At 34.9% G+C, this 144,179-nt stretch overlaps 1 protein-coding gene across 1 annotated transcript; it reads right to left on the bottom strand.

Annotated features, from left to right (window-relative positions):
* Positions 1-25,672: 25,672 nt before the first annotated feature.
* On the bottom strand, positions 25,673-112,645 carry SEMA3C (semaphorin 3C). The gene is made up of 16 exons (XM_047752569.1): positions 112,484-112,645; positions 111,129-111,191; positions 100,896-101,015; positions 94,605-94,695; positions 89,846-89,965; positions 88,281-88,423; positions 86,731-86,845; positions 84,579-84,648; positions 82,212-82,356; positions 73,070-73,292; positions 49,328-49,416; positions 46,030-46,071; positions 42,278-42,435; positions 33,074-33,141; positions 30,368-30,498; positions 25,673-28,434 (listed from the first exon to the last, which is right to left on the bottom strand). The coding sequence occupies exons 1-16, from the start codon at positions 112,571-112,573 to the stop codon at positions 28,021-28,023; spliced, it is 2,082 nt and encodes a 693-aa protein (XP_047608525.1). The 5' UTR covers positions 112,574-112,645; the 3' UTR covers positions 25,673-28,020.
* Positions 112,646-144,179: the final 31,534 nt, after the last annotated feature.

The raw sequence follows: 144,179 nt of genomic DNA, 5'->3' as shown, positions 1-144,179 counted from the left end.
CACTTGGCTTTACTGGACCATGACCACTAGCCATGCCTCTGCCCTTTCCTTGTTATTAACTCAGAACACTTTTCTATCGTGGAATATTCCAGAAATAAAGTAACTCTGGGGACTCTTAAAGTAGCTTGGGGGAACATCTTTAAAACTGATAGGAAAAATCAACAAACACTTTTAATTTACTTATCATTCCAGATTAAGTTGCCAAATACCATGAGAACTTTCCATCAATTTTGATAGCTGCTGGATTTTACCCTTACCTAAATACTTCTTGATACACCCTTTTTCAGTAAGATGGTCATTGCATGCTACAAAAGAAATAATGTGATTTTTGCCAGAATCTCACAGTTGTCACTTCCATGCCCTTAAGAACTCTTAATCTATCCAGATCAATTTTAGCATTTCAAGGCAATGGGAAATTATTTTAAGATATATTAAAATTGTTGGCAAAAGACCTTAAACATGTGCAAGCCTATAAAAGGATTTATTATGATGATTTTTTTTTATTATTCAAATCATGCAAAGATCCTCTTAAACATCATCATTTGTGTCAGAAATAATTTTTGGAGTAACTAATCACCAATCAACAAATATTAACTACCTGTGTAAAACATGGTGCTAATACTTCTCAACACAAACTTAGTTTCTCTTTAAGTGTATAGATTGTTTTCATCACTTATTCATAGGTTAAGAAGACACATTTAGCTAAAAACAATAATAAAAGCCCTAAATGGTAAAACATGTAGTCACATTAGCCATTAATAGAATATTAATATCGATTATATTTTTACATAAAAATATTTCACTAAAATTAACAATTGAGATAAAATAGAACATTATGGATATTTTTAAATTTTTGAAGTTTTAAGTATTTAATATTTTCATTTGGAAGTAAAATCTAATTCCACTGTCTTGTAAGACTGTCCAAGAATATGATCATTTTGAATATTCTGAGTAAAAATCTTTTCTAAGAAACAGATCAAAGTGTCAACATATTTACAGCATTTGTCTCTTTCCCCCTTTGTTTTCCACCAACAACAGTGATAAAGTTGAAATATTTGCTTCTAGCCGATGCAATAAATAAAGAAGCCAATCAGGAGGCCCAAGGAAAACCATATAACATTATCCATGATTCTCGAAGTGGCTATGTGTATAGGTTGATAAATATACAATTTAATCAAAGCATTTTAGAACAGGAAGAGGAATTAAAAATAATCTATTTCCACAGCCTCACCTACCCATGATGAAACTGAAGCCTGGAGCTAATACCAGGACTCTTTGTAGGTATCCCTCTATTATATTTGTTTGTAGTATAGATCACACATCTGGTGATACGCTTTTGTGTGGTCTAGTGTAAACTAGGGAAAACTTGCTAGGCAGCTCTCAAATTTTCATGTGCTGGCATGCTAAACATGCCCTATGCCCTATGATGAAGTTCAAAACATCTCAATGGAGCCAGGTATCTGCACTTTTAGAATGATTGTGATGAGATTACTGTAATTGTGATGAGGTCACCCCTGGTTAGTGCTGAGAAACACTAAATAAACTGCAGAGTGCAAAAGATCTATAAAAGGGATGTTATGATGAGTGAACACACTTTTCCAAATAAGTCACAGTCTTTTCATTACAATGTAATTGCTTTCCCTTTCCTTTGCAACTGTAAGGAAAAGGGAATGCTGTTTCAACAAGAAACTAGGGATACCAAAGAGCAATACTTGATCAACTTCCTACACCTGACAAACAATCAGAATTACCTGGGATACTTGTAAGACTACAGATTCATGGGGGCTTTTCCTGGAGAGTCTTATTTATGGGGCCACGGAATCTGTAGTTTGTAGACTCACACTTGGTGATTCTGAAAACCAATCCAGTTTGAAAACTATACCACGAACTGTTATGTTAAAATAGGCATCAGAAATTCTAAACTCTGATTTATAGAATCAACCAGGGGACTCAGTACTTACTGTGTTTCTGAATTCATAGGTCTGCAGTAGGTCCAAGAATTTGCACTGTTTCAAGCTCTCAGGCTACACTGCTGATGTGTTGCAAACCTCTGGGTATATTATGCTATGCAAACTAAGGCAGATGATTTACAGAAAAATGCCCAGAGGCTGCTCCAGCTAATCTGCTGAAACCCATACATCTACCTACTGCTGCCAGAAGAACAATGAAACTTCTGCTGCTTTTTCAAGCCTCAAGCAGATGCTTCTGATTAGTGGAATCTAAACTGGAACCTCCCAGTAGAGATTCTGGCCTACCTAGTTCCCAGGCCTCTAGCTTTACACAGGGTGGGTGCAGCATGGGGGGCATGGAAGGGGAGGGGGTGCTGGGGGTGGGGAGGAGAAGAGGGGAAATCGTGCTAACTTCAACATGAAAAGTAGCACCAGTGTGCAGGTAAGTTTTAGTAGTGGTTTCTTCCAAACTGTGGATGTCAGCTAATTCAGAACATAACACAAAAATGTCCTCATCTTTCATAGAAGGAGTGCAGTGAATGCTGCAACATGCTACCCAGACCCAGATGCCCATTCAGAACAGGGACACGTACCTCCTCACTGCTGGTGGGGTTGCTGGGAGCGCTGCCTGGCCAACAGTCCTAGCCCTCGGCTCTCTTCAGGAACTACATCACTTGATGTGGATCACCTGACCTAAAGCCCTGCCCCTTTCAGGAATAACCAGCGTCCAGTGACTGGATAGCTGGGGTCTCCTGCCAAAACTCTGAAGGGCCTTGTAAGCTTTTGAGTTCCATATGGGTTGCTAAGGACCTTACTGTGCTTGCATAACAACCCACCTTCTCTATCTGCCCAATCTTGTTTCTTGTTTCTTGCTCTTCCCTTGCCCTTCAAGAGCACAACCTCCAAATCTTCTTATACTCATATCTCCATCTCAGAGGATCATACAGCATATTCTAGCTAATAAGAAAAACAAAAGAAAAATTAGATATAAATTATTAAAAGAAAAAAATGGCTATCTGGGAAAAAACCTAAAAGCAAATGAATAAATGCAAAAATTCATAAAAATTCCATAAGAGAATCTATAAAATAGCAATATGCAAAAATATATTAAAATCCAAAAGAGCAATACAATAAAAATATAAGCCCTTCCCATGTCAGCAAACAAAAAATTGAAAAGAAATGGAAAATTCTGAATAACAACAAAAAGATAAAACATCCTGAAAATAAACCTAAAAAGCATAGTAAAACACAGGATATATATGAAATAAATTTTGAAATTTCAAAAAGACTGCAATGAGGAGGAAGATTTTGTCCTATTTATCAAAATGTCATATAAAACTATAGTAATTTTGTCAATTTAACATCTGATGAAAAATAGGTATGAAATAAAAAGGTCTAAAAATAGGCTCATGAATACATGAGGATTAATTTTGTGATAAAAATAGCACATATGTGGGTAAAGTATGAACTAGTCTAGAATCATGTTGGAATAAGTGGCTAATCATTTGCAAAATAATGTCAGATTTTTATTCATACCATACACTAAACTATGATTAACTCTTAATTTACCACTTAAGCTTTTCACCTCCGTAAATTCATTCTGTTCATTTGCCTCATCTTTTACTGTATGTTCCTCCTCTCCTTCTCTGTTCCATCAACAGTGAAGCATACTAAGTCTTTCCCATCTTAAACAAAGAGCTAGTAACATCAAAAGAAAAACCCTCAATCCCAAGTGATTCTTGGAGCTTCCAACGTTTTCCTTTCCTCTTGATTGAAAGCTACTGCATATGGGTCTGTGATCTGTGCTTCTTCCCCTCCTGCTGCTCCTCCTACAGCAGCCTGCCTTCTGACCCCAGGTCTCACATTGGGTCTCTGGAAGCCGATTCTGTGACCGGATAATTCTGGATGAAAGGGGTTTGAGGACATTCTCTCAGGAAATGCACTGGTAAGGGTGTGAGAAATGCAGGATTAAGCAGATGGAGAAAGTGACCTACTGTGTTGAACCTCTTGAGGCCCCAGATGATCCTGCGGGGAGCACTAAATTCTTCCTATTGAAACAAGGGGGCTGGGCCTTTAAATATACTTGAGCAGGTCACTGGCCTGGGCTTCCTCATGTACTGCTGTGCCCTGAGGACAACTGCCTGTGGGGATGGAGACTCTAGGGTGAGTGGAGCAGCCAGCCCTTCGAGATCTGGGTGGAGCTGCAGGATCTGCCACATCTCTGCTTTGAGAGGTCTCAACAATTTAGCTAAGCTCTCCCGATTAGGATAAAGCTTTGCCAGGACTCTGGTTGGCCTGGTTTCCTGGGGGAAATGATGAAAGAAGTGTTGATAGGATGAACCTCAGCCCCTGTTGCTGCACCAAATCCTGAAGCTACAATTGACACGCATCATCTCCCTCCTCTACCACCCATTCTCCATTCCCATTCCCTCAGCCAAGCCTCTCCTGGTCCAGGCAGTTAACCTGGTTGGATGACCTACACTGTCATTCCTGAAGGTGTTGAAGCCTCTGGTTACAGTGCCATTTCCAGGCTGCAGCTTCTTTCCTATTTCCCCATTAAAACTGGGCATAGCAGTGCCACAGACACCCCAATGGATCACCCGAGGGCCAAACATGCTTATTCCTCCCCACACTGGGTAGCAGCCATCCTATCTCCTCTTAAAGATGGGATCAATCACTGCTGTCACAATGTCAGCTCCTTTCTGCCCATGCTAGCCTCTTGGTGTGAGGATCCTGGAGGACTAGGTGGCCTCTGGAGTCCAGAGAGCCTCCTTGGCATTTTTCTGAAAATCCTAACCCCTTGCAGCCAGAGAGCTGAGAGAGGAGAGAACCAGGCTCAGGATTTATTTGTAAGAACAGGGGGACTTCAAAGAGATTGAAATCTGCGCTCCCAAAGTTTTAAACCATAGCAGGGCCGGCATAGTGTGAGGCAAGAGGGGCACCTAGGGTGCAGCACTCAGATGGAACCAATTCAGGGGAGCGGCACTTACCCAGGGCTGCATGTTTTTCCATACACTGTGGCTGACCAGGGCCACCCATGGGAGCTCTGCTCATCAGGATGTTTCTTCACAGATGCCTGTCAAGGCCATCCCTGAAAAATCCTCAGAATATAAAAGGGTTTACAGTGAAAAGTGCTCATATCTCCTCAGTCTCCATTTCACTTCTTATGTAGAGATAAACGATTACAGATAACTTACATGTGTCTCTAGATAATCTACACATATACAAGCCCATGTACACACACTATACACACGTCTATTTTCTCTACAGATTTAAAATGCTTTGTTCTTAATCTTATTTTTAAAAATTTACCAGATTACCTTGGAACTGGTTTCATAGTTTTTATAGAGCACTTGTTGCATGGATCACTATAATTACTGATGAACATTTAGGTTGTTTTTTCAATCTTATATTAATAAAAATAATGTTTTAATACACCAGATACAATTTAAATTTAGGCAAATAAATTAAAGTGTATATATTGTATTTTAATTTTGAGTGAGGGTGTGCAGTGTTTCATATTTAAAAGACATTTATATTTCCTTTTTTGTGATTCATTAATATCATTTGTTTATTGTACTTATGTCACTGATTTTTTTCCCTGTTAATTTTAGAGGCTCTTTTAATTATTTTTATAATCACCTGTGTTATAATTTTTGTTCTATGATTTTATCTTTTATGTTTTTATGATGTTTGTGTCCTGTAGTTATATTTTATTTTTGTGTAGTTAAGTTGATCAAATTCTCTTCTGGGCTCACATAAATTACTTCATATTTTCTTCTGGTTTTTTTTTTTTTTTCTTTTGCCTTTTCTAGGGCCACTCCTGCAGCTTACAGAGGTTCCCAGGCTGGGGTCTAATTGGAACTGTAGCTGCCGGCTTACACGACAGCCACTGCAACGTGGAATCTGAGCCCCATCTGTGGCCTACACCACAGCTCACGGCAATGTCGGATCCTTAACCCACTGAGCAAGGCCTGGGATCGAACCTGCCACCTCATGGTTCCTAGTTGGATTCATTAACCACTGAGCCACGATGGGCACTCCTAGTACTTTTATCATTTCATATACTACATTTACATCTCTTTAGCATTTTAAATAATGTCAGGAGGGAGAGATACTTTCTAGTTGTCTTAACATCATTTATTGAAAAATATATCTTTTCCTCAATTAAATAAAATGCCTTCGTAAAAGAGTAAATTGACATAATTTTAAATTTATTTATTTGATCTCTCTTCTATTCATTAATATCTGTGAATAGACCTTGCCTGTAATTACCTAACTCATTTTAACAATGTAGAAATGTTTAATGTTGCTCACTCTCAACCACTATCACTCCCACTCACTATAACTATAAATGATCACAGTGGCTGACCATTCCATATTACATCTATTTTTCAAAATTCTTATGGGATATACACAATGACTTAATATGCAAAAGTTAATGGAGCAGTTTACTGTCTCCATTGATGCAACAAGTTAAAAGGGTATATATAAGTGATATTTTCTTGTCCCTCTTTCACCAGTTTTTTACTTTTCCCATCATTAGCCAAAACTTCATTCTAGATAACTTATTTCTTAAGAGTTTGGAGCTCTCATTTGCTTCAATTTTGCCAGCGTGTTTACTGTAATTGCCCATTAAATGCCTTAGATGGCATGAAACACCAAAAGATGCTCCTGGGAACCACAGTGTTCTATTCATATGCCCATCTTCCCACATTGTGTGGCAGCAACCCCTCCTTATAGTATTCATGATCACATCCAGTGATAATGATAACTCCTTTTTTTCCCTACTTTCCATGAAAAAAAAAAAAGACAAAGAAAAAAGGAAAAAAAATCATAAAAAAAAAAGATAGGATCTGTGGTTACCAGAGGCAGGTGTTGATAGTGGGGAAATTGGTTGAGAGAGGTCCAAGGCACAAATTTCTAGTTATAAGATAAGTAAGTACTTGAGATTTAATGTAAAAATTATACATAACACTACTGTATTATATCTAAAAGTTGGAATAAATCTTAATAGTTCTCATCACAAGAAAAAAAAACATGTTTTTACTTTTTCTTCTTTTTGGTATCTATATGAGATGATGGATGCTAAATAAACTCATTTTGGTAATCATATTATAATATATGTAGGTCAAACCATTATGCTTCATGCCTTAAATTTATACAGTAAAATACAGCAATTAAATCTCAATGAAACTCAAAAACAGTAAATTAAAAATATAAACCTTAAATATACTTTGAAATGCGATTATTTAGGAAAAAGTTAATTTACATAATATGAAGAGCATGTAATGAATCATAAAGAGCCAACTTTTCCATGGCAATTTTGATTTTCAACTGAGCTACACAAATCTCCTCAGGGGTGAGGAGTATTAGAGCCTAGTTGGATGAGAGCAAGCAGCAGGAGAGCAAAATAAAGTATATCCATAATATACCCTGCCATATTTGAGCTCACACACTCACACACACACACACACACACACACACGCACATACACACTCTCTCTCTCTCATTCAGTTCAGTCCTGAGACCTGTGTAGTTATACAGTACAAACTGTGTCATTCAGTTTGTCACTCATTGACCTTTTACGTCCCTGTGACGCACATTAGTCAGCAATGATGTCTGGTTAACACTGGTTCCCTAGAGCTCTGGCTTTGTCTTTCAGTCATTCCATCAGCATGAGTCATGTACCCCGTGCCCAAGCACTCTGTGCCCCCCTCCCTTGGGCTCTGCTTTATTCGGTCATCCCGTCATCCCCCGTCTTTTCCAGCCACTGTACCCTCTGTTAGTCAAACTTGTACTCCACGTCCTCATTTCCCTGTCTGTGTCTTACCGTAAAAAATGTTTCTTCTTTCTTCCTTCTTTCACAAGTTCTTTTCTTTGTCCTGGATTACTCTCATTTCCTTAATTTATAGACTCTGTTATGGTTAATGATCTATATTACAACATAGTCCTGTAATTCCAGCATAGTATCTGTAACATCTATTTTGTTGTTGCTATCACACAAATTCTGAACACATAAGACTAGATTTTGGTTTAATAAACTTTTATGATTAAGATGAACTTATTTCTTTTGTACATTTGCCCGCCAGCTATATTGGTACATGTCTGTATGTAGTGGAAACAAAGTTTACTGAAAATTTTGAAACCACTTCACATTTGAGTAGGGAAGTCAAATCCCTAAAACCTTGTAATTCCTAAATTAAATACCAGGATCATCTCACAATACTATGAAATGGGGCATTCAAATTCCAGTCCCATTCAAGGTACATAGTTAAATCTGTATTTTAGAAGTGTTTCCTCCCCTTCCTAACTGGTTGTAAGCATTGTTTTTGCTTCTGTATGTACACATTAAAAAGCAAAATTAAATATGTAACAAGCAAGCCCCAAATGTCAGTACCTTTTCAGACAAACACTATATACAAAAAACACTCTCAGTTTAAACTTGAGAGAAATCAGAAATAAAGTGAGCAATCATTTAGTAGGCCTTCTTTGTTTTGTTTTGTTTCAAAAGGCTATTCTTTTTTTTTCTTTTTTTTTTTGTCTTTTATTTTGAGCCACACTCATGGCATATGGAAGTTCCCAGGCTAGAGGTTGAATTGGAGTTGTAGCTGTCAGCCTATGCCACAGCTACAGCAATGCAAGATCCGAGCCGCGTCAGTGAACTACACCACAGCTGATGGCAACACCAGATCCTTAACCCACTGAGCAAGACCAGGGATTGAACCCTAGTCCTTATGGATGCTAGTCAGGTTCGTTACTGCTGAGCTATGAGGGGAACTCCAAGAAGGCTGTTCTTATTGGTACTATAATTAAAACCTAGGGCTTGAATGAGGAGAAGCTTTTAAGAAAAGAGAGGGCAAAAAAGTAAAAAAAATATATAAAAAATAAGGAGTTGACAAGCAGGAGTAAATGTAGGGGAAAGCAAAAACAAAGAAACAGAAGTAAAAGGGAGAGAAGTGAATGTAAGAGAAAGAGAGAATGTCACCAATAAATGCATTCTGCTGAGGTGCACTCTTGCCACAGAAGCCAGGATGCCCTATGGAAGCCTTTGGAAATATACAGAACGTGGAGAGTTGGATGGACAACAAGTTCACATGAGCAAATAACTTACCTTAGTCCCATTTTTCCTGTCTGTAAAGAAACAGTTTGACCCCAGTGATCACCCAGATTCCTTTTTGCTTTAAAATACAAAAACTCTATGAAAGGTCACACTCTAAGCCAGGTGGCAGCTGGGAAACTCAAGCATGTGTTTACATTCCAAACATATTCCAAAAGCACCCTGTAGAGTTTGAAAAGGCCCCTGAATTTATCCATTAAAAATTCTTAAATATGAGCTGCTCTTTGGACTTTGTCAAAGTGTTCCTTTCTTCTTTTGTAAGAGATCTCTGTCTGAAAAAAAGCCATCTGGGAAATATTCATCTCAAGTTTTCTTGCAGGGAGGAAATACTGTTGCTTGTTGACTGCCTAGAATGAGTACAAATCTACCCAGTGGTCACTCATGGCCATCAAAACCCTAAATCACTTTCAGCTTGGAGGAGACATGTGTGTTGGGATGGGTCCCAATCAATTAGTCTGTTTCAGTTAAACTCCAGAGTGAATCAAGGCTTAAGCCAGTTCTTAATAAACACACCAGATTTTAGCATCTGGAAGGAAGCTTATCCAAAACAAATTATATGATCCATATAGTATGTAGTTCTGGTGTGATCATCTGATTCCTGAGCAGTGACCATACTCTGGATGAATAGCATGAACTTTTAACCTAACAAATGACAATTTAGCAAACAACAGCTGCCCTGCCATTTCACTAGTAGGCCTATAAAAACTCACATAAACTAAATTGCATTTACAGTAGTATTAGCACTTCAAAACTGGCTTCTTTTTTTTTTTTTTGTCTGCAGAAAATAAGAAAGCTTGCAGCAATCACAGGATTCAGCTCTTCTTCAGAAGATAAACTATGCCTTAGAAAAGCAGATAAGATTAATGTCTTTCCTTCTGCTCAACTGGCTATTTGATCTTACCTTGAGCACTGGACTCTTTTTCTAAAGCAAGGCAGAATCGTCTTGGGTAGTTTTGTTAAAAACATGGCTTGTTCTATGTTTTATGACTAACTACAGTGGGATTGAAAACTACTCAATGGTGTTTCAAATGAATGCACCCCCACTGGACTCCCTGGGGCTTGTCTTAGCAGGTTTTGCCCTAATCCTGTAGCCTTAGGCCCTTTCCCGTGGTTATTGATTGAATCCACAGATTTAGTTACAGCAAATGACACTTTGTGGTCTGTCTCTTAATTACTTAATGCAGTCTCTGTGGGTCATGACAATATGCACATTAAAACAGGTGGTGTAAATTTAGCTGGAATGAGTCTAGTTGAGGCAATTTTTATAAAAGCTATTCTACCCAAATGGGAGGTGTCTCAAATTCAGTCAGGCAATGTGTTTCAGTGAAAATGATACATTATTCCTAAAAGCCATTTGGATGATGTTATCTGCTATGTACAAAACAACTGAATGAAAAAATTTAATTGATAACTGAGCCATAAATGTCTGTATATTGGGATCTGGATGGGCAGGTTAGTATTTTGGCTCACAGTGAACTTCTTTCTAAATTATATAAAGAGGGGGAAATGATGATGTCTAATTATTAAGCAGAATTCAATGGGTTCTTAACAAGGACTCTTATCCTAAACATCTCTGAGGCACATCTATATGTGAGATATGAAAACTGAGTAATCCACAAGGAAGGAAATCAATTTAACTACATGATCTGTCAGTTTCCCTGTAGTTTTAATACTTTATGATTCTATGAAATAAATTCACTTGTTATTTTTTATACATTTTTGGTTGCAGCTGATTTGCTGTTTGGTCTAAAAATATTCCAAAGAAGAAGCCAGTGATGAAGGTTTGGTAAAAACTCCTAAGCTCATGCAGTCAATGGGTAGAAAATATCTTAAGGAGATTTTCTTCAAGATTTTTAAACATTCCATGATAAATTAAAAGGTGTACTTTCTTATCGATTTATCATATCTTGCTACTTGGATCTACATGTGTTTCCATTAGGTCCTTAGCATGTCAATTTTGAGTCTTGTGTTTTTTGAATGCAGAGATTCAGAGGCTAGAATCAAAATGCTGTGCTATAAATCACTCAGTATCCTATCCATTCCTATGTTTTATATTTTAAAAAGTGCTACTGAAACTATAAGAACAGATCCAGACTGTTTTATCAAAAGTTAATTATTTCTAGAATATGTTATCATTGCTTTTTATAGCCTTATTAGTCTAGCACTTAGAAAGTATAATACAATCTATTATCAAAGTTATATTTTGTATTGATTCTGTGGTATGTGAGGGAGGTAAAAAGAAGTGATGTATCTACCTGAAAGTAAGGTTATTACTCTAACCAAGTTTGTTATTAAGAATGGAGAAAAATGTCACAGGATCTAGCTTTGGATTAGGAAGTTATCCACAATAAAGACGTAGCAGCATGACTTTTCAGGCCTTGCCTATTAAGTCAAAGACACATTTCGAAATGTCTAGTCCATTGCTAAACTCCAACAGTTAGGCTTTCTTTTCCATTAATTCATCAGTCTCATGTATTCTGAGATCATGAGACTATAGCATTTCTTTAAAAATAAAGGAACTTGAACAATTCTCTTGTGTTATATGCAAACCACAGCTCCTGTGTCAGTTGAACTACACTGTTGAGTGGTTTCATCTTCAATAGCAGTGATGGACAAGTTCCTCTTCGCTGACCCCACTGCCATCTGTCACCCTGGATTCCACCTACAGTGCATTATATAAGCTACACTGAACAGCTTTCACCCTGGTCAAGGTCTCTGCCCAGCCAATCAGAACTGACGGGGTCACTGCAAATATCCAAATTACTTCCAAATGGAGGTGCTGACAGAGACTGTTAATGAAGACTGTTTTGTCCAACTTGATGACCTTCAACAACATCAGTCTTCCAGACAGCCATGAGTAGTCTAGTTTTTCTCCCTCTGACATTTAGGTGGTATCTGATACTTAAATGCACGTTTGAGGTTAATCTGATTACAGTGTCCAAAGATAAATTTGAAGAAGTGATAAAATTGAGAGCATCATTATCCATTCATTAGCTAAGACAATATTTCAGTCATTTATCTAAAAAAAGATCCAAATCTGTACCTCTGGATAAATGTTATTGGAGAAGCAGATGTTTAAACCACAAATCTATATATTTGTAAGTATAGCACAGTGGTGATAGCAGAGCAAATAATCCTACTTCTAAAGAACATTGCGTACCTACTTTTCCACTTGTATCCTGTGCTGGCCAGGGAAGCGCAGAATATGAGATAGAACTGATCATTCAAACAATATTTCATCATTCTAAAATAATAACATCTGCATATGTTTGGATGTTCTGACAAAACAACCAGGCATATTATCATATAGGCTCTTTAATCATAGCCTTGACCTCAGCATTAGACAACATTTCCAGTTATCTTCTGTGATAAATCAGCCAAGTCTCAACAATCTCAAGAAGCCACTTAAAATAATGAGAAGCATTAGAGTATGTGTGTGTGTGTGTGTGTGTGTGTGTGTGTGTGTGTGTGTGTGTGTGTGTGTGCCCACGCAGGTAGGAAACCTATATATTGGTAGATCATTGAGAAATCTGCAGTTCAAAAAAACATCCAGCTTAGAAAAGTTTAACATATAAATTTTTTCTTCAATTTTAAAATCATTCTATTGTATATATGTACCACATCTTCTTTATACAGCATATATATGGGTCTTGTTTTTGTATCCATTCAACCAGTCTATATATTTTGGTTGGAGCATTAAGTCCATTTATACTTAAGGTAATTATTGATATAAATGTTTTTATTGCCAATTTCTTAGTTGTTTCAAATTTGTTTTTGTTGGTCTTTTTTCTTCCCTTCTTTTGTTTCCTTCTCTTTTGGTTTGATGACTATCTTTAGTGTTGTGTTTGAATTGCTTTTTCTTATTTGTGTGTAAATATTGTAAATTTTTGGTTTGCAGTTACCAAAAGGTTTTGATATAGGTGTCTCTATATGTACAAGATTGTTCTAATTCAGTGGAATTTTGCCATAGAAAAGAATGAAATAATGCCATTTGTAGCAACATGGATGGACCTAGAGATTGTCATATGAAGTTAGTCAGACGTGAAAAACAAACATTATATGATATCACTTATATGTGGAATCTAAAAAATAAAGGTACAAATGAACTCATTGCACAACAGAAACAGCCTCCCAGGAGTTCCCATCATGGCACGGCAGAAACAAATCTGATTAGGAAACATGAGGTTGCTGGTTCGATCCCTGGTCTGGCTCAGTGGGTTAAGGATCTGGTGTTGATCTATATGGGAAAACAAAACTGAAAAAAAATGGATGTGCGTATGCGTGTAACTGAATCACTTTGTCGTAAAGCAGAAATTATCACAACATTGTAAATCAACTGTACTTCAATAAAACTTTTAAGAATGGAAAAAAATTATTCCACCCATCGGTGTTCTATTTATACTCCACATTTTCAGGTATGAGTGTCTGAGTTATACTTAAATACACTTTGTTTAATACTACTTTGCAGTCACTTGATTGTTTTGCTTGTCCATGAACTTAAATTTTATGAAGAGAAATCCTTGTATGATTCTGTTCCTTAGCTCCCAATGCAAGCGCCATTGTCTCTCTGCTCTCAGCTTCCTCAACTTGATTGAATCTCTGTTCATAAGCATTCAGTATCTTCTGCCCCTCTCAGGAGTCTATCATTCACATTTCTTCCAACTTAAGTCTAGAAGGTTGCTTCACAACTGTGTTACAACTTGAGATGAAGTTACTTTAGCCTCAGAAATATAGAAATTTCCTTAGAAGAGCAATAACTTAGAAAATAACATCTGTTTTCCTAAAAGTCATTTATGATTACAATAGATATTTATTCTATCAATCCTTTCATTTTTCATTACAAAGTTATACTTGTATATTTAGTCTTTGTTTCTTCAAAAACAGTTTAATGGAGTCAATTTTTATTCTCCCCTCCTTTTGCCATTCAACATCTATTTTTAAAAACAATTTACTGTAGATATAAAGGACCAAAGACATTTAGAACTCTGACTTATGATCCACATTTTCAGGTATGAGTGTCTGAGTTAATTTTGAAACAAATCCAAAATTAAATGTGAGACAAAGATAAATGCAATAGAAGACTTAACATAGACACAAAATTCTATAGATGATGATGATCAACATTCTTTCTCTGTGATTTTCCTTGAGTTATGCCATCTTCCCTGGTACCTTCAACTAACTATCTCTTTGTGTAGAGCCTCTCAGTGTTCCTACACCAACTCTGAAGGCCACTGTGGGACTCTCTTTCTAGTTTTTTATCTGGGTGATTTCATCTTGGTAACCACAGTGGTAGTATTTATACAATGGAAATGGTCAGATGCTATACATCAGGGGGTTTTGGTTTTTTGTTTTTTCTTCTGGAGAACTAGTTAAAACTTTGACCAGTGCATCAGTGATTCAATCCTATCCTAATTCAAGTTAAGACTTGGTAAGAATAATTGTACTCTTGTCCCCCGTTGTTTTAAAAATAAGTATACAGAAGTTTCTGCCATGGCTCAGTGGTTAATGAACCCGACTAGCATCCATGAGGATGCGGGTTCAATCCCTGGCCTGGCTCAGTGGGTTAAGGTTCTGGCATTGCCGTGAGCTCTGGTGTATGTCAGCAGCTACAGCTCTGATTGGACCCCTAGCCTGGGACCCTCTATGTGCATGAGTGCGGCCCTAAAAAGACAAACAAATCAAATCAAATCAAATAAATATACAGAAAATCACATTAATTTAATGAATTATTGCTATGAAATTTAAACAAAGTTATGTTTCTTGGAGAAATGTTCTCCATGTGTTACTACAAAAGAGACAGGTAACTGTGTACAAAGATAAATAATATTCTTTGGGTCTGCTTCTGCTGTCTTAATTGAAGATTGCTTCTGTTTGCAAAGAGAAATAACTGTTTCCCAGTGAAAGGTGGGAGAAATGGAGAAAGAAATCAATTATCTCTTGTTTTCCTCCAAAATCTACCTCATCCTCTCAACCCATGAATTATAAAGTAAAATAGAGGCTTACCACTCAAAGTGTGGAATGCAAACCAGCAGCATGAGTGCCTTGGAGGAGCTCCTTAGAAGTACAGACCCTCCAAATCAATCCTATTGAATGAAAACTCCCCCTTTTAACAAGGTTCAGGTGATTTGTATACACATCACAGTTCAACAAGCACTGGAATCCAACAGATAGAAGCATGGGAGTGGTAGGGGAAGGGAGGGGCTTGGGAGGAGGGTAAGATGATGTGTTGTTAGGTCAGGCACATCCATTCATTTGTCAGGCCATAATACGCTGACTTCTCTAAAAAGGACAGGCAAGCGGAGGAGAAACATGGGCTTTTTTTTAATGACTTTTTTCAGATGATTTTCCTAGCCCCTACACCTGTGTTTAGTTGTCCCCTCCCAGCATCTGTAAAAAAAGACAGTGATGCTGACAAGATAATTCTCAACTACTGCTGAGAAAATTGGAGAAAGTTGTCATTGTGACCCTGAGGGTAAAGCTCTTCATTTTTTCTCCGAGAAGAAAATGGGGATTAAGGAAAAACGTATTCTTTCATTTTGGCCCTGTTTTACACTGAGGCCATGTGTAGCTGAGCAAAGCCAAATGAGACTGACCAAAAATATCTGGTCTAGTTAGTACAATTGAACAGCAGCCAGGCAATAAATTGGAATCCCAGAAACTCAAGATCTTACTTTTGGATGCTGACAGACAAAAAGAATAATTTTTTGGTCTTGTTTGCACTTTGTTGCACTATATAACCATATCTCTGGGTCAGTTATGTATACGGAAAAAACACTGCATTGAGAAATAAAAGACGTGGCTTAGTAACAAAATGTGTAACCTCTTTGTGGGTCTCAGTTTTATCATCTCTGAAATGGTTGTGTGTGACAACTCTTGGGACCACCCTGATATTCCCACCTGTCCTTACAATGTTCACCACAGAGTATTCTCATCTGGAGAAGCCATTTACTAAGAACATTTGTTCTCTGTCTCTAGCTGTTTCAGTATGTTCTTACAATATAAAGTTCCCCTTGCCCTAGATTTTTTGGATTCTTAAGCCCTTCATTTGTTAAATTTGTCAGGAAGATTTTCCCAATTGAATTGTGCACAAATATTTTGAATAATTCTACACATGAGTATAGTTTTAAACTAATTTTAATAATTGATTTTCCTTGTGATAAAATGATGTCCCGAGGCACAGCAATTGTTGTTGGAACACTTGGTAGTTACTAGAAATTCTGCTATGCTAAACCATACAATCTTCAGAGAGGAACTCCAGTGGCTCAATCAGTTAGCATGCAGTTATACCACCTTCAGAGACAAGTGTCTATAAATAGGAAGACAAAGCTGGAAGTCCTCATTTATAGGTATCATATTTCCCATAAAAATTTATCAACAACATTAAAGATTACTTAAGTCTCATAGAGCACCTATGAATAACTCATTTTAATGTAACAGAATATTATAGTTTAGAATATTATACTTTCTTATTAATGTTAAATTTCTTAATATTTTAATGCCTTGGTTTCATCTTCTATAAGAAGATAAATAATAGTAGTATGCAGTTCCTGAGTTTGAAGATGAGAATTAAACAAGATAATGCACATAAGCAACATATTAATAAGCACCCCATTGATGTTAGATATATTGTCATTATTATTATTATTATCAGCGGTAGAAGTAATATTTCTCTAAAAACCTAAATAAAGCACAAGGTAGGCAATATTATGCTCCATTCAACAATTATTCAATTAACTCACATCTAAATACCAAGGGCTTTCTTGATTTTGACACATATATGCAATAAAAACCTAGCCTCAGTGTGTCCACTGGGTTATTGAAAAAAGATGTGTTCATTACTCCTCTCCCGTGTTAAACTTATCGACCCTCAGTGGTATCTTCTCCCTTCGAATTCCTCTGAGAAGCAGCTAGGGCAGCTAGAGTAAATGTTTGCCTCTCATGTCTGCCTTCTTAAATATATCCTTCTCAAAAACAAAGAGCAAACCACGTTTATTTCATTATTTATTCTATTCACTTGCACACACACATCTAATTTTATCTATGTTCATCCATAACTTCAACTCTCAGAATTAATCAGTGAATTCCTTTTTGCATATCCATTATGTTTCCCAACTCTGAAGCTCCAGAAATGTCTTTCTTCCTCCACTTAAACTTATGTGAATTCTATTCTCCACAGCCCATTCCATGATCTTTCTGCATCATGGAACCTTCCCTCTGACTCTCCTTCTCTCAACACTTACTTCGTAGGTGATATGGGACAAAAATCAATGTGGTTTTCATTCCCAGTCCAACAACTTGCTAGCTGCGGCGTCTCTGGGCTTCTACGAAATTCTTATAACAATGCCTACCAAAACAGTATTGAAGTAGGAATTAGATGAACTACTGAAAAAGAGGGAATTAGATGAACTACTCAAAAAAACAGGACATTAGATGATCTACCGAATTATTAGCTATACTGACATAAAGCTAGTAGAACATTAATAGAACAAAGTAGATTTTTTTTTTGTCTTTTGTCTTTTTTGTTGTTGTTGTTGTTGCTATTTCTTGGGCTGCTCCCGCGGCATATGGAGGTTCCCAGGCTAGGGGTTGAATCGGAGCTGTAGCCACTGGCCTACGCCAGAGCCACAGCAACGCGGGATCCGAGCCGCGTCTGCAACCTACACCACAGCTCAAGGCAACGCCGGATCGTTAACCCACTGAGAAGGGCAGGGACCGAACCCGCAACTTCATGGTTCCTAGTCGGATTCGTTAACCACTGAGCCACGACGGGAACTCCCCAAAGTAGATATTTTAATTGTGCTATCTTGTTGCCCTTGAAATATTAAAAAATAATTTGGAGCTCCCACTGTGGCTCAGTAGAAAGGAATCTGACTAGCATCCATGAGGACGCAGATACAATCCCTGGCCTCAATCAGTGGGTTAAGGATCCGGCGTTGCTGTGAGCTGTGGTATAAGTCTTAGACATGACACAGATCTGGCATTGCTGTGGCTGTGGCATAGGCTTGCAGCTGCAGCTCCAATTTGACCCCTAGCCTGGGAACATCCATATACCACGGGTGAAGCCCTAAAAAGACACACACCCACACAAAATTGATTGTTGTCACATTTTATTCACAAATATTTTAAATTTTTCCTAGCCTTCTCTTGTAAAACCGAGACGGGTTTATTAATTTCTCACATAGAGGTACATGGTATGTTTTTAATTGTTGATACGTTTTAGTGAGTGTTCTAGTTACCATAATGGATTTTCAAACCAATGACTATTCATATCCTGAAATCTGTATTGCAGTATATTGTATAAATTCCTTATTCATTAGATATTAGGATATGAAAGGATTTACTATAAGTTATCAAAAAAGGAAGGCCCGATTTTTACTATAATTATCAAAAGGGGAAGCCTTAATGTTTTAAGTACCTATTGTGTAGTCTGAAATGTCCTAGATACTAGGAATAAAAAAAAAATTATTAAAATGAAAAGCTCATACTGTAGTTAGCAAGAGAGAAAAACAGGAGCTTAAATATTAATAAACGGATGAGGCTGTAACATGTATGAACAAGCCATGTGGAACAGCAAGAGGGGGTAAACCAAACTGGGAAAGTAAATGAAAGCCTCACAGAACTGCAATTTTTTCCCCTAAATTCGTGTTGTAAGAAGTCTGCAAAAAGGCTTCTATTATATCTCCTGATGAACTAAAAAAAAGAAAAAAAATTCTGGCCATCTCAGAAAATGTTAAGCACTTCCCCTGTTGTTCCCCTGGCTATAAATAATTTTTTATTGACCCAAGTTGGTGGTTTTTGTGGTGGTAGAGAAAGGGATGGTGCAAGGTAATGCTCTTTGAGAAGAGGTACAGAAATGAATCTGTCTGTTATTCCTCCTTTCACTTCCTCAAATTCATCTTTCATGCATATTTTCATCCATAAATATCCATAGTTTTGTTCCTGAGAGGACATCTGGATTTCCCTCCATTTTCAAAGCCTCAATGCCAGTTTCTGATGAAGCCGTCTTAAGGAAGTCAGTTCAGAGATCATCTTTCTAGCAACTTTTGATTTCTCCTTTTTATGTCGCAGAAGAAAACAGTCATCTGGGGCAGGGAAGGGTCCATTGTGAGGAATTGTAACAATTTCAGAATAATTGGTTCAAGGCTGACGCCAGTGCATTAAAGATTTGAGTTCCTATATAAAATGCATTGAAATTTCAACCTTCTGAAAAAGGATATTTTACCACACACTCCATTCTCTAGGCTGTCCTCATTCACTTAGACAACTTGTTTCTAAAACACAGGATAAATCTGCACCACTTGCCCAGTAAATAAAATCAGGATTAAGTAATGGGGTTACTAAGGCAGCTGGTCTTTACAAATTGCTGGTCTCTTAATCATGATGCATTGAATCTTCAGTAAGGTTATTTATTGTGGACTCTCATCCATAAAGGCTGTTTGCATCCTCAGTTATTTATAGCCTCTGGCCATGTGACTCCAGCCTGTCTTAAAGTATCTACACAACATTGTCATTAATGGCTCTTGGATTTTTATCCATGACTGTTTTCATTCTCAGTAGTGAAACCTAACCTATCCATTCTCCTCTGGATATTACTGGGTAATAAACCCTTCCTTTGCAGAGTTTCTGTATATTCTAGCTCCAGGACCACGTCTAAGGCTTCCTACGAGCAATCTCTTGACCTCTTTTGGTGTCCCCAATTTTTCCCTTCTGGGGCACATCACCCCAAGAATTCTTTTTCAACCTCAGAGGATTAGTACTCTCATATCATCTCTTCCTTCTATTTCAAAAGTTCCCTCTAGGAGAGACCATTACCAATTGTTTATAACTCTGTGTGAGTGAAAGTCAACATTTAAATCTACCAGTTGTGTGCTCTTTTAAAAATATGTCTTTGGCTCCTAGTTGGTCTTTCTGTGTTCTTTTTTTGCATGCCTCACCTTCAAAAGCCCTCTGAAATACAGCCGGAAATGTTTCATATTGAATATAAATCACTCAAGTGACATCATTGCCTATACGACTTTTGTATCCCTTAGAATCATATCTAAACACTCCCTATAGTTATCAGCACCCAAGTGGCTTGGTTTCTCCACATTTTAGATACAATCTCATACCTGTCTTCTCCTCTTTCGCTTAGATCCAACAGCTCAGGTCATCTTTTCTTTCCCTCAAATCTTCCAGAATTGTTTTTGTCCTAGAGCTTTTACTGACTTGTGGCTTTGCTTGAAATGTTCTTTTCTTCTGATCTTTGCATGATTTTTTTCACCTTTTTGAATTTTCCTTCATAGTGCTCAATAAATATTTTGTGAAATATTAATAAATATTTTCACTAGGTAAAGACATAGTCATAAGATAGCCAATGCTATCTGATACTCTTTTTATATCATGTAATTTCTGAGAACTGTACATGAGTTATCTTGATTTTGACAGTCTCATGAGATTGATATTTACCTAGTGATCTCAGACCTGTAAAGTTAGGTAGTATTAAGTTAGAAAGTTGAACCTAGGCATTCTGACTCCATGGCCTGAGCTATATATGATCCCAGAGTCCTATAAGTTATGACGGCTACTGTGCGTGAGTATTTTTTTTTACTGGAAAGTCTCCTTGGTGAGACTCTAGGATAACGAAACATGGAAAATGCTTAATGTTTGGAGATAAACTCTTTGTATTTCATGCTTTGGAGCCATTAGAAAGTTATTTAACTCAGGGGAAGCCTCTAAATGCATCAGACTTTCGGTTTTGCCATTTATAAAACAGATTAATACCTTCAGAAGGTCCTATAAAGGAAGCAGATAATTCTTTAAAATGTGGACTTTTATATAGGAGTGCTCACAGAAAATGCTCAATAAATAGTATTTTTATGAGGATGGTAATTTTGGTAGTTTTTATGGTGTTATAGCTGTGGATGCTGTGGGTTGTTCCAGCATATAGTTTGCCTTCTTAACAAATATGGATTCAGACAGGATTTACCATGTGAGGAAGGTTGGCAGGAGATAAGTGACAGGAGGCTATAGAATTGGAATATTGAGGACCCTTATGATAAAAGTCAAGTTCATAACATTGTAGATGGCAGCTAATAATCAGGATGAATAAATCTAAGTTCTAGGAGAGCCAGCTTTTTCCAGTAACTGAAGGTTACAAAATAAATGAAGAAATTCAACTTGAGGAAAGAATGACTTAATTCTTGATCAAGAGCCTGATCTTGATTTGTGAAAATAAAAATTCAGGGTTGAAAATGAATACCCGTAAGATGTATAACATGATAATGATTATCAGAGTGTCTGCTGGACAGTGGCAGAGGGATAAGAAAATAGGAACTATAGTAAAGACAACAAATTCACACAGGAGCTTCTGAATGAAGTGGAAGGGTCTTTAAAAAGCATGTAACAAGAACATTAATTCAATTAATAATATCCTAATAATGTGGTAGGAATGTTATCAACAATTTATGTATGAATATGATTCTAACCCTCACAACCACTCTATGAAGTGACTATTATTATTACCTTCATTTTTCAGACGAGGCACCCAAGGTACAAAGAGGTTAAGTAACTTTTCCCAAGGCCTCTCAGTAATCAAGTGGCTCCTGGACTTCTCTATTACAGAGGATTATCCTGGAAAAGCCATGGATGTAGTAGCTCCAATGAGCCACACAAGCCATCAACTCATGATTGGAACTATTGGTACTAGTGTTGAGAAGGATTGTTTCCAAACATTTAAAAAAATAAAATTGCAAGAGAATCTAACTGAATTGTCAGCTTTTCATTTAAAAAAATTTGACAGTAATTGTATGACATGTTCCTCAAAAGACATTTAAATATTTGAATAACAGCACCACAATGAAATTTCTTCCCTTTCCAATTATGTAAGTACATTTCCTCACACTTTCATATTTAAAAACAAAAGTAGAAATACCATTTTGGGGAGTTCCCACTGTGGTGCAGTTGCTTAAGAATCCAAGTGCAGTGGCTTGGGTCACAGTTGAGACACAGGTTTAATACCTGGCCAGGAACAGTGGGTTAAAGGATCTGGCTTTGCTACAACTGCAGTGTAGCTTGCAGCTGTGGCTCAGATTCAATCCCTGGCCTGGATGTGGCCATTAAGAGAAAAAAAAAAAAAGGCATTTTGGTTGAACCTTATTTCACCCATAGGTAGTTTAACTAAGAAAAGGAAAACATGCTACATGCATCTCACATCTTAGAGAGTAATATAATTTTTATTTATAATGTCCAAATTCATATCATACTGGAAATTTATTCTTTCAACTACTTAAAAACTTAAATGTTAATGTATAAATGTGCTCAGGACTGCGTAGCTTTTCAAAATTCTCTTGAGGGTACTTAGTGCCAAAAGCTGAAATCTACCAGTCAAGCTCCTGGGAGATATTCAGTTAGTAATCCTTGCTGTCTGTGGCCACAATGATGAAGGGTGAATTAAGGGGAAAAGATAGTGCAAACATAGAGCTGTGATGCTTATATTTCTACTTCACTTCTAGGTTTGTGTCCTGAGAAGGTACAAGATCCTGGAATGACAAATAACAGATACACACTAAGCCACACTTCCTAGCATTTTCAGGTGTGCATGGCCTGAAATGGTGCAAGAATAGCGAAAAAAATGTTCTATTTCTGTAAGTGTGTTTGGACATAACAACAAAAAGCTCACCTGCTTTGCATGAGTAGGAAGGGACAACTCAAAAAATACCTATGAACTGTTGGCTAAAGTTAAATAGAAAAATGCTGCCACTATAGACGCCAATCTAGATAAATAACATTAGATATCTGTTGAACAATTTAGATACAGTCTGAGGTAAAAGAATGACAAATGGGCAAATACTTGAAGTAGTTTTGCTTTCCTGATGGAAAAATAATAGCATATACTTATTGAGTTTTTACTATATGTCAGGCACTGTAAGAATTCCATGTATTAACTCACTTAATTTTCATAACTACTATCTGTGAAAGATAGTATTGTAATTCCAACTTTAGAGAAAGCAATGATTCCTCAAGAGGGACATAACATTCCCAGGCTATTATCATTTTTAAATTGATAAATTGGAATGGGTACTTAAAGCAGAAATTGGGATTTATTTTGAAACAATAAAAAAATGAATATAGCTAATTTGTGGTTCTTGGAGTGCATAATCTGTGGATACAACACATATACATCTGTGTATGCAAAAATATCACTGGGGATTCACTGAATGTCCCAAGCAGATGTGCCTTGGGTGGTACCTCCTCAATATTTTTTCCCCCTGGGTGATTTTCTTATTCATGAGCCAAGCTGACTCTCAACATCAAACCACAGCTTATAATTGAGTTCACATCAACTCAAAGATATTCTGAAGGTCCAAGTTCTCTGTTTGATGAGCCATGATGCAGCAGAGAAGTGAAGACGTTTATTAACCACCCCCTCTGCAGACCCACCCCCAAATAGTAAAATGAGAAAGATAAGAGGTTATAACTTTACTTTCCTATGTAGAATTGTAGAAATAACATGTCAAAAAGACCAATGAGAGTAGGAAACTCCTTTCATCTCATTGTATCCCGTTATGAACCTAGGATCGTATGTATATTGAAAAATATCCAGAGAAACAATAGGAATGGCTCTGATTTTTATAATAGTTCCATCACATATCCATTTAGTCATGCAGAAATAATTATGTTTTTGATCTCATGAAATGTTTGGATGATATTTTTATATAAATATTCAGAGAAAAAATACTTAAGGCATCTAATTCACCCAGCTTTTGTACTTGGGGGTTGAAAGGTAACCTTACATAGAATAAACAGTTTTAACGTGTTTGTTATAATCGCATTCTTTAATAGCACTTTATTTTAGTAACACTCAAGCACGGCAACATAATAGCCCTGAGAATTACACAATTCAAACTGTGTGGAAAGTAATATTTTATGAGGTGAACAGACAAATACATTCGTCACTAAAGAGGACATGGCATTTTCTTATCTTAGAGCTAGTTCTTCCAATTCTCAGTACCTGTGCACCATGAAAGTAACATTATTATGAAACCATAAAAATTGAAATACACATCAGAGGGCCATTAGGAAAAACAAGTCATTGACAATGAAGTTCACTGAATGGCACTTACACATTATTTGTTGCAACTGGTTTTGATTTTGCAGAGGGGCTTATATCCTTGTGCAAAAGGTGACTAGATAAAAGGATGGTGGGATAAACTCAAGAAAAAAATAAAAATTATTTTTCACAGTAGTCTTCCACAGCTTTGTCATCATGAAAAGCTGATGCATAAAATTCAAAGAAAATTCAAAGAAATTCTGAATGTCACTGGTTAAGTGACCATTTTTCTTTTGCTGCTTATCTCGTCTAGACTGAAGTTTTCAATGGCTTGACTATGCTGCAGAACAAAGCTGTGATGTCTCTTGACTTTAGCTTAAAAGAATATATCTAGGAAACTCATCTTTTTCTTAAAAATTTTTCACTTAAGTAGAAGGCATAAAGCATCTGAAATACATAAAAATATAAGAAATAAATTTAAATTATTTTAAACTAAGGTTGAGTTTAAGTATAAACGAGGGAGATACTGAGAAATAATGAAGCAGATAGGGAGTAGTGCAGAATCATCAGGCTGGATTTGTTGAGACTACTTTTATTTTTTGTTGTTTCTTTTCCTGTGGCTTCTTTCCCCTCACTTGTTTTTTCAAAAAATTTTTATTAGAATATAGTTGATTTACATGTCGTGTCAATTTCTGCAGTACAGCATAGTGACCAGTAATACAAAAATATACATTCTTTTTCTCAAACTATCTTCCATCATGTTCTACCTGAAGAGATGGATCTAGTTCCCTGTGCTATACAGTAGGATCTCATTGCTTACCCATTCTAAATGTGATAGTTTGCATCTTCTAACCCTGAACTCACCATCCATCCCACTCCCCTCTCCCTTGGCAACCTACAAGTCTATTATCTATGTCTGTGCCTGTTCCCTTCACTTTTAATTTTTTTTATTTCCTTCTTAAAACATTTAAACTTGACTCTTTTTTTTTTTCTTTTTGGCCACCCCTTGTCACTTTCTAACTAAAGAAAATATTAAGATATTTACTGAATTCTTATTATATGATATATTCTGTCCTGACATTTTACTGGGATGAACCTGAGAACTAAGGCAAAGAGAGTTTGATAATTTTCCCATGATAAGACACTAAGCTTGGATTCAAATCCTGGCAGGCTGGCTCCAAAGCCCAAGCCACTTACAAACTATACTTTTTATTTTCCACTGTGGACATAAGTCTGAGTATGTGCCTACAGATATGAGTGGATAAACAGTACCTGCTAAAGAGAAAACAAATTTGATGCTTGCTGTGCATAAAATGTGGAAATACACATAGAACTTGACAACACTGAATGCTTGTGGGTAGGATTTGCATAAAGGAGTCAGTAATACAAGAAGAATTTTCCATGTATATCTTTCTAGGACTTTTGAATTTTGAAATGTCTAGATATATTTCTGTCACAAAAAAAGGATAAATAAATAAAACTTAGAAAAAGAAAACAATTTCAAGAGTCAGTAGATTTTATCCTGTCAACAAGCAATTATAAACGCTACAATAAAAAGGAAAGTTAAAGACATCCTTGGGGAATTCAACATTTTATTTTGCCAGGCACATGATTTCTCCAATATCTAATTAAATATTACTGTGCTAACTACATTTTCTTACACAGAATGAACATTCACTGTAATGACAGTTTCATCATGCTAAAACCTATTCACAAAACTACACTTTGAAAAAAAAAAGTGCATTTCTACGAAGTTTTATGTACAATCCAAATGGAAAACATATCAAGTCACTGAACTGTTAAACTACACAAAATAAAAGCAACCAATCAACCACCAACATTCAGTATATGTTAACAATATTTTTCAGAAAAAAATGTTCTTTCCATTTGGCAGTGTTGTTCAAGAAGAATTTCTATAATTTTAAAAGGAAAGTAGTAAAAGTATATACAATTTAATAATGTTCAAAGTAGAAGGTATTAAATAGCACAAATAATGTTATAGAACTAAACATCCTTATTGTCAATCAGTTGGCATTTACATGAAGGAAGGGGACTTGCATAGTTTACCCTATCCTCTGAGTCTAAAACAATTTTACTTTCAACTCTATAAATAGAATAGATAGGCCATAAACACAAAAGGTGGTTTTGGCTTTATACACATTTCTATTTGTGCATGAGAAGAGAAATAACTATTTGTATAATAAACTGCTTTAGAAACTACTTTAGAATCATACACAATAGTTTTTATTCAATAGTTTTTTGGAATAAACAACATTAATGTTTTGTATGTTAACTGCTATTTTTGCCCCATTGAGGCCTCCTCTTATAAGATTATAATTTACCAACACTTAAATAATAAATCATATTCTTAGATTCTGTCAGTGATACATTCATTTTGACAATAATCTTAGTTCTTGACACTTTAGACTTCTTCATGGATTGTTAACTACATATAAAACTTTTGTACTAGATTTTGATTAGCTATATAATTTCTGTTTGCACCTGGAAACATGAAAATGTCTTTAAAAGTATATAAAGTAAAAAAGCCAAAGTTGTGTTTTTAAAAGAAATATGAGGATTCAAAGAAAATTTTCATATTTCTCCCATTTAATTGTTATTTGGAGTAAAAAAGTCAATATTAAATTATTCTAATAAAAGGATTCAAACATACAATCAGAAGATAGTTATTTTCACAAACTTACCACGTTTGTATTAATATACCAGTGAACATAAAGTACCAACATTCATTTAAAATAAAATAACTTTGTTCAAATTAGAATTTTTTTCACTTCTCCACAAAATGAGAATCTCTTCAGCATATATGACACAATTCACAAAAAAATGAATTGGTGACTTAAAATTCAGTATGATATCTAAGGTTGGTAAAGAAACAAAAGTGAGTTAATCATTGAAATTATTGAAATTTAAAAATTAGTCACATCTTTAATAAATTTCTGTCAATAAAATTGAATTTTCTACCTTTTTTTGTTTTTTTTTTTCCTTTCATTTTGATGGTTTCAGGTCTCATATACAAGTTTGATATTTCAAAAAGTTTTTCTTCTGAATTAACTTGCCATAAGACTAGAAAATTAGAATAAACACATTAATCAATTACACTGTGTAATATATTCTTTGAGTCTAGAATAACTTAAATAACTTTCAAAAAAGAAAGTTCTTTTCTGGAAGATGATAACATAAGAATATAAAATTAAATGTTTCACTGATATAATACCAATTTAAAGATATTAATAGTAAGGGTTCCTTTTTATCTTCCTGAAATAAGAGAACAGAGATCAATAACAGATATCAGCAACTGACAATTTTTTACCGTCTTAAAAGTAACCAAAAATATACTTCACTAGAAGCACATAAACTCCACATTATCATTTTATGAATCACTCATGTTTTATACAACTTTTCGATTCTCTCTTCCTTCTTTTTTTTTTCCTGTTCTATATTTCTTTTGACAACTACTGTGTCACATGCATCGATATAACTTTTCTATGTAAGAACTGTGAACTTGGCTTTTGTCTTTTCCTACAAATGATTGACAATTAGAAAGTTAAACCCTTAAAGCAAGGCAGGAAGATCAGGTTATAGCCCTCATTCAATTAAGGGATGTTAGAATCTAGTTTTACAGCCACCATAATAATTTTGAACAAAAGGTAAATAAAGATATAAATAAAATCTAGGTTAAGTTAAATATTTATATGCACCATAAGGACCATGCCATGTCTAGTGCTAGTCAATATTATACAAGAAAATGCATGCTCATTTCAGTTCATGTAACATTCACCGTAGGAGTGAGTAACCACCTTTCTCAGGAATTTCCCCTGGGTAAAGCATAAGATTCTTTGTTCAAAATTTAATCATCGAAGACAGGCCATTTACTAATGGAAGCATAAGCCCCATTTAAGAAAACATTATGATTCTGGCAGCTGATTCCTTCTATTTCTACTTTTTCGACTATTAATGAGAGCCTTTAATTTGCCATAGTCTCCTCTCATCTTTTGGGATTCTCCTCCTTGTTGATGTTGCTGCCGAGTGTCTTTGCAGTACTGATTAATCATCTGCATTTCTGAGTGGCTGAATGCCCCCATGATGTCCTTTGGATGGAAGGGTAAAGCCCTCACAGAGCTGGCCCAGGTCCATGGAGACCATTTGTCTGTCACAACAGCCACCATTTCAGAATCTAAAACTTTAAAGTTGATCTTGGCTATGGTCTGCTTGAAGCTGTTTTCAGTTGCAATGCAGTGATACAGTCCTTGGTCAGAATCCTGAACAGAGCGGATCAGGAGTCCTTGTGCAGTGGCTATGATTCGTTCATTCAGCTTGACCTAAAAGAGAGACAAAATTCTGAAAACCCAACTCTAAATTGTCTAGAAAGATATGACCAGCAATAGAGAATACTGTTGTCTTTCACAAATTTTGCAAAAGCATTGAGTCCTAATCAGCTTTCCTTCTTAGTGGACACAAATTTCTGGTAAGTCATATTGCCTTTTTTTCCACAGGATATCTAGACCAAGTCTATTTTCATAGAAGCATGGTTCATGTCTATATGTCATGTTCTAGCCTAAGAATTGTCTCTGTATAATAATAATAATCATACATTATGACAACTACCCCACATTACTTTGTAAGGAAATTATTTTTATATGCCACATCAATTTAAAATTAGGAGTTCCTGCTGTAGCTGAGTGGAAGCAAATCTGAATAGCATCCATGAAGATGCAGGTTCGATCTCTGGCTTTGCTCAGTGGGTTAAGGATCTGGCACTTGCTGTGAGCTGTGGTGTAGGTTGCAGATGCAGCTCGGATGTGGCATTGCTATGGCTGTGGTGTAGGCTGGCAGCTGGAGCTCCAATTTGACTCCTAGCCTGGGAATCTCCATATGCTGCAGGTGTACCCTAAAAAAGACAAAAAAAAATAGACTGGAGACATTTTAAGACTTATCTGATGACAGGTTTAATAGCAAAGAAAATAGATTGCAAACAATATTTTTATTAAATAAAAAATTAATTTTTTTAGTATTACAGATTTCTGGGGCAAGAAGAGGCCTAGAAGTCCATCTAGCTCATCTTTCTTACAGATAGTTAAGTCTCGTCTTATGCAAGTTGTCATCAGCCAATCATTTAATATTCCAGTGACAGAGGACACAAAATTTCTTGAATAGCTGATAACATCTTTGGATATATAGGTCTAAGAGTTGAAAAGTATTTTCTCATAAAGAGCCAACACCTTTTTAAGTAACTCTGACGCAATGTCTATGTTCTATAGCTTGGGGTTGTATTCACTTTACATACCCTTTATTAACCTATTATGTGGTATGTGAACACCACACAACAGAATACACACAAATGCAGAAGCCTCAATTTTTCCCTTCACTCCATCAGACTGTATTATGTACTGCTAATATACTGCATTTTATGCTATACTAAAGCTATATATACATATATATATATACACACACACACACACACACACACATATATACACACATATATATGTATGTGTATATACATGTGTATGTGTGTGTGTATATATATATATATACATACTTCTTCATATCTTCTCATTTGTCAGGACAATTTGACATCAATATTTTGGAATTCATTATTTATAGCATTTCACCCTATTCTATTTTACTTTGTTTCCCTTTTAAAGGAGTCTTTACCACTGATGAAATGTTAATGTAAGTGTCCTTTTATTTGAAAATCTAGGATTTTTTTTTTTACAAATCACTATATAAAGGCAATGGTCCCATAGTGATTTCACATTCTACCTAAGAAAACCCCAAGAGTGATGAACAGTAAAGCAATGGAAACAGCTTTACCACATAGCAGAAAAATGCTCTTTACCATAAAGGCTAGAGTCTAGTGTAATATCTTTCTGAGGAAAACTGAACGTTTTTTAAAAGCCCATTTTATCCTGTGAATCATACAAAGGTGCTGTTGTGTGAGAATTTGGCTTCTGGATTTGCACACATTTGTTTCTTGTACAAGTGCTTCCTCACATTAATACCCCCATCTGAATGCCCAAGCTCTTGTTTTAATCATTGTATTATAGAGGTGGGCAGGCAGAGAGGAATTCTAATTAATCCATCAACTCTATGGACAAAGGATTTTAAAGAAAGTGGCACTTGTCATCCCAAATACATTAAAGGATCTTCATATGTCTTTCCTTTTTCATTTAATCTGAACCTCACTGAGGGATGGTGATTTAATGCTCTTTCAAAAGCCCTGATTGACTGCTGTTCTGCTGTGTTACTCACCTCTTTCCTCCTGTCTTTGTCTTTCTGTAACAACCACTTGATAGATGCCTGTGGAGACTTAGGGGCACACTCAAGGAAAGTGGTATTATTTTTTACTCCATACTGAACAAGTTCAGCTGCATTTCTATATGCTGAAGAGCAAAAATAAAAGGAGCGAGAATGAAAGAGAAGTAATGGAATTTGAAGCATATTCTCCTATATGAATGTTTATTTCTCTATAAAACTGTGAGCAGCTATGGCAGCCCCCAAAGCTAGTCTTCATCATTTAACAAGCTGACTATTACACATTGTTTACCTGGTTTGTTTAAAGGGAAGGAGACAAAGATATAAAGGAATCAATGTCTATACAAGAATGCATTTAAAGTATAGCAGAAATCAGCACAGCAGTGTAAATCAACTATGTGTAAAACAAATTAATTTTTAATTAAAAATGTATTTAACATCACCTTGAATATTTAATTATTACAACAACCTTATGAATTTTGTCACCTTTTCATGGTTGAACAAATGGAAGCTGTGAGATAATGAGGAAACATATCCTAGTTAGTAAATGCCAAGCAATAATGAAGTCAGATTCATTCTACTCCTAAATTCCATACTCAACTTGATATAGATGAAGTTTATAAACACTGGAAAAAGGAAAAAAGCAAGGAGTGGGTGCAGTGAGATGCAGTGGCTGAGAAAAAGTTTGAAATCAGAGATGCCTGAGATAAAATCCTGACTTCACCAGCACTGGCTGTGTAACCTCACAGAAATTATTTAATCTCTGTGTCTCGGTTTTACTTGGTTCTAAAACATACTTTCAGACAGATTCTTTTTTTAATTTTTATTTATTTCTTTTTTTATCCCACCTAATACTCGGGGCAGAGCCTCCGTGCCTGCCCTGCCTGCTTGCATCTCTCACAAGTATCCTATCTTAGTAAATTTTTTTTTCCACTTTTTAGGGCCAAACACATGGCATATGGAAGTTCCCAGAATAGGGGTCAAATCAGAGCTGCAGCTGCTGGCCACAGCCACAGCAACGTGGGATCTGAACTGAGTCTGTGACCTGCACCACAGATCATGGCAATACTGGATCGCTGACCCACTGAGTGAGGCCAGGGATCGAATCTGCATCCTCATGGATGCTAGTCGGATCTGTTTTCACTGCACCACAATGGAAACTCCCCAGATTCTTTACTGAAATTCTTAAACTAGGAAGAGTATTTAGTAAAACCATATGGTAGCTTAAATACGGACAGAATTCTCATTCATAAAGCAGTGGGAATAGTAATAGATCCTAGTACAAGTTCTTGAGTATTAAGTGAGATGGTCCACTGGAAAAGCACTTAGCTCAGATTGAGACACAAAATCAACATTAGTGTTTGTTTATCATTACTTTCACTGTCAATATTCTTATCACTATAACTGCTACAACTATTATGAAGAACTGATGTACAGATTTACAAAATACTTAGTAAACAGAGAAACAGTAATCTGGATTTACTCCCTCAATTAGATGTATGGAACAATTAAGCAAAATGTGGCTTAATTTTCTTCTTGTTAGTGTAGTCAGAAACAAGAAAGTCATTCTTGAAAAAAAACCAACCAAACAAAAAACATCCAGACTTAAAAAGATTAGCAACAGGAGTCTCTGTGTTAATTGTTAGCAACAGTACCTCTGTAGTATCTTGGTGAACCAGGAAGAAGGTCTGCCTGGAGGCACGTCTGTTGGTAGGGTGGAGGTGGGGGAGGGAATTAGTAGGCTAAGTGTAATAACAAGATCTCTCCAGGTCAGGATGGGGAGAAAGAAATTAAATTAATTGTAAGATACAATGCTGGACTGCCAAAAGTATATGGAGTAGCTGTAAACGGTAAAAACAAGGCACTATAGTATAACCATGTTCAGAGCAGGATTATCTGCAATAGGCAAAAGTTGGAAGCAGTGCAAGTGTTCATCAATGGATGAATAGATAAACAAAATGTGATATATACACACATTGGATTATGTTTCTGCCTTAAACAAGAAAAAATTTTCTTACACATGTAACAACATTAATGAACCCTGAAGAAGACATTAGCTAAGTGAAATAAGCCAGTTACAAAAGGACAAATATTGTGTGATTCCACTTATTTAAGTATCTAGAGTAGTCAGATTCATAGAGACAGAAAGTAGAACAGGATTGCCAGAAGCTGAGGAAGCAAGAAGAGGGAGTTAGTGTTTAATGGGTATAGAGTTTACCTTTGGGAGAATGAAAAAGCTTTGGTCATGGATTGTGATGCTGGTTTCACAACACTGTGAATATACTTAATGCCATAGAACTGCACATTTTAAAATGGTTAAAATAGTCAATTTTGTTATATAATTTACCACAGTAAAAAAAACCAAAGTATTATTTTTGTCTTCAGCGGTAAATTAAAATAAGTATTTTTTTTCCTTCAGAAAGAAAATAATAGCTAAGAAAATCAATAATTACTATCTGTGTGAAAGACCTACATGCTAATAACATCCCCAAGTTTTGTTCCCAGACTTTTGATTTTCAAAATGCTTGGTATACATACAAATAAAATTTAATTTTTAATTATAATATATGAATTCCACTCATTTTTATAGTGAATCTCTCTGCAAAATGACATACTTTAATCTATTACAAGGTTACCCTCACAGAAATATGATATGGAACACTGCTACTCTTTACCAAGTTTGACCACTCTCACTTTTAATACCTTTTAGATTAAATCCTCTGCATTGAGTCAACGGATTTCCGTGTCTTACATCTTGTCTTCTGCTCCTCCTATAAAGTGTAGAAATATGTAAAATGACTTAGAATTAACATTGAAAATTATATCACATTTAAGAGACTATATTTTAAAATTTGCAATTGTTTGATTGCCTAAGTTTTCATAAGGAAAAGGGGCCTGATTATCTGACACTTATTGTTCAATATTTCAAAGACAGTGTGGGAACTTAACCTTGTTTTCAATCCAAATTAATTCAGCCTCTCTCCATCTACCACTTGTGATAAATGAACCTACTATTATGTGCATGTCCTGGGTAAAGGCTAGATTCCAAATTAATGGTGTAAATTTTTAGTTTAGAGATATTCCTACAAAATTTTCTAAGATGACAATCTCCAAACTATAAACTCACTAGCAGCTACCTCATTATTTTTTATTATATAAATATACTATTCTTATAGAAGTCAATACTTTCTAACCCATTCCAGATACAGTAAAAGTTTCCAGAACAAGTGGCACAAAGAACATGGATATTTAACATAAAGTTAAGCAAAATTTTCATTTACTAGAATAAGCATTTTCCTTCAAGTTTTTATTTTGAAAAATTTTAAGACTACAGAAAAGTGGATATATGAGTACAGTGAATGATGGTATACCTAGATTTAGAAGTTGCTGTATTTTGACATACTTATTTTTTCTCTCATATGTAAGTATATGTCATGTATATACTGTGTATGCACAAATATGAAAATCTTTAGAAATTAAGTTGCAGATATAATGTTTTACCCTTTAATGTATACATAAGCATAAATAATTTCCCTACATAATATTATCATAATAAAGATATCAGTATTTATTTAATAATATTATATAATATACATTTATATTAAAATTTCACTACTTGTCCCCAAAATATTTCTTATAAATTTTTTAAAAGTTTATTCAGGATACAATTAAGGTTCATTCAGTGCAATTAGCTGTTATCTATCACCAACTGAAGCATTTCAAAAATTTAGTTACATTCTTTAAGTTGGTCATTATTAAATAAAAGTTTTAAATTATTTTTAAACTAATTTCTCGAGTCATATTCATTATTTATATTAGTTTCGGCTGCATTACATGGTGGCACAAATCAAAAAATATCTCTTTATAATGAATCATGGTTATGGACATTGCTGTAAGAGAGAAGGGAGGGAATTCTCTTTAAATATTGGGAGTTCAGGGAGCTCCTGTCATGGCTCAGAGGTTAACGAATCTGACTAGGAACCATGAGGTTGTGGGTTCGATCCCTGGCCTTGCTCAGTGGGTTAAGGATCCAGCGTTGCTATGAGCTGTGGTGTAGGTCGCAGCTGCGGCTCAGATCCTGAGTTGCTGTGGCTCTGGAATAGGCCGGTGGCTACAGCTCCAATTAGACCCCTAGCCTGGAAACCTCCATATGCCACAGGTGCGGCCCTAGAAAAGGCAAAAAGACCAAAAAAAAAAAAAATTGGGAGTTCAGGGTAAATTGATTATGATAAATATATATGGATGAGCATGTCACTAAGTTAGTTAAGTCTCTCTTAATATTTTTACCCTAAGGATAAATTAAAATATTCAGTAAGAAGAAGGAAAATATTGAAATCACACTGGAATTATAAAATTTACAAATCAAAACTAATCTCAAAGTCATTGATAACAAAAAAAAATCATTTTAAGCTTATGGCAAATTGTCAATAGTTTATATACTTGATGGATTATACACATTATGAAAATATGAGATATATATAGTTTGTGTCATTTATGTATTCTTTTCCCAAAAGTCACATGATCCTTATTAAACTGTATTTCTTTACAACCACACACACAAACTAATGGAAGTTATTCTTATCTCTGGAATTACAAACTGTGTTTTAGAATAGTTCCTATATCAAGGTTTTACTGCTTTATATTCACTATATTTTGAAGTCACAAGGTTACTACCAGCTAACTTGTGAGTGTATACTATATGAGACTTAAGTTACAGCTCTTACGGCTGAACCGGTCATTTTCAGCCATCTACACAAACATTTTTTTCAATGGTTAAATTTAAACTGTTATGGCTTGGCTTAAATCATGACAACAACAAGGAGTCATCTGAGCTTTCTATACATTTAGATTCCCTTAAAGGCATATAGCATCATGAAAGCATGCTAGTAGACAGAGTCATATTCTATTTCATGTAGGATTGGGAATTTAGCTCAAGATGTCAATGTTTCCTCTATTAGAGTCTATTCTTTTGGATAAACAAGGAAATCATTTTTTTCTTGTGTAAAAAGCAGATATTTAGTTGAAGACTGAACTGGTTATCTTGTCTTAAAATAAAATTTCTAACTACATTTCTGAATCCAGAATGAGATTAAACTGCAAAATTTGATACAAACATACAAATACTTAAGATACTTGAGAGGAAAGCAAAAAATGCTTATGTTGTTTATTCTGAACACATTTTTTTTTAAAGAAACTATGGAGCAAATAATACTTAACTTTACTATGTCACAGTATAGTCTCCATTGATTTTCAAGTATAACTGTTCTTCTCTGTTTCCATGCAAAGGACACGTTTTTGTTTTTCATTCCTACACATTCCTCTAAGTGACTTTTTTGTTCCAGTTAAATAGTGCAATTGAAATAAAACCAGGTAAGTTAACACTTTTAAGGAGATTAATGAAAAATACTTCCAATGATCACTTGCATTATTACTATTTAATCTCTAAAGAAAGTAAATTCTACATATGGGAATTTAGGAGACAATCATGCAGCAAACATGTTTTGCATTCACTGTAACTATATGCTTAAATAATTTGGGGAATAATTTGGAGATTTTAAAGCAGCATATGTATTTTTAATGTAATTCCCAGAATGCAAGCATAAGCCACAGAATATCTTGTGGGACTTCTTGTCATGGCTCAGCATTAACGAACCTGACTAGCATCCATGAAGATTCAGGTTTGATCTCCAGCCTCGCTCAGTGGGTTAAGGATCTGGCATTACCGTGAGCTGTGGTGTAGGTTACAGGCACAGCTCAGATCCTGTATTGCTGTAGCTTTGATTTGACTCCTAGCCTGGGAACTTCCATATGCCACAGGTGCAGCCCTAAAAAGATTTAAAAAAATGTTAAAAATTTTCAAAAAAATAATGTCTTATACATATACAAATCAAAACCACCATGAGTAGTTTCTGTGCGGCTCAGTGCATTAAGAATCTGGCATTGCCACTGCAAAAAAAACCCACAATGAAATAAAACCTTACACCAATATATATATATATAAAGTATTTTTTGGCTCTCTGTGATAGAATTAGGACATTGCCAGATATCGAGATAGCTCTTTAAATTATTATTACTTTTTTTTCAGATCATGATACTTTTTTTTAACTGTCTGTACTTTAAAAAAAGTGGTGTAATTAACATATAACATTATATTAGACTCAGATGTACAATTTGATATTTGTATATATTGCAAAATGACTACCACAATATCATCTAGTTAACATTTGTCACCTCATATAGTTAAAAAAAGTTTTTTTAACTATATGCAAAAGTTTTTTTTTTTTCCTTGTGATGAAGATTTTTAGGATTTACTCTCCTAGCAATTTTCAACTATGTCACCACTCTATACCTTACATATTCATGACAATTATTTTATAACTGGAAGTTTGTACCTTTGCCTCTCTTTTGCCCATTTTTCCTACCACCTTCCACCAACTCAGGCAACCACAAATCCGTTCTCTGTATCCATTAGCTTGATTTTGTTGTTGATGTTTTAAAAATTCCACATATAAGTGAGATCGCACTCTGTCTGATTTATTTTACTGAGCATAATGCCCTGAAGGTTCAACAACATTGTCAGAAATGGCAAGATTCCATTATTTTTTTTTATGGCTGAACAGAATTCCATTGTATATATGCAGACATATACACCACATCTTCTCTATCCATTCATCCATCAATGGACTTTTGGACTTTGGGTTGTTTCCCTATCTTTGCTATTGAAATAATGCGGCAGGGAGTTCATGTCATGGCTCAGAGGAAATGATTCCAACTAGCATCCGTGAGGACGCGGGTTTGATCCCTGGCCTCACTCAGTGGGTTAAGGATTCAGTATTGCTGTGAGCTGTGGTGGAGGTCACAGACACAGCTCAGATCTGGCGTTATTGTGACTGTGGCGTAGGCCAGTGGCTACAGCTCTGATTTGACCCCTAGCTTGGGAACCTCCATATGTCGCTGGTATGGCCCTAACAAGACCAAAAAGCAACAACAACAAAAAGAAAATATGCTGCAGTAAGTATGGGGGAACATCTATCTTTTTTGAATAAGTGTTTATTTTTTTTGATAAGTACTCAGAAGTAGAATTTATGGATTGCATGATAGTTCTACTTTTAATTTTTTGAGAAACCTACAAACTGTTTTCCATAGTGGTCATACCAATTTATGTTCACATCAGCAGTGCACAAGTGTCTTCTTTTCTCCACATCCTTGACTTTTTTCTAACGGTCATTCTAATATGTGAGAGGTGTTACCTCACTATGGTTTTGATTTACATTCCATTCTAGTGATGTTGAACATCGTTTCATGTGCCTCTTGGCCATCTGTATATCTCTTTGGAAAATGTCTATTCAGATCTTCTGACCATTTTAAATCAAATTATTTGTATTTCTGCTATTAAGTTATATGAGTTCTTTAAACATTTTGGGTAATAACTCCTTTTTGGATATGTATTTTGTAAATATTTTCTCCCATTCAGAAGGTTATCTTTTCATTATGTTGATGGATTCCTTTGTTGTGCAGAAGCTTTTTAGTTTGATGTAATCTGACTTATTTATTTTTGCTTTTGTTGTCTTTGCTCTTGGAGTCAGATTCAAAACCTCATCACCAAGATTGATGTCAGTGAGCTTACTGTCTATGTTTTCTTTCAGTAGTTTTATGGTTTCAGGTCTTATGTACCAGTCTTAATCCATTTTGAGTACATTTTTGTGTGTGGTGTAAGACAGAAGTCTAATTTCATTCTTTGCATGTAGCTATCTAGATTTTTCCCAGAATTTATTGACGAGACTGTTCTTTTCACATTGAATATTCTTATCTCCTTTGCTGTAAATTAACTGACCATATATGCCTGGGTCTATTTCTGGGCTCTCTATTCTGCTCCATTTTTCTATGTGACTATTTCTATCTTAGTACATACTGCTTTGATTACAATAATGTTGTAGTATAGTCTGAAGTCAGGGAGTGTGAGTCTTCCTGCTTTTTTCTTCTTTCTCAAGATTGCTTTGGCTATTCAGGGTCTTTTGTGGTTCTATATACCTTTTAGGATTGTTTGTTCTACTTTTGTGAAAAACATCATTGGAATTTTGGTAGGGATTACTTTGAATCTGTAATATTGTTTTGGGTAGTATGGACATTTTAACAATATCAATTATTTTAATCCCTGAGCACGGAATATCTTTGCTTTTTTTTTTTCTTTTTTGTCTTTTTTTGCCATTTCTTGGGTCACTTCCATGGCATATGGAGGTTCCCAGGCTAGGGGTCTAATGGGAGCTGTAGCCACTGGCCTACACGAGAGCCACAGCAACGCGTGATCCAAGCTGCATCTGCGACCTACACCACAGCTCACAGCAACACGGGATCCTTAACCCACTCAGCAGGCCAGGGATCGAACCCACAACCTCATCGTTCCTAGTCAGATTCATTAACCACTGAGCCACGACAGGAAACTCCATCTTTGCATTTCTTTATGTTGTCTTCCATTTCTTTCATCAGTGTCTTACAGATTTCAAGGTAGAGTTCTTTCACCTCCTTGATTAAATTTATTCCTACAAATTTAACTATTTTTGATGCTACTGTAAATGCAATTGTTTTCTTAATTTCTCTTTCTGCTAGTTTGTTATTAGTGTATAGAAACATAACAAATCTTTTATATTGATTTTGTATCCTGTAACTTTATTGAGTTTATTTATTAGTTTTAGCAGAGAACCCCATGATATAAGGTTTAATAACAGGCATGGTACTGCAATATTAAACAATTTCAAGAAAGTTTCAGTTCTTTATTACAAGTGTATGATTAAAATCATGATTTGTGCCATTAGGATAACAATGTGGAATCTGTGTTTAAGCATACATTTTATAAAGGTTAACTGGATGGTAATAGGTGAGAGAATATGAGAACACATGAATCAGGTCATTTCAGCAGAATTTCAATACTATAAAAAATATCTCAAATATGCAATGACAGTCTACATATAACGTATAATTTACTTGAGAAATATTTCTTGGAGTTCCCATCGTGGAGCAGTGGAAATGAATCTGAGTAGGAACCACAAGGTTGTAGGTTCGATTCCTTGCCTCTCTCGGTGGGTTAAGGATCTGGTGTTGCCATGAGCTGTGGATGTGGCTCAGATTGGGCATTGCTGTGGCTCTGGCGTAGGCCAGCAGCAACAGCTCTGATTAGACCCCTAGCCTGGGAACCCCCATATGTCGTGGGTGTGGCATTAAAAAAAAAAAGACAAAAGACAAAAAAAAATTTTTAAAATGAGAAATGACTATAAACAAAATTTAAAAAATTCCTATCTTTGTTAAAGATGTACACATACAGGAGTTCCCTTATGACACAGTGCGTTAAGGATCTGTTATTGTCACTGCAGCGGCTCCAGTCACAGCTATGGCAAGGGTTCAGTCCGTGGCCCAAGAACTTCTGCATGCCCCAGGCGTGGTCAAAAAAAAAAAAAGAAAGAAATATTTCTTGTTTGTTAAACAAAAATGCTTGTTGGTCAAAGCCAAAGTCTGAAAGTTATGCAGGGAATGAATGCTAATCTCCAATTTCTTCATGTCACAGAATAGGCTGATATGCCTAAAGGACCACGGTAAGATTCACTCTGGTTCTCGTATCACTTCCTTTCTTAGAAAGTGTAGTGCTTCACTCTTCCTCAGCATTAAATCTGTTTGAAGATTGTATTCCAGGTGTTAGATATACCAATTTGTAGATCTGCTTACCAAGAAAGTATTATAGCCTTACCAACAGTTATGGCAATAATTTTTAAATGTCACTGCAATCATAATTGTGAGTGCAAAACAAATATGGTCAAAAATACCAGAAGTGATAATAAAAAAATTATTTTTTATTTGAGATTATTTGGAATTTGCTTCTCTCACATTTTGTGCCCAGGTTCTGAACACTAGCCCAGTGCAGGTAGAAGATCTCAGGTTAATGAAGTCCAGAAATTCTATGCAGAAATGCAAAGAAGCCATAGGCTTCCTGACTAAATTAAAAAAAAAAAACAAAAACACAAAACAACAACAACAACAACAACAAAAAACCATGGAGGAACACGGGTCTTTGAACATAGACTAAAGGCTCCTGGTTTAAAGAGAATTATTTTCACACCAATGCCTTTAATAGAGAACACTTTAAAATTATCTAGCTCTTCTCCCTACTCCAGATTCATATTTCTGCCTACTCAGCATCTCCACTTGAATATCTTCAGGCATCATCAACTTAACATTTTCTTTCTCCCCACAAACCTGCTCCTTCCACAGACTTCACTGTTTCAGGAAATGACATGTACATATTTCTAATGCTCAGTTTTGAAAACTTGGCTCATTTTGGAGTCTTCTATTTCTCTAACATTCCTACATGTAACATGTCAACAGATTCTGTGATCCCCAGCCAGATCCAGACCACTTTTTGTGGCCTCTGCCTCTGTCATACCTTTGTAAGCCACCATTACAGTCACCTGGAACATTAGTAAGTAGCCTAAATGTCTTCTATCTCCTCTCCTCCCACCTTTTCCTACCCCAGGGCTGCGATCCTAGCCAAACCCAACCAGATGATCCTCTTAAACCTTAAGTCAAATAATATCACTCATGTGCTCAAAAACTGTCAGCAGTTTCCATTTCACTCTGAATAAAAGCCCTTCCGTGACTGCCACCAAACTGTTCTTCACCACATTCAAGCCCTATTCAAATATCACATCTTCAGTAAGGCCTCCCCTTGCCACCCAGTTAACAGTGCAATCTCCTACTTCCCCATCCCCTATTTCCCTTCTCTGCACTTTTAAAAGTGATAGGCCTTATCATTATTTAATATATTAGAGGGTTTCTTTATTTGTTTATTGTCCGTATCCCCCCTCTAGAATTTATTATCCCTGAAAGCAGAGATTTTTTTCTTTCTGTTGTTATCTTTCAAGTTATATGCTGAGCTCTTCAACATTACCTGGCAAATAATTGTCTCATGACACAAATTGTTTAAGAAATAAAGAAAAGAATCTCAGAAGAATCAGAATCATCTTAATATGCAGAAGTGCTAGGGCTGTTTTAATCTGTCAAGTCCATTGAGGCCTATATCTATAATAGAAGATAAAGGAGCTATAAAGCACCCTCACCCCAGTAATTTTACTTGAAAGATCATTGGTGCTCAGGGTTGGTCTTATTTATTCTCTCCTGATGAACCCATGTTTTATAGATTTTGGCCCTATCACCCATCATGACCCATATCAAACTTTGACCAAAAATAGCTTTGATCTTGGCTGACCCTAAATTCTGTGTATTCTTTGCTCTATAATTTCACTGTTGGTGATTCCTTCCAACTTGGTACAAGTTAGTTCAGAGTTTCCTACCTGTCTTTGCTTGTATAAAAGGCATGGTGCCTTAGACTGCCTTACTCTCTTATCCAACCGGCAGTCACACAGTCACCATTCTAAGGAGTAAGGCATAGTCATCAAGATTTTGGAAGCATTCAGAATACCCTTTCTGGAGCAATGTTCCTGTTGCCTAAACTAGGACAAGCATTTGACTGTAGGGGAAATAGAGCAGCACAGGGAAATGCAAGCAAAGTAAGATTTAAGGATATCCTGAAGCAGATAAAACAAGATAAAAATTAGGTAATATGAAAAAAGTTAAATATTGCTTAAAATATTTGAGGCATTACAGGTAGGGGATTGTGTTGCAGAAGAGCTTTAAAAGGAGAAAGGAGTTTTTTCCAAAGTACTACATTCCAATATATCTGTGAGAATATCATGTCCATTTTCTTTATTCAAAGACTATATATGCTGCTAAACTTAACTACTACTTTTAGTGCCATTTTTAAAGAATACTGCAAGAGAAATAATTCTAATGATGTGGAGTACTGCTCAATTGTCTGATGTTATCAAAATTTTGATTTTTAGCTGAATATTCAGTACTTACCGCTTCCCAGTTGGGTAGAACCTAGAGCAAGAATGGCCATCCCAGGCGCAATAAGGGTCTCTTGCCAGGCAGCAGTCAGCACAGGCTGTACCATAGATGTGGCAGCGATGCAGAGACACTTGGGAAAGTCCTTCATTGGAGCTCACATACAACTGTTGCTATTAGAAGAATGATGATGATTTATTTCACATGTGGAAGTTAAAAGAAGACTTTCAACAGAAAACACACTACAATATATGCCCACAAATTCTTGGATTCATTTTGAAATAGACCAAAAATGAGAAGCAAAGTACAGAAGGTATAAAGCCAAAATAAATAAAGTTTTTCTACCTTAATATGCCTATAACATTACCACTTTCCTGTTTAAAAAAGAAAAGCTCAGAGCACCATGTAGAATGGTTATGTGTTTTTAGACATTGGGATTCATTGTTCTCTCAGATTTGAGCTAATGTATTACAGATTTAAATTATGATGTTTGCTTTTTTCTTTGACTGCTGTCTCCTGGCAAAGCACAATGGAGCTTTCTTATTCTTCAAGTCTGGCAACCCATCACCTTGTAAATTTGAAAAAGTCAAGGCTAAAATAAAGGGCATTTTTAAGTTTAGAAAAAATAGTGTTAAAGTTTCATTTTTTTCATGTCTTTGAAAATGACATATTATTCATTAGAGCAATTTTTCAATTATTTAGAAGACTGTATTTATATTTAAAAATGTTTTAAACTTTCTGTATGATTTCAGAGATCTTCAGCAGCCTAAGTCAAAAATAAAGATTTCACCCCCTTCATGTGTATGGTGTCAAGAGCTTACTATAATACTTCTCCAATTCTTTTAGCTGTGCATAAAATGGTTCTCAGGGGTTGAAGGAATAAGTTTCTAATTCACACTCCTCATTTTACAAAGGACTGATATTATTTAATTCAATTTAAAACAGATTTTTTTTTTTTTTTTTGGTCTTTTTGCTATTTCTTGGGCCTCTCCTGCGGCATATGGAGGTTCCCAGGCTAGGGGTCGAACCAGAGCTGTAGCCGCTGGCCTACACCAGAGCCACAACAACACGGGATTCGAGCTGCGTCTGCAACCTACACCACAGCTCACAGCAACGCCGGTTCGTTAACCCACTGAGCAAGCGCAGGGACCGAACCCGCAACCTCATGGTTCCTAGTCGGATTCGTTCACCACTGCGCCACGATGGGAACTCCAAAACAGATTTTTTAAGCTGGAACTGGAATACATGTACATGTCCACACATCATACACACACAATCACACAAACACACGCTTTAACTTATAAAAAGATTTAAAATTAAATCAGTGGGGCACCATTGGTTTACCAGGTTCTAGAGGCAGACCCTTGATATTCAGATCCCAGCTACCACAAATTTGCTGGGTAGTTTTTCTGAATCTCAGCTTCCTATTTAGTAAGATTTGGATATTACAGCACTTCATCCACAGATTTTTTTCTGTAAGAACTAAATATTAGGGCTAACTCCTCATAAAATGCTTCAAATAGTTTCTGGTACCTAAGTACTCAACAAATATTAAGTAACAGTATCTACTATAAACTATCAAACCATCAATTTATACATTTCAATTCCAATTAATCACTTGAATCACATCTCACTCTATTATGTCTAATTATTTTATTTGGGTCGATGAATTTTTCAGGAATAGGCTGAAAATTATTGATCCCTAATTGAGACATTCAAATGGTAAGAAAACAATTGCATGTTTTGACAATAATTTTTCTAGAAATATTTGAAATAAATGTTGAGTATATTAAAAACAATATAGTGAAACCATCATTAAAATATTTCAAAGAAATCCGGGGGGGGGGTGTTTTTTGTTTTGACTGTGTGCACAGCTTACAGAAGTTCTCAGGCCAAGGATCAAACCCAAGCCAAAGCAGTGACAATACCAAATCCTTAACCTCTAGGCCACCAAGGAACTCCTCAAGGAGACTTGTTTATTTGAGGAAAGGATACAGGTAATTTCACTCTAGAAATTATCTATTTTATTAATCTATTTTCTGGTATGTGGACTGCAAGGAAATTAGAGAATAAAGGAGAATAAAATGGACAATAAAATTTTTAGTTTGAGCAGTATGGAATGTACTAACTTCACAATATTTAAATATATATAAAATTCCACTGGCAATTTATAATTCTTTCACACTGAAAAAATAACACAATATGCAGTTGTGCAAATGAATTCACCCCAAATCAAATAATTATCCTGCCCTGAATCCAACTCATCTCATGAAATATTTAAAATCATTTATAATATAAGATGTTGAAATAAATTTAATACTTTTTCCTGCATATGTGTGTGCTAAACATTGCAATTTAATGGAATGGCTTGTGAATTACAAGTTCCCAAGTTGAGTGAGGCGCTGAAACCTATAATTGTATATTGGACTACTCTGTTACACAAGTGGCTTTGTCTCCATTTTGAATATTGCTCTGATTCTTTCTCTTTCCATTAAACTACTATAAACAAAGAGATTACCCGCTGTCTTCAAAGGCAATTCTCACTTGGGTTTAGCTCCCCAGGACATTAGGAAAAATGACGAATGGCTTCTTGCTACTTGGGAAAATGTTTGTTATGCACCATGCAAACATTTTTACAGATGAGATCTTTAGCTTCCTTTACCCTATTTATTTTTCCTCATAAAAATTTAGTCAAGTGAAAACAGTGGAAGGCCAACTGTGGAACACTTCTTCATGTATAAGAGAATAAGTATGGTGAAGAACACTAAAATTATATCATCAGTTGTGCTAACACATAAAACCTTTATTCCATATTCCAAGAAAAATAAGGATTAGGCTCTTATAAACAGCGGTTACCAAAGACCCACATTATTTTAGGCAATTTATGTAAGTTAACTCATCTGTAAGGAAAGCATTACCTTGCAGAGGCAGAAACTTTAGATCGGTGAAGTTAATTTGTTTATAATATGGTCTGGTTGGGTTTAAATCCATGTCAGTCTCATTCTGAAGCCTACTACATTTTTGACTGTACTGTTCTGACCCTTAGAACTTTCGTTTTAGAGATAACACATTTGGGGTCTGGAGTGGTGCATGATTTGCACATGTAGATTGGAATTGGGCTTTTCCTCTTCATAATCATTGTGTATTTGTATGTTCAGGTACAGATTAGATGATCATACATTTCTGATAATCATAGTAAACTATTTTTTCCCAAATCCTGAACCCTGATATGGCTTAGATTTGAAATGTACAGATTTTTAAAATGACTTATAAACACTAAAAAACAGCACCTACCTAGAAATAAGCACAGAATAGAAAGAATGCATTGCACATTTCAAGCTTGTGACAACAGCAGGAACTCAAAAAGGGATTGATTACTCATTCCAAGTCCCTGAGAATGTGTGTGATGTTATAGTAGCCCAAATGCTAATGCTACATTCTTCCTTCACAAAGATTATTTTTATTTTAGTTGGCATCATACACTGTAGCATTTGAGATTACAGGATATACAAAATTTTTTATTATCTTATTGTGTGTATATTTAAGTATATATGTATATATTCTACTCTGATGAACTCATATACAAAAATAAACTTTTTTGTCTTCCGCTAAAGCTAGTAAATTCCATATTAAAATTAGTGTGTGGTATACCAAGAATAGTGCTATTTTTCTAATATTAAAATTAATTTTTCAGAAATTATAAAATATATTTTTTCACAATAGTAAAATTTTTACATGCAAAGAAAGTAAAAATGAGTTGTTTTTACCTTTTTAGATGAAATTTTCATTGTTGTTATAGGAGCATGATTCTAAAAAATGTAGAAAAACATTGTTAGTTGTTCAAATAATCCTTAAAAAGGATTTTATATTCAAAGACTCTTTCTGTTAAAATTCAAGAACTCATCATTTTTTTTCTCTATGCACATATACTTTCAAAGTCTGGCAACAGCCTTCTATAAATTTACTCTGTTTGAAATAAGGACAGATTTGTTACACAAATATATGCTTAAACTAAAAAAAGTGGCAATTATAACACATCTATCAACAAAGTCATTAGAAAAAACAAAAATTTGAGAAATTTTAGCAAAAACTATACTTTGGAATATTGAATATAATGAATAACTCAGGACTGGATCTGGGTACTTGGGTCCTGGGCTGTGGAATGGTACCCCATCTAATTCCTCCATAACACAGGACTCTGCGAAAGACACTATTGTTCACCTGCCAAGTGTTACTATGTTAAGAAATATTAGCCTGAACCATACCCTTTAATTCTTTTTGCTGCAAACAAAGCAATATTGTTAGGTCAGGTCCTCTTTTGATAAGTGTGAATTAGTGAAAGAACCTAGAAATTTTCTGAAATAGTCATTCTTTTTGAAAGTCATTCTGTTCTTAACTTTACTTCTTAAATATTATTAGTTACTTTTAAAGATTAAAATTTAGACTCTGATAACTTGATGAAGACCTGTGAAGTTTTAGTTGAATAACTCAAGTGGGAACACATTCTCAAAATCAATGAAACCCACAATTATTCTGCTTTCTGGAGTTGTGTGTTCCTAACAAATATTTAAAAGAGAAAATGGTGATATCTCTAAACACTAAATTACAACAAATCATGACATCTGTGTAGAAATACACACACATACAAAACAACTACAGCAGCTAATATGTACCTAGGCAACTACTAGTAGTTCTACCTCCAATTCAATTAAATTTAGGAAGTTGGACATATTTTCAGAAAATACTCTAAGAACTAAAAGAGTGGATGTGATATGCACTCTATAAAAGCAAAGTGCCTAGTTTTTAAAAGTTACATTGAGTTTTCTGCAGTATATCAGTGTGACACTTAGCTAAGGAATTTCTTTTTCAATTTAAATGTATTATTTTCTCAAGTGCCCATCACAGTATATCATACACACCCAATTATTTTTACCTCACTTCAAAAAATGTGACACAAACACCATGCTGAAGATAGTAACTGTATTTGGTAACTGTGTCTCTCAATTTAGCCATATCAGTCACTAGCACACCCATCCGGAAGAAAGCTCAAAAATTTTTAGTCTCTTGGATTGATGTCTCCTCACATGCATTTTGACTGACTCTGTTTTTCCACTGGGAGCTTATTCTTTAGGATGATAACACCAGCATAACTCATATAACAGACTGTATGTAGTTCGCACATGATCAAAATAACGTACATTTTTAAAATCTTTTCATAGAAATGTATTTGGGTTTGTGTCAAACACAATTAACATTTCCTGATTATCAAAAAATATTTCAGAATTAAAAAATGCACGGCTATCATACAGCCTTTTTCTTCAAGAAAACTACTGAAAAATGTACTTTATATTATTTGGCTATCCAAGTTGTCCCACAGAACTGAAGGAGAAAAAAATTATATATTTTATATTATATATTTATATCATATATTTATATATATGATATATTCATATTATATATAACATGATTTTGATTAGTCCAGTGAAATAATCAATTTCTTTACAAAGCAAGGAATAGAAAAGGCATTTGAATGCACATAGCTAATATTTTATGAGCATAATTTTAATGTACTAATCACAAGGAAACTTATACCAAAGATACTCTAGCATTAAAAACCATAAACCTAATAAAATGTTGGGAAATCTGCCAGAATTCCTGAGATTCTGTATTTGATTTTTTAAATATTTCTTCATAGTTAACATGTATTAATATAATCTAACAGCACTGAATTTTGATCATTTATATTTTATAAATCTGATACTTCTGATGACTGTGGGAATGCATATTAAGTTAACACATTCTAAGTCCACTCAACTAAGCAAAGCAATTTAGTGGACAAGCAATAGTCTGCTCCCAGGGGCTGTGAAGGGCTCCAGTATACCTGACTCTGTCTCCTCCAGAGTCAGACTCTTTTACTCCAGTATAGGATGACTCTGGTCTTGTGGTGTCCACAGCCATTGTTTTTTAATCGGTTTAGTTAGAAATAGAAGTTTGTAGTAGGACTGATTCCATGCCAAAGTTTCTTGGCAATCCTTAGCTGAGTTTTACCCATCTTTTCAAATGCAGGTAAGAGGGGCCACTTGAACTACAATGACTTAGACTTAAAGGAGAGAAGGGTTTGCAGGACACCATGTACCTGCTCTCCAAGCTCACAGACACATAAAAAATGGTCACTCTTCCCAGAGTGGTAGGATCTTGACTGAATTTTCCTCTATGTGCCTTTTTGTTGTTGTGTTTTTGTTTTCTTTTTATCCAAATTCAAAGACAAAGAGAATAATGCAATGCAATCTCAAGTTCAGACAATGAAGTTTTAAGTTTTAAGAGACAATATTTGTTTTATTTTACTAGAGTGACATTTGAATTGAAGCAATAAAACAAGAGAAAGCAAAGCAGTTTTTCTTGAAGTTCCTGGCTAAATAAATATGAGAAAGTTTATCTAACAATCAATAATGTGGAGGTATTTGGTCTCTGTGGCTTGTGAAACAAATGATAAAAGCCCTTTCATGGTAAATCTTTTAGACCTTGACCACGAGAATTCATTTTTTAAAAATAACGATGACCAAAATTCTTTAAGTTGTGATGACAGCAAAAAATTATGTTAAAATAACTTGAGTTCTCGTCGTGGCACAGTGGAAACGAATCCGACTAGGAACCATGAGGTTGTGGGTTCGATCCCTGGCCCCACCTGGTGGGTTGGGGATCCAGCATTGCCATGAGCTGTGGTGTGGGTCGCAAACTCGGCTCAGATCTGATGTCACTGTGGCTGTGGTGTAGGCTGGCGGCTACAGCTCCGATTAGACTCCTAACCTGGGAACCTCCACATGCTGCGGGTGTGGCCCTTAAAAAGACAAAAAAAAAAAAGATAACTTGAAATATGAAAAAATACTTCAGAAAAATATTTGTTCTATATTTCTCATTTTATCTGGTGTTTCTTACCCTCAAAAATTTATAATATTAATTTATTTGATCTTTTATCCAATATTTTTTCCACGTGAGTGTATGTAAGTTCAAAGAATTCCATTCATCATTCATATGTCAAGACTAATTAATAGAATTAGTTCAAACCTTAAAGACTTCCAGCTCCTCAAGAATGAGCTCCCCACTGGAAGAGCTGTTAGTAGGAAGAACCACCACCTTCTGCACAGTACCTCGATCTAAATCAAAGAAAGAAACAATGAGTTGCAAGCAACAAAGACTTTTAGACATAATACCACTGGCTTAGAATTTAGAATACCATTTATGTTATTACTTAGTCATCAAGAAAAAGATTGTATATACTGAGCTATTGCCATTTGCAGTATTTTGATTTCATTCCAAATGTCAAATGTTAAATTGATATTATGTAAAAGTCAAAAGGAACTAACAGGAACATCTTATATTTTGCACAGATTTGGTACAGTCATAACTATGAGAGGAGAAAAGAATGTCCAAATGAAATCTGGCAATGCTGGATCCTTAATCCGCTGATTGAGGCCAGGGATCAAACTTACATCCTCACAGAGACAACGCTGGGTCCTTAGCCTACTAAGCCACAAGGAGAACTCCTCAAGTGTGCATTCTTAAAAGATTAATACATAACTTTAAGTTTGGCCCTGTAGAATATTACTTACTCCTCTAATCTAACATTATAAAGTGACACTTCCATGTTTTTAACCTTGACACATAATGATTTGATTATCTGAGGAAAAAAAGTGACTATAAATGATTGTTTATAATAATTATAAATTCTAGTACTGGAAACTGATATTTGATCTGTAGCTTTGAGAGAGTTTAGACATGGTAATAGGTTTTGCTCACATTTCAAAATAATTTTCAAAGCAGAAACGTAGTTGTGACTTTGTTTCGGATGTAAACACCTATTCGTAGAATAATTCTATGGTTTTCACAGTTATCTTTATCAGCTGGGAAATGTTTCTTTGGATATTTTTTAAATATAGGTAAATTTTGAAATTAGATGCATCAAATAAGCTTGAGCAAGTAAAAAAAATGCACCTGTATTTCTCAATTTGAGATTGCCAAAAATAGAGATTCGAGATTTTTAATTAAGATAGTTTCATATGTCATATAAGCATTTTCTAATCATGTCACTGTACCAATTACTTAAGTTTTATATTTAAAATAAACTAGTTGAGATTTAGCAATGTAGGGCTAAAGCAAATTTGTGAGTTATTTGAGAAAGTAAAAATATATTTACTCACCAAAATACATTTCTATTAAAATAATTAATGAGTTGCTTCATGAATATCATCACCACTCTTTTAAAGTGGGAGCATGTAACTGGGAATTTATAATATGGACAGGTGCATTATCATCAACAGATGCTGAAACATCTTTTAATTATGTTGAGAAATGTCACTAAGAGATAACTTGAACTGAGATGTACAAGACTTCACAACTGAGAATTATTTAATGATGAATACCAATACAGTAAGTCTCAGATTTTAATGGTCTCTATTCCAAAGGTAAGCATTACTCTGACATAAAAGATCCCATTTCTTGTTTACAGTTTCTATTTTATGAACCTAACTGGAAGACTCAAAAATAGTTCTTAATAAAAAAATAAACCCTACATTAAAATTTTACCAACTGAAAAATTAAAACCTACTAAATAATAATAAAAGTGTTTATACAAACTAGACCTAGAGATTTCGCCGAAACAGTCCTTGAATCTTGTGAGGATACAAAATTTAAGCACCTGGTCTTTTGAAGTTTCAAACTACACCCTGTAATATAAAATTCACTTCTTAAGCCATACTCAAAAATAAATAAAAATCCTAAAGATCTGCAGGCTCTAGGCTTAATTAAGAAGCTTGGGAGTTCCCGTCGTGGCACAGTGGCTAACGAATCCGACTAGAAACCATGAGGTTGCGGGTTCGATCCCTGGCCTTGCTCAGTGGGTTAAGGATCCGGCATTGCCGTGAGCTGTGGTGTAGGTGGCAGACGCGGCTCGGATCCCTCGTTGCTGTGTCTCTGGCATAGGCCAGCGGCTACAGCTCCACTTCGATCCCTAGCCTGGGAACGTCCATATGCCACGGGAGCAGCCCAAGAAATAGCAAAAAGACAAAAAAAAAAGAAGCTTGGAAATTTCTGTTTCTCTGATTAGCTTCCTCAGAATTAGCTCTGTACCAACATGTACTAATTTCTGGGAAGGTAATTAATGCAGGTATAAAATGGAAGTGAAAAAACATTTCGGGATATAATGCAGAGACATGTCATAACTGAATATGGATGAATGTGATTGTAGGTGTTCCCCAGTTTCTATGAACAATTCATCAAACTAAGCACCGTAAACTTTTATGGGAATAAAATACACCAAAACCCCTAAACTTAAAGCCTTGAAATTAGAACATCTAAGGCAGGATTCTTGTGATTATATGTGTATGTGGGGGGGGGGGCGGTGGGGGATGTGTCCTGGGGGGTGGGATATGTCTGTGGGTGTGTGGAAGATGTGTAAAACTATCTTTGTTTTAGGGCCTGTTATAAAGATCATACTTAAAAAAAATCACGACAGAGTTTTATGGTTCCCTTCCGAAACTTGCAAGGATCACTGCCATTCTACATACCAGCAATGACCTCTTTATTGAGTAGAGACTGAGTAGAAACTAGAGGTAACCATAGTCCCCACAAAAACTGCATGCAAGGAAATCCTGATTACAGGAGTTTCCAAAGATAAGACTATCAGCTTTGAAAATAATTATGTATTCTCAAAGGAGAGTACTGGTTGCTTTTTACTTACGAGAACAATAATTTACATAAATCACCAATTTTTCTGAAAGAATCCACAACAAGCATAATTTATTTATAAAATATCACACAATCAGCAGCTGTAAAAATGGGCAATAAAAAGATAATGCAAAACTTGCTTTTGACTCATTTGCAACAAAAGATAGAATATCATTTATTTATTGCTTGTTTTCCTATTTTAGTTATTTTTTTGTTCTGGTAGATTTCCCTCTAAAGACCATTAAAAGGTAAAAATATATATTTCCATCAAGTAAAACATCAACTTATCTGAAATTCTTACAAAGATATAAGCAAATTTAAATATTGGTAACATTTCCTCACAATGAAGTTTAAATAAAACCACAGAAATGAAAGCTCCTCATAGTAAACAAATATTTATTGGATGCTCAATATGTGCTTGGATCTATGATAAAAATATATTATTTCAAGGAAATGAATATACATTTTAATCCTTTTATTTTCCACATTTAGACTTGAATTTGTACTTTATGAAGTAGCATTTCTCCAGAATTCTTCATTACTCTGGTTCAGTTTTCATGTGTGTCACAAAAGAACATATTTGTTCTCATTCCACATATTAAAGCTTTTATATCTGTAAATTAGTCATTAAAGTTTGTGAATTCAAATATAAATGGAATATCTTTAAATTTTTCTGAGACTCACTATTCACAATTGTTAATTCAGGTTTTATGAGACATTGAACTTATATAATTTAAAGGGGACTTCTTTAAAAATAATAATACAAAAACAGAAAACAGTTGTTTGTATCTTTTCTAAACTTATAAATGAGGAATTCTAAAGTTTATGGTTAAGTCCTCCTCTGATAATTAATCTAGTGTCTAAAAAAAAAGAAAGTTTCTATAAAATGGGCGATAATATATTCCTTAAATTGAAGAATTTCTAATTATCCAATATAATCTCACCTATATCTTACCACCACAATTTTATCATCCAAAATCAGTCTTTGAACAAGTCAAGGAAAGGCTAGAAAATTTCTTCTTTAGTTGAATGTAAATAGCGCTACCACCTTGTTTATTTTATTCAATAGCCTTTCTTCTACAGCTGTCAAGAATAATACTATACTCAATTTATTTTTCACATCTCTCCTAGTATATATCTGTATACCTTCCATACTTTGTTTCTCTTGTCTAAGGATGGGCACTCCCTGTTCAAGTATATCCTATCCAAATTCAAAATCATCTTTTTATCCTACCTTTTTCTGGACACCCTGCAGTTTGGCATTATCCTGTTTAAAATGTGGTGCTCAGAATTATACATGACTATGCAGTTGCTTTATCAGGATGCAGATCTTGCTGCTATTTAAAAGACACAGCAGTCTTTTAGTTGGTTGACTAAGAGTCTTATAGTTGACTAACAACTTAAGTGATTGGTCAATATTTCTAGTACTTGGAGACTCAGAAATAAATATCCCAACTTTAGTGTATACCATTTACAAAGCTCCACTCTAGATGTCTCTGTATTTCTGCTCCTGTTATAAACTCCCCGACTTCCATAATTTCCAGTTCAGATTCTTAAGAGACAGATTTAATTTGGTCTAATTTAGTCCTGATGAAGGCACACTGTAAACCAATGCTTGGTAGATAAATCAACTGTCAAGTGCTTATGTGTCATTTCAATCAACTGTGGTACTGGGAAGGCCAATATATATGAGATCCCCATGGCTACTTCCTAAGCAGGCCCATATTAATGTGATAATTTCTCTCAAAAATGCAGTTGTGGTAGATAACTTTGGTTTATTTTCAACACATTCACAAAACATCTGTTCCACATATAAAAAATACTTGTGAGGTATACTTGGGCTGCATCATTCATAGTAAGTAAATAAATGGACTTGGGTTGTCTTTCATCCATTTTCACTCATTGGTTCAACAAGAAATTATTCAGTACCTTCAGTATGTCATGTACTAAAACCAGTACAAATGCAAAGATAAATGGCATGGCACTCAAGAGTTCACAACCTAGAATTTATGGTTTCTTGAATAGTGTGTTCCCACTAAAATGTTAGTCATTGAAAAAGAGGCATTCTAGAATGTCCATAAAATTCCCAATCATTTATGTCTATACAAATCCATCTCTGAATCTTTTAGTTTGAAGATGATGCTTTAGTTGTCAAAAGTCTTCCTTCTGGTGGTGGTGAGAATGCATCCCTTGAGTGTATACAACATAAATTCCTTTTGTTTTTCCTCAGAATTGGGGAACAGATTTTATTGCCTTGGGAAAAGCACCATGCCTACAATATAGTTACAGTGAAGCAGAGTATCTTCATTTTCTCTTTATGCCTATGTCTGCTTGTTTGTAAATATAAATAATCATTTTAACTTCTGTAATGGATATAAGTTACTAAGGTCTACCCAGAATCACTTCCCCCTATTTTGGTAATAACACCCTGAGACATCTTTTGGAAACAATACCTCTCTCATTCTCAGTCCACATGTTTAAGGAATGGCGTATCTCTCTTTCAGCTCTAGGGAGATGCCTGTGCAATCAGAACAGCCCTTTACCCCTATGATTCATGCAAGAGTGAGCAGAGAAACAAGTCAAGGCCTAGCCTTCCCTGGGAGCTAGATAGGTGGGAGACTTTCTGAGTACAGGACTGTTAAAAACTTATAAATCTGGAGGTGCTGAGGTCATCTCTGCTACTATATGTAGAGACTCCATTTGAGAATAAACAATAAAAAGGAAAGCAGAGATGAAAGATGGTGAGATAAATTCCTGACAACACCACTTTAGCACAAATTCAGCTATATCTAAAACTGCCTCCTGCATTTCCCAGTTGAACACACACACAAAATAATAATAATAATGATGACGATTGTTATTATTTTCTTTTTAGGGCCACACCTGCAGGATGTGGAAGTTTCTGAGTTAGGGATGGAATCAGAGCAGCCACTGCCAGCCTACCCCATAGCCACAGCAATGCAAGATCCAAGCCATATCTGTGACTTATGCCTCAGCTTGAGGCAATGTTAGATCTTAACTAGTAAAAGAGGCCAGGGATTGAACCTGCATCCTCAAGGAGACTATATCAGGTTCTTAACCTGCTGAGCCACAGTGGAAACTCCACAAAATTATTATTTTTTAACCAATTTGATTGAAATATATGGTCACTCAATTAAAAGAACTCTCCCTAATAAATCTAAATGAATAATATTTGGAAATTGCTTAGTATGATGTCTGGTACACAGTACACCTTCTTTAAGTGCAAATTATTTTTTATTTGTAGCTTGGCCACTTACTATGTTTTTGACATTATTGGAGTCATCATTTTTTATGAACCACAACTTTCTTATCTATTATATATATATATATATATTAAAGTATTGTGACATAAATTAAGACAAATCTCACAAATGACTTACATGCTGTAAACCTATATACAAAGATACAATACACTCACTGACCCATATTAGTGATTTAAATTTTCTTTTATATCATTGAATCTTTAAGGAAAGTTCCCCAAACTTCTTTCCTGCATTACTTACACCATCTAAGACTGTCTTCTTTCTGATGTAAGAGATCATAACAATATTATCCTTAAATCTTTACACTGTCTCCAGATAAGAGAATAGCTTGCATTTACAGCACAGTATAAAAAGTAATCAAATATAACTCATTAGACTAGCACTATGAATATCCACCTGTTGAGTCTCACCTAACTAATCCTTAGTCTCCCTAGAAATTGCTCTGCCAAACTGCTTGCTACTGGGCTCTGCCAAACTGTCTTCATGCCTGGAGATTTGGAAGAACACTGTCTCCTTAATCAGATTTGTTGAGTCCCTTACCCCTGGTTATTATTCTGTAAAAACATTCTAGTCAGGATTGCCGTCATGAATGTCAGACTTTTCAGTCACACACATTTCTGCAGTCAGAAGGGTTCATGTTTAGTTTAATGTTCTGCTGTCACCTTAGTGAAATTATTAATAATTTTAAATAAGAGACCATGAATTTTCATTTTGTACCAGACCCTGCAAATTTTGTAGCCAATCTCATTCACCCTAGTGTCTGTAAATGTCTTCTAAGAAGACCTAAGCATGACTTCAGAGGTAGAATATTGTGGGAAAATCAATTCTAGTATTTGTTAATTAACATTAGTATTATCAAAGATAAAATCACTGTATTTGTAAAAAATAATACTTCCTTTATTATATTTTTCTGCACCAATTTGTTTATTAAAATTAAGAAACATAGCTATTCCCTTGTGGTGCAATGGGTTAAGGATCCAGCATTGCCACGACTGTGGCTCAGGTCACAACTGTGGCATGGCTTTGATCCCTGGCCTGGGAACTTCCATATGTCATGGGGATGGCCAGTAAAAAGAAATTAAACACACTTTAAAGCCAAAAACAGAAATGCGAAAGCTTTCTTTGGCAAATAAAATCATTATAGACAAAATAGGGAAGAATGACCAGACATCTTACATTGTTAGTTTCTATAATTAGATCTTTACCAATTGGCTGCCTTAGTTCATGTTGGTTAAAACATATATTCATAATGGATTTCTTTTTCCTGTTAGGCTATCAAACTGCTGCTAGATTCTTTTAATAGTATTTTTAAAAATTTATGTATAACATTGAATTATAAGTTTATAAAAATCTTTATTAGTAGTTTACTAAATATAAATACACTTTTAAGAAGGGGCAATTCTATTCATGTATGCCCTTCCACCCCAGTAATATGTCCTATTATACAAATAGTTTCTCCAGGTGTGGTATTCAGTTCACCTCATTCAAAAACTATGGAGTTGCCTAAAAATTTAGATGTTGGTTCCTATGTTAGACCACAGATTTATAATTTTTGGAAGTGCTAATTTTAAATAAGCTTTACAAAGTAAACATATATGTATGCTCAAATATCTGAAAATTACAGGTTAACAATACAATTATTTCTAAAATAATTTATTAGTAGCTGTATTTGTCACTGAAGAAGCTACTGCATTCATTTTGAAAATATTGGCTGATTTTTAATTTTCTTTCTGCTTAATTTTCGCTAAGATAACATATTTACTACTAATACATAATATCAATAATTTATTTGTAATGTGCTAAAACGCTCTGTGGTAGTCCCCAAGCAAAATTATAAGAAAAAGTTTAAAATATTTTGAAAATCAAGGTGTATATATACAAATTTATATATAAAAGTGTATACATATTTTGAAAGTATGTATATAAAGTGTATATACATGAAATTACAAAAATACCACTTTATCTTTACACATTAAAATAATGTTAAGCCCAGAGTGGCCATAGATATGAAGAAATAGGTGTTTTCACACACTTTTGGTAAAGATGCATCTTGAAAAATCTTTCTGGAGGGCAATATAGCAGTTGGTCATGAGGCAGTAACTAATACTAAAATATCCTTGCAGGAAAAAAAAAACTATAAAACTAGATGAATTATATGGCATTTCTTTGTAGGTAATGGATAACAGACAGTACAATATTAAAAGGAGAAAAAATTCACAAGATAGTCTTCATGAATACCTCATTTTCTGCCTGGGAACAACTTCTCAACAGTTGCAGAGAGCAGGTATCCATATAGTGCAGAGAAAGCAGGTATGAGAATTTGGTACAGCAGAATAAAATTAATTCTGTGGCACACAGTATTAGAAACAGAGAGCTGTCCAGAAAAGGCCTTCCAGAAGTCTATATGGAACTCTTTTGTGGGTCTGTGGCTGATTCCCATCAGATGAGAATACCCAAGGCTTAGCAGATTATAGCTCCTAGTGGGAGTATGAACAGCTAAATTACAGGTGGAGCAGTTCTGGAGAAGAGCAATGCTAGATTAAATTGGAGCTCTGGCCCTATCAGAGTAGACAGATCACACTGACACTTTCTTAAAACTTGTTAAACTCCTGGCATCCAGCTGACTTAAAAAGGCTGAGCCTATAAGAGTGAATGTCACTTTCTAGAGTTAAGACTTACTTTAGGCCGGCCCTAACACAATTTGTAACCAAAATCTGACAGGTCATATTGGGAGTTTGAGTCTTACTAAATTAGAGACATACCTTGAGCACAAGAATTTTAACAGAGAGTAAAGCAAGTCTAAACAAATACAAGATGATTGGCTAATAAGTGACCACTTGAACCTAAAGCCAAGATATTATCTATAATGTCCATTATCAACAACAACCAAAATGATTATACATCGAGAGAGAGAGAATGAATGAATGAATAAAACAGTAATCATTAGTCTTCAAGAAGAAAATGAAGTTAAAATTATCCGGATGTTAGCAAAAACTTTAAAGCAGTTGTTATATTTTTATAATTATACATCATAATTACATTCAAAAAATTAAAAGATAATTCAGAAATGAAAGGAAGGTATGGTCCTAATAAATGAACAGATAAGAAAAGCTCAGCAGAGAAATAAAAGCTATAAAAAGTCAAATGGATAATTTAGAACTGAACCACCATAACTAAAACAAATTCTATAGATTTAATATCAGATTTGGGTTGAAAGAAGAAAATAAATGAACTTGAAGATTAGAAATTGCCCAGTTTTAAGAACATAGAGAAAAAATAATTGAAGGAAATTAAGAGAGTTTTGGGGCATGTATGACATTATCAAATGATATATGTTTAATTATAATTCTGAAAGGATAATAAAGAGAAACTGGGGAAGAAAAAATATATGAAGAAATGATGGCTGAAAAATTTCCAAATTTAATTCAAAAATATATTGTAGATCTAGGAATTCAGTAAAACCCTAGCTAGAATAAAAGAGCCATACACAGGCCCATTATATTTAAAGTGCTAAAAAAAATTATAGAAATAAAACTTTGAAAGCAGCCAGAGAAAAAAGATAAGTATGAGAACAAGGAATATAATTACTTCTGACTTTTTATTAGAAACAATGGAGCCAGAGATAATGGAATGACCTTTTTTAAATACTGAAAGTAAAAAAAAGGTAACTTTTATGTCCAGTGAAAATGCTCTTTAAAAACTAAGATAAAATTAGGAGTTCAGTGGTTAACGAATCTGACTAGGAACCATGAGGTTGAGGGTTTGATCCCTGGCCTTGGTCAGTGGGTTGGGGATCCAGCAATGCCACGAGCTGTGGTGTAAGTCCCAGATGGGGCTCGGATACTGCGTTGCTGTGACTCTGGTATAGGCCAGCAGCTACAGCTCCTACTGGAACCCTAGCCTGGGAATCTCCACATGTCGTGGGTGTGGCCCTAGAAAAGGCAAAAAAAAAAGAAGATAAAAACTAAGATAAAATCAATCCTTTTTAGATAAATAAAACCTGGGAAATTATTTTTTGGCCACACCCAAGACATGTGGAAGTTCCTGGGCCATGGTTGGAACTGGAGCCACAGCACTGACAACACCAAATTCTTAACTGCTAGGCCACTAGTAAACTGTAGAGCTGGGAAATTTTGTTGCCTCTAGACTCCCTACATTTGAAGAAATGCTACAGGATGTCCTGCAGCATGAATAGAAATACTATAGAAGGAAACACAGGTTTACAGGAAGAATAAAGAAAACGATTTATGACCTCTTTCCATTAGGGCTGATTGGTTTGTATAGGCTTGGAGCATGTGGGTGTTTCTGCAGCCATTTGCAAAAATAAGAAAAAGTTGACATATGAACAAAGCTGATCCCCGGTCCCTGCTAATGAAGACAAAGCTGAAAATTCCAAAGAAAAAAGATGGTGCCCTTGTCAAGCCACATCTAAAAACCGCTCTGCAACTGCAGTTTTCAGTTTTGTGAACTATTAAGTTTGTAATAAAACATAAAAGGTAATATTTCTGAGACTCCTAAGTGACATTAAAATGATCCTTGTTTCCCTCTCCCCCCCAAAAGTCTAACAGAGCTATTTGTGACACCTTACAGAATGAAAAAATAATTAGTATTTATGGTATAATCCCTCTATATGTGTAGAGAATTGCATTTTATTTTTAACATGGGCTCATTACCTTTTTTTCTGCAGAACCAAATTTAAAAAGTGTTTTTGTTTGTTTGTTTTGATTGCTTTGGTGGTTTTTTGAACTACTTTGGTCACAAAATCTGACCTTCACTTACTGAAGCCTATTTATGGTCTTTATTTATTATAATTGGTTTGAAGATTTCTATGTTTCACTGTGGAAAGAGTACTATATTTCACAGGATGTGATTCAAAGTTCTACAAACCATTTTACCTAATATATATGCACGCATTACTTTTCCTTTTCATATGCTTCTGAAAGCTGAAATACATTTGGCTTCAAATTAGAGAATATAACTGGATTGCTTTTTTTTTGTTTACTACTTTCTTCATCAAAAAAATAAACATTTAGGAAGTTCCCTGTGGCACAGTGGGTCAAGGATCCAGTGTTGTCACAGCTATGGCACAAGTTGCAAGTATGGCTTAGGTTCAATCCCCGGTCCTGTATCTTCCACATGCCGTGGGTGCAGGCAAAAAAAAAAAAAAAAAAAAAAAAAAAAACTCAAGCAATTAAAAAAATGATAATTGAAGACATGTAGCAGATGTAGTTAAGGAAAGCTACAGGCTGAAATCAAGTTCTGGTTATTACTAAAGTGATAAAGTAGAATCTAAGTATTTAAAAGTAAACCTACTAAGGCTTTTGTACTAATTCAGGACACTGCTATTGTGTCTGCCTAACTTCAGTTACATTAGAAGGAATACAACCAATTAGTACTGTTTCATCATATGCTGAATGTTGAGTACAAGTGTAACTGCACTCTACCATGGTTCTTTTTTTTGCAATTAGACCTCAGGAGTAGATAAGAATTGCTCATTAACAGCCCAGTTAATAGCAGTTCTTATACCACTACTGAAAAAAATAAATACACCTGCCTCCCCAAACCTGCCAAAGTGTCCTCTATTTCCATTGTATCCAATCTGGTTTTATACTTGAAAATGGTATAAACTTGAGAAAAACCTGACTCCTGTGATCCTTTTTATTTCTCTATAAAGTGTAGATACAGTATTTGCTTTACATACCTGACAAGGCTGTTCAAGATCAAAGGCAAAAGTCTATGTGTGAACTTTCCTTGTAAACTCTACAGAGTATAATTTTACCCTTAGTGGTGTGAAACTGTCCTTTATTCTCACTCTCTTCCTGTTACATAAATTGCTTACTGTTCTTATACACCAGTGCTTTACTTTTATCTATGTTTCTAAACAAACTCTCTCATATATTACAGGCAGATTCATCTGTGATCTAACATTAAAGGATTTTTTTTTTCCTCTCGGCTTTTCCTAGTACAATGTACTCAAACTGAAGTAATACTATAAAATAATTATCTACCTATTATTCATTGCTTGTCTTGTCTCACAAGAATATGAACTTTATGAAAGGAAAGACATTTGTATATTTTGTTTACTGCTTAATTTTAGTGAATAGGAATCTAGTATTAAATCTAGTATCAGGATTTGCAACAGAAATTCAAAAATATTTGTGTATAAACACACATAAATATATTTATATTCACAGAGAGGCATGATTGATTTCACTAAATATATATCTACTACATAGATACATGCATATATGTCCCTACTGGATGCTTACTAATTTCTAGGCAGTACACTTAAAGTTTTATATACATCATCTCATTTAATCTTTAAAATACATCCATAAAGTAGGTACAATAAAGAAAATCAGGCCTAGAGATGCTACACAATAATTTTCTCTAGATCATAAAACTGTTAGAGAGCAAGATTTAAACACAGGTCCTTTGAAGTGAAAGCATGTTCTCTAACTCTTAACCTAGAATTTTTCCACAGATAAATTATAGCCATTCTAACAAGTTATTCTGTATTTAACAAGGTTTTGGAGAAATCCAGATTAAAATTATAATTAGCCATTATGAGGAAAATCTCTGGAAATTTTAATTTACCATTTCACACTGCCATATGTAGACCTTAGATTTTACAGGTAAACACACACATGGTTGTATCCATTACTGCTTTGGAAATTTTGGAGTTACACATACAGATAAGTTAATTGAGAAGTAGGGCAAAATTTTAAGGGCAATGATTGTGTTACTAAATTGGCAATTATATAAGGAGTGACTAAATTATATGCTTTGGCTTAGTTGAGGCTTACCAAAAAAACCCCAGAAAATAGCAAAATGTGCCATTTAAAATTTTTGACTTAGTAATTCAACTAAAGTTTCTGTTCTCATGAAAAATATCTAATATATGATGTATCAAAATGTTCTTAAAAAGTGTTAAGACTTCCAGGCCCTTTCAAGTAGATAGAACTCAAAGCCCTGGCCAAGACAAGAATTACCAGACCCTTATCATCACCTGAACTGTCTCATTGTAAAGTTCCCTTCCCCCACCTTGAGCAACCTGGCCTACTTCTTCCTGCTCCCTACTAGAAAAGGTATGTATCCCACTCCTCACCTGTCCCTATAGAGACATTATATGTCCCCAACCAACCAACAAGTGTATTGTAAGACCCCTCTTTACCCAACCAATCAGCAGGTCAGCAGGTATATGGAAAGACCTCTCTTTTACCAGGGCTATAAAAACAGACAAGACCACGAGCCCAGGCTTGGCTCAGCCTGATTATCAGGAAGTTGTCCCACTGCACTTACAGCATCTCTTATCTCAAAAAACTCTTCTTTCTCTTCACCTCACCATGCTGGTAAATTCTTCTTTCTGACAAATGTTCACAGACCATGACAATAAGTTTACCACATAATATGTTTGTTCTAGTTCTAGAAACTAATTTTCCCCATAATGATTTAGAAAAATTCTAATTTAGAATTATACCAAGTGATAATCCATCAACACATGGATTTCCTGGTGATGCAGCTAAAGAATACTCAAATAGAGTCTCAAGAATTGCTAAAATTAATGTTTTAGGATTTTGTACATTACTAGAATGTGCATATCTCTTTTTAGTATCCTTTACTGCACTACATCATCATTTTATTTTCATTTGAATTTAAAACAAATGGGCTTACTTTACATAATGCAGGTGTATGTTCTATAAAGGTTTGACTGATTGTACACATGATCCAACAACTAAATTTCCAAAGATGCAAAATTAGAGCTAACTCTATTTAATCCTTTATTATTTGGGGAAAAGAACTTCTCATCTGAGATCAGTGAATTTATGGTCATTAATTAACTTATTTTCCTGATCCATTTCTACCATAAGATAAGCTGTTCTGCATTAGTTTTCAAAGATTAAAGCACATACAGAAGCTAGCCTGGAAGAGCTACCTGTTTTTCTGGGTAGAGAGGTGCTTTCCCTTCTTCATTCAGTCCTCTCTCAATCCACAGTGGACCTGCCCAGACTAACCCCTTATTATTTCATGTTCATATCTCATTCTTTCCATTAGAACTGTCTCCCCTCAAACTTTAAGAAGACAGCTAATGAGGAAAGAAACATATTACAACAAAGGCACTCTGACATAACTTTGCCACATCTAATGATCTTGACCACTGCTTCTTTCCCTGTATATTTTCTTTTCTTGAGGTCACCATGATATTATTTCTTTTTACTCGTTTTGACTTTCATGGTCATTTCTTCTCCATTTCCATGGTAAATATTCTTTATTTTTCACCCTTAAAGAGCTCCTTAGAGTTAAATCATTATCTGCATAGTTCCTGGACTGACCTCAAGAATTGTCATGGATTCACCTCACACCTACATTGCTAACAGCTCTTCTATCTCTATCTCTAGCACAACTCTCTGTGCTGAAGTATATCTACAATAACACCCTCTTTGACTTATCCATCTAGATGGTCCATAAAATCTTTAACTCAGTGTAAAACAGACTTAGGTTGGAATTTAATTACTGTTCCTAAAAGCTTCACAACCATAAGCAAGCCATTTAATATCTTGGAACCTCAGTTTATAAAGTTTTAAAATGGGGATAATGATTCTATCTCATAGGGTTGCCATGAGGTTTTAAAGAGATAATGTACTTTAGGTGATAAATTCAGCCTCTAATCATAACAGTCATAATAATGGATAAGTATGCCATTCAAAAGGAGTTCATTACTCTCCATATCTGCTTGCTGAGGCTATACTCCCTTGATCAGTGAATGGCAGTTCTTTTCACCCCTTTGCCAAACCATAAATCTACAAAACACTTTAGACACTTTTTTTCATCTGCCCACCTGCCCCAAATCAATTTGTTATCACCAGGTCCTTTCCTTTTCCTAAATATCTCTTGATAATCTCTCTCAATCTCTGACTTCTAACAATATTTTAATTTAGGCTCTTATCACTTCTTGGCTAGAAAAACCAAATGTCTCTGGTCTGCTTTATGGCCTTTTGGAATGCACTGTACATCTTCCTTGGGCATTGAGGAGAATACATTTGAAAGTCAAAATGGAGTAACTGGTTCAGACATCCAAGGTAAAATCAGGTGGCCATCGTGGATGTGACTTCAGACACATTCCTGTCTTGTTGAGAATCTGAATTTTCTGAGCTGTGTCAAATTCAGGATGCCACAGCTACTCTCAAATTGCTGTCTGGTGGCAGCTGGCAGCTACAACCTTACGTTTTCAAGGTCTCCTCCTATAACTTTTAAATTGGCCAATAATGAAGTTGCTTTAAATCAGATGTTAAAAGAGGAGATGTAGTTGCCAAAAGCTCCTGTTACGTATATGTTACATATATGTTAACGCTGCGTCAGAAGTTAAAAACCTATTTAGATAAAATTAGACAACTGATTACCTGGCTACAAGTCTCCCCTGAAGTGCCAGGTCCTGACTGGGTTTCAGGCTTATTATCCTGAACTTTAACTATCTATTAAAGTTCCAATTGTTATTCCTTCAACTACTTGCAACTGAGTCTGTGACACCAAAATGGCAGATCAAGGGACTGAGCTCTTAATCATTCAAGACTCAGATCCAAGACTTTGGAACTCAGGAATATTTCCAAATCCATGTCCATTCCACCAAACTGAGGCAGATCTATGCCCTATTCCAGTAGGAGGCAGCCAGAGTGGTTGTTGCCTCAGCCCCTGAAAGATTTGGGGAAGGTTGAAAGAAAAGGGGGAAATGAAACAGCCCCTAAAACTGAGTTATTTCACTGAGTTTATGATTAACCTCTCTGTACAAACATTTTTTCCTTTCCTGTCCAACATCTGTTCTCCTCAAGATTTAGGAATATCAAAAAAAAAAAAAAAAAAAAGCGGGGGTGAGGTGGTTTGAAATTGAGCAGGACCCTGTGGGACCCTCTCGGGAACAAAAGTTTTCCTGTGTCCCTGTTTCTTGTTTGTAGGAAACAAGCTTTATGAGTCAGCTTTCATGACCTTTCCTGGGTTCCAAAGGACAGGTTCAAAGAGTTGCTAATCAGGGAAAGAAGAGTCTGCAAGAGACAGGGGAGAATAGTCAAGAAACAACACTGCAGCTTTGGGGCAGGGTTCTGGTTCCTCCCCAAGGAATATACATAACAATACCTTCAAGTTCTTCAACAAGAATTAAGGCCCCTACTCAGATGGAGGATGATAACTTTGGGCTGAGATCAAGATTCCTGAGTACAGATCTGCTACTTCACTACCAACCAATCAGAAGAGTCACACAACCTGCAGCCTTGCCCCAGATTTTGCCTATAAAAACTTCCCCAAAAAACTATGGGAGGAGTTTGAAGTCTTTGAGCATAAGCCACCCATTCTTTTCGCTTGGCTTTCCAACAAACTTTTCTTTGGTTAAAAGCAAAAAAAAAAACCACCAAAAAACCCAACTAAAAACCAAACAAACCAAAACAAACAAAAAAACAAACAAACAAAAAACAAACCCAAAAGGCTCCTAACTGGCCTTTTCTCTATCTGTAATATATCTTTTGCATTAATGCCAACGTGATCTCCTTAAGTGTGTATGAGCAGAGACTGACCCACACTAAGGTGAACCTTAGTAAGTCACATCCTTGTATATCTTCTCCCCTAGAGTGCAAGTGGCATGTGTGATCTGCTTTTAGCGCACAGAATAATGCTAAATTGACAGTATGTCAATCCCATGATTATGCCACATTGTATGAAACACCATATTAGCAGACTGAAGGAGCAAACAACCATGTTTTGAGTGGCCAATATCAGGGACCTGAAGTGGCCTCATTCCTGCATAAGAACTTAATTTTCCAAAAAATCATGTGAGTTTGGAAGAGATTTTGAACTCCAGAAAGGAATGCAGTTTGGCTTACACTTTAACTGCAGCTTTGTGGGACCCTGAGCAGAGAGACCTGGTTCTAGGGATTAGGAAATAATCTTTGGGGGACTATTATTATATTTACCACATTAGTGGAACAGAAAAATAAGCATCCACCTAAGTAAAATACTTATGACTCTAATACCACATACTCACTTCAGAAAATCCAGTTTCAAATCTTTTCGGTCCTATTCACATTAAACTTCATATTTTAAAGTGAAACATTTCTTTCCATCTTTGCCAATTTGAACTCCTCTCGAGAAGTTCCACAAAACTTTTTTTAAAAAAAACTCTTTCCACAATGACAATTCCCAGAACTGCCACCTAGCTATAAACCTCCTCTGTGTAGTCATATAGAAAAGATCTGGCCTGGCTGTGAGATTTTCTGCAGGGATGTAGGCTACTTCAGGCAGGTCTACTTCAGGCAATCTTGTGTACCACGAACAAGAATATAGTATGATTATTTCTCCTTAAGAAACAGACAAAAGACTTCATAAATTAATGTATTTAGGCTAGAAAACTTTCTTACATTCATATAAGAGCAAGGGGGTTAAATGACAGCAACATACAGGGATGAGGTTTGACTATAATTGTTTATATCAATGATTAAATAGTAAAAGAGCCAGTGATACGGAGTATATCATTGCCATCTCTCCTATTGAGAGGTACTACCTTCAGTAATGATGTCCTGAAATCCTCCATATAGATCTACTGAATATGCAAAATCTATTTTAATAGAGGCCTTCAAATTAGACTTATATGTGCTTTGGTGAGTGCATAAGATATTTTGAACAGATATAAGCCCCATTGTAAAATAAGTTTTAAACTGTGCAAAGATTTAATGATACATCAAAAGATGAAGTACTATTCCATTTTTTCATTCTCTCCTCTCCCCCAAAAATATTGCTTCCTTCATCCCTAAATATATGGTGACTGACATAAAAAGACTCAGAGGTTAATTCACATACACATCCAGTCTGTTGCAAGTCTTCTCTGTCACCTTTTAAGATGTAGCTTGTTCACATATAAGACTTGGTGACAATGTGTAGAGTGGACAAAAGTGAGTGATGTCATTTGAACAAAGCAATGCTGATGCTAATGCTGACTGTCAGCACATCAGCAGTATCTTCTTGACATGCGTGGATGAAACACTTAAGTTTACAGTAAAATGAGACACTATAAATGAAATCACCTTAGCTGCATAAAAGGAAAATAATAAAAGTGGTGGTAGATCAGGTAATAACATGAAGAGGATAAATGCTCAGGATGTGAAATCTAACAGTAAGAAGTTATATCTTACTGTATCACATACCCAATGTCTATATGATCTTCACTTGTCTGAGCTTTTGTCCAAACACACTGGAGGATAAATATAGTTTATTCACTCATTCATTCAAATAATACCTACTGAGTGACAAATTTGAGTAGTGTACTATTCTAAGTATTGAGGATATACCAATGAACAAATCAGAAAAATATCATCGCTCCCTATGGAGTCTACATTCTCACAATTCCTCATAGGGTTCTTATAAGGATTGGATGAGATCCAATAACATATCTGGCAAAAGATAAGCACTGTAAACATCTTTAATTAGCATCATTATAAGAGTAATAAAGTATTTCAGAAACCTGAAGGAGCATACTTATTTGCATAATAAGTAGCATGCCAAATAAATAAATGGGTAATTCAGGCAAACTTAGTGACACTAAAATTTATAAAATAATTACATGAGATTTTTATGTTATCTTTTTATATTTTTAATCTACCTCTGAAGACTAGCTTAAAGTAAAATAATTTTTTGAAAAATTTTCAGCAATTATCCAGATATTTATTTTTAATAAATTATCTTTTTACAGTAAAATTTAAATGAGGGCCTTTGTCTCTGGAGTGGCAATCATGGCATGGACGCTCTTGCATTTTTTCTCTTCACATACCCCTTTTGCTACTCTTCTACATGATCAGGGAGTCATCACACAATGATTTAGCATCTTTCTCCTGTCAATTCGGTCATGATTCCACTCTGTTCTATTAGTATTTCCTACTGTGAAAATCCCTGTAGAATCCTGGGTAAACTCTAAGAAGTTTCCAGATTCTGCTTTGGAAAGTAGTGAACCACAATGTTATTAAAAAGCAGTGACTTACAAAGGGATTTGCTCTTACTCTTAAGCAAAGAAGACGTCTAAACATTGTCCTTAGGGTAACACTTATGCACAGCCTATAACTGATGGTAGTCTTTTCTGAAGTCAAATGGACTGCTCCAGCTATCAAATTTTATATTGAGTATTTTTGAGAGTACTTTAAAAATCAAAATGCCTGGGTCTGCAGTTCATTAAATATGCCATTCCAAGAGATATGACTGCCAGAATTGGTTAGTTACTATGAAGGCAGTTATCCTGTAATGCTGCAAGGCAAACATATTAAGGCTTTAGTCACATATGTGGCACACACTTCAAAATTCCACACTTTCAAAGGACTTACTGGAGCCAACATTCCAACTTCGTACTCATCCAGTTAAACAGAAGCTAATAAGAAGCATGAAAGAACACATATTATATAAGAATTCTGGCACAGCCCCACATGTATCAACCTTACATTTAAAAAAAATCATAATGGCATTAAATCATCCTAAACCTCTAACACCCATTCACAAGACTACTCTCACTCCATCATCGGAAACTACGTCATTCTGATTCATATTGAATCAGAATACTAAAAAATGTAAATTTGACAAAATATATCTGAACTTGACCCAAACACTTAAATATTTTCATAACACCAAAGGCAAAAGGAAAACAGGCAAAAATCTCACTGTGCATTACAGTCAGCTTTCAACAAATAGTTTGAATGTTAGCAGTAGGTGGCAAAGTTAAAATAGAAATGTTAATTCCTATGAGAACCCCTTGCCTGCTGCTTTATAGCTTTTCCTAAAGATGAAAAAAAGAAACAGAGTAAGGAACATAAATAACCCACCACCCTCGGACTAAAACTTAAAATTAAAAAAAAAAAAACCAAAAAAACCCCAAATATTACAAAATATCAACAAATATTACCAAATTTTAAAAAGAACTGATTTTGAAATAAATTTTTTTTCAACTTGTGCTCCTTTTGAGGAGGAGAGGTAACAGGAATACAGGAAAAATAATTAAGTAAACTTGATTTCCAGTCTAGAGTAGCAAGACATTTTTTGTTTGTTCTTTTTTCCTTTCTCTTTCTTGTCTGCCCTGTGTCATATGGAGTTCCCAGGTCAGGTATCAGATCTGAGCCACAGTTGCAACCTGCCATATCCTTAACCCACTATGAAGGGTCAGGGATCAGAACTTGCGTTCCAATACTCCGTAGATGCTACCAATCCATTGCAACACAGTGGGAACTCCAGTAAGACATTTTTCACTTGAGATTAAAGATGATGTATTTATATAAAGCAACATTATAAATTCCTGTACTATAGTTACATATTATAAAATAGCTTCTTTAGGAAGTCTCAATTTTTCTAAAATTATATGATTATTCAGTAAACTTTTTCTGTAAAAGACCGAACAATAAATATTTCAGGCTCTGTGGGCTAAGGAATCTCCGTGGCATCTGTTCATCTCTGTTGTTGTTGCACAAATGCAGTCACAGACAAAATGTAAATGAATGAATATGGCTGTGTTATGATAAAACTTTATTTGTGGACACTGAAATCTAAAAATCTTACAATTTTCACTGCCCATGTAATATTCTTCTTTTTTTTTAATCATTAAAAATATAAAAGCATTCTTAGTTGGTATACCATACTTGCAGTAAGTGGGCTAGATTTAGTCCATGTTGTAGTTTGCTGATCCCTAGATGAGAAATTGAAAATGAAAACTAAGAAATAAAAGATCAGAGAACAAAGCTTCTTCTTACTTTCTTTCTTTCTCCCTCCCCTCCTTCCTTCCTTCCTTGTGTATCTACATATGTATGTAAGTATTTGTTTGTTTACTTGACAGCTGGCAGCCTCCAAAAACTAATAAGGGAGTCACAGAAGGGTAGAAGGCCAGATTACCAGCCTCTCAAACTCAGCCAGAGTAGTGCACTGTAATGGACTAATGGAAATAGTTACCAGGCACTGAGCTCACACACTATAATGGAGATTCTATAAACCAGGAGTCATTCTTAATATGCAAAGTGGATACAGTATGCTATACTATTTACATTCCAATGAACTGTCGCATAAGATTTTCCTATGGCAACTTTTTTGACAACTAATATCTTCATAGAATTCCCTTGAATTTTCCATGAGGTTCCAGAGAAAAGGGAAAGCACAAGAGAAGCTCACCTCACAGTGGCACTACTTAAAGCAGCCCTATATATTTACAACAAATAAGACATTTAGATACACAAAGCTAAGAAATTCTAGGCACAGTGACCTGTGATTCTCCCAAGTTCTATTATTGAAAAGGCTATTTCACTCAATTTTAGCAGCAAACAAGCACAGAGAACTCTCTTTTGATGAAATTTCCCAGACATTCAAGAATAACTGAGCAGAAAACATTTTGTAACAATATACTATTTGTTAGATTTTCAGGTAAATTGAAATCATTTTAAAAAATTACACTGTGGTCTGATATAACCATGTGGGTAAGTTTCAATGGTTAAATGAATTACCATGTATTCAGAAAGATGTTGTTGGCAGAGGCACTGTCATAGCAATGCACTTTCCTATTAGAATACAGTCTTCAAGAGACTTACGTGGCTTTGTAAGCAAGCGTTAGTGAAGCTTCCCACTACAATTAAAAACATATGCCTAAATGCTGTTTTTGAAAATGACACTAGTGTTTAAAACCAACATAAAAGGTCTATGTAAAGGTGCTAGATACTTACATGGTGATAAAATCCAAAGGATTTGTTCAAAAGCAGGTTTCTTACTGTCTTCCATCTAAATAAACACTGCTGAACAGTTTATAAAGACTTGAAAATTCCATCCATGGCATCTACATATTTTATGTACACTTCCATGAAGAAATGACCTATGACACTAGATTCCTTTTCAAGAAACAAAAACACTAACTGGAATAGCTATCTGTCCCTCCATGTTCATTGAAGCACTATTCACAATAGCCAACATGTGGAAACAACCTAAGTGTCCACTGAAAGATGAATGGGAAAAGAAATTGTGGTTTAAAAATACAATGGAATACTACTCTGTCATAAAAAAGAATGAAATCTTGCCTTTTATGACAACATGGATGGACCTTGATGGCATTATGCTAAGTGAAATAAGGTATACAAAGAAAAACAAATATCACATGATTTCACTTATATGTGGAATATATTAAAAAAAAATGAAAAACCACATTCATTACCGGAGACGGGAAGTAGGGAGAGGGAGAATCAAAGGAAGGCAATCAAAAGTTATGAACGTCCAGTTATAAAATAATTAAGTATTGGAGATGTATACCTTACAGGATGTACTACAGTTACACTGCTTTATGATATATAAGAAAGTTGTCAAGGGAATAGGTTCTAAGATTTCTCATCAGAAGGAAAAATAAATTGTTTTTCCTCTCTGTTTATTATATCTATATAAGATGATGGCTGTTAACTAAACTTATGTCAGTAATCATTGCACAATATATATAAGTTAAACGATGATATTGTATACTTTAAAATTAATGCATGTCAATTTTATCTTCATAAAACTGGAAATAAGAGTCCACACCTTTAAGGCAGGCTTCAAAAGGAAAATAAGAAAGCAGTGTCAGGACAAAATAATTTTTTTTTCAAATGTAAACTCCACAGTAGATGATCTGAATTAAGGCTAAAAGCAGCTCTTTGTATTTTATTTATATGGAAGTAACATATTTGGAAGATCAGCTTCTTCAATCAGTTAGGAATTCATTTCATTGTATGAGTAGCAATGGATCTAGTTACGATTTTCAGTTTATCTTGACAAATATTTATTGAGTTTGCCAGGTATAGGGATATGTCTAGAGGGAAATTACATATAGAGGAGAAACAGAACCTTGGGAGGAATGTGTGGTAATGAATAAGTATAGGAGACTGGTTTAAGCATTGGTTAAAGAATCTTTGAAGTGAATAAATTGAGTTTGAAGCATGATGTATGAAATGTCAATGGGTCATACAATTTGTGTTATCTAACAATAAGTTGTAAATGCAAATTATTAAGCTCAGAAAATGGCAAGGACTAGAGATACACATTTGGAATTTGTTTGCAGAGACTAATTAGAACCAATGAATGAATGAGATGGGCAAAGAATATGTAAAAATAAGTGCCATAGACAGAACCTCAGGGAATACCCATACTCATTAGAGGCCAGGCTAATGAAGGAAACTGAGAAGGAACTGCTAGAGACACAGGAAAATTATAGGGCTTGTGGGTGGAACAACAGGTAAGAGTGATTCTACACACTTCAGTGATTCACTGAAGATCATGGCAAAATCAACAGTACAGCAGAGGCAGCAGTAGGTCAGGGTAAAGGTCTAGTTTCATATGCTAACATAAGGTTTCTAAGCCAAAGATTCAATGAAGAATGGAATGTATTATAACAACATAATTGATAAAGAAAAGTCCTGGAGATGGCAGGCAAGTATAGATAACTCCATGTATTTTTGAAGAGGTAACAGAATTTGTTAAAGTTGTGAAAACACATATGCTTAAAGTTTCCCATTCATTTATCTTTTTATTATTTTATTTTACTATCATATGTGCCAGAAACTGTTCTAGGTGCTTTACAAATATTAACTTATTTGTTCCTCACAATAACCCTATAAAGTAATTTATTTTAACTTCATTTTACAGATGTAGAAACTGAGGTGTAGAGACATTAAAGACCTTGGCATCAGAAGTAAATATTAGAGTTTTTCTGATTCCAGTATCATGCCCATACCTACAGTGTGCTCTCCTATTACACGTTAAGCATAGTTTGAGCTCAAATACTTACTGGTTCCAAGAAACAGGACATGGTATCTACCATCAGCAGCATTCACTCGATCCACAGCTATTTTTGTGTACTTATAATCAGTGCCTATCCGAACAATCAAAGGCCTTCTGTGGATTGGGTAGATGGAATTGTACATGAGAGGATGGTTCCGAATAAAAGTGACAACGTCATCCGGGAACTCCTTGGTGGTTCGCATGTTGGGTGTAAATGCTCCTCCTGGGCACTAAAAATATTTTTTAAAGAGAGATAACAAAATAGTCACTTTATCATTATAATCATCATCAAAAGGCCTCTATTTAAAAAAATACTTAGAAGTTTAAGTTGTTATAAGTGTATCTGGCTACCCATTGAGAAAACAGTATGAATATAAATAGTACTATCTGTAGAAAATAAATATACAAGGTATATAATTTGATCATTTAAATAAGCTAAGTTCACTTATTCTGCCTTACTTGTTTTCAGAGAGGAACTGATGCCATTTTGTATATGATATAACTTTTCACTCTTCTCATTCATCATTTTTCTATTTCTTATTCTATGCCAGGTCCAGTGTTGTTAGAAAAAAAAAAAAAGTCTTGTAGATATAATCTAATTCTGCTACTAGCTAAAATAATTAGATTGTCATTAGATTATCATTATCAAATTCAATCAGAACTCGAATGAGTGAGAGTTTTATTCCATTTGATTCTCCCCTCCCAAAGGTTCTCTGAAGTTAGAACTTGGATTGGATGTGGAAAGCGAGACCTGGTAATTTCCCTCTGGAAAGCACTCCAGTGACTTTCATTACTCTTAGAATAAAATCTCAACAGCTTAGCCTGACTATAAGCCCCTGAATGTCTGGCCTGCACTGTATCTAACACTCCCATAGGTATGGCTTTTCTTGAGCCTCAAGCCTGCTCTCCCTCCAAGAACTTGGCACCTGCTGTTCCTTGTCTGGATTACTCTTCTCTAGACAACACCATGGCTTCTCTGTTACCTCACTCAGTTCTGTTTAAAAATTACTTCCTTTAAGGTGATGACACATATAAAAATAACTCCCCTAGGCTATCTTCAATCTCTATCTCCTTAGTCTGCTTTATTTTTCTTCACAGCCCTATTTACCTGTGTACAATATATTTGTAGCTTGCATCTTTATTGTCTGTCTCTCCCTCTAGAATGTAAGATGTGCATAAATATTAACTGGGTATCTTTTGTGCACTGCTTCACACTCAAACCTACAGTAAAGCTGACAGAGAGTAAATATTTGACCACCAGTAGTTGAAGGAGTAAATTACTCTCTTAAATCTGGCATCCAATTTTGGTTCAGGGGCTGTATGAGACAGGGGCCTCAATTCTAGTGATGAGAGAAGGTTCAGAGCATCAAGTTAAAAGGGGCAGAGAGAAAGCCTGAGATCTAAATAATAATGATAATGAGATCTAAAATAATAATGAGATCTAAAAATAACTGTTTTCAGTGTTTCAGTGCTTCTAGAAAGGGGGCAGGACAAGGGCTTCTGAAAAGATTCTATTTACAGGGCAACTGAGGCCAAATGCAAGGGTAGGCTGGGAGATGCCAAAGCTTGGAACTTAAACTCACTCACTAATAGGATCTGAGTGTTAATGAGCAACATATCATTTTTTAACACATACAAACATTTTTCTAATCTTATTAATAAATACTCAACATCTCTGCTTTTAGAAACACACATATTTGGATTTATATATATAAATATATATAAAACATATATAAACATGTATATAAACAATAGCACTACTGTTCAAGTTTTCATTTATCCTTTTTAGAGAGGTACAAAGTGAAAGGAAAGCAACAAATAAGCTTTCTGATCAATTGAAATGGGTATGGCATCTGTGGTAAACAGTAAGATGTGATGGGGACAGAAAAAATAGAAAATTATACCTTATTAAAAGTGGCAATGTATACTTATTTCTAGTTGATTGCTCCTATGCAGGAATATAAGCCTAGTGTGATGATATTTCAACTGAAGATAGAAATGTTGAATTTTACATTAAATCTGCAAAAATTTTTAACGTTAACTCAATGGAAAAAATAAAAACTTTAGAGACAGACAAAACACAGCAACCTTTGGGTAAATCCATGCAACAGCTATCATACAATGTTAGTGCCTTTGGGCCAGTACTGCCAGGCAGTCCCACATTTGCAAATAAACCTCAGTAAATTACTAATGTGCTCTCACTCATTTAAACTGTATCATCTTGAATGCAACTTTTATACTAACTTTGACCAGTTAACATTACTAGAACTTTTTACAGTACTAGTAAACATAGTTCTCTTTTTGCAGAAAGAAATTAAGGAGCAATTAAATGACTTCATTAAAGAGAGATAATGAGACAAGTAATGAAACTAAGCTTCTAGTTTGTTATCTCATTAACTAGACTTTCATCTGGGGATCATATACTTTTCTTTTAGGAAAAAGTATTGTATTTAAATATATGTGTTTATGAATTGCCTAGAATAAGAGACCAAATAAGGATGAAGAATTCCATTTGAGGGTATTCTAAACTGATGGATGCATTCCATACTTCTGAAAAGTGTAGCATTATGGGTGTTTTCTACTTTCATTCCTCACACAAAGTGGAAAAAGGGAAATACATTGCTCACTGAATGAAAACATGGAAAGAACAAATACAGCCCTTCATAAAACACCACTAATTATGGTTGACTAAGCTGAGATGTCTCCTTAAATATTTGCAAGCACTTTCATTTTTAAGTTCCAGAAAGATCCAAAGTTAGCATATATTACTAGGCAATTCCTATCATTTCCAGTTAGCAATTATATTTATGTGTGATAAGCTTATTAAATTACAAGTGTCTAGTTACTGGATTTTACTTACTAGTAATTGAAATTTATATAAAATACATTTATTCCTCGAAACTGCAGTTTTTTTTAATTTTTAAAAAAATTTTATGGCTGCACCAGTGGCAGATGGAAGTTCTTGGGCTAGGGATTGAATCCAAGCTGCAGCCACAACCTACACTGCAGTTATTGCATGCCTGATCCCTTAACCCACTGTGCAGGGCCAGGGATCAAACCTGCACCTCTGCAACTACCCAAGCTGCTGCAGTCAGATTCTTAACCCACTGTGCCACAGTAGGAACTCTCAAAACTGCAGTTATTAAATAGGTAACCCAAACAAGTCAACTCTAATTAGTTATTTTATAGTCTCTCAAATGTTCTCCATTTGGGACTTCCGTTTAATATTGACAAAGTACTTCTTGCTTAGAAACAAGTGTCTCCCAGTGTAATTTATTGTCACAACTGCAGAATTCTTTTTGACAGTAATTAATTTTTCCATTATTTCATTGCATAAAACTTGCAGATAAGATACAGAATGAGTGACAGTGATGGTGACAAGAACAAAAATTGACTACCCTTTGCAGACTATATGGACCTGTGAGTTTGCTCAGTGCAACACTGCCAGGTATAAATAAGAGGCGATTAAGATACCCCTTAACTTGTGATACATGAAAGCATGTGTGTTGAAACCTCAAGATAATATAACACCCACATGCTGCCATAAAATGAAGCCTTTTTCTATTAGCTAGGCTGTTGTCTCATTCTTCAGAAGGATAATTCGCTTCTACAAATAGTCATTAAGTAATTTTGGTTAAACTTTTCCTTTAAGTGTTTATTTTTCTCCAGGTCTAGCTTTCTGTTTATCAACTATCAATAAGCACTTCTTTTTTTGAGTAAAGACATTTTAAGTGTTTTGATTACTAGCGTGCTTAGCAAAATGCTAGGAACAAAAGAATGTCATGTTAAGGAAGTAGCAGCAATTGTTGCCTTTCCAGTTTCTGTCCTATTCTCAGGTCTTCTTGAGCATCTGCTCCTAATATACTCATCCATTTATACTAGTTTTCAGTATTCATATATTCACATATTAATTCATATGTGCATTCTTTGGACAACTTTAATTCAAAGTGCATTTTGATGTTCCCAGTAGTGGACATAAGAGTAAGAAGTTACCAGTTCTTAGACATAAGTGTTCTACCAAGTAAGATGGAAATAGTCAAAGCAACCTAAGAATTAAGAACATAATTCTAAAATTTAAAAGAAATATAAAATAAGTAACAGAGTTTGGTTCACGATCTATTGCTATACATGTTTAAGAGCCAATCTTTTAAAAATGAATTTAGAATAGTACAGAACTTAAAGCTGTCAGAGTTCATGAAGAGGTTTAGTGACAAAAAAAAAAAGTTTGTAGTACTTAGTGAAGTATAATTCTTGGGGCTATCCTGAATCACAGAGTACAAAGTGAAGGAAAGAGAGAGGAGTTGAGGCTAAAGACACATAGCAAAAATAAACACATGAGTTCCCATAGCGGCTCACTGGAAAGGAACCTGACTAGTATCCATGAGGATGCAGGTTTGATCCCTGGCCTAGCTCAGTGGGTTAAAGATCCAGCGTTGCTGTGAGCTGTGGTGTAGGTTGCAGATGTGGCTTGGATCCCATGTTGCTGTGGCTGTGGCATAGGCCAGCAGCTGTAGCTCCTATTCAACCCCTAGCCTGGGAACTTCTCTATGCCACAGGTGTAGCCCTAAAAAAATAAATACAAATAAATAAACACAGAAGTAGTGACCGAGGAGTGACTGGCATGTTCAAAAGGAGCTTGACCTAATCCTTGAAAGACAAGTGGTATAAGGATAAATGAGAGGGTATAAATAAATGATATTCCAGAATCTGGCCTAATTTCTAGTATTGGTCTTTGAAACTTGGGCTCTGAGAGAAACTGATCTTATGTTTAAACCCTTGGTACTCTAGCCCCTTTATTTAAATACCCCAAAGAATTACATAGTTGAAGACTTGTGCTTATGCACCAGTGGCCCTCATCTTCCTTGTGTTTATCCTCCACTGCCTGAAAGAACCCTTTGTTCTAGTCCTTCAAGCCCACACAGAGCTAGGACTCACTTATTCATTTCTATCTTTGCCTTGTAATGTACACAGTAACCTTTGCCTGAAATGTCCCTCCTTATTTATCCAAATTATCCACATCAATTACCCTTCCAGGCCAGCTCAATCTCATATGTTATATATGACTTTCCAAACAACGCTGTTCCACAAAAATCTTTCTTGTCTAGACTCCAATAATATTTATTGTCTGCTTTATTCACATGTCTTGAATTATGTGAAACAATGTGTAATTAACTTTCATGTCTAAAACGCCTCATGTGTTCAATTTTATTATAAACTGTGATAACAGAATGATTTTATTTTTTATTTTTTTTTCTTTTTTGGCCACCTCATGGCATGTGGAGTTCCTGGGCCAGGGATCAGATCTGAGCCAGATCCTTTAACACACTGTGTTGACTGGGGGATTGAAACTGTCCAGGTGCTGCAAAGACAATGCACCACGGTGGGAACTCTGCTACCTGAACACTTTTAAATGGGAGGAATAGAAATGCTTCTAATGTAAGAATAATTTAAAAAAATACATACAATCAACAAAAGTGCCAGCAAAAGTTTCTCTTTTTCTTGCCAGTACTAACTATATGGATCATGAATTTCTGTGTTCTTTTGCTGCACCTGATCCCAGACCTGTTCAAAGCATGACGGCTGAAGCAGATGGTTCTGGTCCACTTATAAACAAACAGACGTTAAAACTGAACTCTTCTGTGAGGTTCTGCTTTAGCAGGATAGTATAAGAAAACAATCTTCTACAGAAGCTTTATAAGTGTTGCAACAGAATAATGTAATATGTTAGCTCAGCCACAGAGAAAATCTGCAGTCTTTGGCTGCCCTTTGCAACATACCAAAGACGTCTTGTTTCTTCCAAAAAATTGTATTACTATGGAAAAACACTGTGACACGATTGGCAGGTTTCTTCCTACTGACTTGGGCTTGCTAGCTGGGGCAGTTTGCTAAAATAGCTATCAACCATGCTTTAATAAGAAGCACCTACAGGGAACATTAGAATGAGAGTACAGGGTTTCTGCCAGTGTCATTTCTTTAAGAATCTAGTCATATGTTTATGAAATTGGCGCAGCAACTGGACTACTGTGTAGGGAAATAAAGTAGGGTGATCACAGTTGATCCTAAATTGGGAGGACTTCAGAGGCAACATTTTTAACCCTAGAGAAAAAGGAATGCTTTAAGTCACTTGCCTTTAGATCTTCCAGCTACATGAATGGGATATTAAACCCTTGAAGCCCAGGAAAGAGACAGATACTGGCCATTCTGAGTCAGAGAGCTGACTTCATGGTATTTTGCTCAGCGAAGGGTGGAGAGACCAAATCTTGAAGGAGGTTATGTTTTTCCAGGATGAGTTCCAGAGGTTATTCCTCCACCCAGCCTTTTTTATTCCCTAAGAATCACTCATCTGACTTTTTTTTTTTTTTTAATTTAAAGAAGTTGCTCTGGTCTCAGCACCAGATGTAAGAAACCACATTATAGAAATATGGCTCATTACTGACTACTCCCTTTTTTCACAGAGTCTGCTCCAGATGTGTGTCACTAAGCCCTGGCTTATTCCACATTGCTTTGGAACAGGAAAAATATGCTTATTCTTAGGAGTTTGGAAATAGAGAAAAGTGGGACTGTTAGCAGATTTTTCTAATTTAGCATTGGTTTATTCTGTTTTACTAAAAAGGATTTATCTAGTCCCACATTTATGAAGGATAATTACTATGTGATATGATTGTTTTTCTCACTGTGATTCTCAGAGTCCTTCTGAGCTGCTATTTGGGCGAAGAGACTTAAGAGGCATGCATGGTGGGCCCAGGGTTGGCCCTTTTCTTTAGGACATCCCCCACCCCCCACCTGCAACATCTTCCAGTTTCCATGGCATGAGTACTCCCACCATTGATGATATTAAGTTGCTATTGTGATGTCTTTAATTGATATGAGGTAAAAACACAATCTATTCTTGCCAGCCAGGTACAAGCTGACTCTAGCACATTCACTGAGGCTCTGAGGACTTGAACCCTAATTCAATAAGCATAGTTCTCTTCTTTTTCTGTATCTGTGGAGTTTCTGTAAAGGTTTTATTTGGGGAATAAGAGAATTTTATTCAGTTTACAAATCAATTGCTCCTGCACTAATCCTATATGTATTTTGTTCAAAAGAATAACTGATGAAAGCATAAGCAATCACCACCACCTCTCAATTTTCTGATTTAAGATGAAGCAACTACTCAGTCAAATTCAAATACAAGTAATTCTACTAAAAAATATGACATCTTTGGATATGTTATCAGTGCATCATCTGAAAATAAGTTAACTGCACACAATGAAATAATGAGAGCCTCGAATTATGATGGAATTTGCAAGTTGCTCAGCTTTCCCTTTGCTTTCCCTTCTCTTATCTAAATCCCTACTTCTTACTAAACACACCCCAGACTGAGGTGCCCTAAGGTGGATATATCTGTTTTCCTTTTGTGATAGCAAATAATTAAATGTTTATTCCATTTTCTGTTGAGCTATAAGCATCAAAGAGAGATCATTTAGAAGGAGATTGTGAATTCTATGGTAAGACTTTGTTGCCAGTCATGATTACCTACAGCATTTTAAAACTTCCTTCATGGACAAGCAGCAATTCTGATAATCTTTTCAAAGTTAATTAAAAGTTAAGTGTCCTAATAAAACACATATCAATGATCAATCTTTGTGCTTCCTAGCCAGGGAACCACATCTGAGCCCTTTCAATTTTGAACAAACATGTTTTTTAAAGGCTTTAATACTGTTTTTCCTGTTTAAAAAAATTTAACGGCAGTACTTTTTAAGACAATGAGAAAACAAGGAGTAAATAATACAATGCAAAGAAACTCTAACAATAACCAAAAATCAGGTGAATCAAGAGTCAGTAAAAATTATGTGGGATGAATGTCAAAGCAGGTTGACAAAGAGAACTGCATATTCAAATAAAAAGGAAAAACAAACATTTTGCTTAGGAAATATTATTTTAATAACTATCCTTTGATTTAGTTTCTATAAAATCATTCCTTTTACTTACATCATCCCATTTTATAAATATAACCTTATTTTATTAACTCAAGGATATAAGAAAATTATATTCTCTTCATGGTCAATTGTGCAACTTGCTCTCAGTGTGCTATATGACATTTTACGGAGACAGAAGCTAGTCAATATTACAGAATGCAATGCAGCATTATTACGGGCCAAATGAAAAACAAATTGTAGGACCATGATCATTGTAGTACTAGATAAACTCAACCTGTCAGTGCACTATCGGTTAACTTTGTCTAGAAAAGGTAATTTTCAGTGTGTGCCTGAATAGTATAATATTATAAGACATGGTTATATCTGCATGCCTCAAAAAACTTAATAAATATTTTATGTGAATTATAACATCACTTTCACTGTCATTAATTGCTCACATATACCATGTTCTTTTTCTGAAAAATATGAAACATATAATTTTAAACTACATATACCCCTAAAATTGAAATATCTCCATATGATTTATTTCTAATTAATTGTCACATGGTTAGTTCTCCATTGAAATAGGTAAGGTTCCTTAATATAAGGAAGGACTGTGAAAAGGAACTAGTATTCAAATTCTTAGACTGCCTCTAAAATGTTAAGTTTTCCAAGCTATATTTTTATGCTAGTAACGTTAGGAAAATATCACTTCCCTGTCTAACATATCTAGTTGTCTTGAAATATAAATGAGATTTATTATCAACAGTTACTTTAAAAAAATGTACAGAATGCTATAACATATATATTTTTTTGTTCTTTTTTTTCTCTTTTGTCCTTTTTAGGGCTACACCCGCGGCATGTGGAGGTTCCCAGGCTAGGGGTCTAATTGGAGCTGTAGCCACTGGCCAACGCCACAGCCACAGCAACGCCAGATCTGAGCCATGTCTGCAACCTACACCGCAGCTCACAGCAACACGGGATCCTTAACCCACTGAGCAAGGCCAGGGATCGAACCCGCAACCTCATGCTTCCTAGTCAGATTTGTTTCTGCTGCGCCATGACGGGAACTCCAATATAAAACATATTTATAAATCCCAAATCTAGGAACTCATAAACTGAAAAGTTATGAATATACCAGTAGGTCTATGGCTGTGTTTAATAAACATCAACATGATCTACATTTTTTATTGAATTATATATTTTTTAAAAGAGTAAAATAAATAAGAAAGTTTGCTGGATACTTACAGTTCCAGGGCGAGGATATGGAATTCTACCCTGGTAGGAAATCAGCTGATGATTTGGCCCTTCTTTGTGGGCAAAAGGCCCATTAAACACAGTCTGTATATCAGATAAATGATACACACACACTGCTGATCCTTTAAAAACTGAGCTAAAAAAAGAAAACACAGATACTAATTTTCTTATTTTTTAAATTTAAATACAATTTTAAAAATAGATTGCGAAATTTGTGATAAAAATTTATTGTAATTCATCATGGAGAATTTGAATATTACAGTGTATATTGTAAAGCTAGAAACCTACTGTTTTTAAATAAGCCATTGATATGAAATGCACTGAAACATTTAGTTCATCCATGGAGGTATTAGACCATAAGTTATAGAAAAGTTTTCAATGTTTCCAAAAGGTAGGACATGTCAAAGAATTTTCTAACTAGTTTATCATAGTAACAAAAAATGAATTGGTGGTTTATTAAAAAATGTGAATTTGAATTTTAAATCAGTATCATACCACCTATCATAATTTAACCCAGAAATAATATCATTAATAAAAGAACATTGGAGTTCCTGTTGTGGCTCAGCAGGTTATGAACCCGATAGTATCCATGAGGAATCAGGTTCGATCCTAGCCTCAGTGGGTTAAGGATTCGGTGTTGCTGTGAGCCATGGTATAGGTCACGGATGTGGCTCGGATATGGTGTTACTGTGGCTGTGATGTAGGCCAGCAGCTGTAGCTCCAATTTGACTCCTGGCCTAGGAACTTCCATATGCCACAGGTGCAGCCCTTTAAAAAAACAAAACAAAACTAACAAACAAAAATACTGTATCTCTTGTCTTAAGATACAGTATGTTAAAATGTTGTTCTAAATAGTAATGGGATAAATTGTTATAAACCTTCCCTGTTAGTCACAGAAGAAAACAGGGTCCAAAAAAGATTCACTAAGTTATCTTTAGTCAGTAAAATCTCATAAAATTTGTTTGGATCCTTAATGAAAACTATTTCCGCCATCACTAGGTAGACTGACTGAAAGCAACATTTTTCTGACTTACATATTTTCTCAAATTAGATGTTTAATTGAAAACTTAGATGTCCACTGAAAAGAACAAGATATATTATTAATTATTAGCATTAATAGTCAGGAATGACAATTTTAATTTTTTCCATGTTAAAACTATTGGTGTGGGCAAAACAGAATCTAGGGAAAATTTTTTTTTTTTTGGTGTTGTGTACTTCACTTTTTATTTATTTATTTTTAATTTTTAAGTATAGTTGCTTTACAACATTGTGTTAGTTTCAGGTGTACAGCAAAGTGATTCAATTACACATATACATATATCCATTCTTGTTCAGATTCTTTTCCCACATAGGTTATTACAGAATATCGAGTAGAGTTCCCTGTGCTATACAGTAGGTCTGTGTTTATTATCTATTTTGCATAAAGTAGTGTGTATATGTTAATGCCAAAATCCTTATTTATTAACAAAATATTTTTGAAGCATACTTTTTCTTAATAATTTGTTTTTTTTTATTTGTTCAATTTTTTATGAGCGAAATCAACACTATTTTCTTTGTTGGAACAGGAGTTAAATTCACCCTGGAGGTCATCTTTTTAGACATCTCATGTGGCAAAGTAAATATGATTTATAATTAATATCCCTGTGATATTCTTTTACTTTAAATAGCCCATAACATTTCCCCCATGAGAAAATAATGCTAAAACCTTTAGATTTTCATTTTGTAGTTGATTATATAATGAAAGGGACTCATTACATTCTGAACTGATCATGTCACAGCTCAAGAACTGTGTTGAATTCGAAGTAACATACCTAGTGTAAAATGAGTACACAGGAAAGGATGAGAATATGCTGAACTGTCTTGAAATATATGATAATTGGGATTGAGCATTCCTGATAAATTAGAAAACACTAAAGCTATTTTCAAACGTATGAAATACTGTCATATGGAACTTGAAAACTGATTCAGTGTGTTGATAGTTTCTAGTCATCACTTTAGATTGCTCCTGAAATAAAAATTATTTTAATAGAAATGCCAACAGTTTTCTTTGGGTCATGAGTTTTAAAATTATTTCTTTAAAACAACATAGCTTGGATACATTATTCCTGCACTAAGGTTTATATTTTCCTTTATTTGAGTAAAACAGCATATGCTCATTATAAATACTCTGTATAAAACTATTTTGAATGTGTTAGTTTAAATATATTTTGGTAATCAAGCAAAACTTATAAAATGAGAGGATTATATTCTAAGCGCTATGTAAAATTAAGGAGTTGAAAGAATGTTTTTAAAATAATTACTTATTACTCAATAAAGTTTATTGTTTAACCTCATACAATGTAATTGTTTAATAATTACCTTGATGTTGTAAAAATGCCATACACTAGTGTTGTCCTTGGATTATCAGTTTCCAGCAGGAACACATCCTCTATAAAAAGTAAATACCATTCTTTTAAAGTTCTCAAATATTTTAAAAAATTTACCCTAAGAAAACAGTTTCAGCTATAAAAATTATTATGCAGAAAGATATTCCTGCAGTATCATTACAATTTGACAATAACTGACAGGTACACAGTAAAGTAAATTAAATAACATGTTCTACAAATATTAAAAGGATTTATGAAGACTATAACCCTAGGGAAACCATTCTAATGAAATAATATTAAGTAGAAAAGGCACATGGTATTTAATATGGACTATAACTATGAAAACCTTAAAAGAGAATACAGTAAGATTACCAGTTGAGTGTGCCAGTAACAGAGCTAGTGAAATTGTCTTGTTTCTTATTTTCTCCTAAGTTTTCTAAATATTCCTTAATAGTACTACATTCCTTTTTAAATTTAAAAAGTACTACAAAGCTCAATTTCTTTTTCACCTAGGGTTAGAATTTGGAACATGGAAGAAAATTTTTTCACAATGACTTTTTTTATTTATATAAAATAAGACTTTTTGTCTTGTCAAAATTGCTAGCGGTATTTTTTTAGATCAATAATTCCCTGAATAACATGAATTTTACAGTAATATTGAGGCAAAAGCAAAAGTATAGATTATAAGACAAAGTAATATAAAATACAATAAGGCACAGGATTCTGATAGGAAATCTCAATTAATAAGTAATTGTTATGAATACAAGAAAGATCTCTATTTAGTGACATTTTTTCAAAGATTCTTATTGACCAAGACAAAGAAAGATGTATTTCTTTTTTCACAATACATTTAGGACGTCTTAAGCAATAAATTAATAACCAATAGCCTTTCAATATGTGAACAAAGGCTGGCAATGTCTAGCTCGCCCTAAAAAACAGAAAAGACCAAAACATTCTAAGCCACTGAAGTATAAACATACCTGCAAAGAATTTTTTCCTAGAAAAGCTGAAACAGGGAGTTCCCATTGTGGCTCAGTAGGCTACAAACCTGACTAGTATCCCTGAGGATTTGGGTTTGATCCCTGGACTCACTCATTGAGTTAAGGATCTGGGATTGCCATGAGCTAGGTGTAGATAGCAGACGAGGCTCATATCTGGCCTTGCTGTGGCTGTGTGTAGGCTGGCTGCTGCAGCTCTGATTTGACTCCTAGCCTGGGAACTTCCATATGCCTCAGGCAAGGCCCCAAAAAGCCAAAAAGCCAAAAAAAAAAAAGCTGAAACAAACTTGTGTCTCTCTGACTCTCTGATCAATATAATGGCTTTTGAGGAGATCAACTCTTTTGGATTTTATAACTGCTAGAAACAGTATTTTTTTCCATATTATAATATATTTTTATTGCTTACCTCATCACCTACCTCAATATGTGAGAATAATCAGCATTTTATATTTTAGTTGATTAAAGCAAAATAAAAGCCATTTCTAAATTGCACTTACTAATTATGATACTATGAAGTGTACCAAGTTATTATGATTAAAAAGAGAACTGTTCCTTGTAGAAAGGAATCAGACTGTCAGTCTTTGTTTAACCTGAAAAGTATAATCCTCCTCGGGTCACACATGCTGAGACTATTTAGTCTCAGAGTTACCAAGAAAAACTAAAACTGAAGCACTAGTCTAATTTCTACTCTGTTACTTTTCTATCTAACCTCTAGTCTGTCCATTAACTTTAGTAAAAATATATAGCTGTATTTTCATACAAACTGATTTCAAACCAGAATACCAGAATTCAAATATATATGAAATACACACTAATTTTAGAAAAACACAAACATATCATTACCTATTAACAAATTATACAATACATCTCTCTATCAGATACACTCACACACACACACAAAACAACAACACTGAATCATATATTGTAGTGAATTCAATAAACTAAATGGTTCAGCAGTTCACTCAGTGGGCAAAAGAGATTTTAAAAATACTTCTGGAAATTTATGAACAGTATCCAGATCATTAATTCAATTTAGCATTTATTCATGCTGAAAACAGACAATACATCGTTTTTGAGAGTTAATTAAAATACATAAACTTTACAAAGTCTCTTTCAAAAACATTTTACAATCTCACATTTATGTACCTAATTCATCAAAGTGTGTTTCCGGGCCATCTTCATCAGTTACTGAGCACACTAGCCTGGCTTTTAAGAAGGTAGTCCACTTGTTGACAAGGCTACGCAGTCCACCAGTGTCATTCTGAAATAATTTTGTAAACACATTTCAGATTGCTTAAATATTGCAGTGTATTTAAAGTTTAACTTGGATTTTTATTACTCAGAGATTTGCTATAATCTGAAGGATGGAAATGTTAACAAAATCTGCATATCAATAGTTAGAGAGGAATACTGGGAGTCCCCATGTGGCATAGCAGGTTAAGGATTTGGCCTTATCACTGCTGTGGCTCTAGTTACAGCTGTGGCACAGGTTTAATCCTGGGCTCAGGAACTTCCACATGCTGCAGGCATGGCAAAAAAAAAAAAAAAGTTAAAGAGTAATATCAAAGATCTATAGTATTTTTAAAAATAGCCTTAGTTATATTGCTATTCTCCTATGGCATGGCCTCTACTGAAAATATATCAAAATGAAATTAATAAATACATGTGCTACAGTTTTATAGATTTATAATGAAAATATGAATATTTTATGGAGAACTGTTATGGAGAATACACAATTTAATTTGCCTTTTCTTGATTACTCATTGTATTCAATATGACCATAACGTGTTATATACAGTGAAGCTTGCAGATTCTACTGTGGTCAGGAGAGTCCCCAATATTTCTATTCAGATGTTTTATATACACATTTCTTTGATCAGGGCAGGGAAAACAGTATTTGTATCATTCACAAATAGCATATAACTGATGACTTGTTTTTTCCGTATGCTCTAAAGCCCTTCACCTCATTGTGGCTTTACTGCCTTGTTCCAAATGACCGAGAAGAAGATGAGCTCCACCATCCGTGGAATATTTTAATATTTTATTTTATTTTATTTTATTTATTTTATTTTATTTGTCTTTTTGCTATTTCTTGGGCCGCTCCTGCAGCATATGGAGGTTCCCGGGCTAGGGGTCGAAGCAGAGCTATAGCCGCCAGCCTACACCACAGCCACAGCCACAAGGGATCCGAGCCGCGTCTGTAACCTACACCACAGCTCATGGCAACGCCGGATCGTTAACCCACTGAGCAAGGGCAGGGACCGAACCCGCAACCTTATGGTTCCTAGTCGGATTCGTTAACCACTGCGCCAGGACGGGAACTCCTAATATTTTAAAAACAGGCTATTTTAAACACTACATTCTTTAAGAAATACTTTTGCATAGAAGATGCTAATCATTAATAAGTCAGGACAAGCCTGTAAACCTCTTATGATGTGAGAAGACATCATGTGTGTTTTTGAGTGGCTATGTACACTTACTGTTTATACCCAAGAACATTCTGGTTACTGTTCACAATTAGAACCATATTTTACTACAGCATCCCTTAGCATTAAATTTAAATGTATACCTTCAATATTTTATTAATTTGTAAGAGTAGATAAAAATAGGAAGTTAAACTATTAGGAAAAGAAAATATATTTATATAATTTGAATTTCTTAGTCATTCGTCAAATTAGAACAACTTTAATACTTACAGGGCATATTCTAGCAATCATGGAATGAATCTGTTTTGTGCTTCTGCTATTGTCAGTCAGTTTCTCTTTAAAGAAGAAGTACACCTTAGCATCATTTGGATCAGTGCCATCTGGGATGACATGTGCATCCACAAACATAGGTTCTAGGAAAAAAATACAAAGTTAATATATATATATACTCATGATGAAAATCTAACTACATTCCATGCAAGCAAACTACAAGCACAGGTGCCTGCCTTCTTGATCTTTGCTATATAGGAACAATTCAATATTCAGAGGCAAAAAGTCTAAAAGTAGTAATTGTATTCAAACATACCACATTTGGAATGTCAAGTACCACAAACTATAGCTATAATAACATAGCTTAAATTATTTTTCTGTTTGCTATTCATTCTCGAAGTAAATGCAAAAATTCTGTGCCTGATGAGTTTTGCAAAATTGAAAGGCTTTTCTATCATTTATTTCCCATAGGATCTGGTGGTCATTTTAAAGAAAAAAAAAGTATGTTTTTCAGAGCGTGGTTTTCAATCTAGTGCAAATAAACTCAAACTCAATGAAGCAGAATGAGGAGTAGAGAGTCCAAGATCTGAAAAACACATTTTTCTTAAAATACAGCATATGAAATGAAGGGAAACTTTTCAAGGAAAAAATGCAGTCATCTGAAGACATAGAGGGATTCCTTATTTCAAGAACAAAACAACTTTTGGAATACTCTATTTCCAGATGTACTGGAGAAAAAATTTGAAGAAATAAATGGACAATCAGTGCTTTCTTGCGCTGTTCTATCAGCAAAATAAGACACTTAAATGTAGTGATTCATGTTTAACTGTGCAATGTTAAGTGAATTGCCAAATTTAAGGTCAGCTAAAATTTTTCCCCAGGGTAAAATGACAGAGATCTTAGTGGTTTCCTCCTCCTCTAAACAACAGCAACAGATTGGAATTATACATTTAAGTCAAATGAATGAGTACTTTTCATGATGTGAATTCCATGTGACTCCCCAAGCTGGAAACATCTAAATACTGATAATCGTAAAAACTATCATACCTATGATTTTCATTAAATATTAATTAAATTATTAAAAGATATATATACACCAGTTTTATAATTTTAAAAACCTAAGTATAAAACAAGTACAAGGAGTTCTTCAATATACCCCATTCATTATATCTGTCATAAATTTAGGAAAATTTTTAGATTTTGGCATTATTAAAATATATAAGTACACCAAATGAATAAATGACTTTTAATTGTAATACGTTAGAATTAAGCAAGTGGAGGAGATCCTTGTGTCTAGGCACATATGGTGAATATCACTGTCATTTTTATTTATTCATAAATCCCATGATAATAGTTTAATTGTTAATAAAGAGAACATGAACTATGGATAATTTTATTTATTTATTTATCCTAAACATTTTAAATCATGGAGTAGAGGATTTTCGCTACTTATATCATGGCATGATATTTCAACTTTTTGACCATTTTAATGTAACTTTCACTATGGAATTAAACAAAGCTGAGTTGAGTATGAGTCTCAGAAAATGCACAAATGGTTATCTTACCACTTAGCCATTTGGAATTGTGTTGATCAGTTCTGACTGCATTCCTCTTGGTTAAACTTCGAAAAATAGCTGCATCTGTCCCCATGAAATCGATATACATTCCAGAGAAAAGCTCCTCATCTATGAAAAAGAAAATATCAACAAAATAAAAAGCAAATTTTAAATGATTTTTAAAGCTATTTTAAAAATCAAGGAGAATTTCCTTGTAGATAACAGATATTTCAGAGTGTTAACAGTTACTAATTGGTTTCCATTGTCCACCAAATAAAAAAATTGGATAAGTTTAATCTGTTTTCATTATTGCCTGTAGAATGACTAAAATAGCCTTTTCTACATAGAAGTAAAAATCCCTCTGCCTGTACTTATTATACTAAATACCCATATTTATATAGTATGTACTAGAAACTAGAAATAATACAGATATAAAAATAGTGAAATGCCTTTATTTTTTTTTAATAAAAAATACTGTAAGAGTCAGAAAAGGTGATTTCTAATTTTGGCAGTAATTAACAAACTGCGAATTAGTGATAAGTTATTTAGCACCTTGGATCTCAGACTTCATTGGGAATTGGATTATGATCAAAAGTTCACAACACAAATTAAAAATTCTCTGATTTTACTAAATTTACTTACTAAATAAATAAATAATATTATTTTTTCATGAGATGGAGGCTATGTAAAATTGTAAAAATACTATCATTGAGAAAATGATTTCATCATTAAAAGAGTATGTTTTGATTCTTAGTGGTAGAAGGTTTCTATAAAGGAAACAAAGTGTTACTTTTTCAGTTGCAACATGTAATACATTAAAATTATGCTAATAATATAATATTACGTTGAAGTCCCTTGTGGCACAGTAGACAAGGAATCTGGTGTTGTTACTATAGTGGCTTGGCTGCTGCTGTGGCCCGTGACCCATGAACTTCCACATGCCACAGGTATGGCCAAAAATCACCAAAACAAACAAACAAAAAAAACCGGTAAGAAAAATTGAAAAATAACTGGAGTTCCCTTGTGACTCAGTGGGTAAAGGATCTGGTGTTTCACCTCTGTGGCTTGGGTTACAGCTGTGGCATGGGTTTGATCCCTGGCCTGGGAACTTCTGAATGCCATGCATGCATCCAAAAAAGAAAAAAAATAATATAACATGATGTTAATAAGCCGTATATAGCTTAAATATTAACCCATATAAAATAAAATTTAAAGAAAGAAAAGACATTTACATTTAAATTAAATTATCATTAATGACAAAATATGATATTTCAATCTATCTATACATAACGTTGGACATTGTGCTTATTTGTTAGGATCCACATTAATTTTTATTCTAGTAAGGAGTAAATAATGAATTGGTATGTATGACCCTCGATTATAAAACAGTAGTTAAGTATCTATTTAAAAAATAATAAAATTTTATCAGGTATGGTTCACTGAACCACCACTGTGTTCTTTGATTGATGTTCTAGAATTACTCCCCTGGTGTTCCGACTATGGTCATTTTGGCAGGACTGAAACAATTCAAAGCATTCTATGCTCACTGTTCAGTAATAAGCAGTACCAGTTAGCTTAGGATAAAATGGAGAATGGAATGTTTTTAATATGTGCTCACCAGGTCACAAATTGGACCCCTACCAGTTAGCAAGTAGGTATGTCAGGCATTGCGTTGCCCAGTTCTGCTTCTTAGTTTGGATCTGAAGCCCATGAGAACAGATCAAAGGGAGATAACAGAAACATGCATGAAAGTATTTTGTACAATTCAGCTTTATAATTCTATGAACATTTGTGAAGCATCTACCACACAAGTATTTTGTAGATACAATGACTGTTAAATTGAAATAACTGTATTTCACAGTTTTGTTATATGCCCAAAAGAGTTGGTTATAAATTCCTTCTATTTATCAGATTGATCGGCACAGCTCTCAAATATCTTATCTGTTTTTACTAAGGAAATAAAAGGACACTCAAAGGATGGTTTATGATGGAGAGGGCTGATTCTAATCTTATTGCATACCACCTTATTAGCTATGTCTTAAATATTACAAAAGGTTTAGATGGCTAATTGGCTTTATTTCCTGTCTTAAATTCTCAGTAATTTTAAGAGGAAGTTAAGAATAAAATTTCTGCTTTATTTTGCATAAGAAATATGTAATTGTAACTTCAGAGACAATTTTGTTTTAAAAGTACATGTTTTTCAGAATTTCATTATAGGGATTATGCAGAGATAAACTTGTACCTTATAAACTTAAATCAAACTTATCTTGCTTTCCAGTTGTACTTTCACTGACCAAAAATATCTTATGAGGCTTTTGGATCACTTCTTTAAGAGATATCCATCTGACTTTGTTGTGCCACAACAATGATTAAAAAATAGCAAAAGAACACTAAACTTGCATTTTGGGCTAGATGTCACAACTGTATTATGAAATTTGAAATTCTTCTAATGCTCAATATTTCTTGGCACCTTATTTATTTCTTTTTCTTTTTTTCTTTCTTTTCTTTGGCCACCCTCATGGCATGCGGAAGTTCCTGGGCCAGAGATGGAACCTGAGCCATAGCTGCTATGGTGCCAACACTAAATCCTTAACCTGCTATGCCACAAGGGCACTCCTCTTGACACTTAGAAATATTTTTACTGATCTGTGTTATTAAGTGCATGGCAACTGAATAGAAATGATAAAGCACCAAATGGCAAAGTGAGTTGACTACAAAAATGTACTTGCACAACATAGGAGGCAATATTGGAGATAATTTTATAGGGATAATCAGTAGAACAAATAAAAATGATAACTGCAAGCTTATAAAATTCCTCACTCTTTTTAGTTTCAGGTTCTAAGTTAAACAAAATATTTAATGATTTTCTTTGACAGTATAAACTGTAAAATTAATCAAACTATTAAAAATAGTCTTGGAGTTCCCTGGTGGCTCAGCAGGTTAAGGATCCAGCACTGTCTCTGGTATGGCTCTTGTAACTGTGGTGTGGGTTCAATCCCTGGCCAGGAAAGTTCCTCATGCTTCAAGCTCAGCCAAAAAAAAAAAAAAAAAGCAATTGTATAGGAACATGACCTAGGAATTGAAGTCTGAAGTCCTTGAAAAATGAAGATCAATAACAACTTTAATTTTACAAATGAACCCAATTTTCTTTTTTTCTTTTTCTTTTTGGGTCTTTTTTTGCTATTTCTTGGGCCGCTCCTGCGGCATTTGGAGGTTCCCAGGCTAGGGGTCGAATCAGAGCTGTAGCCACCAGCCTACGCCAGAGCCACAGCAACGCGGGATCCGAGCCGCGTCTGCGACCTACACCACAGCTCACACCACAGCTCACAGCAACGCCGGACTGTTAACCCACTGAGCAAGGGCAGGGACCGAACCCGCAACCTCACGGTTCCTAGTCGGATTCGTTAACCACTGAGCCACGACGGGAACTCCATGAACCCAATTTTCTAAATGCAAACCTATTACATGACTCAACATCATTTAACAGGAAAATTTATAATGCCTTGTCCTAACACTTTTTTGTTCTAAACAATAATGAGATAATACTCCACTATTTGTGTTAACACTAATTTTGAATTCTGGATGTTATTTCCGTAGAATTTAACTTGAAATCCAAGTGAAAGCTTTATATATTTACCTACTACTATATAAATCATACAGTTTCTTAAGGTGAATAAAATTTCCTTTCTAATGAAGAAAAAAATACTTTCTGCAACACTGTTTCTGGTAAATAATATTTAGAAACTTATTTGAAAATACTCTGCATCAGACTTAATTGGATTTGTTGTAGTTTCAAAGCTTTCTAATTTTTTGTTCTAATGATATACTTTCACCCTGACCACTTAGAATGACTATAAGGAAGACATTTACTGGATTATTTCCAAGCTTACATTTTAGTCAATGCTTTTGATGTATTTGTCTTAATTTAGTTTCTGGATATGAGAAAGATGAATTGAAACAAAGCATTCTGAACATGGTAATTATTTTTCCACCTGTTCTACTGTCAAATAATACAATTTTACTACTGGCAATACACAGAGAAATAAAAAGTGAAAGGCATCTACTATATAATTGACCTACTGAAATCCAAGATCTGTCCTAAAGTCAACTAATGTTAGTCAGACATATGCTAGAAGTGTATTAATTAGCCAGAAGAGAGTATCTCTTAATTAGGCATCAGGTGATTAAGATTCAAGGACATTGATCTGTCAAAGCATATAGCAGCAAGCAACTGAGGCTGCTTCTTACCTGGTATTACATTTTATAAAAAATGAGAAAATTAAAAAGTGATTTTACCAGCACCTCTTTTTTAGTATAACAACTTATAGACAATCCACAGAAAAAGTACTTGGCTAACATATGCACTTTGATATTCTTTTATATGAAAGAAATGCCAGTTGGAATCATTTTAAAAGATTACTAAAGCATGAGAAAAGTGGATATACTTAATACTGGAAAAATCACTACAGAAAGCATTGTAATTACCTCATAATATATTAATATAATTATGTTATACACAATACATATTATTCATACATATACTTTTTAAATGGTTGACTTGCTCTACAAATGATAGAAGTCATATTAGATGAAAAAATAAATGCTCATCATTAAGTCTTCAATATTCTGGAAAATACTTCTCAGCTCACAACTTTCTTCCTATTATTTTACTCATGCAACTATCCAAAATGGTCATACAGTGTCATGAATTTATGTTAAGCTCCCTTTTATTTTAAATTTCCCCTTCCCTCTTTTATTTTCCACTTACTGATCATAACAGACACTGTGTTCACACTGGGGTTGAAAGAGCAGCGTCCTTTTCCAGATTCACACTTGGAGTCAATCATGAAAACCTGGTCCTTTATTATAGATAAAATTGAAAATGTTAAAACAATAAATTATTTCCTCTTAGTTATTAGTCAGTTGTTCTTTAGTAAAACAAACTATCATCATAAACAATATGCTTTCTATTTGGTTGCTTACTCCTTCCCAATTTAGTATATTAAGACTTTCTTGGCCTATATGAAGAATCCATCTGTAAATTACAAGCTAACCTCAGCAGGTCAAGTTCTCATCCTATTACACTCTCCATAAAGCTAATAATACAGCAAGTTCTCTTCAAATGAACATCAACAAAAAACACTTGGAAATAAAAGATCACTGTAAATTTGAACTAGAAATGTTGGACATTGATCAAATGAAGAAAATTGTCTACAGACAAAAAAATGTATATAAAGATTATGATACCTTCAAAATAATCAAGATTTTTTTAAATTAAAAAATTTTTACCACTTATTCTGCTATATAAAGCATTATACTAGAGTCAATAAAATAACTGATAATTTATATAAACATATTTCATTAACTCATTCTATTATTTAACAAAAGTATATGGAGTATTTATTACATGCCAAATACCAACAAAACATTGAGGATACAGTAAACAAATAAAAATCCTTGCCTTTAAGTAATTTATAATTTAATGATGGAAAATATAAATACATAAATATAAAATATAAAGAGAATAAATAATATAAAAAGAAAAAATACTTAAAATATAGAACATGTTAGGTTGTACTCAGTTTTTAGCAGGAAAATTAAATAGATAATGGGACTAGGAATTGGGGGAAGTTCAGGAATGTGGGGCAGTAGGTTCAGTTTGAAATATAATGGTCAATGCAGCTTCACTGAGAGGATGAATTTTGTTGGTATATTTATCTTTTTCTTATATAAAGTTAGTAAAAGCTACAAAATTAGAATTCAGTCTCTTTGACTCCTAACTCTGTCTGCTTTCCAAAAGGTCATCATTTATATAATGACTAACTAACTAAATAATCAAAAACTTGCAGGAAAACAGTAACATTTAGTAAGCCTAGTTGGGTAGTCAGAGATATACAAAGATCTTATTAAAAAAGTAACAGGTAGTACTTCATGAATTGAGATTGCTTAGGCACCACTTGCTCTCCACTGACCTACTTTTCCATTGCACAGCATCCTTGTACTCACACAGTTATAGTCTAGATCTTGTCCTCACCAGGGAGGGATGTGGTCCATCTAAACAATCACTAATTCAAGCACCCTGCAACAATTCTTCTAATTCATCTCCTAATAACCCTCTATCTTTATAATTCATTGGTCATCTCTCTTCTTTCCTTATTAACCAGTTTAGATTTGCAAAAAATACTAATTTCCTTAAATCTGATTTTTTTCATTGTACTCACAGCCTGTAAAGACATGTTTATTTACATCTATATTCTCCACAATTCCCTCCAAACCTATAGGCATTTTGCCAGTTGGTCCAACAATGTATATTCAACATAGTATGGATTTGTGATCACCAACTTCAAATGAACCTTCTATACTGCTCAGCAACATTTCAAAGACATTCATTCTGTCAACTAGTTCTTCCACTATTAATTTCAAACCATTGCCACTATTGTTAAATTTCCTAATTTATTCTCAGCTCATATGATTGATGATCATGTTGCTAAGAAAGTGAAGCCCTTAATTGGGACATGTTCCATTTCTCACTACCAAATACATATATATAAATATACACACACACTACTAAAATATCCACTAATACATGAGCAGAACTAATTCTCTTACTTTGAGGCCAATCCTTCCACAAATTTTTTAGATCTTAATCTTATCCAGTCTTCTTAGGTAACTTATAATTTCCATAACTTATGGCTTCCTTACTAATTCCTTGACCTCATTAAATGGATCCCTTACATTATCCCATCAGCTATTATTCATTACTCTTCCTGAGAATCACATTTCTTAAAGAATTACATATATTCATCACCATTTCCTGATTCTCATTTCTCGTCAGTCCATTTCAGTTGGGCATCCAATCTAAATTGTTCTATTGAAAGCCTTTTTGGAAGGGTGCTTGAATGTGAATCATATACACGAATCAGTGGTTATTTTATTTTTTTTTAGACCATATCTTACTTGGATTCTCAATGATATTTGAGATTGTTGCCCACTTCTATCATTCTTAAATTGTTGTTTTATTCCCAGAAACAACACACTCTCATTTTTTTCCTTCCTTCTCTTGTTTCTTCTTGGTCCTTTTTAAAGATTGCTTTTCCTCCATCTGGCCATTTAAAAGTTAGGAGATTCTGAAGTCTCAATTACAGTCACCCTTCTCTTTTCATACTACAGTCTCTATGCATGAGTAAACCTACACTTTGCTTGGGCTTCAGTTACTCTTAATTACTCACACATTTACATAGGCAATGTTACATTCAACTGCCTACTTGATATTTCTACTTGCATCTTTCAACAGCATCTTATACTCAACAAAACTAAATCAGCCAAATCCAGTCTCATAATTTTAACATCATATATGGTTCTCTTCATTGTTTCTCATCTTAGTTCATAGCAACAAACAAAAAAGATGAACAACAAAGGCAACAATGTAACAAAGTACAAGTGACATCACAATTCTCTTCAGGACACTTTGTGCTTAAGACTGATTGTTCCAGTTGCTTCTCCTTTGACACCGGAGAGAGATCAATATCTTAAAGGTAGCTTATAAGTTCTGACATGATTTTTTTCCTGCCATTATTCTTATTAAAATAAATGCATATTTTTAAATTGAATCACTAAAACAAAAGTAGGACCAGAAAGAGAGTATGTGGTGAAAAATCAAAAAGAGGAGGGGGGAAGCAAAATTTCCCATGGTTATAAATGTTATTAACAAAGACACTGAAAAATGGAGGGCATGATCAACATGTTATATATATATAGACTTGTCTAGGAGAAATGATGCTGATTAGTAGAGTCAAACTGATGAAGAAGAGTCATTAGAAAATAGTTTTAGTTAATGGGCAAAAATGAGATTCAGGGTAGAAAGGTTTAATATAAGATATGGAAAACGGGATTATAAAAGCTGAAAATATAGCATACTACCCTGAGAAGTTCTGTGATAAAGGAAAAGAGAGAGAAAGGAGAAAAGTTGGAAAAAGTCACAGGAAAGGAAATGTAATCCTATTTTTAAACAATTTTTTAAAAAAGTAAATGCAAGGGAAAGGGAACGAAGATGTAGAACAGCGTGATGAAGATTAAGGAACAAAGAACTTTACTGATAAGGAAAATGCACAACTATTCTTCTGACAAGAGAAAAGCTACAGAAAGATGCATAAACAGAAACATTTGGTGACTAACTTGCTTCAAAAGGCACAAGTAATACCCTGGATGCTTGTTTTATTCTTGTTCAAAGGTAAGGTTAATGTTTGATGAGTGTCAACATCAGGGGCTAAAAGTATTCTGCTGTGGAAACTGATGTTATGGAGATATCTGATAAAATCCACCACAGAGGAGAGGTAACATTCCAAGACTGTGCAGCAAAATTAACCAATAATTGGTTCTTGTTTATGTTTTATTCATTATTTAAAGTCATCATTTACTTGTGTTGGCTCATTTTTTCCTAAGAACAGAAGACAGAGAGCAGACAGTGGATAGAAGAGAAGAACCATGATAAGGAATCTATGTAGAAAGGTTTGTAGTCTCTTTGGATGGGCATCACTGAAGTGTTGTAGGAAAGCTCTGAATAAGGCTCACAAAATAATGCAGGGGCCATAGCATGTAATGACAGTGTGTGATGTTCCAAATATGAAGTTGGCTTGTAAAATATTCTCTGAGAACCAATGAATGGCTTATGAGAAAGGCAGATAAAAGGTGGGGGATGGTGTCTCAGAAATTAAATGGAATACTTAAGGAGTATGCTACTCTAACTTGGATCACATTTAAAGTGGTTTAAAATACATGAAAAATACCATATCTTAGTATGAACATAGAGTGTTAACAGTAAGTACTACCTCTGGTCATTTTAAAATACAATGTTAATGATGAATAAGGAGAATTCTTTCAAAATACAACTTTCCAGATCATGTGGTCTTTTACTATAAAGATAATAATTACATCAGACATTTGATAAAACTATGCATTCTATATTTAAATTATCGCTTACTATAGAGATATATAAATGACGTCAAACACTCTGACTTGTTGACTATCAAGGAAAGCATATAAAGCTTAAAATTTCAAACTCTTTTTATACTTAAGTAGGCTCTTACAATATTATTTAAAGAGATTAATTAATGGAAATGCTTCCCCTTTAAAACATGTCTTTTCAAGTGAGACTAAAGTACTTCATGTTTAGTAAAGGGTTAAAATTTATTCCATGCTGGTTTTCTAAAGGAGATTATTTTTCTGGACTAAGGTCCCAATTAAGCCCGGAAGTGCACAGTGAGCAATTTGCACATGAAAAAAATGATTTAAAATCTGTGCTCTGAAAATTGCTATGCTATTGTTGGCCTGTACACTGACTGCACAGCCTTTCTTCAGTGGAGTGTCTGACAGATTGTAGACTTTGGGGCAGTAGTTTAATCAGCTGATCACAGTCATGTGGTTCCAATGACAAACTCAATGCAGTCAACTGTACTCTTCTTTTTTTTGCCTTTTCTAGGGCTGCTTCTGTGGAATATGGAGGTTTCCAGGCTAGGGGTCTAATTGGAGTTGTAGCCACTGGCCTACACCAGAGCCACAGCAACACCAGATCCGAGCCACGTCTGTGACCTACACCACAGCTCACAGCAACGCAGAATTGTTAACCCACTGAGCAAGGCCAGGGATGGAACCACCTCATTGTTCCTAGTCGGATTTGTTAACCACTGCACCACGATGGGAACTCCAGTCAACTGTACTCTTCTAGGAAGCATAGTTTTACTTGAAAAAAATTTCATATTTCATATCATCTTGAGCTATTTGTAAGTGCCTCAATTTGGGGTCAAATTATAACTACTCATTTATTTTTAAATAGCTTTTTATTCACTGTGTGATGTATATTAATTACATGTCTGAAAAATTTAATAATAAAAGAATTTAGAGAGAAATCATTGTTAAAATATATCATTAGCACTGAAGTAGATACATCCATGTTAAAGAAAAGTCAATAAAGTACATCAGTAGCAATATTTAATCCTCTTTACAATTCTGTTTTGTAAAATTGAATTATGATATTCTTTAAGATCTGGACTTTCTAGACTGAAGTTGCATAATGAAACCAAAGCAAGTTACTTTGAAAGAATTCAGCTTTAAAATACTTACATTAAGTAAAGCAGCATATTTGATTAAGAGAATAAGGAAAATTCTTTTAGTCTGATGCTGTTTCCTTAGTCAATTATTATGAACTGAGATAAACACAGTCACTATCACAGGTGAAGTTCAACCAGTCTTATATCTGACTATATAGCTACATATTTAGTCTTTTTTTTTTTTTTTGGTGTTTTTAAGGCCACAGCTGCAGCATATGGAAGTTCCCAGACTAGGGTCGAATTTGAGTGGCAGCTGTCAGCCTACACCACAGTCACACAAACGTGGGATCTGAGCCATGTCTGCAACCTACACCACAGCTCACAGCTGTGATCCTTGACCCATTGAATGAGGCCAGGGATGCATTCCCATGGACACCAGTCAGGCTTGTTACTGCTGAGCCATGAAGTGAACTCCTATTTAGTCTTTAGTAAATGCTTTTGTTTACAGAACCTCAAATCATTTTAACTGATGAAAGAACAAGGCTATAATAGCCTAGTGGAGTTCCATGTTGTGGAAGTATGATTTCCTAATTATATAAAGTTCTTTTCATCAAAGGCACTTATCTGCTTATACATATCTTACAGGTGTGTATCGTATAAAAGTTTACCATGAAATAGAAATATGAAATTACTAAAAATAGATTTTAGAAAATGAATTTATTCTACAAAATTTCTATAATTTGCAGCAAATATTATCAATGCCTAACATTCTAAGTTATTATGAAATTATACTATTCTCTTTCCTTAATCTCCTGCAACACTTCCATTTAAAGCAAAAAGCTACACTTTAAGTAACTTGGTAGATAGGAACCAATTGTTAATACATTTTGTGTTTAAAGGGTTTGAAATATTTTTACGGCTATTAAGGACATTTCCAAGTTTTACTCTGAAATACAGTTTTAAGAAATCGTTAACACTAAATCAAACTAAGACTGGAAAATAGTTATACTTACCTCTGATCTTCTTCCTCTGTTCAAATAAGTACAAACTGGGCTGAAGGCGCCACTTCCACAAACATATAAATGAGTGCGATTGAAAGCCTGAATTACACGGACGAAGTTCCCGCAGCCATGCTAAAAGAACAGGTAAGTAAGTAGTTAGTAATCTAGTGACTTCTACTGCTATTTCTAAGTATTACTGTGATACTATGCTATACATGTTCCTTTCTACCCTAACTTTTTTTATCATTGTTAGAAGATAATAAGAGAACAACACAGTTTATTGTACTGCATTGGTTTATTTCAGGAGGAAGGTCCAACCTAGTTAATGAGCAAAATGATATGACTCACTCATATTTCAATATTCTATATACTGGGTAAATTTTTATGTTCCGAAACTTTATGAACTCATTACTCTGAGAAAGCAAATTTGACAAAGTTTAGAAGTTGAAAAGTATAATAAATTGTTCCCTCCAATCTTCCTCAAAACATCATACACATACATCATATAAACATGTTCAAACTATGCTTATAGAAGGTCCATGTTATCATTACAATGCAATGGCAAACACTATTTATAATTCATAATTGGTGAATAAAACAAATCTTAAATAAAATGACAGCACTGTTGGTTATTATGAAAAATAGTAGAATCATGATTTCTCTGCTCTTGATTCTTTAAAATACTTTCCTCTCCCCAAAACTCCTTTCTCACCAGATCCCAGTCCAACCATTAAAAAGGCTGTCATTTATTCACTCAATGAAATGCAAAATAATGATAATTATAACTTGACCCTGAATTTATAGAAATACATAAATATGGCCAGCACCAAATGCAATTCTCTGTGACTGAATTAGCCATTGCATGTTCTATATTTGTTAGGGTCACTATCTTTTGTATATTTCAAATTAATCAAGTCTGAGATTGAATGTTTTTCCCTTCATAAAGTCTTTTGTCTTGAATAGAACATTATTAAAATTAATGTTATAAATTAGAGGCAAAATTTTTTATAAATATATCAGAATCTAACAGTATTTTCCCATTGATGGTCAGATAGTATATTTCTCTTCTAGGTATCATGTATTTTAGAAATTTTTAAAAATTCACACTTCTTATTCACATTATTAGAAAATAAAAACTATCTTTGCCAAAATATAAATTAAATTTAAAGTCAATATTATTTTATATTTTCTCATTTTCTCCTTTAATGTTCATTATTACTTGCCAGCCAGTATATGCTTACTTTCATATGTAGTAATTTTATACATATGTTCCTATTATGGATTTTTATTATCAAATAATCACCAACTCTGCTGTTAAAGAATTTAATCCTTACAGACCAGACTATATACTTTTTTATATTAAGACATTAAGGCTTTTTGTTAATATAGAGTGTCACTGTATCTTGACACCTGTTTATAGAGGTATGCTGAAGTTAACTATATAACTGCAGATTAAATCTGTTTTTCTGGAGAAAAAACACAGATGAAGTGTGGTGTTTCTAATGTCTATGTTAAGGGTTTCTGTGAGCAATGAGACTTGTGTTTATTTTTTTTACATCCAAGCTTAGTCATTCTCAGATTCAGTATATAATACTTCCCCAAAAAACATGAATTAAATCCAATTCTATTCATAATAGGTTTTGTATGTTTTCTCTTGAGTTTTGTAGACAGTTTGCAGTAATGAATTATTGGTATTGGGAAAAAGAAGGATGTCATTAATATTTCTTTTACACTTCAAATACAGATTATACTTGTGTCATGTATATGTTTATACCTACATGTATGTTATATATATGCTTAGTATGACTAATATTTTTAAAATTTTGTTGTGTGCTAGACATTAGGATAATCATTTTATATATTTAACTTCTTTTACTTCCCAGAAAGTTTGATTTTTTAGCTTTATAAATCACATTTATTGAGCAAACTATATTACTTAGGTGTTTTATACTCACTCAGGTTTTTCAACTCAAATATTTAAAAAAAATAAAAGCTTAGATTTCATTTAGTCAACTTGTGGAGGTAAGACAGCTAGAAACAGGTAAAGCAGATTTTCAAACACATATATGGCTAACATTGAATCTTGTACTTTTAACTAATCATTTTTTTAATTTTTAAAAACATTTTTGGCTGCCTCTGTGGCACACTGAAGTTCTTGAGTCAGGGAACAAATCTGAACTGGAGCTGCACAGCTGCAGGTGTGATAGATTCTTAACTCACTGTGCTGGGCCAGGGATTGAACTGGCACCTCCACAAAGACAAGCCAGATCATTAACTTACTGTGCTACATGGTAAATTCCTTTAACCACTTTATAATTTGTCATTGGGCTATGGAATGCCTGTTGTTTGAGGGAAATTTTTACAACAGTTATCAATATTTACAGAGCTCTTAATCCTTTGATGCTTTTTTTTTTTTTTGTCTTTTAGAGCTGTACCTGTGGCATATGGAGGTTCCTAGGCTAGGGGTCAAATCAGAACTGTAGCTGCTGTCTACGCCCCAGCCATAGCAACGTAAGATGCGAGCCATGTCTGCAACCTACACCACAGCTCAAGGCAATGCCGGATCCTCAACCCACTGAGCGAGGTCAGGGATGGAACCTGCCTTCTCATGGATGCCAGTTAGATCGCTAAGCCATGATAGAAACTCCTGATGCACGGTAATGTTCCAATTAATGTATCAGTCCCATTTTAGTGATAAGGAAACTGAGTCCCAAAGAGGTTAAATGAAGTGCTGTAGGTTTAATAAACAATGCAGCTGAGTCTTGAATCATGGCTACCCTGTAGAATGATTAGTCGTGAGACATGTTCCCACATTATCTGATGATGCCTACTGAGTTCCTCCAAGCCTCCCCACGGGGTGGGGGGGGGGGGAAGGAATGGCAGGAAAAACAAATCAATTGATTTAATAATTGAAAATAATTTCCTAGATCCTTTCCATTTCCACTGTGCTATCTTAGTTTCTGCCCATGTTATTTCTTTTCTTTGGTTTTTTTTTTTTTTTTTTTTTTTTTGTCTTTTTGCTATTTCTTGGGCTCCTCCACGGCATATGGAGGTTCCCAGGCTAGGGGTCTAATCGGAGCTGTAGCTGCCGGCCTACGCCAGAGCTACAGCAACACGGGATCCGAGCCGCGTCTGCAACCTACACCACAGCTCACGGCAACGCTGGATCGTTAACCCACTGAGCAAGGGCAGGGACCGAACCCGCGACCTCATGGTTCCTAGTCGGATTTGTTAACCACTGCGCCACGACGGGAACTCCCCCATGTTATTTCTGAACTAGACCATTGCAATTGTGTCAGTTCCATCTAGAAAATATCTTTCTGAACTCATTCTGTGCAAGCACTGTACATGATGCGAGCAACACTGAAATTAATGAATTGCATTCTTATTTTCAGAGAAAGAAGAGCATAATACATCAGGCTGTAGTGGATGTTGTAATAGGGTTATATTTTTCCAAATGTGCCACAGAAGGAAATAAGAGAAAATGAGTAATCCTGAATAGGTGTAAAGGTTTGAGAAAGAATGATGTCATTTGAGTTGGACCTTGCAGAATAAGGTAGAAATTTTGACAGGCAAAAGCATAAGAAAGGAACATTCCAACAGAAAAGAGAGCACAAAGAAAACAACAAGCATGAGAGTGCAGGATTTTCTTGGGGAGTAGTGCCTAGAGCGGATAGAGGATTACTGTGTGATGAAACCGAAGAGGCAATTAGAACTGGACTGTAATCATGCCATAGTTTTCAGACTGGCAGCAGAAAGAGAATTTAAATATAGGAATCTCAGAGCTAGATGACCTGGGTTCAAACTCCGGCGTTTTGTTTTTGTTTTTGTTAGCTCTTTGAATGTGAGACATTTACTTAGCCTCTCTGTGCTTCATTCTTTTTATCTGTGAATGGTGATGATATTCGTTGGAAGCAGTATACTAATAAAGTACCTGGAATGATGTCTGGCACATAACAAATATACACAGTGTTTAAATATTAGATACTTTCACTTGCAATTTTGATTGCACTTGTCAGTACAAACCCTGTGCAGTGGACAGGGAATATGTCCTGCATAGAGAGCTTAGTTCAGGTCCTAACAATGGTAGATATCCATGAAAGGTTTGGGGAATGAGACAACAGCAAAATTCAGTACCATAGATGATTTAATTTTATTGCTTAATTCACTTTCAACAGTATTTCAAGGTACAATGCTAAACGAAAAATCAGGCTGCTAACATTTGCAGAATATAATACCATTTTATTTATATACAAATATATGTAGTATACTAAAATGCTGAAAGAACATACCCCAAACTTTTATTATGTTTTAGTGTAATTTATTTTATTTACTTATTAGTCTGTACTTACTATGTACTATGTACTGTCCTAAGCTCTGCAAATATTAATTCACTAATCCTTTTAACAACCCAGTAAGGTAGGTTTTATGAGTATTTCCATTATGTAGATAAGACAAATCCAGCACAGCAGTTAAGTTGCCAGAGTCACAGAGCTAATAAGAGATTATTTTCTGTTGTTTTCTACATGCTTTTCTAGGCCTTCAAAGATTTCGGTATCATGCAAGTATTAGTTACATGATACCGAATTAGTATTAAGTTATTAATTTAAAAATAGGTGTTTTTAAAAAGATATCCTTGAGCTCAGATGAACAGAGCTTTAAAAATATTGACTTCATGGCCCACACTATGCAATGGGAAAAAAAATACCTCTTATTTTTTCTTCTTGGCTCATATTTCTTGGTCTGGGAGATAAAATTATTTGATAAATGTGTTGCTAGAGAAAATATATATTCAAGTAGTTTAAAGTCCTCTGGTCACAGAAACAGGAAAATCATTATAATATTTTACAATTAATAAATCAAACCTGACATTGTATGAATACAATGAATATAGATCTAAAAGCATGTAACCCTGCTTAATTTTTCAGTGATCTCTTACAGAATTTACTGAGCACATTCACTATGCCCTAGTTCATGAGATGTGTTTGACAGCATGTGCTATCTTTTAAGCTCAACTTATTTAGAGTATGAATAAAATATTAACATTTAGAAATAAATTAAGCATGTAGGAATTTGAATAAACAGAGGGAGGAAGGGAAATAAGAGGTAGGTTATATATCCTATTTAGCTGAGACAGAAAATAAACTATATTTTCACCATGATCATTTTTTTAATATTTTTTTCAATTATTCAATGAATTTTATTACATTTATAGTTGTACAGCTATCATCACAACCAAATTTTATAGCATTTCCATCCCAAACCCCCAGTGCATCTCCCAACCCCCAACCTGTCTTCTTTGGTAACCGTACATTTTTCAAAGTCTGTTCTGCAAAGAAGTTCATTCTGTCAACTCCACATGTAAGTGATAGCACTTGATGGTGGTGTCTCACTGTCTGATTGACTTCACTTAGCATGATGATTTCTAGGTCCATCCATGTTGCTGCAAATGCCATTATTTCTTTCCTTTTAATGGCTGAGTAATATTCCATTGTGTATATGCACCACATCTTCTTTATCCATTCCTCTGTCGATGGACATTTAGGTTGCGTCTATGTTTTGGCTATTGCAAATAGTGGTGCAATGAGCACTGGCACACATGTGTCTTTTTGAGTCATGGTTTTCTCTGGATAGATACCCAGGAGTGGGATTGCTGGATCAAATGCTAATTCTATTTTTAGATTTTTAAGGAATCTCCATACTGTTTTCCACAGTGGTTGCACCAATTTACATTCCCATCAACAGTGTAATAGGGTTCCCTTTTCTCCACACCCTATCCAGCATTTATTGTTTGTAGACACTTTGATGATGTACGTTCAGGCTGGTGTAAGGCGGTACCGCATAATGGTTTTGATGTGCATTTCTCTAATAATGAGTGATGTTGAACATATTTTCATGCGGCTTTTGGCCATCTGTATTTCTTCTTTGGTGAATAGTATGTTTAGATCTTCTGCCTATTTTTTGATGGGGTTGTTAGTTTTTTTGGTATTGAGCTGCAGAGGATGTTTATAAATTCTGGAGATTAATCCCTTGTCAGTCACTTCATTTGCAAATACTTTCTCCCATTCTGTGGGTTGTCTTTTTGTTTTGTTTAGGGTTTCCTTTGCTGTGCAGAAACTTCTAAGTTTAATTAATTCTCATTTGTTTATTTTTATTTTTATTGTCATTACTCTACGAGGTGGATCTGAGAAAATGTTGCTGTGGTTTATGTTGGAGAGTATTTGGTCTATGTTTTATAGTATCTGGTCTTATATTTAGGTCTTTGATCCATTTTGAGTTTATTTTTGTATATGGTGTTAGGGAGTGTTCTAATTTCATCCTTTTACATATGGCTGTCCAGTCTTCCCAGCACCACTATTGAAGGACTGTCTTTTCTCCAGTGTATATTCTTGCCTCCTCTGTTATAGATTAGTTGACTGTAGGTGAATGGGTTTAAGATAAATTTTTTCATAAACATTAGTTTATTATAGTATTAGGATAATATTAACTGGGATCAAATTTTAAATTATACTGAATTATTTTCTAATAGTTGGATGTTATTTTTATAACTAATTAAAATTTGATATAAGTAAAAATCTAAAGGAATTAGGGATGGTTGATTCTATGCATTTTTTTCAATTGTTATATAAGTATGAAATCTGTCACTAGTTTATGCTTTTCTTAGTAGATGAGTAATATAATATTTAAAAGCAAAAAATTTTAATTTAACCAAACTGTACTTCTAAAAATTGTACACAATTTACTGTAAACTAATTAATCTAAATGACATTCATTAATAACTCATTATCTACTGTGTCCAACTCCCAACCTGAGATAATCACTTACAATAGATTCCCATGATTGCTACTTCCATCTCCATTTTTTCCAGATCTTGTTTAAATTTCATGAAGTGCCTAGATACAGAGCTGGGCACTGGACATAGACACTTACTATGTGGCATTTCCAATCACTAAAAATGCAGTGAAGTTAGTTCTACTGTATTTCAGGTGCACACACAGGGAGGGGCAGCTAGGCCAGTCCTGAGTGGCAAGAGAAAACTCTCCAGAGAAGTGACATCTGCACTGGTCATCTGAAACATGAGTAGATGACTGCCAGACTAAAAAGATGGGGAGATAATCAAACAAGAAGATAATTACATGAAACCTGTACCAAAAGCTGAAGAGGGAAAGGGTGCAACTTATTTGAATTTCAGTATCACTGACATAAAACAAGGAGAAAAGTTAACATCTAATGTAACTGCTACCAAATATAATCAAATCTTTCTTTAATATTCCAGCAGCAATAAATTTCTTTCTTTGTCTTTCGTGTGTATCCTTAGCATTTACATATTCTCCCTGGAGAGGTGGCATGTTTTATCAAGCAAGAGCACAAGATCTAGAGCCATGTGTGCCTGAGTCAGACAGTGGCCTACCACTTGCTAACAGATGGGGAATTCCCTTGTGGTGCAGCAGGTTAGGGATCCAGCATTATCTCTGCAGTGTCTCATATCACTGTTGTGGGACTGGTTTGATCCCTGGCCCAGTAACTTCCATGTGCTGTGCTGTGGACACAACCAAAAATTAAAAAAAATAAAATATGTAGATGATGACAATACTGTCCATCTTGTAACACCATCATGAGGATAAAAATAAAACACTTAGAGCAGCACCTGGCCTATTCCATTAAGTGTTGGCTATTATTATTTGATAATTATTGTATATATGTTTTATCATCTTTAGTATATTGTGAAGACTCTTTAAAGATAGGAACTCCAACTTATTCATCTCTAGTTTCCTCACAATAACTGATCTGTGAAAATTAAATTATTCCATTCCTGCACTTTTTAAAAAATGAAATATTATTTATTCAAAAAAACTAAGAGATTTTTAAATATTTGGTTTCCCATGAGCAGTGTAATTAAAATACATTGTTCTGTAGAACTTCTATTTAGCATCATTTTTCTACCACTAGTATTCTGATTAAAGGACACTATTTTGAAAGTACCTCACATGTACAAATGAGATGAATTTGTCAACATTCTCTTCTCCTGTATGGACAGAACATAGATTTGAAAGTTAATTTGATTATTATTTCCCAAGATCCAACAATGTTGGCTGTATTACAACAGAACCCTCTACCAATTACATCTGTTATGTGTACTATTGGCTGTATGATAGAATATAAAGGTATCCACGAATGATATTACAGAATGACAAAACCATGAGGAAATATAAGCATGTATTGAAGATTCCATCTAATGACCTTTAATTATAAGAAAGTAAATAACAGAGCATTTCCACTTTGCCAAAGGGAGAAAAAAAAAATCAAATGACTTGGCTGAGATTCTTCAAAAAAATCAACAGTAATTTTTGGAAAGAGAACGTGCAAAGGTATCTAAATCCTACATATCCTGCCTGTGGCAGTTTGTATGAATGAGAAATAGAAATCTCTTTGAACAAAGAACAAGTAAATCCAGTAATTACAGCCACAGAATATTACTGTGGCAAAAGTCAAGACACGATTGCATACACATCAACAGGAAAAATCTCTACATTAGAGAATGAAAGAAAATAGTTTAATTTATGCGTAATTATTTAAACAATAGCTTCAGGGGACCAAATTAAAATGCACCTTGTCCATAACTTTTTACTTCATTCTACTATTGCTTTCTTAGAAGGCAACCCTAATGCACCCTTTTAAATGTCTGCTTAACATTCTTCTGGATTTTTTCCTTCCATATTGAAGTCCAGCAAATTCTGTAGGTAGTAAAATATGGGAGTAAACATGCTCCTGTGACTCCTTCTACCCATTTAAAAATTCTCTTATCAGGTGAATTATGAAACTAAAACAGTAAAACACTGAGCTGAGTCACCCTGGTGAGCACTCTTGCCAAGAATAACCTCCAGTGAGACCTGACCTGGAGATGCATACTCCAGAGTCTTCTGTGGCCTGCCTTCAGGCAAACCTTTTAATTTGTACCTGGACTGTTAAGAATCTGTTAAGAATCAATAAAAAAAAAGTTTTACTTCCACACTTCTTCCTTCCACAAGTCTATTGTTTGCTTGAACCACCTGGATGAATCTCTGAAGAACTCGTTACCAAGGCTCCCTTTACAGCTTTCACTCCTGAAATCAGCATCTCTTACCTCTAAGCTTATAAGTGCTTAGTCAATTTTTTGACACCAAGTTGATGCTATTATTTGTTATAATCTCAGAACTCACTGTATGTATGTGTGTGTGCATTTACTAGTTTTCCTACCTAACCACCATATTTCACTCTCATACTTGCATTAGCATATATTTCCATGCTCATTAGTTTAATGTTGACTCCTCTCACAAGATAATGAAGTCTATGAGAGCCAGAACTGTGTCTATTTGGTACAAATTATGTTTTTGGTAATTAACACTATGTCAGACACATATAGATGCACAATAAGTATTTGCTAAAACGAATAATTGAAAAAAAATAATGACTGAAGAAACTTCTTTACCAAATTATTTGTTTAGAGTGGGTGACTTTAATACTTGGTTCCATTAAATTGTTTTTCACTATTTGGGACAAGAGTGTGAAATGACATATATGTTTCATTATAAACATTAAATGACTTGTGCACATTGAAGGATCTGTGTATTTTTTACAACATTTAAGAAAAATTTAAGGTGTCAGTTTCAGCAAGTCATTTGTAGAAATTAATACAGACTTTTTCTTGATTCTTTATATAGAATCTCACCTAAAGGAATATATTTTGTAAAAGTATTGCACACTGAATATTTATTATTTATATTTGCCTTGATTTTGGTTTCTGTGGTTATTTTTAATTAACAAAGATACCAGTCATTACTGACGATTTATGCCTCTGGAATGTACCAGCTAACTACTACCCTTTTGCTGAGAATCTTTCTTTGGTAAAGCCCACCTGGTGTTTGGGAGCGACTCCAGACACTTGAATTATCATTATTTCAGCAGCCTACTGAGAATTCTGCAAGTTATATCCACTTCAAACAGGAGTTATTACTGAAATCTATCATGAAGAGTCTCAGGGTGCAATAATGAAAGCAAAGCAGGAGATATTTTACCCAGTCAGGAATTTCTAAGTTACAGTGTTTAAGAGTTCCAATCACTTTGCATCTACATTTTTTGCCATGTGTTCAGCAGAGGATTTAAAACACCAGCACCCTTTGTCTCACTCTTGGCTGCAACCAAAGTACACGGATTCAAAGACTAAATATTTAGGGTTTTTGTTTGTTTGTGTTTTTAAGCACTCACTGTGGGATCTTTGCCAGCCATTTTGCACTCTTCCACTTTGATTGTAGATGCGGGCCAGAAAACCTGCTCAGAATGAAAACAAAGGTTGCATAATCTCAATGTTCTTCATTTAGTTTAAGCTAACAGATTTAAGTTATTTCTCTATTTATATTTCAAAATTGTTTATTCTTTCATATTATGAACTGAAGTTAATAAAGATTTTATTATTTTATTTTAACAGCTATGTTTTTATTTCTTCCTTGAAGTTTTCATTTATCAAACCTTTCTATAACGTATAACCATATACTAAAGGTACAACTTAAAAATAAGGAAATTATTAATGTGTGAAATATCCTATATATTTCCCTTCTTCTGATTTATAATATACTTTTCCCAACTGCTTATGTCACAATGAATTTATATTTTTACTGTTATATCGGTTCTTTTGGTAAATCACATAACTGGGCTGGTAGATTTATTTAAAACTAAATACTTCAATAGCCAAAATAACTTGGACAAAGATTCCCTCTTTGTCTTACAGTCCTAGCATTCTAAGTCATTATAGCCTTAGGTCAGATCTGGTGGTGACGATTTCTTTTCGTTTTTTTAATTTTCAGACTATAGTCCATTGTTCAAAAAAAAATTCTGACGTCTTCTGTTTTAATGAATTATAATTCATCTATTTTTATATCTTTACTCCAATAAAATTCAACTGATTTTCTTGTTGTGAAATGGAATAATAAATATAGTTAACTCTTGGACAACTTGGAGGTTAGGAACACTGATTCTCTGAGCAGCCAAAAATAGATGTATAATTTACAGCTGACCCTTAGTATCTGAGGTTCCTCTATATTCTAGCTCTGCATCTGCAGATTCAATGAACCATGAATCAGCAGTATTGCAGTGCTTACTAAAAAAAAAAAAAAAAAAAATTCTGCGTATCAGCAGACCCATGCAGTTCAAGTCCCTGTTATAAGGCCACACTTCTTCAAAGAATTTCTTCAAAGAACATTTAATAATTGTGTTCTTTTCAACACCCTCTTAGATTACTTACAGATGACAAGGTAGGTTGTCCTTTAAACTCATCATTTTTTCTTCTATACTCTATGCTTCACTTTTTCTTCTGCTTATATGAAGTATTTTCTCACTTAGCTTCAAGTGTAAGAGAGTTAAAAACTATGAAACTAGACATGGAGAACTGAAATGATTATATTTTCAGTCCATGAAACAAGTACTAATTTCCAACTATTTATTGACATGCAGGCTGTATTTTATATTGTTCTAAATAAATATGTAATTTTTAACTGTATTTGAAATTTTTCAAGAAAAAGGTATCTAGAAATTCAGCACTGCCCTCATGAAAATGATAAACTTACACTCAAAGGTTCTTGAGTTATGTTGTTAATATTCAAGGAAAGAATGTGATCTTTGCTGCCCACATATATCCGGTCCTGATCTTCATCCATTAATAATATCCTGTAGTCTAAAGGGTGGTGAGATAAGCTGAAGTATTCAGAAGTCTTGGTTTCTTGAAGCTCTGAAATAGTAAACACCACAAGTGAAAACTGCATATCTTGATTATACTATTTTAATAAAAATTATCTTACAGAAATATTTACCAAAAAATTCAAGATACATTTTCCTCCTATAATAAGTTAATTTTACAACAGTTACCAGTAGTAGTATTTTTTTTTTTTTAATGGCTGAACCCATGGCATATTGAAGTTCCAAGCCAGGAACTGACTTGGAGCCCAGCTGCAGACCTACACTGTAGCCGTGGCAATGCTGGGTCATTTAACCCACTGCTTTACTACTTTTTTTTTTCTTTTTTTCTCTTTTTTAACTTATGGAGCTAGATTCCTAAAATTACTAACACATGTCCTTAAGTCACACTCTGACATTCTGTCCACTTATCACAGTAAAACATAAGATTTTTTTATGTGGAACAAAGCATTAACAAGTTAGTAAAGTATTTCAGAAGAATCTCAAGCAGTAAATCATGAGAGAAGACAAGAACAAAAAACACTGAAAGATCATTTAAACAAGAGACCAGATGACAGATCACTGGAAATAAAGGATTTGAGATGCTGAGGACTAAAGTAGCATGCAAACCTCGTTGGTGAGCCTCACTAAATATCACAGACAAACAGGTGATGCAGTTGGCCGTCTTGGTGTGACTGGCCTAGAAATTGGAATAACTTCCTTCACAAGGAAAGCAAAAAAGAGTGGAGGGATGTCATTCAGGAGAAAAGTCAGCCCCTGCTAGACCAGAGGTTATTGTTGAAGTGGGGGAAAAAAAATCCAAGAGCTCAAAACATGAGAATACAAAATGCAACAAATGTGACTCAAAGGTTGGAGAAGACACATTCTGCTTTGATTTTGCCTAAAAACTAAGATATTTTATAAAGCCTCCTTTTTATCCTATGGAGGAGATTCATGATTGCATAGTTTCCTGTAAAACATTATTTGTAGAGTACAGGTTGAATGCAGAATAGAAGTTCAACAAGTGCATCTTGAATAAGTAACACTACAGTGAAATACACAGACTAAAGAAATAATATGTGACTGAGTTCATGGCATCTGGGTCCGAACCACTGAAGACTGAATCCTGGATCGGCCATTTCATTTCTACATGTATTTGGTAAGTGCCTTTATTCCTATGGACTCTGGTGTCTTCATCTGTAAAATCAGGATAACAATAGTCCCTTCATCATAGGGTGTTGTGTGGTTTAAATTGTTAATATACAACAAGTACTTAAAAGAGTACCTGTCCTACAGTGACATGGGCTACATGGCTTACCTAATATTATAACTTGGGACAAGATATCAAGCTTCAGTCAGCCAGGAAAGAACAATCCTTTACACAGGGAGAAAATATGGAGGACTAGATTGTAAGATTTATATTTATTAATATATTTAATAGCTCATCTCACATGTAAAATCTGTTCAAATTATTTGAGTAGGACAAAAAAAATAAAAAGTCATTTTAAGAATAATAATTTTAATATGCAGGATAACTGTGGAGTATGTGAGGCTGGAAAATTAAGAGATGTTCCAGATATGACATAAAGACCTGATATGCTAGAAATGGAAAGGAGTAAATGCAAGGGAAATGTAGAGGATCTGAAATGACTTTACATGAAGTTGGGCTTGGGGTAAAAGGAAGAGGAGATCATCTTCCAAGTTGCAAACTAAGAAGAGGATAAGTTAACATGCCTTTACTACTTTCAGGGGATTCAAAAGGGATACTTCTTTGGTAAAGAGATTACTTGATAGATAAAATTTAAATCAAAGCAGAAATGTCCCACAAACATGCAGCATTATGTAACTAATTTGCCGTTAGAAATAAATCAAATCTGCAGGGAGAAATTTCCATTTCTTCTCATGGATTATGTGAAGTTCTGACAGTATACAGCTCTGAGAAAGCTCTGAGTAGAATTTCTGAGAAAGAGTAAATCTAAAGTGAAAAGCAAAAGAGAGTTGCATTGATTGTTAGACCCCAAAAAAGTAGCTCTGTCACTGACACTCAAAGTGAGTCTGAGGTACAGGCAACAGTGTGATACTGTGGAGAGAATACAGAATTGCAATCTTGACAGTTCTGAGTTGAAATGCCAGTTTCATCAATTACTAAATCTGTTATTTTAAGAAAACTACCTCATTTCTCTACATTTTGATTTACTCATCTATAAATTAGTTATATTAATACATAGCTCAAAGGATGGTCCACCAGCACACAGCAGAGGATCAATGTTCTCCTTTCAGTAGGAGATACCGCTGACCTTCTGTATAACAGATAGTTTCTTTTTCTTTCCTGTTGACAGAGCTGGTCTGTGCCAACCATCCTGGATCCCACAGTAAGTGACTAAAAGTGGCCATGTGACTACTTCTGGTCAATGAGATTAAGAAGGAAACTTTATGTAAAGTTACTAGGAAAGGTTTCTTGAATATTAAAAATGACACAAAAAATAACTGATTTCTTTTTCTGCCTCTGGATATTGGTACATGAGTGTATGGTACTTTTGGCAGTTGCTATTACCAAAAAGAGATTGCTATCTGAGAATGGCAAGCAGATATTTAGGGAAAAAAGCTGAGTTCTCTAAGAAATCATTTCTTGTCAGAACAAATCCTGGAACTGTTTCATTATAGGACTACTTCTTATATATGATTTTAAAAAAATCCTTGCATTTTTTTAGGCATCTTGAGTTGAGGTTTTCCTTTCCTCCTACTAAAACTGATAACATCTTTCCAATGTTCCTAACCCCTAACTACCACCATCTCATCCTCTCTACCATGGTTTGTTTAGTTTGGGTATTTTTCTCAAAATTGTTTTTTGTTTTTTTTTTCCATCTCTTCCTAATCTATATTGAAATAAAACTGAGAGTATGATCTAAGCTAGGAAAATAGCCTCAAGTAAAATTTTATTTGCAAGTGATACACAATGGCAGTTTTCCTCTTTACCTATTTCATTAGAAAATAATCAATTTCTTGCATTAATTCAAATACCAGAGGGAGTAATAACTGCACTAACTTAAGACTTTTCTGGTCTAAGGATTTTATCTCTTTTCTGGGCCATAAAGCTATTTTCAAATTTAATTACCTATAGCTAATTGACAGTCGACAGCTGTTAACCAAGGAAGATTTACTTCCAAAGTGTTTCTGTTAGAAGCCTAGAAGCAGGGGCTATTTTTTTTTTTTTATGCTATTTAAATTTCTGTTAGTTAGCTGTAATTGAACTTTGGGGTTTGGGGGGGAAAAATGAACTTTTTCCTTAAAGAATAAAGAGATGAGTTCAAAGCATGTAGGATTTTTATCTATAAAAAAAAATGACCAAAGAATTCATCATTTTGGTTTAATGCAGATCCAACTTAAGTCAATGAATGATTCAATAATTGGCTGCAGTTAGAGAAAATGACTGATTTAATGATTTGGCTACAGTGAAAGAAAGAACTCAACACACTATTACTGGTCTCTCATCTAAACATGTCAAAGAGCAGCACTGTCCTATACTTCTTTGAATCTTAATAATTACATCATCTTTTTTACAGTGTTGGAGGTACAGTTAGTTGAGCTGTTTCTCAGGACATGCTCAACTGATTGAGAAGGAGCTTTGGCTGAGAATATGCGATATTAGAAAATGCAGTGGCCCCACAAAGGGCACTTTCGTCTCTAAGTCCCTGGGAAAATCTCCTGGGAAAGAGTATTATTTAAAAAAAAAAAAAAGTTCTATGCTTCAATCCTGAAATCCACATTATTGTAGAGTTCTACGGTGGAAAATTACCGTAATGCTTTTTATGCCAGTGTTCCCTAATGGAAAATTTGTAGCACAATATGCTTACCCGAAATCCATGTGTTGACATGGACTTTTTCTTTGTATAGAAATTATTGTGGGTCTTGAGAATTTAACCAAAGCTAGTTACATATGAGGGAACTATAAGTTCCCTCAAAATATAAAGCCTTGCAATAAAAGCTTCTGGACCACTTGAATGTAGCCAATCTATTGCTGTAGCAATTACAGTATAGTTTAATATACAGAATATATTCTTTATGTAAATAAAACTCTATCCCTAACTATATTAAGAATTCACCTTTGTTCTCTGTTAGTGATCTCAACTTTTCTGAGGTGACCAAATCAGTAAGAACTTATTCATGTGCTCAGAAATGTAATCTTGATGTTAGAAGGTAGGGCGTCTAGGGTTCTCTTTTATGAATAATATATATCTGTTGTGAAATGAAGTCTGGCACTTGCCATCGGCCTCTAAATGGAGTAAAACATGAGCCACTGCAGCTGCCCCTGAGCCAGGGCTCAGGGTGAAGACCAGGAGGGAGGTATTCTGTGCTTGCGGATAGTTAGCTATTTTCAGGAAGAGATCTTGTGAGCCCAATTCTTACATCTCCTCATATCTGGAAAAACACTAACATCCTTCAATGATGACTGATGCCTGTGAGTAGTAGTAACCTTCACAAGACCAGCAGCAAACTTCTGTAAAATGTGTGCATGGCTGTGTATACCTTCCCTTCACCTTTGTGACTTACATTTTGATATTCTGCCTTTCCTCTTTGTGGGTAGTTAAGTGACAAAACATAACATACAGCCATCTGTGAGAACAGCTCCTTCCAAGGGTGGGCCAGTGAACCCTGAGGGAACTCCGGAAAGAAACATGACTGGCCCACAGCTGCATATCAAAGGAATGATTCCAGTAAGCACAGACCTTTACATCTTACCAAAGAAACTGGTTTTGTGTAAATCTGGTTGTCTGTAAATTATTTGTTCTTACTACCTTCCCTTGGTCTCACAACTCATATACTCTAGCTTCCCCCCTGGCTTCCTAGGAGCACTTTCTCAGGGCTACCTGAGATGCTGTCTACTGGGCTTAAGTCCTAATTTTGCCCCAAATAAAACTTAACTCTTAACTTGCAGGTTGTGCTTTTTTTTTTTTTTTTTTTTTTCAGTTGACACTGTTAAACTATTAAGTAGAAGAACTCATCCCTTCAAAACACTGCATTATCTGGCCTTTTATAAATTTCAAAAACAAACAAGATTACTTGATGAAAATCAGTCCCCAGGGGTCTCTTTATGAGAGTCATATGCAATGGTTGCTTATTAGTTACATTTAAAGTTCATGATGTGCTATTAATTTATCTATTCAATACTTACTTATTGAGCCCCTATCAGAGTAGGCACGAATTTGCTCACATAAAATGACACAAATATGAGCATACCAGGCCCCTATGACAATTCCAAATCTTGCCTTATATTTTATTATTCTTTTTGGCTAAGCCCATCTTGATAGTTTCCTCACCATAAATCTCAGCTTTCTCTCTGAAAGAATGTACACTTACAGATCTCAGAGTAAATCCTTAGTATGCTATTTTTTTAGTCTGGAGACATTGCTACTGACAGGATAATTTCCTCTCCTGAATATCTTATCTCAGAAGAATTTTAAGTAGAGTGGGCTTAAATGACCCATCCTTTCCCTAAGGTTCACTATCTTGAAACTGGGTTAGAAACTGAACTTCACCTATCCCATTAGGACAAACAGGAAGATAATGATAAGAGAAGTCAAACTTCAGTAGGCTGAAACTACAGTTCCTAATTCCTACGGCAAAGAGAGAACAGAAGGAATGTAATAAAAATCACATTTACTCAAAAATAACAGTTCCAAATAGCTATCATTTATGGGTTTAACAGTAGTGTAACTGAGTAGGGCCCTGTAGGGCTCCTGGGCACACACACAAACCTTTCTGTGTCCTCCATTTCTTGTTTTTAGGTAATAAACTTCAGCCTCCACGACCTTCTCTGAGTTCCAAAGGGCAGGTTCAAACAGTTGCTAATGAGGGAAGGGAAGGGATGCAGAGACAGGGGAGGAGCAGACAAGAGACAATAGTGCAGCCTTGGGGCAGGATCCTGTTTCCTTCTCAAAAAATATACCTAACAATATCTTTGAGCTCTTCTTCAGAACTAAAATGCCCCAACAAAAGGAAGAACTACTTGATAAAGCATTCTTCATTCCTGGAAGAAGGAGGACCACCAGAACCATTCCTGAGGCCACTAAACACCAGCTCTGAGAGACCTGCACGTTTGTCTCTACCCTTATCCTTATTTGTGGCCCATTTTCCACTCCCCAAACTATAAAACCACCTCCTGATCCCTTCTAAGGGGGGAACTTTATTTAAGGCATTAGCTTGCTATATAAGCCCCATTTGTCTGAGAAAGCAATAAAAGCTATCTTTTTCTCTTTCACCCAAAATTCAGCAACAGTAGGAGTGTTTTTATTTAAGTAGGTAGGTGCTTTTATTTAATTAAATAAAATTTATTAATTTTAATTAATTAATTAATTTTAGGGCCACACCCATGGCATATTTAAGTTCCCAGCCTAGGGGTCAAATCAGGGCTGTAGCCAGTGGCCTACCCCATAGCCACAGCACCACCCAGATCCAGATCTGAGCCATATCTGCAACCTATAACACTGCTCACAGCAATGCTGGATCCTTAACCCACTGAGTGAGGCCTGGGATCAAACCTACATCCTCATGGATACTACTAGTTGGGTTCATTACTGCTAAGCCATGATGGGAACTCCGAGATACTTTGAAAACTTATTTTATTTAATTTTCATTGGAACTTTGTGTTAAACTTTAATACTATTCTGGTTCACACTTAAGGAAACTAAAATTTAGTTCATTTGAGCAATCTAACTTAACTGTCAAAGGCTTCAAGTCCCCTTCGAGTCCTCAAAAGCCTCTGGCCACATCTCATTGTAATGCTCCTTCCCCCACCTTGACCAGCCTGGGCTGCTCACTCCTGCTAGAGAAGGAATATTGCCTATTCCTCACCCAGCCACCATATAACCTGTTTCCCATGTGAATAAGATATCCTGCCCAAGACCAATCAGAAGATCAAATTGGGTCTCCACTCAGATCTCATTGTGGGGTATAAAGACGACTGCATAGTGAGTCAGGCCTTCTCTTTTTAATCCGTGAGCATGTGAGTTCTCTATCTCCCTCTCTGAAAATGTACTTTTGCTTAATAAATCTGTAAAACATCCATCATTCCAATGCTTTGCTACAGCAAGATGGGGAGGAGTGAGGAAACCGCGACTATATTAAGTAGAAGAGGCTAGAGCCAGGATTTCAAAGCAAGATGGGTTCTTTAATCTGTGAACTCAATCAGATGCCTTTTGTTTTTCACATGAGACTGACAATTTAAACACTTACTGGGTTTTTATCACATTCTTGACCTGCACTTGAGTCTGTGCAGTGCCAAATGCAGTATAAGAAATGCTTCAGTCTCTCAAATTTTCTTTGCCAATTTGAAGAATGAGGGTGCAGGGTGGGGGGGGGGGAGAGAACACACTAGAAAAAACTTGAGAAGAATAAAGTTCTCAGTGATGCTGTTCTCAGTAAACCATCCCAGCAAGACCAAGAGAGGCTATGTGAAAGTGAGACTGGAGAGAGAGACACAGTGTTGTGTGAAAGGTAAAAGTGATACAGATGGAGTAGGCACAAGTAGTTGTAGAAGTCCCAACAAAGGATCACAGATAGAGAGGAAATCTAGGGGACTTTGGGAGATCACTGTAAGCTAATAAATTGATCAAAAAAGCCATCAGAACAAGGCAAGCTTGCTTGACTAGTGGAAGTGTGCGAATTTTCTCAGGTCATTGGGCACAGGAGGGGATGAGGTCTGCATTCAGATTCAGACCAAGGGCAGGAGTTTGAGGTTTGTCCTTCTGCTGATTTGAATACACACCTTACCAGATACCAAGGAGGAGCTACTATACCCAGAAAGGAAGAGGCAGTCTTTTTTGACCTCCCCACTTCCCTTGGATGATAAAACTGTAGTCCATTGAATCCTTGGGCAGAACTTCTGTGCCTGCCTGCTTGGAACTCTCACAAGCGTCCTATCTTAATAAATGTATTTCTTGCCTATTACTTTGTCTTGCTGAATTCCTTCTGTGTGGAGGCCTGAAGAACCTAAACCTCAGTGAGTCCAGACACTGGCTGACTGATTCTAATTTAAAACCGTGGGTTCAAGTCCCAGTCTGGATTTAGGATGCGTTCAAGTCCCAGCATGTGGGTTCAAGTCCCAATCTGGGTTCTAGATAGGTTCAGGCTGTTAATGCTGTCAGTTTCTAAAGTCCAACTTTTCTATGTTTTTGATAGATAGGCATGATAGGCTAAGTGGAAGTAAATGGCCAAATGAATGAAATAAAGTATAAGGGAAGAAATTCTCCTCAGTGAGCCCGGCCAGGGAAGAACAACAGTAAATACAGAATGTATCTCCTGGGCATTGCACCAATATATAAGAACCTTTAACGATGCTTCTCATCCTGGTTTGCCTCAAAGAACCTAACTTGGGACTGTTTTATGAAATTATCAAAGTGCCCCCTTTACACTCTCAAAAGACTTACAGTTTAGAAGTTAAACTATAGTGGTCACTCTGCTTTTAAGCTTTCTCTTCTGTCTTAAATGGTTTTCCATTACTTTTAGAAAAAAAAATCCAAAATTCTTAACATAGCTTTTAAGGTCTGTCATAATCTGATCTAAGAAAATCTCAGTTGTTACTACTTGCCCATTTTGTTTGTATTCCTGCCCTTCTGATCTTCTTTTCACATCTCTAAACTTGGCCTTCCTCCTTTCTGTCTCTGTCATGTTCTTTCTGCTGAGAGAATTCTTTCTGGCTTTTTCTAACTCTTACTCATAACTCAACCAGTAACTTAAATTGGACTGCTTCATAAAGGCTTCCTTGATCCTGTGGATGATGTCAGGTCTTAGATCTGCTGATATTTGCTCAATTTCCCTTCGATTTCTCTTAAAATCTTCCTGGAAGATCATTTTAAATGGTTAAAAATGCCATGGACTCAGAGGTTTGCGGGGGACTATACTGTATGATTTGCTAAGTCCCACTTTGACTTCCATACAGTTTTTTGCAGCTGAAACTGCTTCTGAATATGAGACAAAGTCCTCTGTTCATTCACACATTTTACCCTTTTTCCTGCTATAATGAAGTTTATGACCTTTTTATCTTGGTGAACAAAAAATTATGAGCATGAACCAATGAAATGTGAAAAAAATATCATATTTTAAAATTAGGGTTTTCATGAAAATAATTTATTATTATTAAAAGGTAAAGTGCATGGGGGAGGAAAGGCCCAGTTTTGGAACGAGCCAACCGGAGCTGAAGCTCTAACTTTACCACTTGTTGATATGGGGCTTGCTTTCCCCGCTTCACCCAATCACCCTCCTTCTACGTCCCCTGACCTTTAGTCTTACATCTACAAAAGAAAAAGAAGAATGAGATTATTTATTAACCAGAATGATCTCAATGTTCCCTGCAGCAATAAAAATGTCCATGAAAGTAGTTCCTTTTTCACTGTTTATGAGTATTATCTACTATTGTAAAAATATCTGTACAGTTAATGTAATCCTTCATATTACTATAAATATGATAAGAAAAAAAGAGTCTCTTTAAAAATCTATCTTAAAAATATGTAATACACAGTTATATAACTATATCTTTTCTGGAAAAAGAAGCAAAACTAAAAACCAAGGCTTTCTTTTCCCCTACCTAAAGCATATTTCATTTAGGTTGCATGATTCAATCAACTGGAGAATTATAAATTCTGACTTCTAAGCTTACTTGGAATACAAGAAAACAGACTTCAAAAACATTAGGTGCCAATATTTTGCTCTGTATATGGCAAGTGGTAGCTGGATTCTATCTTAGAACATGGAGAATATACAATTAAAGGATAGTTAAGATGTCTTGAGAGTCTTTGAACTAGAAGGAGGTATTTTCTGGAAAGCAGAACCAAATCTGAACCTACTGCTAAACTGCAGAGGACAGCATGGATGAGCTGAGTTGTCATTACTGCCGACACTCCTACTGTTGGGAAGGCCTCAGCTTCAGAGTGTCCACTTAAGATGTAAACAAGGGAGATAAATCTGTGAAAGAGGAAACACTTCATCTGACGCCTCCTTTCTAGAGCTCTTGACACTTCTGGAGAAGCTGGTGTGTAGCAAGTTATTCAAAAACAGTATGTTCAAGGTGAAAAAAGCACAGGTCAGAGAGATGGTTAGCAAAAGAAAAGCAGAAATAATAGCAACAGAAAGGGGGAATAAAAGGAGGGGATATAATAAGACTTAGAGAAAGGTGTATATTAGTATATCTCTACTAAATATAATATTATACTCTCATTATAATTATTTATGTAGAGATTTGAAGATATGGAAAACTACGTCTTATGCTAGGTTTTTTTGTTTGTTTTTTGGTTTTTCTTTTTTTTTTTTTGGTCTTTTAGGGCCACACCTGTGGCATATGTAGGTTCCCAGGCTAGGGGTCCAATTGGAGCTGCAGCCACTGGCCTTTGCCACAGACACAGCAATGCAGGATCTGAGCTGCGTCTGCGACCTACACCACAGCTCACGGCAATGCTGGATCCTTAACCCACTGAGGGAGGCCAGGGATCGAACCACATCTTCATGGATGCTAGGCATGTTTGTTAACCACTGAGCCACCACAGGAATTCCCTTATGCTAGGTATTAAAAGCAGGCTATTTTCATATACTCAACATTAAAAGAATTTTTAAAAAATATTCATAGAATATAAGACTAGAAGGATATATTTTTAAATGTTAATACTAAAAGTCCTTGGGTGGTGAGAGAGAAATTTAAAGACAGGGAGACAATACTCCATTCATACTTTTTCAGTGGGGAGGGTCAAGAGCTGACATGGTCTAAGATGCCAGCAAAGTTCTAGGCCATAAAGAATACACCTGGAGAGCTGTAGTGTGGGTCACAGACACTGCTCCGATCCCGCAATGCTTCGGATGTGGCATAGGCCATCAGCTATAGCTCCGATTTGACCCCTAGCCTGAGAACTTCCATATGCTGCACGTGCGGCCCTAAAAAGAAAAATATAAAAAAAAAATACAACTGACCCCCTACCCTAGTCCCTAAAGTGACCACCAAGAAACCATCACATGGAAAGATTCTTACAGTAGCATTTAACACTTGTCTATTGCAACATTTATTGATTTTCTGTGCTTTTCAATAAAACTTTCTTTGGATATATTGTGGCCCTTCAGTGGGAACCTCTATTTAGCATACTTGATTAGAGAAAGACTGGTAGGAGATTCCATGTGCTGAATGAGATCTCTTGTCTCATTTTACCCCTATTAAGTTCTCTGGCCTTTCATGCCCCATTTTAAAATGTAAGCTTACATTTTAAAAAATATGGCAGGCTCTTCACAAAATTAAAACATTCTTTGAGGTATACATTTATTCAGTCATTCAATACATAGTATATGTGCCAGAGGCCAGATAAAAGATGACAATTCCTGGTCTTTACCTTAAATGATTTAACAATAGAGGGACATAAATAACTGCAGTACAAGAAGATGCCTCAAGAGATTAAGGGAACAAAGAAGAAGGAAGAAGGAAGACTAAATGATGGGGAAATCTTAAACCAAAGGAAGTGCTTGGTCTTATTTCTCCATTTAACACATTTTAGTTAAGCCACTTTATTAAATTAATAGCCACAGTAATAAATGCACAAAGTATGGTAAAAGACAGATTAAGTGTTTAAGGCAAAGGCAGCTACTTTTATCAGGAGTCAGAAAAAGCTTCTGTGAGTGTCGTATAAACTGTGACTTGAAGGATATATATGAGTTAATAAAGAGATAAGCATTTCTGAGAGAGAAGAAAGATCTTGTGTTGAAACAATGAAGTGGGAGAATAAAATATATTTATAATTTTTTAGAGTTGATTGAAAAAAAAAGAGGATTTGGGTGGGTTTTTCTAAGCAGAAGCAAAGAACCAACCAACATACAAAAATGGAAATTTCTTGAATGCCACATAAGCAGCATGTAAAGATGTCATATATCAAACCAAAGTAATTTAATTTTTTTCAAAATTGTTTGAGGTATCAATGAAAAAATCTGAGGAAATGCATGACATGATCACTTACAAGTGTTACAAAGAATAATTTTATTAAAGAGTTCTCAAGAGTGAGGTTATTTTATGATACAATATTAACTGAATAAAGTGGAATAAAATATTTTGTATAACTAAACTATGATACCTGCATAAAATAAATATGCATAGCCAAAAGTCTTAGAAAAAATTCAACTTGTCAACATTCTTCTTATGAATGTTCAATTAGAAATAATAGACCAATAATACTGATGGCTCAATTCAAAATTCTGTCAGTTTAAAGAATTGTAATTATTTTTTAATCAAGAATCAGGCAGCATGAACTTTCCCTACTGACTTTTATGATTTAAATATATTTTCATACTAGACTCTGTTTGCCTTGCATCTAACAAAATGTTGAACTAGACAAGGGAAGAAATTATCATTAACTGAGAAACAGCTATATATTGCCAAAATTTTTCGATATTTAGATTCTTTCAGAATGATGGAAGACCACCCACAACTTTCAGTAAGAAACTGTTTGGAATTAACAACGCAGCTCCTCCTACCAACCAAAATTCTTGACCTCTGCTTTTACTTGATGCATGTTCAAGCCCATTTTCATTTGTACATGGGGAAAAAAATACAATAAACTGTATACCATAAAATCTCAAATCCAAAGAACCAGACTTTATGCACAAAGAAATACAGAGATGTTTTCCTGAAGAGATAGTCATTTTATCTAAACATTATTTAATTCAACATGACTCACTGTTTAGCCAAGTTACCACATTTGGCTTCAAAACAAAGAAACAAGTTTGGAGAAATGCAGAGGACAGCGGAGACATGTTCATTTCACTTTAAACACAGTCATCAGTCATTCGATGCAAAAGCCCCCTTTTCTCTTTTTCTCTTGTATCTTTCTTCCCTGACAGTCTAAAATCCAAGGTCAGTGACTCTGCAGTGCTCAGCTGCTACAAAGGAGATTTCAAGAGTCCTTGGGAGTGTGCCTCTACATAGTAATAGAGCCACCCTTTGATTCTTTTCAAAAGAAGCACAAAAGATCTGACCATGTTTCCTGAAGCTTTGAAAAGCCTGAGACTCATCATATATACAACAGCTTTTCAATACATATGTAAAATAAAATGTTTCTCTTTACTTCATCCTATATCAGGAAACCATTTGTTTCCAAATTGCACATGATCCTATTTTGCTATGGTGGGGATACAGCCTCAATTAATCCTTCAAAATAGAAGATCAGATTGCACTTTTGTGCTTTTGCTCTGGAACATATTATTTATCATTTCTGCATGTACTTCAAGGAGAACAGCAGAAAATGGACTCGAAGCTTATTTATTTTACAAAATGCTGTTGCTTCCATGAGGTAAGCATCAGCCAAGTCTGTCTCTTTAATTTTCATGGTACAAGTAATATCTTTTAGTAGAAATAAGGCACACTTAAAAGAGGAAGTGACAAGCTGTTAAAAACCAAAAGTTTGACCTGAGTATTAACAGCTTACAGTAGCCTTTTTAATGTGCAAGTTTCATTCCACTGATTTATAGTCATTTTTACCCCTCTCAAAAAGCAAAAGGTATTTTATTGGGCAAAATTACAGGTGTAGATAGTTAGGATTGCAGTATTTGAGGAATTTCACATTGCACAATTCAAGTGACTTAGCAAGACTAAGTCACATAATATACTTTATGCCTTAAAAGCAGAAGAGTGGATAAACAGGTTTCTAGTTAAACATTTGTCTTTGGTTTACCTTCATCAAAGATTCACACAAGTTACACTTCCCTAATTTTAAAACTTCGCAAGCTTGATTACTCTTAAATAACAAATATAAAAACGAGTAAGATTGTCTTTTAACATCCAAGTGGAAAATTAATCCAAGTTAGTATAATTCAACTCTCCAAACTGTTTTAATCTAAGACAAACATATAATTAAAATAAAACTTTTTTTTTTTTAACCTTGTGTTGTAGTTTTCTAGAATAAAGTCTGGGTCTGCTGTGTGAAGACAGACCAAGATTCAAATTTCAGCACTGCATCTGACTGACTGTGGTTTTGGGCAAGTAACTTAAATTGTTAGTGCCTAAATGTCCCCACTGAAAGATGGAAATAATAATACCTATCTCAATTATACTAACTAAAAGAGAAAAGAGATGTGAAACACCTGGAATATAGTAGCTATTGCTCATTCCTGTTAGTCTCCATGCCAAAATGATAGTTTCAATTTTAAACAGGGTATCTGTGCACTGTCATAACTTTAGGGCATTACTCTGCAGTTGTTTTCTGAGCTAATTCTCCTAAATAACGTTTGTTGAATTAACATTTAATTTGCGGTGAAGTGCAATCTGTGCACCAATGAAAATATTATAATGTTTTAAAATTCTAGCAAAAATAATTCTCAAAATCCAAAACAAAAGGAAATGATTTTTAAAAAATACAATTTTCCTTAGCCTTTATCCAGTCTGACTCTCTTAAACTACCACTCATGCTACCTACTATCTGTTGAGAACATACAAAATACCTAATTTACTAAGAAAAGCTTACATTGTTTCACTTAATCTTCACAACAATTCTCTTAACTGGCCCTATTGTTTTCTGCATTAAATGTATGGAAAAACTGTGACTGAATCTTGGGTAACTTTCTCAAGTTTTGAATGTAAGTCTGTATGAGCCAAAGTCTATACTATCTGGCAATTCATGGAGGATAAGAATACTCAGGCCTCCTTCACTTTTCCCTGAGTATAACAGTGGTTTTAAATTTTAACGCACTTATGAAATTTGTGAATTGCTAATTAAAGATAAAAAGTCAGAGGAATAAAAATAGTTCCTTCCAGAAATGCATTCAGAGAGTCTTCTCAGAAATATCTGTTGAACACACTCCAGGGCTGCTGCCAAGGATACTAACCAGATCTTGCAAAGGTTGCTTGCTTCTTCTGATTCAGATCTCAACGGACACATAATAGACAAGGATATCCCTTCGCATTTTACCTAAAGAAGCTCCTCATATTATTCTTCACTATACTAGCTCTATTTTACTATCTTCAAGGCCTTAAAATTATTTCTGGTCTTAAGGCTCAAATTTGTTTCAGATGTTCTGCTACTGGTGGTAGAATTAATATCAATGTGTGACTAGAGGAATGGTTTCTGGAGTCTATGTATTTATGTGTTAATTTCTGATAACGATTTTTATTTGAAACCATCTGACAGAGAATTCAACATTCTCCAAAGGATGAACCTGCTTTTCTTCAAAGGCTTTGTGAAAATCAGAGGTACCTTATATTTTTGCCCAATTCTCCTCTTTCCACAAAAAATTTAGAAAGATTCTCAAAAGTTTATGAGAAGGAAACAGGTGAGAGGGACTGAAACCTTACACACAGCAATGATACTAATGCAGAAAAGCTTTCTCCTGAATTTTTGGTACAGAAAATCACTAACTTAAATACAAATATAATCTCAAAATTAACGAGTAAGCTAATTATTTGAGATTCAAAATTAATTTTTCCTTCACAAAACCCAAGGTTGTAAGTTGTACTAAGATCCACAGTTCTTGAAAATCTAGTTGTTGTATTAGTATTACTAATGACAATACTGAATCAGATATTCAATATTATTTTCTAAAATTTTACAAGAATTATCTTCATACCACAAAGTCTAGAGTGGTACAGAGTGTAGGCCCTGATTCCAGAGTGTCGGGGTAAACACTCTCCTTGCCACTTAATTTCTTGTGTTATCTAGCTAAATTAGTTATTTTAAGCCTCTGATTATGTATCTTTAAAGGAGGATAATGATATCTATCTCATGGATTTGTTAGGATGAAGAAAGTTAAAAAATTAAATCAGTGAGAATGTTATAGTTACATTATATTGCTCATAATACAGACATTGTTATCATTACTCCTATTTTCAGGGAATAATGGTTAATATTTCTCAGAAAGATCAGATATTTTTTTCAAGGTCACACAATTGAAAATGGCCAATGAAAGGCAACTGAAATTAAGTCCTTTTGTCACTAGAACCATTATCCTTTCCAATTCATCCTACCATCTTTCTACACTGTCAGGGCACCAACCTTTGAACTCTACCCAACCATTAATAGACCATGTCTTTTTGAGAAAATGCATGCAATGTGCTAATTTAGTACATCGTTGAAGTCATTTTGTTCTGCTTGAGGAGCAAAACTTTTCAAATTAAATCATTAAGTCAAAATATAGAACAGATAAAACAGATCAATAAGAAACACCTCTTTGAGTCTCCAGTAGGAACTCCCAAACCCCACCTATCCAACTTCTACTCCACTGTTTACAGAGCACAGTCACACTGTTTTATCTTTTCACTATCATTCTATGAGAACTTCCTGTTTCTTCACATAAACTGAAAACTGTTGTGAGGCAAAAACTGGCAGAAAGCCTAAAAGTGTGATACAAAAGATAATCATTCCTGTAGGTACTGGAAACTGAACTACAGGATGGCATCTTAACTTTTTTATTTTATTTTTTTTTATTTTATTTTTTTCTTTTTTGCTATTTCTTGGGCCGCTCCCGCAGCATATGGAGGTTCCCAGGCTTGGGGTTGAATCGGAACTGTAGCCACCAGCCTACGCCAGAGCCACAGCAACGCGGGATCCGAGCCGCGTCTGTAACCTACACCACAGCTCATGGCAACGCCGGATCGTTAACCCACTGAGGAAGGGCAGGGACCGAACCCGCAACCTGATGGTTCCTAGTCGGATTCGTTAACCACTGTGCCACGACGGGAACTCCGCATCTTAACTTTTTTAAACATATATTTCCTTAGTACTTCTTAGCCAGACATCGCTAAACCAACTGCTATTGAGAATACCAATAGCAGTTCTAAATACCAATAGTTCTAAAAAATACCAATAGTTCTAAAAAATACCAATAGTTCTAAATACCAATAGTTCTAAAAAATACCAATAGTTCTAAAAAATAGAACATGACTTCTAGAAACCTATAGTCTTCAAGAGAAGATATGGTATGTTCAAGGAAATATAATGCGGTATAAGACAACTGCCTTTAAAGAGAGGCAGAGACTGGTGCAACTTATAAACAAGGAAAACATTCTTTTTTTTTCCTTTCTTTCTAGGGCCACACCTGTGGCATAGGGAAGTTCCCACGCTAGGGGCTGAATTAGAGCTGCAGCTGCCGGGTGCAACATGAGATGCTTACTCCATTGAGTAAAACCCGGGATTGAACCCTGAATCCGAAGCCTCGTGGATACTAGTTGGGTTCCTAACCCATTGAGCCACAATGGGAACTCCCCAAGAAAACATTCTTAATTCCCCCCTCATAGCCAATCAAGTTTGCTGAGTCTTGCTGATTTATCTCCAAAATTTCTTTCAATTCTGCCATTTATTTTCCATCCCAATGATCACTCTGATCACTCTTTAATTCTAGACACTTATCATGTCTTCTCTGACATGACTGCATGAACCTACTAACTGCTATTCCTGCTTTTAGTCTTATCAATTGTCCAAATATTTATTGAATGTTGGAGAACCATGGGCCAGTCTGTGTGTTGAGCTAGGGATAAAAGACTCAGATCCTACCCTACAAGTCAAATGGAATTTTCACATCGGCTTCAAGTTTCTATCTGAATTAACTACCATGCAAAAGCTAAATATGCCCATGTCTTTTACACATAATATTCCTGCCCCACTTTAAGTCTATTCAGTGACTTCATATCTTCTAAACTAATACTTATGAACCTGTTAGAAAACATGGGGCACTTGTTTTTCTCAAAAATTTCATATATGATCATAGTCATAAAATGTGTGAAACTTTAGGATGCCACTGAAACGCTGGAATTCATTCAAATATCCCTCCATGTTCCATGGGAGGTGGGGTAGGAGGGAGGGGTCCAAACACTCAGGTTAAAAATGTCCCATCTAAGGAGAAAAGTCCTTGCCTACAAGTATTCTAAGCAAGGCACTTTATGACCTGACTCTTGCTTACCTCCTCAGTCCAACACTTGATATTTCTTCTTTGATCTATGCTGCCTGTAATATCTTTAAAAAAAAGCATCCTGTTACCCTATGCTTCCCAGCTATGTTCAAACTGGTCTCTTTTGCCTTATTTGCCTTGCTAATGTTTCCAGGTTTTTAAGGCTTAGCCAATACTACACTTTGTATAAAGTCTTAACCAATTTCCACTTTCTCCTGTGAAGTATGAGAAAAACAATTGACTTTTACCAATAACATACTATTTTACTGGTATTGATGAGTTATAGCTGGAGAGTGGAAGATTTAGGATTAGAAAACAGGAAAGCTTAACTCTAAAGTTCTTTCCACTGCAATACAGTGAGTACACATATTTTTAAACATATTAGACTCCAGATGCATCTGTCTCACAAACGAGGCCACTTCTTTAAAATTTTATTATTTATTTTGTAAACCTCAAGAATGCTTTAAACTTATTGGCAAGCTGCTCCTGTTGAATTAAAACTGCTTAAACTGATCTGGAAAAGGCCTTCCATTTTCAATTCCTTCAGGGGAGGAAGGAAGAAAAGAGAAAGGATTATTTGTCCCAGCAGGTAGTGTTGCCTGACTTCAATTACTTTTCATTCACTAGGGAGAGAATTTGAGGCCAAAGAGTTATGGACTAATTCCTTTCAAATGATCAATGGTGAAAAACAAGTGTTTTTGTTTGCTTTACTTTTGTAACATATAATAAAAGTGAATTTCTAGGTAAATGAAAATTAACCTAGGAGTTCCCAGAGTGATGCTGCGGAAATGAATCCACCTAGGAACCATGAGGTTGCGGGTTTGAGCCCTGGTCTCACTCAGTGGTTTAAGGACCTGGTGTTGCTGTGAGCTGTGGTGTAGGTTACAGATGTGGCTCGGAGTCTGCCTTGCTGTGGCCAGGAGCTGTAGCTCCAATTAGACCCCTATCCTGGGAACTTCCCTAAGCCATAAGTGTGGCCCTAAAAAACAAACAAACAAACAAACAAACAAAAAATTAAACAACTTAGCTATACAAAATGCAAGCCCAAATTTCTTAACATTAGGATTAGTTGACATTAAAGTACTTGGTCAAATGGCTGTACTCTGATATTTTGTATTTACCACATTGTGAAGATCAGATATAAATCGGTCTGGTACAGAGTAGCTTTTTTCTTTTCCAAAAGTAACAGGGGCAAATTCACTTGGCATTCTCATTTTGCTTATGAAGCATTTCAGACAATAAATCAACAATATAATTAGTCAACAAGTCTTCTAATATTGAGTGGCCTCCTCGGTTTACTGTGGGAAATAAGCATGAGAGCCAGTGTGGCTACAAACAAGCAAGTATAAACTATACAGAAATCAAGCAATTTAAACACTATTATTTATTAAATGGTAACTTTACCACCTTCATGTCTCCATACCCTGGATACAGAATGTGGCCAAGGTCAGATAATGGAGCATTGCTAAATACTTCTTCCCTTGATACATTAGGAAAAAAAAAAAAAAAAAGCCTTTAGATAAATCTAAAACAACTTCTTAGTCCCATCCTTTTTATAATTTTCAATGTTTTTATTTTTCAAAGGATTTCTATTCTATTTCTTTGTTAACTATATTTATTACTACATTTTTTAATGGATAAGTAATGAAGCCCTGCTGCATAGCATAGGGAACTATACTGAATCTCCTGGGAGAGAACATGATGGAAGACCGTACGAGAAAAAAAATGTATATATATTTATGACTGGGACACCTCTGTACAGCAGAAACTGGCACCACATTGTAAATCAACTATAATAACAAATATAAAGAATTAAAATATAAGCAAAATATTCCAAGTCCAAAAATTTCTTCAAATTGAGCATTCTTTTTCACCACTTTATCTTATTTTAATCAAGTATTTCTTTCTTACATAAAATTTACTTAGCCTTTTAAAGAAGACAGTCATTTTCATCCCACATTTTTAAAATTTTTCACTCTATGATGTGTCTATTTATGCCACTTTGGTTAAGAATCTAGATAAAGGAATTCTGTCTTTTTCTAACTGCAGAATCCCTCCCTTGAAATTAACCACAGTTTCTTACTTGGGGAGATGACAAGATCACTCACAAATTCATTTCCGCACCCTTCTTCTTATCATGTTTCACAGCAACACATTTCTTAACGAAAGAGATTTTACTGCCTCTTTAATTCAGCTTTTGAATGTCATACGAAACATTACTTTGCAGCTAAGTTTCTAAATTTAGCTTTAAGTATGTCTACTAATTCTACCAGGAGTGGATAATTGCTTAATCTTCTAAGTTACTGTTCTGCATGAAAAACAAAAACAAAACAAAACAAAAAAACCCAAGAATATTTTCTCAAAGGCAGGGTGCTACTGAATGTTGTAGAAAATAATCTACCTTTTCATAATACTTTTTCCAAGAAAGATGAAAATAAACACTACAGGTGAAGATACTTTCAATTTCAATTGGCAAACAAATCCCCTAGAAGATGCTATAGGATACTGTCTTTATGATTTGGGGATAGGTAAAAATTTCTTAAATAGAGCGAAAACAGTATGTCATAAAGAAAAGAATGATGAAATGGAATACATTAAAGCTGGAATTTCTATTTATAAAACAGCATCATTTAATGTGTGAAAAAGCCAAATAATGGGAGAAGATATGTAAACTCATACATATAACCTATAAAGGGTTGATATCCAAAATGCATAAAGAACTAGAATATAAAAATATAAACTAAAATAAAATAGGTTATGTCTTGTATCCTGCAAGATATCCACATTATACCAATAAACATTTGAAAAAGTGTTCAAATCACTAGTAATCCAGAAAATACAAATTAAAACTACAGTAAGGTACTGCTATACTGCCATGTTCACTAACATTTTTTTAAATAAAAATAAATAATAAATATGGCCATTTCCACATTTTCCATCCAAAAGGAAAGGCCACAAAAGCAAAAATAAACAAGTGGGACTATATGAAACTAAAACTCCTGTACAGGAAAATAAACCATTAAAAAATGAAAAAGCAACAAACAATAGAAAATATTTACAAATTATATATCTGATAAAGAGTTAGTATCCAAAATATATAAAGAACTCATACAATTCAGTAGCAAAAATTTTTTTCAAAAAAGCAAATAATCTGATTAAAAAAATGGGCAGAGGAACTGAAGAGATATTTCTCAAAGAAGACATACAGATGGCCAACAGATACACGAAAAGATGCTCAACATGACTAAATATCACTAAATATCAGGGAAATAAATGCAATCAAAATCACAATGAGATATGACTTCACACCAGTTAGAATGGCTATTATTCAAAAACACAAGAATTATCAAGTGTTGGTGAAGATGTGGAGAAAAGGGAACACCTGTGCACTGTTGCTGAGAATGTACATTGGTCCAGTGACTATGGAAAACAATGGAGCTTGCCCCCAAATTAATGGAACTACCATATGATCCAGCAATTCCATTTTTGATTATTTGTCTGAAGAAAACAAAAACACTAACTCACAAAATAAATGCCCCAAGTTCATCGCAACATTATTGACAATAGCCCAGATAGTGAAACAGCCTAAGTATTCACTGGCAGTTAAATGGATAAAGTAAATGTAGCATGTATATACAACAGGGCATTATTTAGTCATAAAAAAGAATGAAATCTTGCCATTTGCAGCAATATGGATGGACCTCAAGGGCATTATGCTAAATGAAATAAATTCAACAAAGAAAGATAAATTTTGTATGATCTCATTTACAGGCGGAATCTAAAAACAAACAAATCCAGCCCACAGGTAGAGAGACCAGATGGGTGTTTGCCGGGGGGTGGGGGTGGGCAGGCAAAACGGAGAAAAGGGTCAAAAGGTACAAATTTTCAGGTATAAAATAAACATGTCATGGACATATAATACACAGAATGGCAACTAAGTTAATACTGTACTGCATTATCTGAAAATTAAGAAGGAAAATCTTAAAAGTTCTCATCACACAATAAAATTCTGTGTGGTAACAGACGTTAACCAGACTTACTGTGGTGAATATTTTTCAATACATGACAATAAACTAATATAACGTATGTCAAATATATCTCAAAACACAAACAGTAAAATAAAATATGGTTATTTTTAAGTTTAGCAAGGATATGGAAAGACTCTGTATATTGCTAGAAGAAATATAAATTTGCAAAACCACTTTGGAAAACAATTTGGTTTTATCTGTTCAGTTTGAACATATGCACACCATATGACCCAGTAATTCAATTCCCAGATATGTACAAAAAGAGAGGTACAAAAAAGTTCCTAACAGTTTTATTCATGGTAATCTCAAACTGGAAATGATAAAACATCTATGAACAGGAGAATGGATAAACATGATATGGCTTTTTCCCTTCAATGGGTAATACTCAGGAATAAAAAAGAATAAACCACTTCTCATAATAATGACAATGAATCTCTCAAACAAAATATTAAGCAAAGTCAGAGAAAAAATTATATACCATACAACTTCATTTACATAAAATTCAAAATCAGGCTAAATTCACCTTCGGTGTTAGAAATCAGGACAGCAGATACATTCAAAGCAAAGGGAGAGGACAGTCATAAGGATGGACAAAAGGGAACCACATGTATTTTTTTCAACCTGGGTGGTCGTTACACAGTATGTGCCATCTCATGTGATAACATATTTATGATGAAGATTTTTGTAATTTTTCTGTATTAATGATTCATTGAAAATATTTTTTTTTAAATAAAGAGTATTTAAATCTATATATTCATGGTTTCTAAATCAGGGTGTGTTAGTTTGCTCATTGCTATAGCAAACTACTGCAAGTTGTGCGGCTTAAAACAATGAACTTACATCTCCCACAGTTCTGGAGGTTAGAAATCCAAAATCAGTATTACTGGGTTAAAACTAAGGTGTTGCCAGGACCATGCTCCCTCTGGATACTCTGGGGAAGAATCAGTTCTTTGCTTCTTCCAACTTCTGGGGCTACTGGCATTCCTTGGCTAGAAACCATCTCACTGCAATCTCTCCTTCTGTGGTCACACTGGTTTCTCCTCTTCTGTGTCAAATCTCTCTTAAAAGAAAACTTGCGATTGTACATAGGGATCACCTGGATAATCTAGGATAATCCCCAGGTCTCAAAAGCATAATTATTCATATCTGTGAAGTCAATTTTGCCCTATATGGTAACAAACACAGGTTTCAGGGATTAGGATGTGGATATCTGTCAGGGGGCCATTACCCAGCCCACCATATCTAGTGCCATTGACAGTAATCACTACGAGTTCAGAGGGGAGAAAAATGACCTAGTATTAGAATCAGCTGAAATCCCTCATGAAACAGGAAACACCACATTTTCATGGATAATGATATCTGAACATATAAAGAAGAGGCCATCATAGCCAAAATGGCCACAAAGGATGCCAAGTGATAAAAAAAAATGTTTAATATAGTCCACTACGAAAAACAAATCAAAATGTCTAAAATGTGCTACATTTTCATGAAAAGAGAAAATGTTAGTTTTAGGTGTATTTATTATACATTAGAAACTATACCAGTGAAAATATTAATATGATAATATATGATTGAAAGGTGAACATTGTTAACAATTTTTGTTGTGGTTTGTTTTCCATACTGTTGAAACACTCTTTCTTCTTTAAATGCCTGTGCTTATTACTGTTATTCAGAGTTACTCAGGTTGCTAATGTAAACACACTGACAGAGCGTTGCTAGAGATGTAGTATTTCATCATCACCCTGGCACTACAACAAGACTCAGACACAGTTTGTTGGAAGCAGAAGAACGCCTTCTTTACAGTCCCCAGATGGGTGTCTGAGAGAAGTCCCTGTGGAAAAATCAAGATACTCTCCCATGTCTGCTCCTCACATGATTGTTCCATGCACAGTTTATCCCTGACCTTATCGATGTCACTGGTTTGAAATGCATGTCTGTCATTTTGGAAGAGTTGCTAGTGTCACTTGTTCCTCACAAATTTCTTCAAAAGGAAAGGAGATTCTTTTTTGACATCCTTACAAAGAAAATAAGATAATCTCACTGGCATAATCTCCATAATGAAAACAAGGTTACTATACCATTAAAAATTATTGTGCTCTAATATCATATGATTATAAATTAGGCATTAAAATGATCTAGAAAAATAGATTATATACACTTTAAGTGAGGTTATTGATAAAAATATTATTTTAATTCTGTAAAACCATATACCCCCGTACCCCCACAAAAGCTGTCGAAGACAATGAAAGAAATCCTTTCCAAGGGTTCTCATCTGCCGCTTGCTTGAGGTGTCTTTCAGAGCAGATTCCACATTAACTTAAAAATGCTTATGGATTTACACGAGAGAGGAGACTTTCTGCACCTTTACCTGATTATGCTTTGGAACAATTTTCCCATGCCATCCACTCAGTTGGGGGTGAGTGGTTATTAAAGGAATAACAAGGTACCTCCTATTAGAAAGGTCATAGCCTTCAGCTAGAGCCAAGTTCTAGGAATCTCTAGCTGAGGCAGAAACAAATCTCTTAGTTGTTGGATCCTGGGTAAGACTAAGGTTCTTGGGTAAGGCTGAGGCAACCAAGCTGAGAAAGGGTCACCTGGGATTTTTCAATATTTTAGTATCAGCACAGGTATATTGATGCTTATTAGCCAAGTATCAGGCCTGTATTTATTGTATTAATAGGTGCTCATCTGTGCTCTTTTATAACTTTATGGAGAGGATAATTATCTAAAAATTAAACCCAGTTATGTTACGGCTAATATATAACCTATGGTTTGTTTAACATAATGTCTGCTTAGAGGGCCGAAACGACCTTCATACATGTTTCCTACCAATACCATTACTTTCCATTTTTGCATTTTATCATTCTAGTGGTTCGAAATTTTTGGAATGCAGACCCACTGATATAACAACTTTGTTTCCATATTTATATATAAGAGAAGACACAACCAGATTCTTTGAAAACAGACTTTTGAGAGTACTTAGGGCAGCCATGCTACTCCACTGTCCATTATGTTTTTGCATAGCATATGTATAGCTCCTAAATATCCCTTGTCAATTCTGTTTCTTTCTTCTTCCTTTTTTGGGCCACACCCACGGCATATGGAAGTTCCCAGGCTAGAGGCTGAATGAGAGCTATAGCTGCCAGCCTATGCCACAGCCACAACAACACCAGATCTGAGCCTTGTCTGAGACGTACACCACAGGTCATAGCAATGCCTGATCCTTAATCCACAGAACAGTGCCAGGGATCAAACCTGTGTCCTCATGGATACTGGTCGGGTTCATTACCACTGAGCCACAAGAGGAACTCCCTCATTTCTATTTCTTCTTTTTTTAAGTTTTTATGGCCGCACCTATGTCATATGAAATTCCCCAGGGCTAGGGATTGAATCGGAGCTGCAGCTGCTGGCCACAGCCAGAGCCGGGGCAACACCAGATCCAAGCCACTTCTGTGACCTATGCCACAGCTTATAGCAACACCAGAACCTTAACCCACTAAGTGAAGCCAGGGATTCAACCCATATCCTCACTGACACTATGTCAGGTTCTTAACCTGCTGAGCCATAACATGAACTCCAATTCTGTTTCTTTATATTGGAATTATAATAGGAAATACAATAATCTTATATTTATAGGTAACATTTCTATAAGCCCTTAATGTGATTATGAATCAGCTTATTTAATCTTTACAATAGCTATGTAAGAAAAGAAACTCTATAATTTATCAACTAAAATGGGACATCTTCCAGCATGAACAGGGGGGCTAGAATAATTACTTCAGGGTAACAACTGGCATAAATGGGAATGGCCCTTGGCAAACAGATGGATGGTTTTACATACATATGAGAATTATTTTTATCCTTATATAGTTGAGGAAGCTGAGTACAGATTTTTGAATAATATGCCCACATTCATGGCATTTACCAAGTGGCAGAATCAGGTCTGGCTCCCTGGGCAGTCTGCCTCCAGAGTCCTTGATCTTAACCACAGCCCTGGAGGACTGAAGTACAATCAAAAACGATGCAAACTCAAGGGAACTGATAGAGATAGAAGGAGATTATAATGTTAACAGTTTATCTTCTTTGAAACAGTCAGCTATAACACCAGTTTGAACTGGGGAAATAATTTTTTTGTTTGTGTTTAGATTTCACTTCACCATGAAGCTCTTTTTAAAAAGAGCTTTCTTTTCCTCAATCACTCATGCTATGTTTTAACTAGACTTGGCATGTATTTAGCAGTCTCATTATCATGTATTTATATAAAAGATAAGCCTGTATGAACTTATTTCTTGCTTCTTTACAAAGGGTTTGAGTGTCTGGATTAAATGTATTCAGATAACACAGTTTTTAATAGTCTTTCTTAAATTGGAAAATGAATTTTAACTATTTTTTAAATTTTTTAGAGCTTTCAAATTACAATTATTATTTTATAAAAGGCTCTCCATGAATATGCAAGTAAAAACTCACTGTTCTTCCAATTTCATAAAGGTGTCAAGATAACAATAAATTTGATAGATGATATAAACTTTAGAAAAATGACCTCTTTGAGGCTGCATTTTAGGACATTTACCATTTTCTGTCCATTCTCTAAGTTGAGCAGTTAAAACAAGTCAAACAAAAAAGGAACATGAATATGAATTTATTATTGTGAACTAACAAAATGATAACCTGAAAGTAACAAGGATTAGAAAGGGCTGGCACTGCTGCACTGCCCTGCGTTCAAATTAGTGGTGCCACCTCCACTAGACATTTTCAAAGGACACACAATGTTGCAATGGTTGGGAAAAGTAGGTCAGAAGAGGAATTATGCTAATAAACTCTGTGTACTTTAGTCTTAAAATTTAAGGATTAATTAACAAAGGAGAATTATGGACATAAATACTTTTCTGGAAAAATATGTTATGAACATTATTTTATTATCTTACCTACACTTCTGTGACTGAGTAAAACTCATCCACATAACATGTGTCTACTGCTAAAGGAGCTAGAACTGAAAAGAAAACAGACCTAATTCTTTACTAGGCAGGGACTCCTTAATGGAAAAAACAAGACGACTCTCCACCCCTGCCATGCCACAAAGTATGGCAGAAATTCAAGGTGTTCTCAACCTAAATGGTCACTCCATTTGCCTTCCATATGCTTTGGAATGACAATTACAGCGCTGGGATTGAGCTTGAAGCAAAAATCAACACTGGCTCTATCCTCCCCTTCCTCCCCTCTTCCTCTGTCTTATTTCATCTAACAAGCACATGCCAATGGATAATCGGATCAGGACGAGCAGTCACTGAGGCACCAACCTCACAAATTTCATCATCAATGTGTGTTAAAGAAAAAGTCTCTCTTCACCTTTTATGAAATTGATTCCTGAATTTAATCCATTTTAATTTCTTTTATGTGTTCCTTAAATTCAAGCCAAATTTCTGACTTCCAAGAAGAGGAGGACATAAATACTTCAAATGATGCAGGCTTTGGCATCAGTGACATGGAGTCCTTTGCTGAAGGGAATCTGAATTTTCAAGGATGTGCTCATGTGCCACATATTCTTAAACCCAATAAATTACTCAACAAAACAATAACTTGATAAATTTTCAGCAGTTAAAAGAAAGGAAAAGGCAATAAAAGACCAAAAACTGAAAAACAAAACAATGTCTAAATTGCAAGTTAGCTACTACATCTCAGAATTCCTTTTCACTAGATAAAATATTTGGTTAAGATACATTAAAAATTTTAAAGTTAGTAGTCATAAGCTGATATGAAGTATTCTTTCTCCAACCAAGAATACATCAGAAAAAATTAAAATTCTGAGGATACTGAAGTTTTTAAGCAGGTTTGAGGCCCACTAATTTATATTATGAGAGAACAATGACATATGCCTATAGGGCTTCCATCTGGTTCAATTGATGACTTGACAGTAAACCCCAGAGGAAAATTTTTAGTACGCAGATGCCCAGATACATTCCAAACTAAAAACCTCTGTGAATATCGTAGAGCAAACTAAGACACTGCTCTTAAGAGACTTTGAGATTAGAGTTTTAGGCTGTAAATTCTTAAAAACACAAAACTTTGGAGGATGAGTTTTAGTCTCTATTTTTACAGACAAGGAAATAACTTAATAACGTAAATCCTACATCAAGTATTGGTGTTTACAAATCACATGCTCAAATGAAGTGCATAAAATGAATTAAAAATTTTTAAATGCCTAAGATAAATTGAAATAAAAAACTTGAGTTACAACAGGTTGAGCCATCCAAGTTCATGAACCTGCTAGATATAGATCAGAACTCATCCCATTTCTATCCTCTCACATTCCTGAAAAATTTAATTAGACCGGATGCATTCTAGGTAAAACTGGGTTAAGCTTTTCATAGAATAAGCATGAATTAGAGGTAACACTCCATTCCTCTTTTCCATTTATTTTAGGAATCTTAGTTTAGGAAGGAAAGAAATCTTTCCAATCCAACTTGAATTTGAAGATAACTGAACCCTAAACATGTATAACTGAATGTATCTAAAGAGGATGAAGTTTGAGCTTCTTACTTAGAGTTGTATTATTTGTCCCCTTCATTGCAACATTCAGAATTTATAGGAGCTTATGATTTATCAGGCTTTTTTTCTCTTTGACCATTCATCATTTGAAACTTTTGTCTAAAACTCCCTCCTGACAATATGACAAAACTACAGTAATCAAGACAGTGTGCTATGGGTACAAAAACAGACACACAGAGCAGCTGAACAGAATAGAGGACACAGAAATAAACCCAGACACCTATGGTCAATTAATCTTCAACAAAGGAGGCAAGAATATAAAATGAGAAAAAGACAGTATGTTCAGCAAGTGGTGTTGGGAAAAGTGGACAGCTACATGTAAATCAATGAACCTAGAACACACCCTCACACCATTCACAAAAATAAACTTAAAATGGCTTAAAGACTTAAACGTTAAGACAAGACACCATCAAACTCCTGGAAGAGAACATAGGCAAAACATTCTCTGACATCAGCCTTACAAATGTTTTCTTAGGTGAATCTCCCAAGACAACAGAAATAAAAGCAAAAATAAATTAATGGGACCTAATCAAACCTACAAGCTTCTGCACAGCAAAGAAAACCATTAAAAAAAAAAAAAAAGACAACCTATGGAATGGGAGAAAATCAAATGATGCAACTGACCAGGGCTTAATCTCTAAAATATAAAAATAACTTATACAACTCAACAGCAAAAAAAAACCCGACAACCCAATTGAAAAATGGGCAAAAGACCTGAATAGATATTTCTCCTAAGAAGATATACAAATGGCCAACAAGCACATGAAAAAATGCTCAACATCACTAATTCTCAGAGAAATAAAAATCAAAACTACTATGAGGTACCATTTCACACCAGTCAGAATGGCCATCATTAACAAGTGAACAAATAAATGCTGGAAAGGGTGTGGAGACCAGGGTACCCTTCTACACTGTTGGTGGGAATGTCAATTGGTACAACCACTATGGAAAACAGTATGGAAGTACCTCAGAAAACTAAATATAGAACTACCATATGACCCAGCAATCCCACTCTTGGGCATATACATAGACAATACTTCCTTGAAAAAGACACGTGCACCCGCATATTCACTGCAGCACTATTCACAATAGCCAAGACATGGAAACCACCTAAATGTCCACCAACAGATGAATTGATTAAGAAGATGTGGTGTATATATACACTGGAATTCTACTCAGCCATAAAAAAGGACAAAATGGTGCCATTTGCAGCAACATGGATGGGACTAGAGATTCTCTTACTAAGTGAATTAAGTCAGAAAGAGAAAGACAAATATCATATTATTTCACATCTGAAATCTAATATATGGCACAAATGAAACTTTCCACAGAAAAGAAACTCATGGACTTGGAGAAAAGACTTGTGGTTGCCAAGGGGGAGGGGGAGGGAGAGGGAGTGGGATAGACTTGGAGTCTGGGGTTAATAGATGCAAACTACTGCATCTGGAGTGGATAAGCAATGAGATCCTGCTATATAGCACAGGGAACTACACCTAGTCACTTTTGATGGAACATGATGGAGGATAATGTGAGAAAAAGAATGTATATGTATGTGTGACTGGGTGACTATGCTGTGAAGTAGAAACTGACAGAACACTGTAAACCAACTCTATTGGAAAAAATAAAAATCATTTTTAAAAATAATAAAAAATAAAACTTCCTTCTAAAATAGGCATTTATCACAGTTTAGTTCTTAGACCAAAATTCCAAGAGAAAATAGAAACTCAAGGTAATTTCCCCCCCATTTTTTTGAATGTGAAAAAGGACATTTATTTTATCTTTTAGAGAGAAGGCATTAGTTACATGCATAGACATATATATTTAGATAATTTTTTTCCTTAACATTTATGGGTCTAGAAATCACTTCCTCTACTTTTTATGACAAGCATGCAGCTAAATATCGGTATACCTGTCTTAGAATTTAGTTGTTTTTGAAAAATACCCAACACTCTATCCAGAAGGGATAACTGATTTGCTCTATCATTTACAAGTTCATTCTAAAGACTTATGTCAAGCCTCGGATGGGTCTAGTGAGTTCACAAATGCTTACAAGGGCCTCCCTACATGAGGGTAGCAACTATTCCTCTTAATCAAGGCTATACAACTGCATGAACTGAATTACATATGTTGAAAACAAAAGATATGAGTTTTTCACCTGTGTGTTTTTTATATTAGCAGTTGTTCAGGGACACATATTTTGAAAATCAGTACCCTTCCATTGCCACATTTTCGTGGTGCGTTGGTGGTATAGTGGTAAGCACAGCTGCCTTCCGTTGCCACATTTTGTTCACAGCCTCCATTTAGGTGTTTCTCAATTCACTGGATGGTAAGCTCCTCTCTGAGACAAGGCATGAGACCTTATTTGGTGATGATAGCTCAGCTCCCAGCTCAGTGGCTGGGAAAGAAAGTTTTCTGAACTGAAATTCAGAAATCTCTAACACCTTTCACATATGTTTTGGTTTAGGAGTCCCTTTGCAAGTCTGCCAAACACAATTTGATTTTTAGATAATCAGTTTTCAAGAATGTCTCATCTACTGGGAAACAATATTTTGATGAAGAGGTAAAAAATATAAAAAGCTATTTACATAAAACTTAGCTTTTATTCAACTAGGTCTTAATTCTACAGAAATAATCCTTGTGGTTAAATACATGCCCAGCAAATGCATATGGAGTAGTGTTTTTAACCCACTCAATTTTCAGCAATACTACTATTTCCTAGGGAAATTAACTATTGTCTAATTTTTACTGAATAAAATACTATGACTAAGGTCCAGCAGCTTACGTTTATAATCATAAAAATAAACTCTTTTTTTTTTTGTCTTTCTAGAGCCGCACCCACAGCATATGGAGGTTCCCAGGTTAAGGGTTGAATCAGAGCTGTAGCCACCGGCCTACGCCAGAGCCACAGCAATGCGGGATCCAAGTCGCGTCTGCAACCTACACCGCAGGTCACATCAACGCCCGATCCTTAACCCACTGAGCGATGCCAGGGATTGAACCCACAACCTCATGGTTCCTAGTTGGATTCATTAAGCACTGAGCCACAACAGGAAATCCTAAACATAAACTTTTAAAAAAGATTATGAATCTGCTACAAAGGCCAATTATTTTCTAGCTT

This window comes from Phacochoerus africanus, chromosome 11 (assembly GCF_016906955.1).
Source record: "Phacochoerus africanus isolate WHEZ1 chromosome 11, ROS_Pafr_v1, whole genome shotgun sequence".
Classification (NCBI taxonomy): Eukaryota; Metazoa; Chordata; class Mammalia; order Artiodactyla; family Suidae; genus Phacochoerus; species Phacochoerus africanus.
The sequence above is the reverse complement of the archived record's forward strand: the minus strand, read 5'-3'. Positions and strand labels throughout refer to the sequence as shown.

Coding starts and splice junctions, on each gene's coding strand:
- SEMA3C (XM_047752569.1), bottom strand. CDS start 112,573: ATGGATGAAGATCAGGACCGGATATATGTGGGCAGCAAAGATCACATT. Junction 89,966..94,604: donor CACAGTGTCTGTTATGATCA/GTAAGTGGAAAA, acceptor TCTTTTTCATAG/ATGAGGAGCTTTTCTCTGGA. Junction 88,424..89,845: donor CAATTCCAAATGGCTAAGTG/GTAAGATAACCA, acceptor TTTTTTTCCTAG/AACCTATGTTTGTGGATGCA.